This window comes from Corvus cornix, chromosome 4 (assembly GCF_000738735.6).
Source record: "Corvus cornix cornix isolate S_Up_H32 chromosome 4, ASM73873v5, whole genome shotgun sequence".
Classification (NCBI taxonomy): domain Eukaryota; kingdom Metazoa; phylum Chordata; class Aves; order Passeriformes; family Corvidae; genus Corvus; species Corvus cornix.
This window is the reverse complement of record NC_046334.1, coordinates 72,433,176-72,540,290: the sequence shown is the minus strand read 5'-3', so window position 1 is coordinate 72,540,290 and position 107,115 is coordinate 72,433,176. Positions and strand designations below refer to the sequence as shown.

Sequence of the window (107,115 nt, the reverse complement as noted above, 5' to 3'; positions counted from 1 at the left end):
CCGACAGAATGGAGCAGAAGGAAAAACAGTGGAAAAAACCACCTGTATTTGTGTGATGAGGAGGAAATGAAGCTGCTCGTCCAGGGCTGGTTCTGGACTCGCTAAGCCAAGGCAGCAGAGGGGCCTTTGGTCAGGTGCAGTGGAGACCAGGTCCCTCCTGTCACATATCCCTGGGTGACGCCTGTACCCCTGTCCTGCGTGTGTGAGCTGATGGATTCACTCAGCTCTGGATTTACCCAGCCCTGACACATCCCCGGGCACCCTCCCACAGCGCCGGCCGTGACGGACCCCCACGAGAGCAGGGCCCAGGCCCTGGGACCCTCACTGCCGCTGTCACAGCTCCTGGCCTGCACTGTCAGCCCTGGCCTGCCCCTCCCTGCTGCTCTCTGCCCCTCTTCCTGTCAGCACAGCCCAGACAGGTAAATTCACACCCTGCTGGACAATCAGCCTGGACATGGATCAAGTTCATAAATGGGGACAAACCTTCAGCAGGGCCCTTTGGTGCAGGACAAAGGGTGATGGGTTTGTACCAACATGGGGCCAATTTAGATTAGATCGGGGGAAGAAGTTTTTTATGATGAGTGTGGTAAAACACTGGCACATGTTCCCAGAGAGGCTGTGACTGCCCCTGGATCCCTGGCAGTGTCCAAGGGCAGGCTGGGCACTGGGGCTTGGAGCAGCCTGGGATATGGAAAATGGACTGGGTGGCCTTTAAAGGTCCCTTCCAACCCAAATCCTCCTGTGATTCTGTGCTAAGGGCCCTCACATTTTTCTTGTTCCTCATGTGCACCCTGACCATGGGGATAACTGTCTGTCCACGATGGACGTGCGTGTGGCACCAGGAACTCCCCATCTGGACACCGAGGCCCCTCTTGGAGCAGTGTTTGGCACCAGACTGTCCAAGCTGCCTTGGGGACTCTTTTCTCTGGTCCTGCCCCATTCTCTACCAGCCACAGCAGACTCAGGAGGGCTAAAAATGGACCCTCCTTAGAATGATGGGATCAGGGAATGGTTTGGGTTGGAAGGGACCTCAAAGCCACCCAGTGCCACCCCTGCCATGGCAGGGACACCTCCCACTGTCCCAGGCTGCTCCAAACCCCAGTGTCCAGCCTGGCCTTGGACACTGCCAGGGATCCAGGGGCAGCCCCAGCTGCTCTGGGCACCCTGTGCCAGGGCCTCATCTCCCTCTTAGTAACAAATAATCCTGGTAAAGAAAAGCCCTGGGTTGAGGAGAGCCCAGAGGTGAAATCTGCTCCTCCTGAGCCCAGTCCCAGAGCTGTGTCCGTGCTTGGGAACTGAGCAGGGGCCTGAGCTCACCCTGCAGACTCTGAGACCCTCCTGACCCGTCTGGGATCAGCACAGAGCCCTGGGCGGGTCCTGCCTGGCTCAGCCATGGCCCATGGATCAGCCCAGCAGCCTCTGCTCTTTGGGAGGTGGGAGGAGGCAGTAACCTGGCTGGAGAGGGCTCTGTGCCTCCCTGGGACCCCCAGAACATTCCCAGGCACATTTTAATCTCCAAGCACACACAGGGCCCAAACCCTTGGCTCAGACAGGGATCCCACCAGTCCCAGGAGGCTGCTCTGGACCCAAACAGCTGCTTTAGCAAATTTAATGCAAACCCAGTAAAGACAAAATGGTTTCCTGATGACAAAAGCCCAGTGGAGGCGTGGACTGGGGGGGACAACCTCAGCTCTTCTGGACACTGCCAGCCCCATCCACAGAGTCACAGAATCCCCTGAGCTGGGAAGGACCCACAAGGATCGTCCAGTCTAGCTCCTGGCCCTGCACAGACACCCCAACAACCCCCCAGTCCCTGGCTACTCATGACTGTCCCCTGCAAGCCCCTCAGAGTTTGGCAGCAGCAGCCGCGGGGGAGAGGGGCCCGGAAAGAACTCTGAGATGTTTCTGGGGGCAGTAATTTAGTTTGTCTCTGGTAATTAGGCCAGAACAGCTCCTCCTTCAATTACAAACCTCATCTGCTGACAGGAGCTGCACACCTGGTGTCCTGCAGTCTGGAGCCACAGTGTGGCATTTCCACCCGCACTTCTACATTCCCAAACTTCCCACATTTCTTCTTTGGAATGGCCTGGTTTGATTCTCCCTGGATGGGGCTCTGAGAAACCCGGTCCAACAGAAGGTGTCCCTGCCCATGGCAAGGGAATTGAGATGAGCCCTAAGGTGCCTTCCAGCCCAAACCATTCCATGATTCTGTGGTTCTGTGATCTCAGCTGAGCATCTGGATCCCCCCCAGGCGCATCACACGTGCTCCTGGCTCTGCAGGGACCCTGTGCTCGCCGGGGACACCCCTGCCTTCACTCACCTGTGTTCTCCAAACCACAGTGGCCCACAGAAGCAGCTCCTTTCCATCAAGATGCCTCATCCTCATCCTCATCCTCATCCTCACGGAGCCCCAGCTCCAAATGTTGTCCAAAGTCACCCTGATTTCTTCATTTGTTTCCCTGCCAAGGCTCTGAGCCCCAAGGGAAGGCTGGGGAGGGGGAGCTGCCCTGGCTCTGCCGCTGCTGGCGCGGGAATGCTGCGTCCCCGAGCTCACCTTGGACTTCACAGCGCTGGGACTTGAAAGGCGCTCACGTCTTTAGGAATACTCAAGAATTAGGGAGATAAGACATCAGCTTTAGGCAACACTTCAGCGACAGCTCTCAACAGGACCTCAGTGTTTGACATGTGTTGTATAATATCATAAAGGGATTTTTCTCCTTCTCTCCGTCTACAGAGAGGAGTCGATGCAGAGAACTAAAATCCAGCTGTGCTTTATAATTTCACTTTTAATGGGCCCGTTCCTTGTTCCAAGGAGGGAGTGACCAGCCCTAGATGGCAGGGATGGCTGGAGAGAGCAATCCCCTTCTGCAGAAGACAAACACAGAAGAAAGAAAGAAAGAACAGGGCTGGGAGATGATAAATGGTCCAACTTCCCCGGTGCAGGAGCCTCTTCATTAACCGCTCCACTGCTTTTTTTTCCCTTTTTGCTTTGGTTTTTTTCCTTTGGCTCTGTGCACATGTCTGGCTGCCTGCAGCTCCGTGTGCCCAGGATGTGCTGCCTGCCTGAGGCTGGGTGCTCCTGTTCCAGGTGTCCGTCCCCTCATCTCTCCCACCCCAGGATGAAGCATGAAGTGAGAAAAATAAAAGGGAAGAGAAAATTGAAAAAAAAAAAAAGAAAAAGAAAAAGAAAAGGATGAGAAAATAAAAGGAATTGTTCAAAAATAATTCAGGAGCATGCTCAGGCACAGGGTGGGATTGTTGATTGTTGAGGTGTCCTGTGCAGGGCAGGAGTTGGGCTGGATGATCCTGGTGGATCCTTTCCAACACAGGATATTCCATGAGATGGTTTTACAGTTTACATCAGCAATATCACCTTGTCCTGCCCCCCGGGGGACAGAGCCTGCCTGGGCCTGGACACCACAGCAAACTGGACAAACCTGGTGCAGCTCCCAGTTCAGGCTCCAGGGAGCCAAGGAGGAAACTTCTTGTCCCATGGGGGCTTTGCCAAAGTGCCCCAGGAAAGCCCCCAACTGCTGAGGCTCCCTGGGAGCCACTGGGACCCCCCCCTGCCCCCTCCCATCACCTGGCCCTGCTCCCATGTCCCATCCCTTGGAAAACCCTGGAGAGCCCAAGCCTGTCACAAGTCCCTGGTGTGGGCAGGACAGGGCACAGGTGGGACAGGAGGGCTGGAGACTCCATTTGACATCTGAGGGAACCAAGGCATGGAGACAGAGGCAACACCTTGCCCGAGGTCGAGGAGATCTTAACCAGCTTCACCAGGGTGTGGTGGGTGACAGAGCCCCCTGAATGGCCAAGGAGGTGCAGTCACAGAACAACAGAATGGGTTGGGTGCAAGGGACCAGCCCCACCCCTGCCATGGCAGGGACAGCTCCCAGCATCCCAGGGTGCTCCAAGCCCCAGTGTCCAGCCTGGCCTTGGGCACTGCCAGGGATCCAGGGGCAGCCCCAGCTGCTCTGGCAATTCCAGCCCAGCCCCTCCCCACCCTCCCAGCCAGCAATTCCTTCCCAACATCCCAGCCCAAGCTCCCCTTTCCCACTGGGACGCCATTTCCTGCCTCCTGTCCCTCCAGCCCTTGGCCCCAGTCCCTCTGCAGCTCTCCTGGAGCCCCTTTAGGCCCTGCAAGGGGCTCGCAGCTCTCCCTGGCTCCTTCCCTTCTCCAGGGCAACATTCCCAGCTCTCCCAGCCTTTCACATATTCCACTTGATAAAAGGACAGGTCCGCTGGGACAAACGGGAAGCTCAACGAGTCATCAGAAACACTCAGCAGCTTTCACGCCCAGCTGATGATTTTAATGGATTTGTAAATGATGGGGCAGGGGAGAAAGATCCAGGAGAAAAGCTGCACTTGAGGACCCGGTCCCTGGAAATCCCAACAATTCAGAGAGGCTGAGCAGAGGATTCGTGGCCATCTGCTGCCATCTAGTGCCACCTGGACACCCAAACCGCCTCCCTGAGCCATGAACTCGAGCCCTGCCAGTCCCACAGACCGCGGGTCACATCTTACATCTGTGGCTGCCCCAGGAGGGACACACCCACCCGCACAGCCCGGGACCACCCCGGGTTCCGCAAAGCCGGCAGAGACCGTCGGGCCTCACCCCGAATCACCAGGGTCTGTCCCCTGTCCGAGCAGGGATCCATCCAGCCTGGAGCTCAGGGACGGGGAGCTGGGCTGGGCTAAACGGGCCGCTCCCATCCCTGCCGCTCCCGTCCCTGCCGCTCCCATCCCTGCCGCTCCCATCCCTGCCGCTCCCGGCCCTGCCGCTCCCGTCCCTGCTGCTCCTCTGCCCGGGAAAAGGAATGGGAGGGCTCATCCCGCACCCAGAAGGGCCAGTCTGCCCCCAGGACAGCCCTGGGTGTGCAGGGACATCCCGGGAAGGGAGAGGGCCTTGGGAAGGGTGCAGAGATCTCGAGCACTGATGGTGCTGCTGAGCAGAGCCCGGCTCAGCCCCGCTCTGCCGCAGCCCTGAGACACAAATGGGGTTCTGCCAGCTCCTCCCCAGCCTGAGGAGCTCAGCCTGAGCCCCCAGATATGTGACCCGGTCCAGCACTGTGGAGGGGGAACTTCCCAGCCCTCCCTCCACACCAGGAGCCAGTGAAGGGACTGTGAGGCCAGGATGGTGCCACTGATGGGCAAGAGCCCAGGGACACTGCCCCAGCTCAGTGGGATCAGTCAGTCCCTTGTCCCTCAGGGCTTGTGGCCACAGGACTGTCACCCCTCACTGTGTCATTAAGCTGAATGGTCTGATCCTTGAGAGAAGTTTTTTCCAACCACTTCATCACTGCAGGGACTTCTCCAAACCCTCTCCAGCAGTTTAACCCCCTGCCAACCCCTGCACTGGGCAGGAGAAGGGAGGACATCCACAGGGGGCAGGGTTCCCTCTCCAGCAGCTCCATAGGCTCTTCCTCAAGTCTGACCATGTCAGAAGTCCTTGGGAGATCCCTAAAAAAAATGCGGCTTTGGGAATGTTTAGGGATCAGTTCATTCATCCTGTCCTGGAGCTCAGCTTTGGGAATGTTTAGGGATCAGTTCATTCATCCTGTCCTGGAGCTCAGCTTTGGGAATGTTTAGGGATCAGTTCATTCATCCTGTCCTGGAGCTCAGCTTTGGGAATGTTTAGGGATCAGTTCATTCATCGTGTCCTGGAGCTCACCTGAGGATGATCTCAAGAGGTCCCTTCCAACCTCAGTGACACTGGGGTTTTCTGACTTGTTATCAGAGTAAGAGGGGATGCTGGATCCTTGATCCCAGCTGGATATCCACGAACGAAGAAAGATACAGAGGTACCAGGAATCCCAGAATCCCAGAATTGTTTAGCTTGGAAAAGCCCTTCAAGGTAACCGAGTCCAAGCTGTGCCCAATTCCCACCTTGTCACCAGCCCAGAGCTCTGAGTGCTGCCTCCAGGCCTTCCTTGGCCACCTCCAGGGGTGGGGAGTCCAAACCTCCCTGGCCAGCCCCTGCCAAGGCCTGACTGCCCTTTCCATGGAGAAATTCCTGCTGAAGATGTTTCAGGGAAGACCCAGGTGCGAGACCAACAACTTCAAAACAAAGACCGAGTGTAAGGACAGCTTGGGTTAAGGTGGCCTCGCCCACAACCTTCAATCACCTGTTCTGTGACACTGGGGACAGTGGAACACCAGAGCAGCTTCCTGAGGGTTGTTCCTGAACTTCCATCATGGCTAGACACATCCCAAAAGGATTTGTCCCAGGTCAGATGGGATCTATGCCAGTGTAGCTGACAGATCTCACACAGCTGGATCCCAGGTTTAAGAGACCCCTGGGACCTGTTTGCGCTGGTGTGGTCAGAGACCTGGAGATCCCCTAAAGGTTCTAAAGGTTCAGGGGACAGGGAGCAAGAAAAGAGCCAGAGGAGCCAGGGGACTTTACAAAGTCTTTGTTGTCATTTCAGACCCTGATCGAGCCGCAGGTCAAGTCACAGGAAAGTGGCACAAACTGTGCAGGTCAACAGCACCTTGGACGGAGGGTTGGGAAGCCCTTCCAAGAGTCCCTTTGTCAAACCTCACAACAGCCCTGTGAGGTAGGAAACGCCCCCGACACGGGGACTGAGGCACAGAGAAATGCAGCGGCTTGGCCAAGGCCATGGACAAGCCAATGACACGGGCAGGAGTTTTCCTGCTCTTGTGCTTGGCTTGTGGCTCCTTCCCCTTGGACAGCAGAGTGGGAGCAGCTCCCGGAGCCACTGCTGGGCTTGGCCCAGGAGCAGGGAACAGGCAACGTTGTGAGGGCTCCCGAGCCCCTCAAAAGCACCCTGGGAAGCAGCTGCCACCAGCACTTGGGGCATTCAAACATTCCCAGACAGTTTCTCCTTCCAGGTGACCCCAGGATCGTCACCGCTTTTCCTTGTGCAGTCGGACAGGAGGTCAGGAGGAGCCTGAGAACTTGGATCCTTCATGGAAATGTCCCAGCACTGCACAGCCCAGTCCAAACTGGGCACCACGTTTCTGTCATGGCAAACGTCTCCCTGAGACGATGCCCAGCATGGATGGAGCTGCAGTGGCAGTGGCTGGGGGCTCACCAGGCCTGGAGGAGAAGGAGGAGGTAGCTACAAGGACATCACACTGTCACCAGCATCTTCCATCAGTGGGGATGGTCACTTCCCCCGGGTCACCCCTTCCCAGCCCATGTGCAATGTCAAGAGGAACTAAAGCTGGGAGGGAAATTGGCCAGAAAGCAGTGCCAGGAGCTGTGGTGGGATTTTGGTCATGGAAACCCCACCGCAATCACCCCCTGGTTCAGCCATGGTTCCGATGTCCCCTCTGCACCCCCACCACTACAGTTTGTGTGCTGAATACAAATTCTGTCTTACAAAAATAGTCCTCTGGTATGAAAAGGGTTACTAAAACGAGAGGAACAGGAGAGCCCTGTGGCCACAGCAGTGCAAATCAGGAGAGCCAGCTCAGGAAGGGTGGGTCAGGTGTCCTGGGATTGTCACTTCTTTGAGGAGAAGGAGGTGGATTGGACTTTGATGGCTGGGACTGGCCTGGAGCAAGAGGAAAGAGAAAGGAGACAACTGGTTTGAGTGCAGACACCAGACATCCATCAGCTCCACCACCACTGTCCCCAGCTCAGGAATTCCTCATGGATAAGGCCCCCAAGTCTGGCTGTCAGGAGCGGATCCCTTGAGGCTCCACTGCCCCACATCCAGAGGATTCAGCAGTGCAGAAGAGCTGGGAGCAGGAGTGACCTTGTAAAGGACTTGGACTTTATCTCCCAACTCCAAACTGGAAAACCCACATCCTCCATTCCCAGGGACACAGGTGCCCCAGCCCTTGCTGGGTGCCCAGAGGAACCATGTCCTGCTCATCCAGGAGCCCCTGGGAAGGTGGATTGATCCCCAGTCCCCCATTTCCCAGCCCAGTGCTTACCCAGAGGCCACCCCACCACGAGGGTCTCTAAATGTCCTCTACTCACCTTTGAGGTGGCATCGGTCTGCAGGGAGGAAAGATGAGAGAGCATCAGCGTCCATCCCTTCACCCCTTCATCCCCCAGCAGAGCCCCAGCAGCTCCTTCCCAGCTCTGGGCTGGGAGGCCACGGGCACTCCCAAGGGTGGCACCTCCCTTATCCCAGCACCTTTCACCACCCAGCCTTGGCCAGACCTGTGGGGTCCTTCCAGGTGGAGCCATGGCTGCAGCCCTTTGGGATGTCCCACCCATGAGAACCCAGTGCCTCCACCAGCTGGACCCCAGCAGTGGGGGACACCCAGCTCCTCCCCCACTCACTTTAGCGGCCTCGTGGGGTGGCTCGAGCCACTCATCCTCGACACCTTGAAGTTGGTAGGAGGGACCATGACCAGCAGGGTCTGTCCATGTGCAGGAGGCAGCTCCTTGGCCAGGAGGGGACTCCCCGGCAGCGGCCGGCGCGGGGCTTGGTGCTTGGGGACCACCTGGGATCACAAAGGGCACAGGAAGAGACAAAATCCTGAGATGAGCATCCAGGGACCTCCTACAAACCTCCTCCCCCTGCAGAGCTGCTTCAAAGCACAGAACACCCAAAAAACCTTAAAACGTCCTCAGATCTAACGGGCTTCCTTCAATGCTAGAACAGGTTCAGCCCTCAGGGTGCTGTGACAGCTCCTCAACAGAGCCCAGCCCAAACCCAGCCAAAGCCCAGGGCAGCCCCATGAGTCTGGAAGGGGAGCAGAGCCAGGCAGCGACGCTCACCTGCGGGGTCCTCACGGGGCTGCAGGGAAGAGGTTTCTTCGGAGGTGGGAGCTTGGCCTGGGAGACGCCGGCTTTGGCGGGGACCAGGGGTGATTTGCTGACTGGGGGAGGGGGCCTGGCAGGTTTGGGGTCTCTGGGGCGGGGAGGGATGGAATGAGGAGCGGGGCGAAGAGGGTGGACGACGTTGATGGGCTGAGAGCCGGGCTGGGCAGTGCCGGATTTGGGGAGGAACGCGGTCCGTGGGCCGGGCTGCAAGGAGAAAAGCAGAACTGTGGGGAACATCCTTGGGTTCAGTTTTCCTGGGTGCTGAAGAACAGATGTCCCCTTGAGGCCTGGGGAGCTGCAGGAGGAGCACTGGAACCACTTTCTGGGACCACCATCCCACCCAAAAGCTGAGTATGTTCAGTGGTGAACCTGGCAGTGTTGATGGTTGGATTTGATGATCTTAGATAAGGACATTAGAGGGCATTTCCAACCTTCCTGACCCTGTGAGTCTGTGTTTGTTCCTCACTAACCCCATGAGAACACACAGGGATGAGACAGGTGCTGGAGATACAGAGCAGGGTCAGCTCTGTGAATCCACACCAGATTTCCAGCAGATGGGAGACATCACCAGCTCTGCCCTGCTCCCAGACACTGTGGCTGTGCTCAAACAACCTGAATTCTTCCTAAATTCAGCCCTGGTGCTCAAAAAGCACAGGTGAAGTTTAAAAAGTTAAAAATTCACTGATGTGTGGTACAGGACAAGTAAAAGAACTTCTGGAAAATGGGGGAGTAACCAAATGAAGGAATAACCAAACCTGCAGGTGCCAAGAGCAATGACCCGAGAGGGAAGAACAGGAGGACACCATAAATCAAACCACAAAGCCAAAGACCAACTTTGTTTGAATTTTGGGCTCATTAACATCAGAAAATACCCCGCCCCCAAAAAAAAAGGCTGTGATCATCTCTCACTCCCATCAATCCCTTCTCCATATGGGAAATTTCCCAGTGGAGGTTCCTGGTGATCACCAGGGGAGACTGAGCTCCACAGACTCAGTTTTAGGAGGGGTGGGCACACCTGGCCATGGACTCAGTGCAGACACGAGGCAGGACCAGCACAGGCACCAGGGCTTGCCCGGCTCCAGGGCGTGGGTGTGATATCCACAGGCTTCACATCCCGGGAGGGAAAACAAGCCAGCAGCTGAGTTATCGCTGACTTTAGTGAGTTATCACTGAGTCTAGTGAGCTATCACTGAGTCTAGTGAGCTATCACTGACCTTGGTGGGGTGGCTGGAGGCTGAAATGTTCCTCAGGGTGAAAGCAGCTTTGGGATGGGTGCTGCTCAACTTCCGACCGATGGATTTGTTCCTGCTGGGGATGAGGGACACGGCAAAATAAAGCAACAGGTGAGCACCAGCTGCCTCCAAAACGCTGCCCATCAGCTCCTGTCTCAATTAACACCTCACTAACAGCCAGCCCTCACTGCTGGGGAGCAGGGAGGGTCACTCTGTGACGGGCAGTACGGATGGGCAGTCTGTGACGGGCAGTAGGGAGGGTCAGTCTGTGATGGGCATTAGGGAGGGTCACTCTGTGATGGGCAGTAGGGAGGGTCAGTCTGTGATGGGGAGCAGGGAGGGTCACTCTGTGATGGGCAGTAGGGAGGGTCAGTCTGTGATGGGGAGCAGGGAGGGCCACTCTGTGATGGGCAGCAGGGAGGGTCACTCTGTGATGGGCAGCAGGGAGGGTCAGTCTGTGATGGGCAGCAGGGAGGGTCACTCTGTGATGGGCATTAGGGAGGGTCACTCTGTGATGGGCAGTAGGGAGGGTCAGTCTGTGATGGGCATTAGGGAGGGTCACTCTGTCATGGGGAGCAGGGAGGGTCACTCTGTCATGGGCAGTAGGGAGGGTCAGTCTGTGATGGGCAGTAGGGAGGGTCACTCTGTGATGGGCAGTAGGGAGGGTCAGTCTGTCATGGGGAGCAGGGAGGGTCAGTCTGTGATGGGCAGCAGGGAGGGTCACTCTGTGATGGGCAGCAGGGAGGGTCAGTCTGTGATGGGCAGGGAGGGTCACTGTGATGGGCATTAGGGAGGGCAGTCTGTGATGGGCATTAGGGAGGGTCAGTCTGTCATGGGCAGCAGGGAGGGTCACTCTGTCATGGGGAGCAGGGAGGGTCACTCTGTCATGGGCAGCAGGGAGGGTCAGTCTGTGATGGGCAGTAGGGAGGGTCACTCTGTGATGGGCAGTAGGGAGGGTCAGTCTGTCATGGGGAGCAGGGAGGGTCAGTCTGTCATGGGCAGCAGGGAGGGTCAGTCTGTGATGGGCAGCAGGGAGGGTCAGTCTGTGACGGGCAGTAGGGAGGGTCACTGTGATGGGCATTAGGGATGGGCAGTCTGTGATGGGCATTAGGGAGGGTCAGTCTGTCATGGGCAGCAGGGAGGGTCAGTCTGTGACGGGCAGCCTGCAAGGAGTGAGAATTCTCCTTGATACCAGGTCACCTTCACCACCCCCTGGGATTGTCCTATCCAGAGGAGCATTCCCATCCTGGGCTCAGGGAATTGCTGAGAGCCTCAGATTTCCCAGGACAAAGCTGTCCAGACTCCAGACCAGGTCTCCCACCAGGACAGGGTCCGTGCACCACCAGCTCCCCACAGCCCCCCCTGGAACAAGTCCCGGAGTCCCACTGGGTGCTCGGGAGAGAAGAGATTTGGGTGCCCCCCACACCTGCAGGCCTCCTGGCTCCTGTGCCTCATCTCCTTGACCCATCTGTTGAGCAGGGAGTTCTCCCGCCGGTACCAGTAGTAGATGCTCAGCATCAGGGCGGGCAGCAGGAACAGGAAGATGACGACGAGGGCGATCAAGATGGATTCGTGGTCTGGCAGGGGAAGCACAGGCACGAGTGAGGGGCTGGGACAGCCACCAGCCTCTGGCCTCACTCAGTGGCAGCAGTGACCCCATGCACCCATTCCTGGTCACCTGAGCTGGAGACACCCCTGCTGGTCACACCTCCGGGAAGGGAACAGGCCCTCAGTGGCCTCTGATGACAGTGGGTGGCTACCAACCAGCCAGAGCTGGGCACAGAGCGTGGGGCTGCCTGAACAGACCCCACCCAGCCCCTCTGTAAGCACCCAACCCTCCCCTGGCACCACTGGAGGCCAGGAGCACCTCAGGGCACTGGGGCCGAGCTGTGACTCACTGTGGCTCTGCACGGGGCCACTGTCCACGCTGCCACCCAGGCCCGGCTTCTCGCAGTACGGGGGGGCCCAGCCAGGGTCACAGTGACAGTTCTTGTTGCTGTTGCAGACCTGGGGACAGAGGAGAGGGTTGGCCACCACCAGGGGGGTGTGGAAAGGATGGTCTGTGGGGCAGGGATGAGAACAGATGGTGACAGAAGAAGCTTCGCCGCTGACAGTGTTCCCCTTGGACATCACAGAATCATGGAATGGTTTGGGTTGGAAGAGACCTTAAAGCTCATCTCATTTCCACCCCTGCCATGGCAGGGACAGATCCCACTGTCCCAGGCTGCTCCCAGCCCCAGTGTCCAGCCTGGCCTTGGACACTGCCAGGGATCATGGGGCAGCCACAGCTGCTCTGGGCACCCTGTGCCAGGGCCTGCCCACCCTCCCAGCCAGGAATTCCTTCCCAATATCCCATCTACATCTCTTCTTTCAGTTTGAAGCCATTCCCCCTTGTCCTGTCACTATCTGCCCATGTCAAAAGTCACTCTCCCTCTTTTTTACAAGCTCTTTTTAGTGCCAGAAGGTCTCCCCAGAACCTTCTCCTCTCCAGGCTGATCAACTCCAGCTCCGAGAGCCTTAACGATGCTGGGCAGAACAAAAGGGTGAATGTGAGTGTTTTACCTGCCACAAAAGGATGAATGTGAGTGTTTTACCTGCCACAAAAAGGTAAATCAGATGGTTTTGCCTGTCACGAAACGATAAATCAGATGGTTTTACCTGTCACATCCTTTCCATAACCCAGCAGGAATTCCCACAGCCATTTCTGTTGCCTCATCTGACAAAGCCCTGCACTCCTCTGTAACCTTTCTGCTTTGGAGAACAGTGTCTCCTCCCATTCCCTGAACCATTTCCCTGCTTTTCTGCAGTCCCAGTTGTCTTTCCAGCTCTTGTTTTGCTCTCAGGGGGACCAGGCACCTGCTCTGAGCTCCAAACACTCTCCAGCTCAAATCAGACCCTGATCCAAGTTTTGCAGATGGTCCTTACACCACAAACAATCTTCCTCTCACTTGGACACGGGTGAGCAAAGAGCCCAGCTCAGCCCCACCTGGAGCTGACGCATGGGACAGCTCTGAAAGGCAGAAATCCACTGGGTCACAGGGCTCATCCCTGTGGGAGACATTTGGTTTGGCTCAAAAACCTGCACCTCATCCCAGGAATCCTGAGCAGGTCCCGGGCAGCCACTCACCCCGTGGCCGTGGCAGCGGGACACGCACTTCTCCAGCTCAAACAGGGACGCGTTCTGGCACCGGCGGTCCTTGCAACCTGGCAGGGAGACGAGGGGCTGAGGTCAGAGGAGGACCCAGGAGGGGGGCTGCTGGCACTGGTGGGGGTCTCTGAAGGATTTTTCCTTGGAAAATGCAGGGTGGTTAAATTGCATTGTTCCAGTCAATGGATTTCACTCCCATTTGCAGCACAGCCACGAAGCCTCTGCCATTCCCTATCCAGGATGGCTCAGCAGAGCCCAGCCACCACCACTCCCAGCCCTCCACACAGAGCCTTCCACACAACCCACCTGGCAGCTCCTGCAGAAACCATTTCCCATTTGGCCCCAAAACCCAGGCACTGGCCAAAGTAAACAATGCTGGATTTCAGAACCGGCCGTGTTTCCTCATGAAAATGTCACCATTTTGGCCTTCCCAATGAAAATGTCACTGCTAAAATGCCAAACAGGGAAGGCTGTGTCTCCACAGCCAGCTCTCTCTGGAACACATCCCTGCTTCCGTGTCCTCCACCAGCCTCTGCCCTCTCTCAGCTCTGCTGACCCTCTCTAAGGTCCTTGGAGAAGCAGGGGCTGCAGAGGACACCAGTGCCCAGCTAGCACTGGATTTGTCACGTTGATTCCTGACAGAGCTTTCCTGTTTCCTCTGGGAAACAACCTCTCCACAGGAGGAATCCTCCTCCACCAAGTCCTGGGGCAGTTCCCGCTGGGATTGTTTCACTCTGAACTGATTTGGTGAAGAAGCTTAGAGGGCTGAGAGAACAATTTGGTGGCCTAAACGTGAGTGAGTATCTGGTGATGCCTACAAATGCCCCAGGTGAGAAGACTCTGGTGGCCTACAAACATCTGGTGACAGCAGTTGAGGTGTCACTGATGCAATGTCTGCAAGTGTGGAAGGAACCCCATCCCAGGGCCCGGCTCTGACGTGGGAAGAGCCACGTGCACCCTGGAGCTGGGTCAGAGCCCAGAGACGGTGACCTGCAGGAGAGCCCACCCCAGGAAGGGGCACTCACCATCCCATCTCCACATTTGGTGCCCGTCAGGACCAGCCCGGGGTCGGACAGGTCCTCCTGGTCGTCCTTGGCGCTGTAGACGAAGGTGCCCCGGCACTTCACCTCCCGGCCCTTGAACCGGATCGTGGTGTCGATGGACACCGTGTTGGTCCCCTGCGGCTTCTTGGCGGAGCTCTGGCACTGGATCTTCCCACACATGGCATCCCTGGGGGGGCACAGCCGAGGGGAGCTGGGAAGTGGGGGCAGCAGCCCCTCACCCTCCCAGCCCCATCATCCCACTGAATTTATGGCCACGTTAGAGAGGCTCTGGAGGTTAAATCACGGACAGCACAGAGAAAGGGTGGAGGGAACAGCCGGGGAAGCGGGAGGCTCTGACATCCCAAAATAACTGGGGATACTGGAGAGCATGCACTCCCGAATCTCCCTCTGACACTGTGTTTCATTTTCCATCAGGCTGGGCTGGGAGGTGCTCGTGGTGGGACAACAGAATCACAGGGTCGTTTCGGCTGGAAAAGACCTGGAGATCACCAAGTCCAACCTCCCAGCAGCGATGGGGACGGAGCCCAGGAAGGACCTGGTGGCTTCCTCGGGTACCAAACAGGGCTGTCCCAAGGGCTGGTGCCTGGAGGCTGAGACGGGACCCTCCCAGTCCCTTGGCAGGGGTGGCAGGGGCAGCGGGAGGGGGACACGGGGCACCCCCATGGGACCCACCTCTTGTCACACTTGACGTAGCGGCCCTGGCTGTCCTTGCCGCAGTTGCCGTAGGTGTTCCCGGCCATGTTCACGTCCTGGAAACAGGCGTCCGGCGCTGGCCATGCTCCTGCACACAGGGGAAAGGTCCTGGGGACAGCAGGCAGCGGGCAGAAATCCCAAAAGCAGGAGCAGCAGCTGGATGCTCATGGAGAAAACACTGAGGAAAAGTCTCCCAAGAGCTGCTGCTGTGGGTGCCGGGCCAAGGACAGGAGGGATGAAATTCCCTTTTCTCTGGAGTCTCGTGGAGGATTTTGGTCATGGAATGGTTTGGGTTGGAAGGGACCATAAAGATCATCCAGTTCCACCCCCTGCCCTGGGCAGGGATACCTTCCACTGTCCCAGGCTGCTCCCAGCCCCAATGTCCAGGGCTGGACACTGCCAGGGATCCAGGGGCAGCCACAGCTGCTCTGGGCACCCTGTGCCAGGGCTCCTTCATCCACCACCCCCAGCCCCACGGGCAGGGGCCACGGGGACCCTACAGGGACCCAGCAGTGAGACTCCAAAGGGCTCCTGCTCCGGAGGGGTGGGAAGCAGGCAGGGGGCTGGCGGGACTGACCTGGCCCCCAGAGCTGCACGCACTGCTGGTGGTGGGTCATGCACATGCCGTTGTTGCAGTAGGCCTCTCCGTAGGCGCATGAGGAGCCGTCCAGCAGGTACACGTTGGCTGGGCAGTACGGCGAGGCTCCCGTGCAGAATTCCGGGAGGTCGCAGGATCCCGCGGCTTCCCGGCACATCGTCCCTGCTACCTTCAGCTGCAGGGGGAGAGGAGAACACCGGCACTGAGCCAAGGGGATGAGGGGGGATTGATGGTGCACAGCTGGGGGCCATAAACATCTGTAAGGTCCCCTGTGAGCGTGTTGGGGGCTGTCAAGGTATAGGGACACATTCCTCAGCTGGACCCCAGCCACGAAGTTGCCAGTGGGAATTCTCCTGGAGAGGGAAAAGGGCCTGGGGGGACAGAACAAGGGAATGGCTTCCCAGTGCCAGAGGGCAGGGGTGGATGGCATATTGGGAAGGAATTGTTCTCTGTGAGGGTGGGCAGGCCCTGGCACAGGGTGCCCAGAGCAGCTGGGGCTGCCCCTGGATCCCTGGCAGTGTCCAAGGCCAGGCTGGACATTGGGGCTTGGAGCAGCCTGGGACAGTGGGAGGTGTCCCTGCCATGGCAGGGCTGGCACTGGATGGGCTTTGAGGTCCCTTCCCACACAGCCCATCCCATGATTCTCCTGCAGACACAAGGTCACACATTAACCCTCCTCCTCCTCGGGCACAGGGAGTGACCTTATGGACCAGCAGCACTGGAGTCCCAAGGGAATGGTGGGGCCAGGTCTCCACCTCATCCCATGGGCACGGGGAGGGCAGGGCAGGGCGGGGTCTCACCTTGCAGTTGTGGCAGCAGTCGCCGTGGGCACACTGGGCCCCCTCCTTGAGCGTGCAGTTGTGAGCGTTGCAGCAGGGGTTGGTGCATTCCTGCGTGGAGAGAGGACAGCTCCATGGGCAGTGCTTCCATCCCTTCCCCAGCACTGCCCCCAGCCCCTTCTCCACCCATCACAGCATTGCCCTTCTCATCCCGCCAGCAGGGAAACTGAGGCACGGAGGGGATGAGGAAGAACTGGGCACTTAAGGGAAAGGTCAAGGAGAAAGTCAGGACTGGGATAAATGGATTCAGGAAGGTGGGACTGGGAAGAGCCCTTGGGATGGAGTCCCTGTGACTGCAAACCCTTCCCTTGGAAACCCCCTGTGCAGGAGTTCCTCAGCTGAGCTGGGCTGCAGAGCTGTGCAGGAGGGGCCCACCTGCACCCCGACCTTGCAGGAGGGGCCCACCTGCACCCCCACCTCCCAGGGGGGGCTCACTCTGCACCCCCACCTCCGGGGGGGACACCGTACCCCCACCTCCAGGGGGGGCTCACTCCGTACCTCCACCTCCCCACAGTCACAGTCCTCGCCCTCCTCCCGGAAGCCGTTGCCGCATTTCCGTCCCACCACCAGGTCCTTGGTGTCGGGCAGGTTGAAGAGGCACATTCCCCCTCCCTTCTGGAAGTAGCTCTCCAGCTGCCTCTTGCTGCAGGAGCTGAACACGCGAGGGAAGGGGTGGCTGTGTGGGGACAGAGCGGGACAGGTGGGGAGAGGGGGCAGCAGGGCCAGGAGAAGGTGGAAAATCGGTCAGACCTGGGAATTTGGGACGTGGACAAACCGGCACAAACCCTGCCAAGAGCAGATTCCCCATGGCTCAGTGAGCCCAGGAACATCTCCCACCCCAGCTGGCACAGCCAGACCAACAACCAGGGGACACCACTGAACCCAAAATCCTCAGGAATGGGATGGGGGCAGGCAGAGCCCCTGTCCATCGCCCCTGGAACGTCAACCTCCCTGCACGGAACCTCCTGAGCCTGGAACCCCCTGGTGTGAGCCCCACCCTGCAGAGGCTGAGCTCAGCGCTGGTGCAGGTGTCACCTCTGCCCTGGGACACTGCAGCCCCCCCGAGCCCCCACAGGCAGGTGCCCCTCCGTCAGGGACCCTCTGCTCCCCACAGCTTAAACCTCAAGCCTTCCTGTTCTCACTCAACCGGGACAGGAAACACCCACCTGGGCTGCTGAAACACCCCCCGGCTGAGATGGGTGAAATAATTTAAAATTAAAGAAATATGGATAAAAAAAACACCAAAAAGGACCCAGGGAGCTGCAAAAAATAAAATAGTTGGAGCCTACAATATGTGAGGAGCTGAGGAACAGGAGAAGCACTCATTTTCTACAGAAGCTCTGAGCAAGATTCTTCTCTAATTTCACAGTTTGTGGGGTTTTGGTGGTTTAAGAAGAAGGAAGCATTTCCTCCTTCTTAGAAAAGGTTTCATTTCCTCTTAACACTGAAAAATAAGTTTATTTTAATATCAGGACATCTCATTCTCGAGATGATACAGAGGACATTTTATAACAGAGGTTTTGAAGTCTCTTGAGCTGGAGGGAAACCTGTAAGTGCCTGCAGGTCACTGAGGCTGAGCAAGCCAATGTACCCTATATATATTTTTATATACTCATTTAATGTGCAAATAGGGACGGGCTGAACACAGCCAAAAATGTGCTTTTCCCCACCACAATCCGCCCAGGCAGAGGTTAAATCCTGTGGGATCAACACCAGGGTCTGGCAGCCCTGAGAGCCAAGAGGGAACAGCCCGGGAACACCCTGAAACCACAACTGGGGTCCCACTGCTCTTTCCTAATTGGAAGAGCAGGTGGCTTCAAAAAAAGGGAATAAACAGCTGCTCCTCAGCAGTGCAGGGATATCCGGGATGAGTGTATCGTCAGGAGAGGGAAAACCCAACGGGAGAAGGAGTTTGGAAAGGAAACTGGTGCCAACCAGATGGATTATGAAGCCCATCCAGTGCCCCCCCATCCATGGACACCTCCCACCATCCCAGGCTACTCCAAGCCCCAGTGTCCAGCCTGGCCTTGGACACTGCCAGGGATCCAGGGGCAGCTTTGGGCAGCCTGTGCCAGGGCCTCACCACCCTCCCAGCCAGGAATTCCCACTGGGAAGCCATTCCCTGCCTCCTGGCCCTCCAGCCCTTGGCCCCAGTCCCTCTGCAGCTCTCCTGGAGCCCCTTTAGGCCCTGCAAGGGGCTCGCAGCTCTCCCTGGCTCCTTCCCTTCTCCAGGGGAACACTCCCAGCACTCCCAGCCTGATCCAGAGCAGAGGTGACAACATTCCCTACCCACTCCCAGCCCACCCAGCACCCACAGCCTGCTGGGGGCTTTGGGGACACATCCAGGGCGTTGGGAACACATCCCAGGGCCAGCACCACTCACCCCGTGGCTGCTGCCATGACACAGCCGCCCTGCTCCGGGGTGGCCTCCACGCAGCAGCCCTTGGTGTCGTGGACCATCCCGAAGTTGTGGCCGATCTCGTGGGCCATGGTGGCGCGGCTCCGATGGGCTGCTCCGCGTGGTCCTGCACCGCGAGGGGAGGGGTCAGCAACAGCCACGTGAGCAAGGGAGGGGCTAATCCCACAGCCGGGAATGGGGCTGGGCCCACAGAGGGACCACACACCCCGGGATGCAGCTGGATCCCGAGGGGGATGGGGCTGGAGGAAGGTTCATGGCAGCAGTGGGGCTTGGTCGGCTGAAATTGGCTCTGGGGAAGCTCTTTGGCTGGAGCCAACTGCTTAAAACTCAGGGCACATCCCAAAAACCAGAAACCTGGGTGCCCCCACCACCCCACCCAGGGATCACAGGTGACCAGGGCCACCATGGAGGAGGAGAAGTTGTCTGGGCAGGGATCCAGAGAAATCCAGAGAGCACAAGCAGGGCTCAGGCAGGGTCTCCTCATGAGGGACAGCAGCATGGAGTGCTGCACTTCATGGAGTGCACAGGAGATCCCAACGCTGCTGCCAGCTGGGAGCTGGGGCTGGACCTGGGCTGGGAGACCTTGAACAGCCCCGTCTCACTCCCCTTTGTACCTGGCCAACACCTGAGGGGGTCAGGAGCCACCAGCAGCACCCCTCACCCTCAGGCTGCACCCCAGCCCCAGGGGGCTGCTCCTCCAACCCCATGGAGAATTCCCCCAGGCCGGTGGGGACCCCCAGCCCCCCTTACCACGCTGACCCCTCCGGAGTTATCGGTGCTGCACATCCCCTCCAGCGGAGCCATGCCGATGGTGGTGCCCCCGAAGGTCTTCCCTCTGCCCGGGCAGGAGAACAGGCGCAGTTCAGCACCGGGGGGGTTGGAGTGCCCAGCCCCGCTGGGAGCCCCGCCCGGTGTCCCCAGCCCAGGGCTCACGTCAGCAGCTGGGCATTGTCGTGCTTCTTGCGCGCCCTCAGCGACTTCTTCCACTGCAGGAAGGCCCAGAGCGTGGCGTTGGCGTCGCTGCTCACGGTGCACTGGTCCCGCTCCGTCCACACCTCCAGCCCGATCAGGGCCACCTTGATGTTCAGCAGCCTGTAAAACTGCAGCAGGGGACAGGTGGAGGGCGTGGGGATTGGAATTCCCTGGACATCCTCCATCCCTGGTGTGGCGTTGCAGCTGGTGGGTCTCCGTGTTTCCCTCCAGCTGTGTGACTCCAGGATACACCTGTCCCAAACCCACCTGCAAGCACGGGCTCCACAGGCACAGGTGTGGGCACAGGAGCCAGTCAGGGTGGCACGGTGACGTTCAGTGACAACACCTCAGTGTGTCCCTTCTCTGCCAAAGAGGCTGGCACTGTCCCAGGCAGGAGCCAGTGAATGCTTCCCTGCTGAGCTCAGCCCACGGGTGACAGAGCCCTTCCCACCATCACTCAGAGAACTCCTCAATTCCTTGATGGGTGGCCAAGCCCTGGCACAGCCGCCCAACAGAGGGGTGGAGTTCCCAGCCCTGAAGGGATTTAAAGTTGCGTGGATGTGGCACTTGGGGACAGGGTCAGTGGTGGCCTTGGCAGTGCTGGGGAATGGTTGGACTCGAAGGACTTAGAGATCTTTTCCAACATTAACAATTCCGTAACTCTGTGATTCCTTGCCCGGTGACACGGGGACAGTCCCTGAGGGTCACACAAGGGCCTGGCAGGTCCCTCACCTTGTCCACGTAGTTTGCAATCTCCACGATGCGCTGCTTGGTGTGGCCCAGGTTGAGGTTCTGGTTCCTGTACTGGAGAGAGGTGAGGATGGGGAAGGGTCACAGGGAAAATCCGGGATGGAGGCAGAGAGGGACCCTGGTTTTCTGCCCCCCAGCACTCACCAGGGTGTGATCAGCAACGATGAAGAGCTCCATGTACTTCATGGTCCTCCAGGCATCTCTCTTGGCCTGCAGGCAGACACAGGGCTCAGCAAAGAGGGGCAGCCCTCAGCTCTGGGACCCTCCAGACACCACAGAGCTGCTCAGGAGGGACAGCTGAGAGGGGAAACTGAGGCATGAGGTGACAAGGAACATTTGGGTGGCTCCAAATGACCTCACGTCATGTCCCACACTGTAGGACACAGCACCGGACCCAACCCACGCGTCCTCTCTTTGGGGTCTCCTGCCCAAACTCCAGCCAGGCAACCAGACCCTCACCCCACCTGCCTGCACAGCCCCGCCCAGCTGCCGGGAACATGGGAGCTGTCAGCGGTGCCAAGAGCCCCTCATGGCCCTCTGCCTGTCCCCAGACAGATCCCATGAGGATTTACCTGAGTGGATTTACCTGTGAGGATTTACCCAGGTGAATTTACCTGGGTGGATTTACCCATGAGGATTTACCCGTGAGGATTTACCTGGGTGGATTTACCTGTGAGGATTTACCCAGGTGGATTTACCTGGGTGGATTTACCCATGAGGATTTACCCGTGAGGATTTACCCTGAGTGGATTTATCCTGGGTGGATTTACCCAGGTGGATTTATCCATGAGGATTTACCCGTGAGGATTTACCCGTGGGTGCTGCGGTTGGAAGAGCTGGGCGATGCCACCGATGGCGCTCCCGAGGTCATGGCCATGCCCACAGGTGCCCCTGGGCACGGGCAGGTGCTCTGCTCGGTGGATGAGGTGCAGACCTGGCTCAGGGCTCCCCAGGGGTCTCAGGTAGTAGCTGGTGTTGCTGCTGAGCACGATGAGGCCCCTGGAAACAGGAACAGCCTCGATGGCTCCTGTGGTGCTCCCGCTCCGGCTCCCCCAGCCCCTGAGGCCCCACAAGCTCATGGCACGTCAGCCTGGTCCATACCCGAGTGGGAGCAGGGACAAGAGTTGGGGATTTCTGCCCACACAGCCCCAGGGGCAAACAAACCTTCGGCACCAAAACTTCCCCAGGTCAGAGCACAGGAACAAAGCCCAGCCTGGGACACCCCGCTCTGGGTGCAGAGACTTGCCCCCTCCAGGGATACAATTCCTGGGAGTAAGCTCATGCTGCCAGAAATATGGACTCTGCCCCAGCCTGCCCAGTGCTGGGGCTGGGTGAAGGATGGGAGAAGGAAGAAGGATAAGATGGGAGTGATGGGAAAATCAGCCAGGTCAAGCATTTGGAGCGGTGCTTGCAGGAGCATCGGTGCTGCTCCAGGTGGTCCCGAAGGGGATCCCTGCAGGGAGAAGGAGCAGTGGATCCATCCCCCCCTTTGCCAGCTCCACAACCCCCCGACCCGGCATTCCTCCAGTCCTGATTCCCCCATACCCTGCCCCTTCCCCCATACCGTATTCCCGAGCAGGTGCTGAGGACGACCCAGGAGCCGCTGTGGCCGCGGACGTGGCCGTGGTAGTGACAGTGCTCCTGGAGGGAGACAGTGGAGGCCTTCCTTCGAGGGCTGGGGGCAACAATCCCCGTGCGCTGATCCCAGAAAAGCACCCCTTTTCCATTTCCCCCTTTCCATTTCCCCTTTTCCTTTTCCCAGCCAGGCAGGCGCTGTCCCCTGCACCGGGAGCGGGAGGAGCCAGAAGCCGGAGTTCGGCCCGGGACGCAGCCCAGCGCCCGGCGCGGCGCTGGAAAGCTGACAGGAGGCCAGTGGGGGACATCGGGAGGGCCGGGTGCTGCCTGTGTTTGTGTCCCGAGGTGCTGTCCCGGGGCCAAGAGCCGCAGGAGCCGCGTGCTGCCGCATTCCTGCTGCCACGGGCGCCGGGGATGCTGCCAGGGAAACGCTTTGGCTCCGTCCCGAGTGCCAAAACCCCCCGAGACACAGAGGTGAGCGTCCCCGCACCCACCGTGTGGTTCGGGGTCACCGTCACGGGCTGTCCGTCCTCGCTGTAGTGCGTCTCCGTGTAGCCCGGAGCCAACAGCCTGCGGGGGGAGAGCGGGGTGAGCAGCCGGGAGCTGCTCCAGGGCTCCCGGCACTGGGACACACCGAACCTCTGAGCCTGAACCCGGCGGAGCCATCCCCGTGTCCCCCTGAGCTCCCCCGGCACCCGGCTGAGCCATCCCCGTGTCCCCCTGAGCTCCCCCGGCACCCGGTGGAGCCATCCCCGTGTCCCCCCAGCACCCCCAAACCAGCTGAGCCATCCCCGTGTCCCCGTCCTGTCCCCCTTGCAGAGCTCCAGGCCCGAGCTGGCACCGCTGTGACCCTGCACTGGCCAGGTCTGTGTGACCTTGCCCAGATTCCAGGGTGATGGGCATCCCACTGGCAGCCTGCAGCCCCATGGGGATGGCAGGTCTGGATGGGGATGGCAGATCCCAGTGGGGATGGCAGATCCCAGTGGGGATGGCAGGTCTGGATGGGGATGGCAGGTCCAGTGGGGATGGCAGATCCCAGTGGGGATGGCAGGTCTGGATGGGGATGGCAGGTGCCGGTGGGGATGGCAGGTCCCCGTGGAAGGGCAGCACCCTGCAGGGCACTCAGTCATCCCAAGAAGAACAAGGAGGGCCAGGTTTTGCCCTGCTCTCAGTTTAGCTCTCAGTTTTGGGGGTTTGGCCCCGTCCCAAAGGTTTAATTCTGCAGAGGAAGAACATAGAGCAGCAGTACTCCCAGAACAGCCCCCCCCCGCCTCTCGCTTTCTATTTCACAGCAGTTTGGCCCCAGAAATGTCACTGTGGGCACGTCTGTGGCTTCCCAGCCCGCCTGTGAGCGGGTGCCTGGCACCAGCGATTCCAGTCACAGCTCAGACCGGAGAGAGCCTCTCAGTCTGGTTCCTGGCAGGGGACACGTGGGTGGCTGGCAAGGCAAGGGCCTGGCCAGAGTGGGGATACAGGGACAGCGTGGGGACAGGGATGGACAGGTGGGCTGTGGACACAGGAAAGCCAAATCCTCCTGCCATGCCCAGGGAACGGGAGCTGGGGTGGCTGAGCCGGGCACATCCCGGGCTGACCCAGGACTCAGTCCAGGGGGATGTCCCCTCCAGGCAGGGCAGAGGCCCTGGGGAAGGGAGGGCAGGATGAGCCTTCTCCTCCAGCACGGGGGGAGGAAAACACTCCCAGGACACTTCTGGAGAGCGAGCAGATCTCCCAGGGCCAGGAAAAAGAACATTCGAGGTCTAGCCCGGCCTCACTGGCCCATGAGGCCATTGAGGGCTGAGGCAGCAGCTTGGATGTCCCCACACTGTGTCCCCACACTGTCCCTGCAGCCAGTCTTGGGTGCTCTGGGTGCTCAGGTCCCTTTTGTGCCACTGTCCCCTCAGCTCACCCAGAGCTCACCCTCCTGCCCTGCCCTGCCCACCCAGAGCAGGGCCCACCCAGGCACAGAGCCCCCAGGGCTGCTCCTCACGCTCCTGCCCCCCCCCAGCAGGCAAAGGGGCACTGAGCCAGAACGAGGGTCAGGAGAGGACACTCTGACACTTCCAGGCCCAGAGCACCAGCCGGACACAGGGCTGAGCTTTGCTTCTCAGCTTTCTACCCCCACTACCAACCCCCACTGCCCACAGCCCTAAAATGTGCACAGGAACCCCCAGTTCCCCTTCCTGCACACCAGAAGCTCCCCTGCAGTCACTGGGGGCCCTGGGGGACACCGTGGTGGCTGGGTCTGTACCCCAACAGCAGCAGGAAGGGGATTCTGCCAGGCCCAGCCTCCCACAGCTGCTGGTGAGAGGCAGAAGTGGAAGCAGAGCCTCATCCTGCAGGGATCAGCTCTGCCCTGCTCACCACGGGGACACAAACCCACCAAGGGACAGAGAACCGGGGCTGCCCCATCCCTGGCAGTGCCCAAGGCCAGGCTGGATGGGGCTTGGAGCACCCTGGGACAGTGGAAGGTGTCCCTGCCATGGCAGGGGTGGCGCTGGATCTTCAAGGTCCCTTCCAACACAAATCACCCTGGGATTCTGGGATTCTGTGGAAGCCACGAGGTCTCAGGCAGAGGGACAAGGAGGGCAGGGCAGGGCACAAGTGTGGTCCTTGCCCCAGGGCAGGCCAGGCTGGGCGAGTGGCACAGGGGACAGAGGCTGCTGCCACCTGCACCCAAACTGAACCAGAGCCCAGAAAGAGGCGACCAAGGCGGCAAAAGGAGCAGTTCAGCCCAAATGGAGCCACATCGGGCTGTCCCTTCCCCTGCTGGACAGGGTGGCCAGGACACTGCCAGTCCAAGTGGGACCCTGGCAGGGATCCCCAGTGTCCCCTCCCCAGCCCCAGCCCCGACACTCACTGGTTCCTCTCCAGCACCAGCACGAGCTCTTTGCCCTCGGCCGTCACAGCCACCTCAGCCCGGGCAGGTGCCGGCACCTGCAAGGAAAGGAGGGAATGGGGTTAGGAAAGATCCCTGTCCCCAGCACCTTCCCTGCTCCCAGCTCTGGGGGCATCCCAGCCTCTCCTCCCCAGGTCTGCTCCACCTACTGCACCCCTGCCACGAGCCGTGGAAGGTGATTTCCCTGAATTCCCAGCCCAGCAGGGATAATGGAGGATTTACCCTGAGGTTCAGGGATGAGGCAGCAAATCCCAGCTCTGCTAGCAGCTTCCCCAGGGAAAGGCAGCAAGGGACAGCCAGGAGGGACCCGGGATGGGGAGCAGCGCCAGGAGCATCCTGAGCAGGGTCTCTGTGTGCTCCATCCCATGGAGCCTCAGCCCTGGGAGGGTCGGTGCCCATGTGCACCTCTGGGGGGGATGGAAATAACCACCAACCCCCGGGCACCGGATAGGGGCTGCTAAAAATACCCCAAAATACCGGGCAGAGAAAGGAAACAGTGACTCAGCTTCCCCAGGATGCCAGTGGTTTTACTCATTCCCTCTCTTTGGAGGGTGTTAAATGGGAAGCTGACTTTAGATCCACAGCAGCACGGCCCAGCTGCCCGTGACAGGATGGGCTGGAGCCCAAAGTGCTGCCCTTCCCTGTGTCCCCACATCCCGTCCCCAGCGCTGGGGACACTGAAAGCATCGCCCTGCCTGATGTCCATGGCCTGGACTCTCCCTGATGTGTCCCTCGGTCCCTCCCCGTCCATGAAGGACGCAGGGAGCCCAGCAGGCTGCCAGCCCTGGGGATCGCCGCGGGACCCCATCACCTGGCCATGGCCCTGGAGGGACAGGGGACAGGAAGGAGCCGTCCCCGCAAGGGCCCGGCTTTGGCTGCTCTTGGCATCACAGGGCTCTGCAGCTGGAACACGAGGAATGCAGCAGGGAGGGGGCACAGCTGGGTGATTCACACTCGGGATGAAGCAGAGGTTAAATCTGCTTCCCGCTAATTCCCGTGGAGCTGGCTGCGCTGTTGCTGCTTCTGCAACCCAGCCCCCCCAGCCCTGGGTATTGGGGAGACCAGGGGACCCCCGGCCTGGCAGCCTCAGGGGACCCTCACCCTCAGTTAAGGGCAGCTTCACGGGACGAAGCCCTTTGGGGTGTGGAGCAGCTGGACACCAGCGCTGCTGCGGCCGGGCTGTGCGGTTTGTGTTCCCGGGATGGCTGTTCCTGCACCTCCACCCCACAGTGAGCTCCAGTGCCACCCCACAAAGCTGCTCAGACATCATGGGATGGTTGTGGCTCCAAGGAGCCCCCGGGGCTGGGTCCTACGGCCCCAATTCCAGAGGACAGGGAGGTGCCGCTCCCTCCAGCGCGGGATGCGGGGCTGGAGCCGGGATGCGGGGATGGAACCGGGATGCGGGGATGGAGCCGGGATGCGGGGCTGGAGCCGGGATGCGGAGCTGGAGCCCGGGATGTGGGGCTGGAGCCGGGATGCGGGGATGGAACCGGGATGCGGGGATGGAACCGGGATGCGGGGATGGAGCCGGGGCTGGAGCCGGGCTGGCTGAGCCCTCTCCACCTCCCCGCTCCGTCTGCCCAGCTCCAGAAAAGGCGAGCAGACGCAGCGCTCTAAGAACACAGCCCCGGAGCAGAGAGGGGCGAAGCCCCGGCTCCGGCAGCTCCCCGAGTCCCCCGGCTCGGCGCGGCCGCAGCGGGGCCCCGGTGCCCCGGCCCGGCTGGGGGGGCCCTGCGGAGCCGGGAGGAGCCGGGCAGGGGCTCCATCCCCTCCTCCGGCGGCGCTGGGAACGGGCGGTATTTTTGGAACACGATCTTGTACAAACATCGCTCCCTGGCCAAACATGGTCTGTACATTTTTCTTGCCGTTTCCCTCCTTTCCCCCCTCTTGCCCTCCCTTTTTCTCTCCCCGTCTCTGATCTCCCCAACACCCGCTCCCCGCAGCCCTCTCCTCCTCCTCCCCGAGTCCCGGCCGGCTCCTTCCCGGTTTAGAATTCCCCAGCAATTACTCCCTGCCTCGCCTTGAGGGCCGGTGCTGGAAAAATTCTCTTTCCCAGCTGCCGTCTTAAAGGGACACATGCATGTCCAGGGTTATCCCGGCGCTCTCAGCTCCCATCCCATCTCCCGGGCTGCCAAGGGCTGGAAAACAAACGGCTGCCGCTGGGATGTGTGTCCCCTCCCTGTGAGGGGATGTGCCACAAGCTCTCCTCTTCCCCGTGCCTCAGTTTCCCCTGAGAGCTCCTGGAGGGGCAGTGGCAAGAAGGGGATGGATCCTGGTTCCGGCTCGGATGGGCCCAGCTCAGCTCCTGGAGGGACCAGTAGCAGTAAAAGCAGGGAAAGGGGAATTCGAAGAGCACTTGTGCTGGGCAGGACTCTGAGGCCAGGCAAGGTGATGGCATTAATTAAACACTGCTCATTTTGCCTGCATTCATTGAACACTGCTTGTTCTGCCTCGAGCCTGGCAGGGAGCTGGGGCCCCAAGAGCTCCTGCCAAGGTGCCGCACACCAGAAATGAACCGGGATCAGCTTCTTCCTGGACTCCAGCGTCCTCCTGGGTTCAGCGTCTTCCCAGGCTCCAGCATCATCCTGGATTCCAGGACATTCCCACCTCCAGCATCATCCCAAACTCCAATATCATCCCAGGCTTCAGCACCATCCTGGGCTCTACCATTGTCTCAGGCTCCAGCATCATCCCAGACTCCAGCATAATCCTGTGCTCCAGCATCATCCCAAGCTCCAGTATCATCCCAGGGTCCAATATCATCCTGGGCTCCAGCATAATCCCAAAACCCACTGTAATCCCTGAGTTCAATATCGTCCTGCTCCAACATCATCCCAGGCTCCAATATAATCCCATGTTTCAGCATTTTCCCAGGCTCCAGCAACATTCCAAGATCCAGCATCCTCCTGGGCTCCACCATCGCCCCAGGCTCCAGAGTCCTCCTGGGTCCCAGCAATCCTCACAGACTCCGATAAAATCCTGGGCTCCAGCACCTTCCCAGGCTCCGGCACCTTCCCAGGCTCCTGTTGCTCCCTGACCCCCTTTCCCCAGCACCCACAAACAGAATGCCCCAGCACAGCCAGTCCCACAGGGGCTGGGTTGGGAGAGGCTGGAATTGTGGAATTGCAGCTGGGATGACTCTGCCCTGGCCGGGCCCCAGCCTGTGACTGGCCCGGGAGCCCTCCAGGTCCAGCTCAAGTCTGGTTTTATTTTTCACTCCATCCATCAGAAAAACCTCAGCGCTGTTTGCAGAGGGCCAAGGGCGTTGAGCTGCTCTTCCCTGTTTCCCCACAGCTCCCGGCCATGCTCCTCATCCAGGCTCCCTCCATCCCTGCTGGGAAGCTCCCGCTCCAGGAGAGCGGCTCGCCCAGGAGCGGGCTCAGGGAGCACTGAGTTCCTTGGGAAATCACCGGTGAAGCCGAGTCCCAAAGCCCCACTCAGCTCACGGCCTGGCCAACTCTCAGGCAGCTCCCACGAGTTCCTAAGGGAGCTCCCAGAGCCCGGATGTGACGGGGAGGACAGGCATGGAAGTTAGCAGGAGATGCTCCGTGGAGGATTTGGTGATGGCATTTGCAGCTGGAGCAGCTCTGCTGCGCCAGGGCCTCCCCAGGCAGCTGGATCCCGGCAGCACTGAGGCTTTGAGGAACACAGCTCGGGATTGCATCACTTGGCCAAGACCTCATGGACGAGCCTCTCGCGCCGGCTGCTCGCTGGAAAAGCATCCCGGGGAGTCAGGGAAGCAGGGCAGCCCAGGCCCTGGAGGCAGAGGCAGGATTTGGGTTGGTTCAAAACAAGGCTGGCAGGGTTTGCTCAGTCCGGCCACACCTCGCAAAGGGAGAGGGGCTCCCTGCAGGGAGCAGGGCAGGGAGGTGCTTCGGCACCTGCGGCACATCCCGAACCGCGGGCAGCCTGTTCCTGCCCTCCCCTCCCTTCCTGCTCCGGGGCAGGGCCGGGACCTCCCCGCGGTGTGCAGAGATCCCCGGGATCGGGGTGTCCCACCCTGACCCGGCAGCACGGGATGCTCCAGCTCTGCATCCCCGTTCAGCGGGGAGGAGGACGGGAATGGCCACCCCCAGGACAGGAAGCCAGGGGCTGCTCCAGGGACCTCATGGACGAGCCCGAGGTGTGAGGGGAACAGTGGATGGACAGAAGCTCCATCGATGCCAAGGGGTGTCCCTGCACACAGACGGGATGCCAGGGAGACCCACAGGGAAGTTGAGGAGCTCCTGTGCCTGGGACTCCTCAGCCCTCAAGATCCCAGAAAGGTTTGGAATGGAAGGGACCCTCAAGAGCATCTCATTCCACCCCTGCCATGGGCAGGGACAGCTCCCACTGTCCCAGGCTGCTCCCAGCCCCAATGTCCAGCCTGGCCTGGGACCCTCCCAGGGATCCAGGGGCAGCCACAGCTGCTCTGGGCACCCTGTGCCAGGGGCTCCCCACCCTCATGGGGAACAATTCCTTCCCAATCTCCCATCCATCCCTGCCCTCTGGCAGTGGGAAGCCATTGCAGCAAGAAACCACACCTGGAAGAAAACAATTCCAAAGGGAAAGGAAAGGCAGGGAACACCACGGGCTGAGCAGGCTCCCGGGGTGGGGACAGGGCACTCCCGTCCCTCAGGGCTGGATGCCCAGGTCAGAATGCCGGGTGCAACCCCTATTTCCATCTCTGAAGGGCTGGAAAAGCCCCGGGTCAGCTCCGGCAGCCTTTGCTCCACATCCCGGGGCAGGAGGGGCAGGACGTGGGGCAGGAGGAGCAGGACGTGGGGCAGGAGGAGCAGGATGTGGGGCAGGAGGAGCAGGATGTGGGGCAGGATGCCGGGGCAGGGTCCCACCGCAGGCTGTGGTGGCAAGGGAGCTGTTTGCAGTCAGGGTCCCCACGACCTCCTCCCGGCCTCTCCCGAATCACTTCCATGTGTGCCGGGAGCCCGGGGAGCTCAGCCCGAACAATGGGACGGAGGAGGGTGCAGGAAGGCAGGGCCGGCCCACCCAGCGCTGCCAGCCCCCACACGATGGCACCGCAGGGCCACCGCCACCCTCCTCCTGCTGGCCCGGCCTCGCTGCTGGGGGACAAGGAGACACGGGGATGTCCCCAGGGACCATGGGACACCCCCAGCATCCCGCAGCATCCCAGTGCTGCACGAGGAGCAGCCCCAGGGCAGGGGTGGAGGAGCCTGGGGGGTCACCACACTTGAACCCATCATTCCATGGGCTGGAATGTTGTCTCCTGGCAGGGCGGGCTGCTGGCATTCCCACAGACGAGTTTATTTCCAGGATCTTTGCTGGAGGGCAGGAGCAGACAGGGTGGGGGTGGAACGGATTAAATCGATCCATAAATATGAACGCCAGCAGTACCAGGGCAAAAAGGGCCAGTGTGGGGCTCTGTCCCATCCCTTGCCCGGTTGCCCCCATCCTTCCCCCACAAACCTCCCCGCTCCCCGCACCGACCACGCCCCTCTCCCCTCCTTCCCCTGCCCCAGGAACAGGAGGCTCCTTGTTCCAGGCTGGCTGGAGCTGGAGGCAGAGCAGATGCCAGGAAATACGGCGGGACCTGCCCAGCCACCCCAGCCCCGGAGTCCCCCGTGGCTCCCGAAATCCCCCAAAATCCCCCAGCTGCGATTTGCACCCCCAGCACCGTCTGGGGCACCGGGGTGTGGCAGGAGCAGAAATAAACCTCCCCTGCCACGTGTTCCCCATCTCAAGCGGCTTCCAGGTTAAATACAGACGGGTCCGGGGCTGCCCGGCAGGGAGGGGACATTTCTCCAGGCCGACCGCAGCACCCACATGGGCTCTTCCAGCTCCTGCAGGAGCAGCCAGCCCAGATTCCCCTGGAAAAGGCACCGGAGGGGCCAGGGCAGCACAAACCCCTCTCCCAGGCACAGCCGGCCCCGCCTCGGGCATCTCCTGCCTGGAGCGAGGAGGGCTCACCTGGACCATCTCGGGTGAGATGCCACCAGAGTCCCCGCCCAGCAGGGTCTTCTCAGCTCAGCTCAAAGCAGAGCAGCTCCTCAGAACCGCCTACAACCGTGCTGGGAAGGGACTGGATGTGCCCAAAGGAGCCCCCAGCCCCTCCCGGCCAAGGGGCAGCTGCGGCTCTGGCTGAGCCCAGAGCTGGGCAAGGGGCCAAAGCCCGGCCAGGGTGGCCACAGGCACCTCACCCAGGCATGTGAGACAGTGGGGGTGGCAGGGAGGGGGTGACATCTGGGAAGGGATGCCCTCTGCTCCTTGCAGGCCTCTGCCCAAGGCCACTGCTCCCAAATCCAGCAGCGCTTTCCCTTAGCTGGTCCTGCTCTCCTGGCCAAACCAGGAGCTGACAGACCACCTCCAGCTCCTCTCTCCAAGCTCCCCAGCTCCCTTCACTCACCCTGCAGCTCCTGGAAGTCCTGGCCAGCAGTCATTCCTGCCCAGCAGTCATTAACACCGTGTTAATTAACTCACTACTGCATCCTCTGCTTTCCCTGTTCATCACCTGCATACGGTGGCGGATCCTGACCCTCCACACCCTGCTCATGGATCCTGACCCTCCACACCCTGCTCATGGATCCTGAACCTCCACACCCTGCTCATGGATCCTGCAAACTCCATACCCTGCTCATGGATCCTGACCCTCCACACTCTGCTCATGGATCCTGACCCTCCACATGCTCCTCATGGATCCTGCGAACTCCACATCTCGCTCACGGATCCTGTAAGCTCAGCACCGCCATCCTCATCCCACCAGGAAGACCTCCAGGCAGAGGAGGGAGGGAGGGAGGAGGGAGCAGCTCTGCCCTTACCTGTTCCTCCAGGCTGACGGCTCTGCGGACACGGCCCCCCAGGAGCCAGTGTGGGGTCACTCGTTCTCCTTGGGGCGGTGGCCCTGGGGAAGAGAAGACCTGGTGAACAGACCCTGTGAGACCTCGAGAGCTGGAGCTCCTCCACAGCCACACCAGAGGGAACTTGGGAAGGGACAGAGCTGAGGACCAACATCCAGAGCCTCCTCTCAGGTGTTTCTGGGGATGGACACCAGCATGAAGCCAAAGCATCACGCCCTCCCCAGCCCAGTCCCTCATTGCTGGCTCAGCCTTAATCCTGGAAGGCTCCCAGGAGCGTTGCTCCCACCCAGGTCCCAAAACTGTGGCCTAAATCCCCTGGAACCCACCCTGGAGAAGCAGCTGGCACATGAGAGTTGTGGCTGTCCCTGGATCCCTGGCAGTGCCCAAGGCCAGGCTGGACATTGGGGCTCAGAGCAGCCTGGGACAGTGGGAGGTGTCCCTGCCATGGCCGGGGTGGCACTGGGTGGGCTTTGAGCTCCCTGCTAACCCAAACCTCTCCATGACTCTGTGATTCGTGGGACAGGGAGGTGCAGTTCCATCACCCCAAATGCAGCCATGCTCTGCAGCCGGAGCTGGGCTGCAGCAGGAGCAGGAGCAGAGGAGCTGGAAGGGCTGTGGCACGTCAGGGTTTGTCTGAGCCATCCCAGCCCCCCGGGCAGCGCAGCACAAGCCATTCCTTGGCTCAATCCAAGGCAGACAGACTTTCTAAGATTATTTTTTTCCTAAACAATGTGGCTGGGTTTGACTGCAGCACAGGGAGCAGCCACTGATGACTTAAGCCTGGATGACAACAGAACAAAAAATTAAAATCTGAAGTTGCTGCAGACAGGGATTGAGGCTGAACAAAAATGTCAAGGGTTGGGCCACCTCGCCAAGCCAAATGTTGTCAGGGGGAAAGCTTGGATGGAGTTATCTTCCCCAACGAAGTTATTTACTCAGGGAGTGGAATAACAGGGCTCAGGGCTTTATGATTTTATAGGCTTGTTTGGGTTCCTCGTGCTGCGACCCCGGGGCTGGGCTTGAGGGAAGATGAAGTTATTGAAAAGACAAAAGAAGAGAAAAGGTGGAGTTCTGGGCTGGGAATCACTGCTGGAGTTTGATGGGATCAGGTCACCCTGCCTGGCCACCTCTGTCCCCCGGGAGCGCCCGGCGCTATCACCCCGAGGTATTTAATCAGTGCCATTAAATATAGCCCGGAATCAGATTCCAGGAATAACTGCAGATAAGGGGTGGCACCACCCCAGCTTCCTTCTCCTCACCTCCTCCGAAAGCAGCAGCCAGGCCCTCCAAGCCCAGCCACACACCAGCCCCATTTTCCGTGGGGAAACTGAGGCACGGGTTCAGCCTCGCTGGGGGAGCAGCTCCGGTGGGGTTTGGTGCCCTCCCATTACAGAGCACAGGAATAAACCCCACTATTTTTAATTCCCAAAGGGAGGAGGGCAGGGAGCTGCTGCCTGTCCCGGTCCCAGCTCTCTCCCACGCCGGCTGGGGAGAGGATGGGACACGAGGGGCGGCCACTGCTGGGATTGCTGGGCTGGGCTTTGGGCCACGTCCCAAAAATCCCCCAGTTAGGAGATTTAAGTGATGAGATTTAAGTTAAGATACTTCAAATTTCCCACTGCTTTGTCTATAGTTTTTGCTGGGAATCTGAGAGACGGAGCATGAGACGGGGCCTCAATCTTACTCAAATAAACCCAAATGTAGCACAGAAAGGGTTTCCCACACCCCCCTTCCCTTGATTTCCTGGAAAACACTCATCCCCAGCCCTTTTTGGGAATGTTGCGGGGAACAGCGCTGCTTTGGCGTTTGGGATGTTGGCAGCCCGAGTTGTGGGGCTGGGGGGGAAGCCCGAAGGAGCCCTGCAGAGCCCGGAGTCCCGCCGGAGCAGGCAGCTTTCCCTTCTCCTCTCTTTATCCAAACAGAGCTTTGGCTCCCACCGCCCTCCCTGTTCCCCTCCCAGCTGCACAGCTCTCTTGGAGCTGCTGGAAAACTTCTCTCGGCAGCAGCCGAGAACCCGGCAAAGCTCGCAAGCGAAAAAATAATAACAAAAAATGTGTTTTGGGCGGAGGAACATCAGCCCTGACTTCTCGGAGGGGCTGGGGAAGGAAATCGGGATGAGGAAGATGGGACAGGCGGCCGAAGTGAAACTGGCACCCCCCTCTCCTCCTCCGGCTCCCATTTAAAAAGTGACAGGAACCTCTGGAGAAAATCGTGGATTTCCTCACCAACCGAACGAGCCGCGTTTCACGCTCAAACCCGCACGGCAGCACAACCCCGAGCTCCCTCCTTCCCGAGAGCCACGGCCGGGAGCTGGCACGGGATGGGCACGGGATGGGCACGGGATGGGCACGGGATGGGGGCTCTGAGCCGGCCGCGGAGTTCTGGGGGGTGAGAGCCGGCCCCGTCCCTGTGCCGGGGGTGCCCGATCCCACCCCATGCCCTCCCATCCCAACGGGACCCTGCGGAGCCGCAGCGCCGAGCGCGGGGTCTGGGGGCACCGGGGGGAGCGAGCGCTGCCCGGAGCCCCATCCCCAATCCCATCCCCAATCCCATCCCCATCCCCAATCCCATCCCCATCCCATCCCCACCCCCGCGCCCCCAGCCCCCCTTACCTGCCGGCCCCGCCCGGCCCCGCGGGGGGAGCCCCAGCAGGACCCCCAGGAGGGCGAGGCGGAGCCCCCAGCCCTTGGCCGAGCCCCGGCGGGGCCCGGGGGGGCCCGGCCCGGCCATGCCGCCGCTCCCGGGCTGTCACCGCCCCGACTCGGCGCCTCCGGCCCGACCTCCTCCTCTTTATGCCGCCGGGTCCCTCCCCCGCCGCGGAGCCCGAGCGCGGCCGGCCCGGCCGGGGGGCGGCGGGGAGGGGGCGGCTTTGTTCGCCCTTATTTACTGCTGTGTTTCTTGGCCCGGCACGGCCGCTTAATGAGAACCAGACCCGCGGCTCGCCGGCTCCCAGGCTCCCCCCGCCCGCCGCGGCTCCGTCTGTCCGTCCGTCCATCCCTCATCCATCCACCCGTCCGTCCGTCCATCCATCCATCCGTCCATCCATCCATCCCTCATCCATCCATCCATCTGTCCGTCCCTCATCCATCCATCCATCCATCCATCTGTCCATCTGTCCGTCCCTCATCCATCCATCCATCCATCCATCTGTCCATCTGTCCGTCCCTCATCCATCCATCCATCCATCCATCCATCATCCATCCATCATCCATCCATCCATCCATCCATCCATCATCCATCCATCATCCATCCATCCATCCATCCCCACCGCCAGTTCCCTCATCCCTCCTGCCAGAGGAAAGCCGGGGGGTTCCCCACAGGCTGCCTGTACAAGGAGAGGGGGGGGAAAGTGATTAAAGCAATTAAATAACTCTGCGTATCCCAGTGGAGACACCTGTGTGACCCTCAATCCACTCCACAGTTGTTATTATTAATATTAATTACATTGATTATGACATTCATATTTATAATGTTATATATAATATTAATTAATAATATTAATGCAATCAATCACAGAATCCCAGAATGGTTTGGGTTGGAGGGACCTTAAAGCTCAACTCATCCCACCCCATCCATGGGCAGGGACACCTCCCACTATCCCAGGCTGCTCCAAGCCCCAGTGTCCAACCTGGCCTGGGACACTTCCAGGGATGGCTTTCATGGACATCATCAACCCAAACCCATCAGTGCAGGAACAGCGAGTGTGAGATGAGAGAGTGTTCACTCCTCCTGCACACACTCCCAGCCCCTTGGGGTGCTTCCCTGGGGTCACCCAACTCTCCCTCCCACAGTCAGGGCAAGGATTCATCAATAGTTATTAAAATCCCAATAATAGTATCGATTAACAGTAGTAATTAAAGCTTTGTAAATGATTTTATGCTGGAAATGGGGACAGCTTCCAGGCCCCCTACCCAGAGTGCTCTGGGGACCTGTGGCCCGAGGTGACATTCGGGAACAGGAAGGCACAGGGGACTTTTCTGGGGTTTCCCGGCACAAAAGGTGAATTGAAAGAGCGCAGCCGTGGCAGCAGCAGAGTCAGAGCCCTCCTGGCCCCGAACACGTTGGGATCCTGTTACTGGGGTCCTCAGGTGCAGCCCACAGATGCAAACATCTGGATGGAGGTGAAGCCTTCCCCAGCACCTCCAAGCCCCCACCAGCCTCCAGCATCCCCAAGGTGGGCCAGAGGCACTCAGCAGCTCCTCCTGTCACCTCCAGCTCTCCCCAGGCACCTTTAGGAAGCATTTAGGGAGAAATTCTTCCCTGGGAGGGTGGGCAGGCCCTGGCACAGGGTGCCCAGAGCAGCTGTGGCTGCCCCTGGATCCCTGGCAGTGTCCAAGGCCAGGATGGACACTGGGGCTGGGAGCCACTAGGACAGTGGGAAGTGTCCCTGCCCGTGGATGGGGTGGCACTGGATGGGATTCCATGAACTCCTGCCCTTTCTGCGTTACTCTCTCAGCACAGCACAGGTCTCCCTGAAGCTGAAACTCACCCTGCAGGTTCTGCTGTCTCCACGAGAGGACAAATGCTCCAAAACCCAGTTCCTCCAAAGAGGATCCCTGTGGAAGCATGGTGGAAACCCACGGCGGGGTTCAGTGGAGCAGCTGGGAATGAGCAGCCTGGCACACAACCGGGAGAGATTCCAGGGCAGGACGGGCTCGCAGCCATCAGGAAACCATCACGGGCCAGAGGGACAGCAGAGCCTGGCAAGGGCTTTCCGAGGAAGGGCAACCGGGGGCCAGGGCTGGCGTGGAGCGGGAGCCACGGGGAGCCCTGGGCAGGGGACAGGCCTCGGTGTCCCCCCGCAGCCACCACAGAGCGTGGCCTCGCTGTCACTCCATGGAATGGGACATTTCTCCTCATTCCCCCTCTTCCTCAGCCAGGCAGAAGTGCTTCCCACTGGGAACGTGAGCAGGGCTGTGGAACGGGAAGCCCCTGGCCCTGCCCGGGCTGGGAGCAGCAGCTGGAGGCTGTGCAGAGCCTACAAAAGGCCCTTTTGTGGGCAGGAACAGGCGCTGTCCCCTCTCACCCTCCACAGGCTGGCAGCTGAGCCCCAGCCCGGGATTCCAGAGCGAGCCTGGGGCAGCACGTGGGGAGCGGGGCCGGGGATCACTCAGAGCCCTGGAGTCCCAGCCAAGGAGAGGCCCTGGGCGTGTGTTTGCGGGGGGTTCTCACCCCCCAGGCGCTCCCTGTCCCAGGCACACGGGAACAGGAGCACGGGAAGGTGACCCTGGGCAGCCACAGCTTGGGGCTTCATCAGCTCAAACTCCATCACCCTTACCCTGGCACAGGCCCTCCTGCCAAGGACACCACCAGGAGTGACACAAGCACAGAATCCCAGGATCATTGGGGTTGGGAAAGAGCTCCAGGATCATCGAGTCCAAGCTGTGCCCAGTCCCCACCTTGTCCCCAGCCCAGAGCACTGAGTGCCACATCCAGGCCTTCCTTGGCCACCTCCAGGGGCGGAGCTTCCAAACCTCCCTGGGCAGCCCCTGCCAAGGCCTGACCACCCTTTCCATGAGGAAATTTTCCCAATATTCAACTAGGCCCCCCCGGCCCAGCCTGAGGCCGTTCCCTCTCCTCCTGTCCCTGTTCCCTGCCAGCAGAGCCCGACCCCCCCCCGGCTGCCCCCTCCTGTCAGGGACTTGTGCAGAGCCACAAGGTCCCCCCTGAGTCTCCTTTGCTCCAGGCTCAGCCCCTTTCCAGCTCCCTCAGGAATTCTCCAGCCCCTTCCCAGCTCCGTTCCCTTCCCAGACACGTTGCCCTTCTCCAGTCAAACATCTCTGTGCTGCTCATACGAACGTGTGCCCTGACAGACCCAAACGAAGGCTCCTCAGAGCCGATGTCCCATCGCTGCCATCCCAGTGACAGCTCAGCCACAGGAACTCGACTCCTCAGCCGTGTCCTCTCCTCCCCGTCCAGCCCGGTCAGGCCCAGGGCTCTTCCCTGTCCGGAGGAAGGTCAGGGCTGGCTACTCAGCACATGAGTCACGGGGCCCTGGCTGGAGCCAGGAGCCAGCCAGGACAGTTCATGGGACGTTCTGAATCCGTCTCAGGTGGGGGAGCAGCACAGCCTGGGGAGAACAACGTGGAATCTCTTTGGCATCGCCGAGTTGGAAGGAGCTTCTGCTGAAGCAGCAGGGCTCTGCTGAAGCAGCACATGGGTACATGAATAAAATTGGATTGGATTAAAAATCCCCTTTTTCCCTAGGAAGACTCTCACGAGTGTCCTCATCCCCCTGGAATTTGAGCTCCTTCCAGGAGCATCAATCAACATGGCTTCCATTTGTCACGCCGAGGTCGCTCACCCTCCCGCAGGGTCCCATTTGGCCGGGAGAATTCACTTTATCTGCTGATGTAGGGAGAAAAATATTAATAAAAGCTTGACTTTCAAACCTTGCTCGTGTGAAAGAGCTGGGCCTTTCCCATTTCCAGCCGAATTCCTGCCCCAAGCTGAATTCCTGCCCCGGCCCAGCCGAGCGCTGACTTCAGCTGGGCCGAAGTGCAGCCGCCCGGCTCATAAAGGCAGCACAAAGGAAACAATATATTAAAATCTGCTTTACTGGATTAAAGTGGGATCTGCACTAATGAACAGCCAGTCAGGAAGTCATGTCTTCCTCAGGGAATTGTTTCAGGAAAAGTGAATTATGATCCAGGATGCACTCATGGAAAAAATGAGATGGACTTTGGGGAGGTCTGATATAAAATCTATAACTCACCTAATTTTAGGTGCCAGTGCAGGGGTTGGACTGCATGGTCTTTCAGGTCCCCCACAATCCAAGCCATTCTGGAATTCTGGAAGTGGTTTCCTTACCTGCTTTGGCACAGGGCGAATCCTTCACCTCCTTCTCTCCAGAGCCTTCCTGTTGTGCTCTCGATGGCCAAACAAATGGAGCAACAGAAATCCAGGAAGAGTCCCCAGCAGCCACCCACGCTGGACAGGCCACGTCCAGGCAGAGGGACAGAACAGTGAGTGACTAAAGACTGTGGGGATCTCCCTTTTCCAAGGAAGTTGGGCACTTGAGCCGTGTTTTCACATCATCACTGTGATGTGTTTCCATGGAAGTTTTCCCAGATACCGGCAATGAGAACGTGTCCTAGACATCCACCCGAGCCCATCGCCCCTGATGTGAGAGGGGCTCTCCTAGGAAGGACTCCAAAAACACCCAGAGGGCTGCAGTGACAGAGAAGGATCAGGATTGATCCCCTCAGGATGGAAATAACAGCACAAAGAACGAGGGGAAACAGTCGGAAAGGAGGAAACAGAAGGTGCTTCTGAAGGGGGAAAAGCCTCTGATTTTAAAATGAAGCACATTTCAAAAGGTGGATTTTTACACCTCTTTTCCCTTTCCCTGCCTTGTGCATCTCATCCATGAGGTTTCCCAGCCCCAGCCCAGGCTGTGGACACACATCTGTCCTACACAGCAGTCCCTGGGGGGTGATGCTGATCAAAGGACAGTTCTGCATAACTGAAAACACAAATCTGCTCCTACAGCATTCAAAAACCCAGTCCTGCCCTAATTCCACTTTCAGAGCCCTGCAGAATCTCCCCAGAAGTCTCTGTGTACAGCAGATTGAGAGGGGGTGACTCCACTCTGGAATCAGCACAAGACAAGCACAATTTCCTGAGTTTTTGGAAAGCAGCCTGGCGTGCTGGAAGCAGTGACTGCAAATGTCAACAGTCTCCTTCCCAGAATTACAAACACTGGACGCTGCTCTGCATCCACAGGAGCTTCACCCACCTGGGGGCTGGAACGGCCTCAGAATAGGGGGGGCATCACTTCAGGAGCATCCCCCATGGAGAAATCAGGGAAGGATGGATGGGAACAACCTCCCCACCAATTTCAGGGGGAAATTTCATCACCCAAAGGTTTGTCCAGCCCTGGAGTCCCCATCCCTGGAGGGATTTGAAAGCCCTGTGGATGTGGCACTTGGGGACATGGCGCAGGGGTGGCCTTGGCTGTGCTGGGGGAACGTTGGAGTAGATCTCTGAGGGATTTGGAAACAGCAAGGCTCTCAAGCTCCCTTCACTTCTCATCACTGAAAGCTTAAAAGCACAAATAAGCAGCTGAGTGGCCTTGAATGAGCTCCAAGTGAGGCAGGATCTCGTTAGGGCTCCAACACCCCCAGTCCCTTGGCCCAGGGAACAAATCTATCCCTGTGGGTCTCAGGGAATCCATCAGAGCTCAGCCCCAGCAGTTCCAGCACCTTTTGCTTCGGGAACACACAAAGCTCATTTCCAGCCCCAGAACAAAATCCCAAAGGCAAAGCAGCAACTTCCGTCCCAAGTGATCCCCAGGACAAGGCAGTGGAGGGAGCAAATCCCAGCTCAAGGCCAGGCTGGACAGGGCAGGGGGCACTGGATGGGCTCCAAGGTCCCGTCCAACCCAAGCCAGGCTGATTCCGTGATAAACAGGCACAGTTGGATTTTGGGAAGCTGGAAGGTCTGAGGAGATGAGCCACAGCCTGAGCTGATTTATCCCCGCCATGGGATGCTGTAATCTGCACTTCAACTTCCATTTCTGAGACCAGACCAGATCATGGAATCCTGGAACGGTTTGGGAGGGAAGAGACCTTAAATCCCATCCAGTGCCACCCCATCCATGGCAGGGACACCTCCCACTGTCCCAGGCTGCTCCAAGCCCCAGTGTCCAGCCTGGCCTTGGGCACTGCCAGGGATCCAGGGGCAGCCCCAGCTGCTCTGGCAATTCCAGCCCAGCCCCTCCCCACCCTCATGGGGAACAATTCCTTCCCAATCTCCCATCCATCCCTGCCCTCTGGCAGTGAGAAGCCATTCCCTGTGTCCTGTCCCTCCAGCCCCTGTCCCCAATCCCTCTGCAGCTCTCCTGGAGCCCCTTCAGGCCCTGGAGGGTCTCTCCAGAACCTTCCATGTGTGAGTGGTGCCCAGCCCTCCCAGCACTGGGTGCTCCCTCACAGCTGTCCCTGAATCGCTACAAACATCTGAAGCAGAGAAAATAGGAAACCACAGTTCACACCCACTCTGTTTTCCTCAGATGTCTTTTCCTGTTTATCCATCCTATGAACTCCTCAGTGGTGATCAGATGAAACTGAGACTTCAGCCTTTTACAAACCACATCTCTCCACTGCCTCTTTCCAGTGATGCTGGTCCAGGGCACAACCAGGGGCCCTGGCAGGATAGAACCACCTGATAAAGGCGATTCTCCCAGAAAGGCCTAAAACCTCCCCCCATCAGCACAACTGTCTCTGCTCAGCGCCTCCGGCTCCCTGCACAAACAGCTGCAACAGTTACTGCAACACAGGTGTTTTATTGGAGGGTTTCTCAGTACAAACGGTAACAAGTCCATTTTCTACATCGAGACAGGAATTTAAAAAAAAATTTAAATCCTCGTTAAAACCCATTGAAAATAAATATATAAAACTGCTATTCCAGCCAGGGAGTTATAAATACATTAAGAAGCAAGTTTTTCCAGACTCTGTTTCCTCTGGAAGTGCATATCACCACTATAAAAACCCAGTTATTTATTTAAAACCCCGACATTCCCCCCTGATCATTGATTCTTACACAGGGCAGGATTAATTAGTACAAAAGTGACCCAGTAGCACAAACTCAAGCTGCAGAAGCATTTACTGCATCCTCCCACCAGGTCCTGCTCTGGGCTGCAGCACCCCAGCCTGGCTGGAGACCATCCCTTCAGCTCCAGGACACCTTCTTCCCCAGGACACGGTTGGTGATTTTCTGAGAGAAAAGCAAAGGCAGACAGGTGAGGTTTAGTGCTTTGAAAATTAAAAATGCTGAGCCTAAGTTCTCTGAACAGGTTGTTATGGAATCCCAGAACGGTTTGGGTGGGAAGGGACCGTAAAGCCCACCCAGTGCCACCCCTGCCGGGGCAGAGACACCTTCCACAGCCCAGGGTGCTCCAAGCTCTGTCCAGCCTGGCCATCAAGGGGCAATAAAACACCACAAAATGGGAATTTACACCTCATAGGACAGGAGCTGCTCTCTGAGAACACCAGGATATCGCTGTGCTGGCTGCAGGGCAACGGTCGGGAACAGGCCAGATTACCCCTGGAAGTGGCTGAGACTGTTCCCTTCAGCAGGATCCTGCCATCCTCCCCTCCTGAGCACAACCTCTGCGAGCCACGTGCTCCCCAGCCCGGGTGTGCTAGGGGAGGACTCAGGAAAAGCAGCAGAGTTCCAGGGAAGAGCCACAAGGACAGTGGAAGGTACAGAAAGTGCTTTCCACCATAAACAGTGGAATAAATCAGGACAGTGGGAGGGATGAGCCACGGCTGAGCGGGAGCAGGGGGAGTCTGCACAATCCTGAGGCCGAAACACAGGAAAAGTCCTTTGCAAACTCTTCCCGAATGGGCCGAGAAGAATTTTGGTAGATGTTAAAGAACCAAACCAAATCACACCCCACACAGAACACTCAGTCTGTGACCCCCGGCAGGGGCTGGGTCTGGAAGGGCTTTAAGGTCCCCTCCAGGCCAGAGCAGGGAGTGGTTCCAGAACATTCCCCAGAGCTCCCCTCAGCGCAGCTCCCGGCGGTGGAGCCCGCGCTTTCCCTCTGGGGCAGTGACACCTTGTGGTCCCCGCCTGCCTCCGGCTCCGGGCCGTTCCCATCCCACAGAAGAGAAAGGTTCCTCAGCGCTAGGGCTGGGTTCCCTCGCTAAGGGGCAGAGGGAAGCGATCCATTAACTGCTGCTCCCTGTCAGGATCGTCCTCCCAATTTACTGAAATTACAAACTCACTCCACCCAATGGAAGAGCCTCAGTAATGGAACCAGTTTGGATCTGATAAACTCAGAAAATCCACTTCCACCTCCCTGGGGTTGAAAGCGTTCTGATTGCTGCTGCCATCAGATGAGAATCTGTTCCCGCTACAAAGCCTTCAGAATTCCAGGGCGCTCCCATCCCCGGATCTGACGGGGATGATTTTATGCTCTATTTGAAATTAAAAGTACAAAAGAAAAAGGGCTGCTGGGACAGAACATCAGCCCCGACCCACGTGCACCCTGTGATAAAAATAATTTTGCTATCTCAATAAAGAGAAGCATTGAACAATTTCAGAATTAAGAATGTCTGCGCACTCCAGCCATGGGGTCTTTATGGTTCCAGTTCTAGGTGAGCCCATGTGGTCTCCTCCTCAGGATCACCCTCACTCAGTGCCAACAAACCTTATTATTATTCTCTTTTCACCTCAGTGAGCTGCCCCAAACTGTCACATCAACGCCCTGAAACCAGCCCTGAGAGCCCTTCCCCTCCCAGAGTCCTGCAGGGATAGTTGCACTTCGCTTTACAAAAGGGAAGCAACTTTTGTTCATATAGATTCACTAACTGGGGGTCTTATTTTGAGTCAAATAAACTCAGTTTCATCTCATCCCTCAGCCTGGACACTGAGATTGTCCACCCCTGAAGCGCCCAAGGCCAGGCTGGACATTGGGGCTTGAAGCAGCCTGGGACAGTGGGAGGTGTCCCGGCCCTGGCAGGGGTGGGATGGGATCCATTCATTCATTGCTTCCTTTCCCAAATTTTCATCACCCACTGTGAGCCCTCAAGGCCCTGGGGAAGGCTCTGGAGCCCCAGGAGCAGCTGAGGGAGCTGGGAAGGGGCTGGAGAATTCCTGAGGGAGCTGGAAAGGGGCTCAGGCTGGAGCAAAGGAGGCTCAGGGGGGACCTTGTGGCTCTGCACAAGTCCCTGACAGGAGGGGGCAGCCGGGGGGGTCGGGCTCTGCTGGCAGGGAACAGGGACAGGAGGAGAGGGAACGGCCTCAGGCTGGGCCAGGGGAGGCTCAGGGTGGATATTGGGAATATTCCTTCCTGGAAAGGGCTGTCCAGCCTTGGCAGGGGTGGAGTCCCCATCCCTGGAGGGGTTTAAAGCCCTGTGGATGTGGCACTTGGGGACAGGGGGCAGTGGTGGCCCTGGCAGTGCTGGGGATGGTTGGGCTCAGAGGGATTTTCCAACCTCAGCGATTCCGTGGTTCTCTGATTTTAGGGACAGGGCACGTCCCAGGCCCTGCCCTGGGGGTCAGGGACACAGGGGCCGTGCCCAGCCCCACCACTGCCCCACAGAGACCCGACTCTGGCTCCCTTTTCCATGTTTTCCCTGGATAAATGCCAAAGGAGCTGCTCCCTGCTGGGTTCCCTGGGCTCCTGCAGGGACAGCAGCAGAGCAGGAGCAGCTCTGTCCCAGGCCCTGAGTGCTGCCCCACACCAGCCCTGGGACAGATGCTTGGAGCAGCCTGGGGCACAGGGGATCCTTAAATCCATGCTAAGATCCATCCCACACTTCATGGAGCCCTTGGAACAGCTCCTTCCTTCCCCCAAAGCTCTGTCTCATTTTTGGAGTCATTCCACAAAATCTGCAGTTCATTTTTCAGGCACAACGAGCCTCCCTCAGAAACTGGTGCTCTCACCCCATTCCCTGATTTACAGCTCCTCTCGGCAGCTTCTCTGCATCAGCAGGGAAAACTCAAACACTGGGATTGTTTACTGCCATGAATCACCACCTCTCCCCCAATCAAACCCACATTTATGTACAAAAGTTCTGATCCTCTTCCCTTCCAGCTGACTCTGCCACTCCAAGTTGGCGACTGCCAGAACTCATTTATTCCTCAAACTTTACTGTACCAGCAGCTGGAATTCTCAGACCAGGGAAAGAAAAATGTCCTGAAAATACCCTGCACAAGTATAGCAACAAATTCAGTCTCTCCAGTGGTAAATTCCCCAAATCAGAGTAGGAAGATGTTTTGGATAATACATTACAAGTCCTGACTTTCAAAATCCAATTCCTGCTGTTCCCAACAAATAAGCAAGCCTACCACTCCAGCTCTGGAGTACTCCAGGAAAGGAGCTGTAATGCTAAAACTGAAGTGCGAGTTTAAGATCCAGAGGGGAAAAAAAAGACCAGTTTTAATTCCAGTGCCTGTCCATGCCCAGGGATCCTGGTTCACCCCACAGCTCCCAGACAGGGATCCTGGCTGGGCAGTGCCCGTGCTGGGAGGCCCCACCATTGGCTGGGCAAACAGAAACTCCTGAAATCCTCAAAGTTAAATTTCCACCAGGATTGCCAGCTCTTGCCTGGGTAAATTAAGGATGACTCCAGGCTTTGTTAAGTACGGCTGGGAAGCTGGCTGGCAATTCCCTGAGCCAAACCCATCCACAGCCAGGGCACAGGAGAGCAAACCCAGCAGCCTCGAGGACACTTGTCCTTCCTGGAACGTGCTCCATGATCCTCTGTCCCACCCAAGGCCCTGCACGAGCCCCTTCCTGCACCATTTCGCCAGGACCACGCTCCCTGCCTTGTTTCCACAGCCATGGCAGGATTGCAGGTGAGCAAGGGGGAACTCCAAAGCCTGGCTGCCTTGCCCTGATTAGATGGAACACAGCCTGAGCACCCCCTGCAGCCCAGCACCGGGGAATTCCCATCCGGCAAATTCCTTTGTGTCTGTGACTCCCCGAGGGACACAGGTGTCCCAGAGGATGTCCCTGAGGGAGCAGGGGTGTCCCAGAGGATGTCCTTGAGGGAGCAGGGTGTCCCAGAGCAGGCCCCTGAGGGAGCAGGGTGTCCCAGAGGAGGTCCCTGAGGGAGCAGGGTGTCCCAGAGCAGGTGTCCCAGAGGATGTCCTTGAGGGAGCAGGGTGTCCCAGAGCAGGCCCCTGAGGGAGCAGGGTGTCCCAGAGGAGGTCCCTGAGGGAGCAGGGTGTCCCAGAGCAGGTGTCCCAGAGGATGTCCTTGAGGGAGCAGGGTGTCCCAGAGCAGGTCCCTGAGGGAGCAGGGTGTCCCAGAGGAGGTCCCTGAGGGAGCAGGGTGTCCCAGAGCAGGCCCCTGAGGGAGCAGGGTGTCCCAGAGGAGGTCCCTGAGGGAGCAGGGTGTCCCAGAGGAGGTCCCTGAGGAAGCAGAGTGTCCCAGAGCAGGTCCCTGAGGGAGCAGGGTGTCCCAGAGGATGTCCCTGAGGGAGCAGGGGTGTCCCAGAGCAGGTCCCTGAGGGAGCAGGGTGCCCCAGAGGATGTCCCTGAGGGAGCAGAGTGTCCCAGAGCAGGTCCCTGAGGGAGCAGGGTGTCCCAGAGGATGTCCCTGAGGGAGCAGGGGTGTCCCAGAGCAGGTCCCTGAGGGAGCAGAGTGGTCCCAGAGCAGGTCCCTGAGGGAGCAGGGGTGTCCCAGAGGAGGTCCCTGAGGGAGCAGGGTGTCCCAGAGCAGGTCCCTGAGGGAGCAGGGTGTCCCAGAGCAGGTCCCTGAGGGAGCAGGGTGTCCCAGAGCAGGTCCCTGAGGGAGCAGGGTGTCCCAGAGGACAGAGGGCACTCACTGTTTTGTAGAGCTGAGCCCTCAGGCGGTAGGAGCCGTACTCCAGCCTCCTCTGCTCCTCCTCCCGCTTCTTCCTCACCTCGGGGAGCTGCTCGTAGATCCTGAACGGGAGAGAAAAGGCAAGAACTGTGATTTGGAACCGGCTGCTATTAAAAACCACACCCTCTGCTCTATGCCCACATTCCTTAAGGGCTGCTGGCCAAGCACAGCCCTGACAAACGTGTCTGGAGTTTAGTGGTGTCCCACGGGAAAACGCGGGATACACAGCAGGGCTGAGCCCAGGAATTCCCACACCTGGAATGTGGAAGGCTTACACCCTAAGAATACTTTTAAATGCTAGAAATTACTAAAATAGAACACATCAAGGGGTTTATTTTATATATTGTGTATTCCAGTTGGTATTTTGTGGAATCACAGGGAAACCGAGGTTGGCAGACACCTCTGGAGGTCACCAAGCTCCTGCTCAGAGCAGGGTTAACTCCAAGGCTGGATCAGGCTGGTCAGGCCTCATCCCTTTAACTTGTGATTATTTCTAAGGATTCGGGCTCTGCCACCTCTGTGGGGTCCTGGCCCAGCACTTCACATCCCATTCCCAGCAAAATTCAGCTGCCATAAACTCCCATTTTTTTATGCCTTCCCATGCTCTCTGCAGCACAGCTTCTCCAAAGGGTGAATCCACCGTGAGTGTGCTGGGCATTCTAGGGATGAATCACTGGAGTGAAAAATAAGACAAAACCTGTCCTCAAGTGTTTTTTCCAAGGGTAGAAACCTCTGTATTCCCTTGGGGTGATTGTTTCTATAGAATGCTTCTTCCTCTGGGGGAAATGCTGCCTCACTCCTGCCCCAATTACCCACTTTGGTAGTTTGTAAACTTATTTAGATGTTCCAGTGTCCCCCAGCCCCATTCCCTCTCCATCTGGGATCCAGTTTGCTGTGGATGGCTGACACTGCAGCAGAACCCTCAGGCTTAGCTACAGAAATCACTTTTCCAAAATGATTTTGTTTCTTGGGATTTCTAAGTAAGACATTTCTCCCTCTGGTAAGGTACCTGCATTTTTCACTGAAAAAGCTGAATTCTTTGCACACCCAATTCTTTGACTGCAGACAGGATTCAAAGCTCTGCCCTACCCAGGGCACTGATCCACCTGAAATAAAATTCCCTGAGCTTTACCTTTTAGATCTTTGAACCATTTCACTCTTGGGAATTGCTCTTCTTTTTTCTTTCCTCAGGAAACCTGAACGGAAAATTTTGAGATAAGGGGACGATGAACAAGTTTGTTACTGCAACAGTGTGAGTTCTTTGTAAGTTTTACGGAAGTTTTTAAAAAAACTCTTTGTAAGACCTTACAGGCAATAGGGTTAAAAACCGTAATGCCTTAATTAGAAAGAAATAATAAATAAATACACCCTTAAGTATGACGTGGAATTCTTTAAATTGAAGAATTCAAAGCAGACCCCTGAAGTACCTCGGTGGGACACCAGGTGATTTGCACTCCTGCAGTCCTTCCTCTTCCCTGGGGGCTGCAGCAGCTGCTCCTGCTGGGATTGCAGCAGCCCCTGGAGCCTCCTCTCCTCCTGGAGCAGCCGCAGGTGCCGCAGGCGCTGCCCCGAGCGCGAGATGAAATCGGGGCGGTGCAGGGCCAGGGCCTCCTGAGGGGACAGAGAACACACCCTGCCTGGCCTGACTGCGGCTGGCAGCAGCAGGGGAGACCCAGAACACCCGCCACAAACCCCAAAGCATAGAAAACATCCCATCATAACACTGGGTGCAACACAAAACTCCTGCCCTTAACGCTGGGCAGGCGCTCAGAGGCCTGGTTTAACAGCCAGGGGCTGAACTGGCCAGAAAGGAAAAAACCTCGAATAATAATAATAATAAAATAGTAATTAAAGCTCATTTTCATCTCATACTATGTACATCTCAGTATTATTTCTGCACGGAAACAAGTGTGGTGGGACGTTCTGTCAGCTACATTCCCTCTGGTTCCCAAAGCCAAGGGATTTAATCCCTAAAATACCAGCCCAGGTCAAATCCCGGGGCAATACACTGGGGGAGTGCTGTGGGGAAAGCCAGACTGCCACGAGCACTCCATGATTCCCACCCTGTGGAGGTCCTGGCAGTCCCTGGGCGCAGGGTGCCCTCACCTGCAGTGTCAGCTTCCCCAGGGGCTGCCCCAGCCCCTTGGCAGCCCCTGGGTGTGCAGCTGCTGCCTGCCCCACACTCTGCTGCTGCTGCTCCTCCCAGTTCTTCTCCCGCAGAGGCTCCCTCCAAGGCTTGCTGCTGCTGCTCCAGGGCTCAAACCAGGCTGGCCCAGGGCCAGGAATGGCACTGCACTGGTTTTCTTTCCTTGATTCACATTTCAAGTCCTCTGCTGGGACAAGCCATGGAGTCCCTGGTAAAAGAGCACAGAAGAGAAAGAAGATTTGGAGACAGTTCATGGGCCTGTTTGTCCATCCCAATCCATGGTCTTTTATTCCTGGAGGAATCCCAGAGGCTGGGGGGGAACAAAGAGCTGGGAGGGGACACAGCCAGGAGAGCTGATCCCACCTGCCCCAAGGAGTATCCCAGACCACGGAACACCATGGTCAGCAGGGAGAGCTGAGGGAAGAGGAAGGGGAACACTTGGAGTGATGGTGCTTTGACCTCCCAAGTCAGCACCAGGCACAAAGGAGCTTTCCTAGGGATGGGAAAGTGGGCAGGGGCTGAAAGGGCCCCTCCAGGGCCTATGGGCAGTTCCAAGGAGGCTGGAGAGGGCTTTGGGACAAAGGGAATGGTCTGAAGCTGAAGGAGGACAGGTTTACACCGGGTATCAAGAAGGAATTGCTGGCTGGGAGGGTGGTGAGGGCCTGGCACAGGGTGCCCAGAGCAGCTGGGGCTGCCCCTGGATCCCTGGCAGTGCCCAAGGCCAGGCTGGACACTGGGGCTTGGAGCAGCCTGGGACAGTGGGAGGTGTCCCTGCCATGGCAGGGGTGGCACTGGAGGGGCTTTAAGGTCCCTTCCAACCCAACCCTTTCCAGGATTCTCCAAGCAGAGAATGAATTCCTTGCCTTGCTGTGCTTGTGTGGATTTTCCTTTCCCTATTCACCTGTCTGTATCCCAATCCAGGGGTTTCCTCACCTGACCCTTCCCATCCTGTCCCACATCCCTCGGGAAGGGAAGGACCGGTGGGGCTCAGGTGCCAGCTGGGGTTAAACCACAGCAAAGCCCAGCTTTGCACCTAAACCCAACCAGTGGCAACACTGCAGCGACCCCTCACTGCAGAAATTCCAGTGGGAATTCCTGTAGGAAACACCTTGGGCAGGGTCAAGAGAATTCCTTTGCCAAGTGTCCCAAAATCAGCCAGCCTTTATCAAACACCACTTTTGAAAAGCACAGAACTGTTCGTTTTCCAGGTTTCTCCATGGAAAGAACAATTATTTACCAGCAATCACACAGTTTTAAGGAGCCTCTCTGCTGTCCTAAGCCCTGTGGCTCTTTATCCATATTTTGGAAGATCGAATGCTTTCCATCTCCCCAGTGTTTGGTGAGTCCCCAGGAACTCAGTTACTCACAGTTTACACACATGGTGATGCGAATACAGCAGCTGGGGTTCTGAGCAGACACTCTGAATTTTCTATATTAAACCCTTATGAGAGAGAACCATCAATCCCCACAACAACAACAGTGATGAGTAAGGGAAATATTTTTAAACACTTAATTGTGATGTTGTGAAGAGCAGCAGGAATTTAAGAGAGACAAAAAAAAAAGAAATTAAAATGTCAGGAGGCTCCACCAGCAGCCTAAAAATGCAACTCTCAGAGTCGAGTTCTTCCCAGTTTTCACTCAAGTACTCTGGAAAAGTCTTCTGGGAAGCCTCAGGGTGTGAGACATTAAGGACAAGTTGGTGACCAGCACTGAGAGTTTAATAGAACGTTTTGTGTGTCAGAAATGAACATTAAGTGATTCCCATGTTCTCCTTCCTCACCTGTTTACTCCTCCCTAGGGACTGCCGTTCCTGCCTGTCCAGCCACTCCAGGACTGACAGTGCCATCACAACTCAGCACCACAATAATCCCCTGGCAGTGGTTCTGGCTGACATCTCAGTGAATCCCAGCAGGAGTGACTGTGGCAGGACAGGCCCGGCTGTCCCCAGCCCTCCCCACAGCTGCCCGGGTGCTGACCTTGCTGGAAGTGCAGCCTGTTCCTCTTTGTCCTTCTGTCCACGGGGAGCACCACCCGGAGCTGGTGCCAGGCTCCTGCTGCCCCTCCACGGCCACCCTGCCACGGCCCCGGGGGCTCCTGCAGCTGCTGGCTGGACCTGGGAGTGGGGAAGGTCACCCCAACGTCCCGGGTGTTCTTCCTGGTGGCACTGCTCACGATCTCCAGGTCTCCTGGAATGGAAAGGGAGCAGGGACATCTCATCCACGTGTGCCAGGGCAGGGAATGACCCTCATCTCAACTCATTTCAGCCTTCAAAAGTCAAAACCTTTTATATTCCCACATCCCCAAATCAAGGAGAGCTTCCAGTGGCTCGGGACTGTTACTGTGTGATAACCTGAGTGAAATGAGAGTGGTGAAAACCAAACACCCCAAGCAAAATATACATTTACATGGGGGTGGGAATCAAACTGGAACTAACTCTGCCCTACGAAAATCCTTCCCTGCTTCAGTCCACTTGCACACAAGCAGTAATAAATAAATAATTGCTGTATCTGATGAATAAACCAAGGCCGTTACTCAATGTGATGATGGGGAGTTGGCGTGGAAATGAATGCAGTGAAGAAACTGTTAATTACCACCAGAAAAAACCCAACTGCAGAACTGCACCAGGCCAGGAGCAGCTCGGGATTGAAATAGAATTTAACACCCAAAATATTCCCAGGAAGAACACGGAACACTGCAGTTGCCTTCTGAAATAGCATATGCCCACAAAACCCATTCTGGGAGGAACAGATGTCTCAGGAGAAAACAATAGATAAAAAAAGGCAGTTCACCTTTGCTATTGGAATGGATCAGAAGCTGAGGTTAACACATCTACAAGTGACAAAATTGGTTATTAGAGCAGCCCCAAAATGCCAAATAAACAGCTCATGTTCACTGATCACATCATCCTTCTCTGACAGCATCTGAAGTGAATTTGGAGGGTGCTGCCTGTACAGACCCTCAGCAGAAACACCCAGACTCGGGAGAATGGGCTCCAAAGACAGGAGGAAAGGCAGGAGGAATCCAGGAGAGTCTGCAATTCCGGGACCCACCTGCCTGGATCCCTTTGTTCAGCATCCGTGTCCGTCGCTTGTTGCTGAGAGCAGAGCTCGGCCCCCAGGAATTGCTGCTGGCACAGGTGGAATCCGAGGAAAAGGGGATGGTGCTCTACAAAAACAGGCAAGAGAACAGAAATTCCTGAAATTCCAACCAAAATGAGCAAAAACAGGTCTTAAACAGAAAAAAGTCACTGCTTTTGTCTTGTTGCACCTTGGTTCTGTTGTTATTAATGCTGATCCCAGGCTGATCTGTCTCCCTGCCCTCACAAAAACCAGCCCCAGCTCCATCCCTGTGCTCCAGGGCACTTCCAGCAGCCCGGTTTTGTAGGAAAAGCACTTTTTTTCTGTGGGGAAGAGCTTGCTGGGATCAGATTCTGGACAGCACTGGGCATCCTCCAACTCATTTGGGAATGTTGCCCTGGAGAAGGGAAGGAGCCAGGGAGAGCTGCGAGCCCCTTGCAGGGCCTAAAGGGGCTCCAGGAGAGCTGCAGAGGGACTGGGGCCAAGGCCTGGAGGGCCAGGGGCCAGGGAATGGCTTCCCAGTGCCAGAGGGCAGGGGTGGATGCGATACTGGGAAGGAATTGTTCCCTGGGAGGGTGGGGAGGCACAATCCTTTCACCCTGTGATCCTCACCAGAGTCCTCCAGGTGGGAAAAATGAAACCCAATGAATCCATGAAACAGGAGGACACAGAAGGAGCAGGGCTGAGGCACAAGAGGAGCCTCACACCTTCATTTACACCAAGCCAGGTGTGAAAGCTGCAGGGCCGGACACAGCCCAGCTTGGAGATGGAACACTAATTTCAATTAACCAAGCCATTAAACAGCAGAATCCTGTCCCAAGGCTGGGCTCTGTGGAACACAGGGGCTGGGGCTTTATCAGCACCCATGACCCAGCAGCACTCCAGGCTCCCAGCCCAGCAGCCAGGCCCTGACAGCCCCTGCAGCTCCCCTGAGCTCCAGCTCTAATTCTGGAACTGCATCTCCCCCCTGCCCACAGCAATTAGCAACCTCTAGTAAACTAATTGGTGTCCTGTGAGTAACCCCAACACCAGCCACGATGGAAACGCAGAGGCCTCTTCATTCCCTTTTACTGGAGTTCTGTCACCCCTAAGCAGAATTTCAGTTCAATACTGAAAGGAGGCAATTTTGACTCTCACAAAGCTGGTTTTTTTAATTTCCTGTAACTATCCCAGCTCCAGGAGAGGCACTGCACAGATGCAGGGATACGGATTTTCTTTCAGATAATAGAACATGGGAACATTTGAATTGTGAATGTGTGAATTTGAATTACGTGCTCGGCAGAAACGTGTAAAATCAGGGAGAACAACCCCAAAATATTCCCTTCCCATGCACGTGCAGCACCAGCAGCCATTCAGTCCTGAGCAGTGCCAGGAACATTCCTGCTTGGATGAGAACATTCCCTGTTCTCCAACCTTAGCTCTGCACCTGCTGCCAGATGGCAGCTCCGGGAGGGACTGGGAGAGAGCACAAACGGGGAGGGAGAAAAACCTCCTGGGATGGCTCTGGGAGCTATAAATACAAAAAGCTGCAACCAAGTTTCTGGAAGCAGAGCTGACAATGGGCTGTCAGAAACCTGAGCTCCAAAATGCAGCACTCCCAGAAGGACTGGGGCAGGAATCTCTCTGGGAGCTGGGCTCCTGCTCGGAATGAGGATCTGCCTCTGAACCACAGACATTTGCACTAAAAATACAATTAAATCTTGACTTTTTCTCAGCTAAACCGCCCAGAAATGATCAAAACTGGAATTTTAAATGAAATTTGCTATTTTGTCATCTATTTTCTCTCACTCCTTATTTGAGGGGGCTCATGTGTGTCTTCAGATGGATTTTTTAAAAGAATATTTCATCACCAGATAAAAAAGATATGTTTCTAAAGCCATGGGGGTTCAATGAGCCTTTAATGGGTTTATTCCCCTAAGCATTAATTCCATTTGTCATCTCACAGGTGATTTCAACAGGTAAAAAAAACAGATTTGGGTTTAAGGTTCAATAGACCCTGAAAAATTAATCTTGTGGATGGAATGTGGAATAAAATCATCTAAATTCTACAACCATGCCAGAAATGCTGGATCCTAATGCCAGTGTTCTGATCAATAATCCTCATACTGCAAAATTCAGGGCAGTTTTATTTTACCTTTAAATAAATGTTATAAATAAAAATATTAAATATTTTTAAACCATTCTTCACCTTCAAAAAGATCATTTCTCCCCCAGATTTATTTAGTTATTTTCATTATTTCATAATTCACTGGCTTATTTGACACACAGACTTGGAGTTGTTCCTATAAAATAAAATAGCTAATTTCTATTAAACCTGGTAGCACTGATGCCAGTTCCACTTTCTTCTGGAAATACAAAAAAATGAAAGAAAAAGTTCAATATTCCTCACTTGTTCTGTACTTTTCAGCATTCCTGTGTATTACAGACCCCCAAACTCTGCAATTCCTGACTAAAATCACCAAATCCACGCTAAGTCCCTCTTTAAGGACATTTCCATTTCTCCTCCAAAGGGCGAATTCACCTGAAGGAATTATTCCCTCCACTTTCAAGCAGCTGCACTCACCTGCAGAGCTCTCACCTGGAATTCTCAGCTCTTTGAAGAAGCCTGAACTGCTCAACACAGAAACTGAAGACGCTCACAGCCAGCCAGACAAAACAATTCCCCATTTACAAGACAAACAGTAGGAAAATTTCAACAGGAATTGTACTGATCCTTGCCCAGGGATTTTCAGGCACGAATTTGCATCAAATTTACAACCTCATGTTGGGCACTGCCAAAGCCAGAGCCTGCAGGTATCCAGGAACAGCGGGATTTGCTTCCCAAGGGAAACAAAGACAAGGAGCAAAGGGACAGAAAGCACAGCGGGTGTTTTATCCTCTCTGGGTGCTGCCCTGGCTCCTGGAGGGGCAGATGTTGGCTGGGGCTGCTCAGGGGGAAGGCAGAAGCCTCCCCTATAAACATCCCTGGAGGTTTTCAATGATTCCCAGCTCACAGAGCCTGTCCAGCACTGGGGAAGCTCCTGGGGATTATTCAGAGCTGCCCTTTGGGCTCAGCGAGCACTTACCTGGGTCTGCTGCCTCTTCCCGAGCCCCTCAGCAGCGTCCTGGGGACATCCCGCAGCCCCTGCTCCACTGCTCTCATCCTCAGAGCGGCTCTTCTGGTGGCTGATGGCACAGTAGAGCTGGGCCAGCCTCGGGGACAGCCTCAGGGCCAGCTTTGGGGCCAGCCTCGGGGCCAGCCTGAGCCTGTGCTGCCCGAAGGCCCGGAGCAGCCTGGCCGTGTCGATGGTGGACGTGGACATGGAGCTGCTGCCCTCGGGGCTCTCCAGCCCCGCCTGGGTCCCCGTGTCCCAGCCCGAGGTGCTGCAGCTGCTGGGGTCTCCGCTCCGCCTCGTCTCTGAGGAGGTGTCACTGGGAGCTTCCAGGCACTGCTGCTCTTCCAGAATCCTGTTCAGGTGGTGGATCCTCCTCTCCCCTGGCCCCTCCAGGCTGTTTCTGCCGTGGATCTCACGTGGCCGCTCTCCCGCTCGTGCTCCCTTTGGCTCCACGCTGCTCCCAGACCTGGCTTTTCCTGCCAGCCGAGTTTCTGTCTGTTCCCTTCCCTGCACTTTCTCCTCAGGAACCTTCTCCCCAGCTGGTGCCAGTGCCAGGGTGTGCCTGATGGGATTCTGCAGGACCCTGGCCAGCCGATCCAGGCGCTCCACAAGGGACAGCTCGCCGTTATTCCCGAAATCCTGCTGCTGGTGTCTGCTCCGGCGCTCCAAGAACTTCACCCAGAGCTCATCCAAGCTGCCCCTGGAGTGGCTTCTCTGCCGTGGTGCTTTCCCCACGTTCTCCTCGAGGACAGTTGTTTGGGCACGTGGCAAAGGATCACTTCCAGCTGCTTCCTGGTGCAGCTCCATCCCAGCTGCCTCCTTCCCAAGGGATGATGCACTGGCACCCAGATCCTCGTTCCTACTCTCATCGGCCTCTGCAGTGAGAGCAAAGAATTCCCGCTCCCCTCCTCTCCTGAGGGGGACACAGGAACCCCACTGGTGCTGCTGTGCTCTGGCCAGGACAGTCCCCGAGGAGGGGGGAGCGTGACCAGCTCCAGGAGCATCCCTGCAGAAGTCCCTGGAATCCAGGCAGCAGCTGCTGCTCGTGGGCATCGGGCGGGACAGGGAGAGCCGGCTGGATCCGGGCACGGACTGGGAGGGTTTGACAGCCTTGGAACGATCCGTGAGTTCTGCAAGACAAGAAAACACTTGAATGTTTTGTTTCTTAGCTTAAAGTGGAGGATTTTCATCCTAAAACTTCCAAAGCACGCCAAAGGATTCAAAGCAGGGTTGCTGAGCTCATTCCCAAAACGCAGTGAACTTGGAAATGCAGTTTGAGTGTTAAATTAAAGGCATATAAAGTGTGTTTTCTATCATTTGCAACATGGAATCCAAGAGAATATTATATCCAATGAAGCTGGGGAGGAATCCAATTCCACCCCAGGGAATTGCCCTGACCAGCACTGAACTGAGCCTTTATTTAGAGTCATGCCGTGGGTTGGGTGGGAAGGGACCTTAAAGCCCACCCAGTGCCATGGACAGGGACACCTTCCACTGTCCCAGCGTGCTGCAGGGCCTGTCCAACCTGGCCTTGGACACTTTAAAGGCATTTTAAATATAACTTCATATTTAATAATATGAATAGTAACTCCATATTAAAAATTACGACATTTAGAAATGTGCTTTGTCTTGTGCTCTTTGGATAAAGGCCGGGATGATTGGATCTCTTCCCTTCCCAGCACGGGGCTTTGGTGGAACACAGAGATCAGGGATGGTGTAGCCAGGCCCAGCCTCGCTAACTCTGAAAGCGCAGGAATTTTTCTTCCCATACAAGGGCAATGTTTATAAACTTGTGTAAGAGGCTTCCTCCACATCCTCCTGACAAATGAGATCAGGCTTGGGAATGCCAGGCAGAACTTTGCTATTCCTGGCTTTTTAGAAAGTTACCAAGAAATGGAAGGAATGTAAACAGGCAAAAAATAAAAATAAGTTTGTATAGAGAAACTTTTTTTTAAAAAATACATAATTTGCATAATTTTAAGCTCTAGACAAGCTCTGTGGGTAGAGGTAATCTTTTATTAGATCATCTAAAAATACAGTTGAAGAAGTCAGGGAAGATTTAAGACATGCAAGTCTTTCTTCCGAAAGCTTCTTTCAAGTTCCAGCTGCACTAGCTGCCTTCACAAAAGACTCTTTCTCCTTAAGTCCTTTTCTCACCTGGGCCTTTAGACCATCACAGCTATAAAAAAATATTAGGAGATAATTTTATATTAACACCTCTGTTCCCCTCTCTTTTTTATCCAGGTTACTGATGTTGCAGCCTTACATAATCATCGCAATTTTCCTCTGCAAATAAAAACTGTCTTCTGGAAACACCAAAATCTCTCCATTCTGAGAGGAAAAACTTCAAAGAAAAAAAACCCACCTGCAGTGAGAAACGAAAATAACCAGATGCAATCCCTATCAACACATCAGGACAACTTCCTGAGGAACCACCAGCTGCCTTAGGGAGAGATGGCAGCCACGCAGGAATTCTCTGCTCACCATTCCCTGTGTCCAGGAATGAACACCCAGGGAGCTCCTCAGCCACTCCCCATCAGTATTTGTGTTGGACAAACCGGTGTCCACGAGGATGAACCTCAGCTGCTGCCACGAGAGCCAGAGCCAAAGGCAGCAGGGAGCTCAGCCTGATCCCCCTGCGGCACACAAAGCCTGGAGTGGCCACTGCAGGAGCAAATCCCGACCCTCCTCCCTGGGCAGGCTCCGCCAGCCAGGTCAGGCTGAAGGTCAGGGGACACCCTGGGGACAGAGGGCCCTGATGTGACATCACAGGACAGCAGAGTATCCGTGGGCAGGGCCAGCCCCAGCCCAGCTCAGAGAATCCCAGCTGGCTGCAGCCACAGGGAATTCCTGACAATCCCACACGGGCTCCGGCAGCCCTGGAGACACTGGAACACCAGCAGGCACTGATGGCCAAGTATTTCATGGAATCAGGGAATGGCTGGGGTTGGAGGGACCTTAAAGCCCATCCAGCGCCACCCCTGCCATGGGCAGAGACACCTTCCAGTGTCCCAGGGGGCTCCAGGCCCCGTCCAGCCTGCCCTTGGACACTGCCAGGGATGCAGAGTCCACAGCCTCTCAGGGAAACCTGTATTTCATCAGTCAGGGAGAAGCAGAAACGTGAGGAAGAGAAAACAGAGTTAAATTTAGCATTTTCAGGCAGACTGTCAGCGATGTCACAGGAACCATGGATCCTGAAATGTCAATCTTTTGCTCTGATTTCTTTCACATGTACAAAACCACACAAATAATAACAAAATTAAAACCACATTCTAATTACCTGACGAGTATTCCAGTGGCATCCTCTGCTCCTCAGCCCAGGCCAGCTTAGGCCTGGCCCTGTGACTGTGGCTCGCCCCTCTCTGCTGGGCAGCTGCTCTGCCTGGAGGAGGACCATCCCTCAAAGCCAGCACTCGGGCCAGGAGCCCTGGGGGAGGAGCATCCTCTGACCCTGCCCAGAGAGAGCAGGAGGAGTAAATCAGGCAACAGGAGAAGCAGGTACAGAAATGCCACAATGAACCAACAATCCGGAGCCCTGGCAGTGCCCAAGGCCGGGCTGGACATTGGGGCTTGGAGCAGCCTGGGACAGGGGAAGGTGTCCCTGCCATGGCAGGGGTGGAATGAGATGATCTTTAGGGTCCCTTCCTACCCAAACCATTCCATGATTCCATGATCCTATCCCTGTCTCAGTGTTAGAAACCTAAAAAACTCTTCCCACTGATTTCTCATCCCTGCCAATCCCACCTGGCTACATCCCGTGGATTTCCTGCACTCAATTCCCTCAGCTGCTCCTCCTGAGCTGAGCCCTGACTGCAGCAGGGACTGGGAAAAACAAAATGTATTTTTTCATCCTGCTGTACATTTTCCTAGAACCTTGTGCTGCTCCATTTGCATAGTGAATTTTTATATATGGCATCATCATAGCTGCAAAACAACAGATTTGTGTCACATTTGTTTCTCTCATTTTGGAAATGTTTCCCCAGATAAACTTGAAAAAGGTCAAGAGCAGGGACACCTAAACCATGCCCAGCACAATTTGTGGTGCAATGACTGACCTGGGCACTTCTGGCACTGCTGGAGCAGCCTGATCCCTTGGTCTCCCCTGCTGGAATTCAGGAATTGGGCATCTCTGACATGAGTTTTGTCTACAGGTAACTCTGGATGTTAAAAAGCTCTGAGTGAAACCAACCTGCAGATGAAACCTGCAATGCCCAGTGCTATCCTTTACAGGAGAAGTGACAGAGGTCTGAAAGGATCCCAAGGGAGCGGGAATGCCCAGAGGGAAGTGGGGGATGACCAGGCTGTAGAACACCGAGCTTTGCTCCTTCCCACTGCCAGAAGGGAGCAAGAACCCCCCTCCCAGCGCAGAGCTGGAGAGCAGAGCCAGCTCTGAACTGTCCACCTGGGCTCACAGCCACGGATTCCAGAGAAGCCAACCCAGAATATCCAATCCCCCACGGGATGAGGATGTCGTACCTGAGCGAGAGCTGTCTCCGCTGGCCTCTGACTCCCCTGGGGACACGGTGGCTCCTGGCTTCTGATAAGGCACGTAGTACATGCCAGAGCTGCCCGAGGGCTTGTATGGCAGCAGCAAGGGCTGGGCTGGGGGTGGAAGGGAAACATGAGCAGGAGCCAGGCTGGAAACCCCCAGTGCAGCAATGCAGGACCTGGGCACACTGCTCAGGATGTTCCTGCTGCTGAAGCCTGAGAAATCCCATTCTTCAGGAAAATGAATTGCAACTATTATTTCATTAGTTACATTCAATTATTTGAATTTTGTAATCCCCATCCAAAGGCAGAAGGTTACTGTCACTTACCTGGAAAAACAGCTTCACCTATTTAATACCAAAATTGTGATCAGGGTGGCAAACACTGACTGACAGAAACATCTCCTGTACCCACAGAGCTCCCAGCTGATCCCTGTTTCAGGAATCACTTCAAAGGAGCAGCCATGTGTCCCTCAAGTCAATAAAAGCAACAACAGAGCCCCGGCACAAAACACCACTGGGCTGGGAAACCCCTGTGAACATCCACTCCCCTCTGCTGACAGATATCCCAAACCCCGCACAGTTTTCTGTTTGATTCTATTAAAAGCAGCCATGTGCAGATTTCCCTCTGACTTTTTGGTGTTATCTTGACTAGAGAGTAAATCAGTGATCAGATCCAGCTCTCACTGAACTCCAAGTGAAGCAAATTAAATCATCTACATACAAACACCAGAAAATACTCTCCAACCACACTTGGACACAATAAAACCCATTCTAGAGAAACCTGAACTGAGTCCCAACTGCATCCACACAAATCCCTCCCCACCAAGCTGAAAAAAACGAGTTTAAGGGTTGGGGTTTCCCCCCAAATGAGCAACTCTTAAATATCCAAATTATCTCAAGGGTGTTATATCCACAAAAAAGCTGGGTTTGGGTTTTAATACTTGTCAATATCTTGAACTTGTACAGATTCAGGTCCACAGACACACATAAGACAGGAATTTGCTCACCAGGCTGCCTTGGGAAGGGGGGAATCTCCTTGTGGGATGAAGTTGTGACGCTGGGAGGTTCAGGGGCTTTGGGCAGCGACGGCTGCTGGGCAGCATTTCCACCCTCCTGGGGATCAACGCAGACTTCGGCTGAGAAGGTGGTTTTTGTAGGGCTTTCTGTGGTGATCTGAGTGGCAGCATCAGAAGTCCTCCTCCCAGGCTTTGCAGGAAGGGTCGAGCTGGGGATCCCCGTGGCCCCAGGTGCCCCCGAGTCTCCCCGGAGCCAGGCTCTGGCCCTGCCCTGCAGCAGCAGCTCCTGCCTGGAGGAAAACACCCGGCTGGGATCTGCTGAGGCCGCTGGCACAGCTGAGCTGGGATCCTCTGGAACACCCTCAGCAGGTGGGAATTCAGGAACACTTTCCACTGAAGCTTCTGGAGCTGCTTTTAAAGTTACTGCCTGAGCCCTCCCTTGAGGTTTGTCCCACACCTTCATCCCATTTCCAGCATTCCCGGCGCTGTGCAGCTCTGAGTTCCTGACCCTGGAGGAAAGGGTGATGTGGACACAAGACAGGAATTTCCTCACCGGGGATGGGGGAGTCTCAGACGTGGTGGATAAAGCCTCATCTGCAGGTAAAGGCTGAGAAGGACCCATCTGCTCCCTCGCAGCCTCCTTTGGAACGGGACGGGGCTCACCAGGGCTTTTCCTCTCCTCTGCCAACACCTCACCGTGGCCCTTCAGCAAACCCACTTGTGCAGCTGCATCTGAGCCTTCCGAGCTCTCACAGAGCTGGGTGTGGCCAGGTGGGATCTTCTCCTGCTGGGAAGAGCTTGGAGAGTGGGGTTCAATCAATGGATTTATTTCCTGACCGGCTCCTGTGCTATTGAGCCCCCTAGGTCTGGCACTCTGCCTGTCCCCCTCAGTCACCTCTGCAGTCACAAAATCGAGGTGTTTTGCACTCAGGGTCTGTCTTTTCCCAGGATCCTGGGCTGCACAGGCTGTTTCCTGGTGAGCTCTAGCTCTGGCACTGTCAGCAGAGACAGGAGGAAGCTCTGCAGCACCACCAGCCCCGTCACCCCCCATGCTGGCCAGCGTGGGGCTGGGGGGACAGCTCTGGGACCTCTCCCAGGGCTCTGAGCCGCGCCTCTCCTCCCCAGCGCCGGCAGAGAGAGGCCCCACAGGCAGGATCCCCTCCAGCCCATCCCTGGGCAGGCTGGGGCTGCGTGCCAGGGCTCCCAGCGGGGCCGGCGGCCGCCTCGGAGGGCAGAGGGTGAGGGAAGCGCTCGGCTCCTCCCAGCCCTGCCCCAGCCCCGCAGCCGGCAGGGGCAGCTCCCGGTGGGCAGCGGGGGCAGCTGCGGAGCTCCCTGCACCGGGACCCCACTCCAGAGCGGCACGGAGCTCTGCCACGGCACCGGGACGCCCCACGGCCGGGCGCCGGCTGCACACACGCAGCTCAGCACCACACCAGGGCTTCAGCTGCTTGTCCTGCACCTCAGCACCATTCCAGGGCTTCAGCTCCATGTCCTGCAGCTCAGCACCATTCCAGGGCTTCAGCTCCATGTCCTGCACCTCAGCACCACGCCAGGGCTTCAGCTGCTTGTCCTGCACCTCAGCACCACACCAGGGCTTCAGCTGCTTGTCCTGCAGCTCAGCACCACGCCAGGGCTTCAGCTCCATGTCCTGCACCTCAGCACCATTCCAGGGCTTCAGCTCCATGTCCTGCACCTCAGCACCACGCCAGGGCTTCAGCTGCTTGTCCTGCACCTCAGCACCATTCCAGGCCTTCAGCTGCTTGTCCTGCACCTCAGCACCATTCCAGGGCTTCAGCTCCATGTCCTGCAGCTCAGCACCATGCCAGGGCTTCAGCTCCATGTCCTGCAGCTCAGCACCACGCCAGGGCTTCAGCTCCATGTCCTGCACCTCAGCACCACGCCAGGCCTTCAGCTGCTTGTCCTGCACCTCAGCACCATGCCAGGGCTTCAGCTCCATGTCCTGCACCTCAGCACCATGCCAGGGCTTCAGCTCCATGTCCTGCACCTCAGCACCATTCCAGGGCTTCAGCTCCATGTCCTGCACCTCAGCACCACGCCAGGGCTTCAGCTGCTTGTCCTGCACCTCAGCACCATTCCAGGCCTTCAGCTGCTTGTCCTGAAGCTCAGCACCATGCCAGGCCTTCAGCTCCATGTCCTGCAGCTCAGCACCATGCCAGGGCTTCATCTCCATGTCCTGCAGCAGGGAGCAATCCAAGGGATCAGCCCTAGGGAATGGCACTGCTGGTCGGGAGCTGGACTGGAAGAGCTCCTGAGCCCTGGAGAGCTGCCTGTGCCTGTCCCTGGGAAATGTGGGAGCCTGGAAATGCTCCAGGTCCTGTTCCTGCTTCCTCAGATACTCAGAAGCTGCTTCCAAACCACGGAGCCACGGATCCTGAAAAACAGAGCACAGTTCACAGAGGTCACGTGGAGAACTTCCCACCTGGAAGGGAAAATTCCAAGTAAGAAGAGAGCTGTCAATAACCAAGGATTTGTCATCAGGAAGGGAGGGAACTCAGCTGTTACGGAACTAATTAAAATGTATCCTTTTTAAGTGCCAAGGTACCATTCCCAGCAATTTATCCCTGCCAGTGTTGGTCACAACCCACAGGAGGGGCTGCCCTGGAGCACACCAAGAGCAGCACTCACCTGAGCTGGGATTCCCTCACCTGGATCTGTACCGATCAAACAGAGTTATCCCAGAGTTATTCCCATCCCTGCCAGAACTCCCCAACACCCTGCACACCCCTGCCAGGGAGCAGCACCTCTTCCATCACTGCAGCTCTGTCCCACGGGTGAGTTTGGCCTCAGGGGCAGAATCGGGGTTGGGGAACATGGGAAAGGGACAGGACAAAGACACAATTCCATGGGGAGCCAACCCTCCCATGCCCATGTCCCTGTGTGTGGGGTGCAGGCCACCAGCCTCCTGTGGAGGGAACTTCTGAAGCGGCCTCACGTTGCACCATCACGTTCCCAGGACCTTGGGAAAAATATCTCCATGGAAAGGGTTACCAGGCATTGGAACAGGGAAGTGTTGGCGTCACCATCCCTGGAACGGTTCAAATGATGTGTGGAGGTGGCACTTGAGGACACCTTAGTGGTGACCATGGTGGTGCTGCTTGATGGTTGGACTTGATGATCTTGGAGGTCTTTTCCAACCTTAACGATTCCATGATTCCAACCGTCAACATAATTTTATTAATTCAAGTGTAATCAAAAATTCCAGCACTTCCACTGAGGTGCAGAGAGCAAATCCAAGATAAATCTGCTGCTATGGAGATGGGCCAGATAAGCTTCATTAGAGAAAAAAAGACACAAAAATCTAGCTTATATTTATTTTTCCCTACTGGTTGGAACAACTGTGTGTGGAAGCAGCAGAGTGCATTCCATTAATGGAGCACAGCACTGGTTCCTGAGTGATTAAATCCCCATCAGCTACTGGGAATTTGGCAACAAAAAGCAGTGGGAAACATTCTTGGTGTAAACCAAACACATAAACAAGTATTTCACAACAGCTGTTCCAGCCTTTCCCCATCCCAGATGTCATGACGGGAGCAACTACTCCAGCAGGGCCTGCATCATTATCCCACTTTTCTGTTCCTTTATGGATTTTAAGGCAACAAATCAGTTTATTTGGCTTCCTGCATTTCCTACAGCCAAGAGGGACAGCGAGGGCCTGTGGAAGAACACAGGGACAGGGAGCAGAGCTGTGCCAGCGCAGGGATGATCCCAAGACTTCTCCTCCCCACACCACGTGCCAGTTCAACGGCCTGAAGTAATCCAGAGCAACTCCCACCAGCGAGAGCAGGCACAGAAGTTGTGATAAACTCATCTTCCCAAGCCTTTCACATGTTTTATTGTGCTTGTTATGTGTCATCCTTCCAAAAAAGCTCCCTGTGCCATATGATCCACAGGAGCCTGCAGTGCAAATTTAGAGCTACAACTCCCTGAACTTCCTGGAGAAGTGAGAAAGCTCAAGGAGTGGAAAAGTACAGCAGGGAGTGGAGAAAAACACTGCACCAAGGGGGAAGGAACTCACAGGAAAGGGAACAGGGAGCACCTGGCACCCATAAAATACAGGTGGGGGGATCGGGGCCTCAATTTAGGAGGAAAATCCTCGGGTTTAGGATGCTGGAATTGTATTTACCTCCAACAGCAACTCCAAACCTGCCATGGGCTGGGGCAACTTCCACTATCCCAAGCTGCTCCCAGCCCCAGTGTCCAGCCTGGCCTTGGGCACTGCCAGGGATCCAGGGGCAGCCCCAGCTGCTCTGGCAATTCCAGCCCAGCCCCTCCCCACCCTCCCAGCCAGCAATTCCTTCCCAACATCCCAGCCCAAGCTCCCCTTTCCCACTGGGAAGCCATTCCCTGCCTCCTGGCCCTCCAGGCCTTGGCCCCAGTCCCTCTGCAGCTCTCCTGGAGCCCCTCTAGGCCCTGAAGTTCTCCCCAGACCCTTCTCCTCTCTGGGGGAACACCCCCAGCTCTCCCAGCCTGTTCATGTGGAATATTCCCAGGGTTTGAGCCCCTCTTCAGCCGAGCCCTCCAGGCCACGTTTGCAGCCCCTGTCTGTGCCCACCCCAGGCTCCTCCTGGACCCTCTGCTCAGCCAGACCTGGGGAATCCACAGGATTCTTCCCTGCCTGTGACACACAGCTCTCAGAGACCCTCGACTGCCTCAGAAGATGGAAAATCTTTCCAAGTAAAAGATCCCAGAGAACTTCCCCACAGTGTCCTGCTCCCTCCTCTGTCCACAAACTTCACACAGTTCCTGTGGCAAACAGGTGCCACAGTGGCACCTGAATTTCCCGAGCTGTCACCTCTGAAAACGAGAGTCTGAACATTCCCAAAGAACATCCACCCCAAACCTGCCCCACAGGCACTGAGCAAGGATCCTGCTGGATTGAGCGACAGGAACAGTTTGTCCTCCTCAGTCGTAAAAGTTTTGTAGAAGGAAAATGCCTTTTCCTAATCTTTGTTCTGCTCTTTTTAAGTCCATGCCTGGCACTTTGGCTCTAAGACTTCCACACTTGCTGCACACAACAGTTCCCATTACATTTACAGGAGATTATTTTGCCTGGCTGTGGTTTCTTCAGTGCAGTAGTTTTGAGCAATCTCTATTTTTTAGTGACAGTGTTTGGCTTGGAGGGAAAAGTACATTTATCTTAAGTACAATAAAAAAGCCCCAGTCACCTTCACTCTGCAAATTCAAACCATTTTTTATCTCAAATTAAAAACACTGCAGTGCAAAACCATTCTCGAGATCAAAGCACGAGGTGCTGTGGTAGAACTAAAGAGATTTCTTGGGAACTGGGTTTGCAAAATTATGGTGAATTTCTTCTTTCTCTAAATGTGGATAAAACAATCCCCAGCTGACACTGAATCACAGAAAGGTAAAATCCTCAGTTCCACACTGCACAGAGTTCATCTTAGGGACAAAGCTGTGACCAAACAAAATCTAAAAGTTGGGGGGGGGGAAAAGCTTCAAGGCCTCTGCTTTTGCATTTGTGTTTTGGTTCTCTTTTTTAAGAAATCTGAATTTTAAGAAATGTGAATTTCTAAAATACTAGAATATTTATTTTAATATATATATTTTAATATATAAATATTAATATTTATATAATATATTTATATAATAAATATTAATAAAATAGTCACTTTCTTTTCCCCCAGCTGCCCAGAAATTCCACCAGTCCAGGAATACCTGGGAAGTTTGGCCTGGTGGGTTCTGGGAGCTGCTGCGTCTCTTCCCAGCACTGCTGACCCAAAGAAGCCCTAAACACAGAGTACTCCTAAAGCACAGTTTGTCACTCCTGCTAATGCAAGGCTTTTAATTAAAACAAACAAACCAACCCCTGCTGCTCTTCCCGGGAGGCAGGCAGGCTGCAGGAGAAAACAGGAAAAAATCAAGGAAAAAAGATAAAAAGGAAGCTGTTCCTAAAGCTCAGGGCACTCGCCCGACACCAGTCCCTAGAAATCCTGCCATAATCACCCCGGACACCAGAGCAGTGCCGAAAATGGACACTGGCAGAGAAAACAAAGGTAACACACTCCTGCTTACACCAAGCGCAGCCCAGAGAGGGATTTTATACACGAACTCGAAAGATTCCAAAGGAGATGCACAAACCACAGCAATGCCAGGGCAAGTTTTCCCAGGAAATCAGAGCTGCAGGATCCTGAACCTCCTCAGCCCTGCCCCCTGCCCCTGCCCAGCACGGACACCCCCACCGCTCCCACGGACGCTGCCCGAGCTCTTTGTGGGAGCCCCCTGTGAGCAGCGCCCCGACTGCCCCTGGCAGCCTCACCTGCACGGTGATCCTGCCTCCTGCCCCGAGGATATTCCACAGACACTGAACTCCTGCCACAGCAGGAGGAGTTTCCGAGTCACAATCAGCACCTCCACAAATATTTTGTGAAAAGAATTCCTCCAGCCAATCCAGAACCAGGAGCTGTGGGCACTTTCTCACAGCAACACCAATTCTCCCCCCACATCCCTTCCTCTGGGACATCTGCAGCTGAGTGCCACCCCCCACACCCAAACCACCCCAAACTGCCTGGGAAAACCATAAAAAAACCCTAAAACCCCCCAAGAGCAGGTGCAGCAGCATTTCCCCCAACCTGAGTTGGTTTGTACCTTGGCTTGTGCAGCGTTCCTGGTCTTCGGAAGCAGCTCTGCCTTTATTCTCTCAATCTTCTGCTGGGTCTCCTCATCCCAGTCTGGCCCAGACTCCTGGGACTGGCTGGCCAGTTTCAGCTTCACCCAGGCTGCCAAAAACACAAACCAGGAGAGGTTTCCTTTCCCATTTCATGAATGAGAACAGTTTTTAACTTAAAATCAAAGCCATGCACTTCTGGTTACCCCAGCTGAGAGAACAAAGACCAAAAAAGAAACCAAAGAACAAAGACCACACCAAATTCCAGAGCTCCTGGAATGACCAGGAATACGATGTAAAATGGCTCTTTGAATAACTTATTTGGAGAGATGGACCCAAGACCCTTTCCTGGTTCTGTCATCCTTGTAGTCTCAGACACAAGTCAGAGCTCACTCACAAAATTCCTTGCCACATTCCTGATAATACCTGTGTGGACAAAATACTTCCTTGCGCTGATGTCAGGAAAAGGTTTTCAGACTGGAAAAGCTCAATTCCATCCCCATTCTACCACAGCACAGAAGATTACAGTGAAGCATCCCTCATTTAAGCCCTGTCCCATTAAAGCTTCTCATTCTAATACCAAATAATCCCCTCTGAAGCAGGGAGCAGACTCAGCTCTGCCAGCCTCCACATCCCATCCCTTACACCCACCCCTAACCCCAGATGTGCCCTCTGACACGGCGCATGATAAACCCACCTGAGAAGTGTCCTTACCTTGGATCTTCCTCTCCTGCTCCTCTGCACTCCTCAGGATCCGGCTGGCATCAATCCCAGGAGACCCAGCCCTCAGGAGGCTCTGGACTCGGGCAGCCAGGGAATCCCCGCTGCTGCTGCCGCTCCCTGCCTGGATCCTGGCAGCCCCAGCTGCAGGCAGGATGCTCTGGAATGCCCCCATGGCACTGCCCGGCTGCTGGCAGCACGGAGGGTTCCCCAGGAGGCTCCTGACACGGGCACTGAGGGAATCCCCACTGCTGCTGTCGTCGCTCCCTCGCGTCCCTCCTGCCCTTCCAGCCACCCCAGCCAGGGACGAGGAGCTCCGGGAGCCGCCCAGGACAGCAGGGGATGCTGCCCAGGGGCTCCAGGGGAGGGGGACTGCCCAGCTCCGGAGCTGTCCCGGTGCTGAGGTCGCTGCTGGCACTGCTCTGTGCCAGCCCCACACGGGCAGGCTGGTTCCTGTCTGTGGTCACGCTGCTGCACCCTTCGGGCTCCGACCTCCCCGCGGATTTTCCTGTCCTCGGCTCCTGGGCCATTCCCTTCAGCCCTTCACTGCGCTGCAAACCGACACCCAAAGGATTTCCCCATCCCAAACGACAGGGGTCAGAACCCAGAGCATTTATCCCCAGCCCCTCTCCCCGCACACCCCTCGGGGTCGTGGCCTCATCCCACGGCAGTCTTTTCTGCAGCTGAGGGATCCAGTCCTTCCCTAACCCGGAATCTTTGGGATCATCCTCCTTCCTAAGCAGCACTGGGGAAGACTCCCCAGTTTCTCTGCAGGAGGCTGTGGGGGAAGCAGGATGAGCACAGCTGGCAGCGAGCTCCTCTGCCTGCGCCAGCAGCTCATGGAGCTCCCGCAGGGCCCCAGAGCCCATCAGGGAATCCCCTTCCTGCCCCTTGCTGCTCTCACTTCCCATGCTGGGGGTCTGCGACCCTCTGTCTGATTCCATTTTATTCTCGACTCCAGACAAAATTCCAGCAGCCCACTCCTGCAGGCTGCTGTCCAAGCTCCTGGGCCCACGGTCAGCAGGCGGATCCCGAGCACTTGTCCCACCCAGCCGTGGACTCTCCCTGCCCGAGGAGCAGTGGGGCGGGCCCGGCTCTGCTCCAGCAGATCCCGTGGAACGCTCTGCACCCCGGGCTGTGGGACCTGGGGCAGCCACCTCCAGCTGGGGCCCTGACACGCTGCCCTGGCTCACTGGGGCCTCTCCAAAGAGCCCTGGGAAGCTGGGACAGAGCTCCCGGGGTGACAGCGCACCCGAACCAGCCTCGGACTCCACGGGGATGGACACGCTCGGAGTGGAGATGTCGGAGTCAAAGCTCACGTGTGACATCTCAAAGGCTGGCAGCAATTCACCTACAAAGGAACACAACATTCATCAATTTGGAGGCTCCAGAACACAGAGGCATCAGCAAATACTTGTACTAGAGGGCACATAAAGGGAGGGAAGAATTCAAATCCTGGAAAATATTTAGGATGCTGTTCTTAGAATGAGACTTGAACTAAGATCTCCACAAGAACTATCTCCTGAAAGATCTCAAGAGCATTTCAGCTAAACATCAAAGAAAATGCAAAACTTATCAGAGAACTATAGAGAATATTGAGTTGGATGGGATCACCCAGTCCCACCCCTGGCCCTGCCCAGACCCCCCAACAGCCCCACCCTGGGCATCCCTGGCAGCGCTGCCCAAACGCTCCTGGAGCTCTGGCAGCCTCGGGGCTGTGCCCATTCCCTGGGGAGCCTGGGCAGTGCCCAGCACCCTCTGGGGGAAGAACCTTTCCCTGGTAACTGAAGTTCCTTGCTTTTAAACAACTGCTTAGACTGGATTTGAAATAAACGCTCTTGGATAAATGACCCAGTGGTGCTTGGGTGTCCAAATGAACACCTGGTTTACAAAAGTAAAATTCCTCCATGGAAAGGCTGTCCAGGCCTGGCACAGCTGCCCAGGGCATCCCTGGAGGGATTTCAGAGCCCTGTGGATGTGGCACCTGGGGACATGGGGCAGGGGTGGCCCTGGCAGTGCTGGGGATGGTTGGACTGGATGGGCTCAGAGGGCTTTTCCAGCCTCAATGATTCCATGGTTCTACTGAGGACAAATCTTCCCCTGTCCCAAAAGCCAAGTGGTTTAAGTTGCCAGGTCTCCCATAACCCTCAAAGAAGGGAAAAATCATAAAAGAAAACAAGAGAACATTTAACCCCTTCTGGCCAGAGAACCCGGCCAGTGCAGGGGGCTGAGGTCAGAATGGAAAGGGTCACACAGGGACTCGTGAGGAGCCTTCAGACCTGTCCTTCCCACAGGTGCAAATCCCAAACCAGGACACTCTCAGGAAATGACACATTGGAAGGAGTTTTCATGCACATTTTCACATTTTAATGACATGGGGGAAGGCCTTGAAGCCACCCTAACCCTGCCTGAGCACTCAGAAATGACTCAGCCCTGGTAAGGCCACTCTGATTTGGTTGATGATGATGATGGGTGGATGGATTTAGGAGCAGATCTGGTCAGTTATAAAAATACTGACAACTTTTTGTCACACTAAGAAATCCCAGAATGAAAAAGAAACCAAGACTTATTCCTCTCCCAGGAAGAAAAAGTCTGGTCCCATTTCTTCAATCTCAAGATACAAACCACATCCTTCTCAAGGACTCTTGTACACAGAGAAATAAAGGGAATAAAGACACAGTGTCCCTGCACTGCCTGGCAGCTGCCCCACAGTCCTGGATCCCTTGGAGGCAGCTTTTCAGAGCTGTGGATACTTCCCAATGCCAGAATCTATTGGAGATGGGAGAAGCTCAACCCCCACGAACACCCTTGACCCCGCAAGTGGGGAAGGTCAGTGCTCTCCAGGCCTCCCAAACCCCTCCCCATACCCTGTGCCTGTGGAGGGGCCCGGGCCAGCCTGTCCAGGGGATCCTTCAGGGTCCTGAGCTCCACGGGGGAGAACTCCAGCTCCCGGAGGGGCCGCCGGGGCACGAAGGGCGCCAGGATGGTGCCAGGGGACTGCTCGATGCCCAGGTTCCGCAGGTAGACCTGGGAAAACAAGGAACAAACACTCAGAGAATGCCGTGGGTCCTGGGCTGGCAGAGCTCCTTCACCCCAGCACTGGACACTGCAGGAGTGAGAATTCGGATTCTTTAGGGGAGGCTGCTGAACTGCAGCCTCACCTGCTTAAAATTCCATTTCCCAGCTGGGAGGAGAACACAAAGGTTTGGGTTAAACACTTTCTCCCTCCCCAAAAAACTGCTGCACAGAAAACACTGGCAGACTTGGGAATTCAAGCCAGCAGCAGGGAAGCTCCTTGTTTTTTAGGACAAGTTTGTTCAAGCCTTCAAGGCAAATAGTTGGGAGCACTTTTGTCAGAGCTGGTTTACATACAGACATTATTACATGCAGGAAAAAACCAGCCAGAATTTCCCTTGACTTCATCACCTGTAGGGCAAATTAATTTCAACTTGTCCACACTATGTCCTAAACTAGCCAGGAAAATTAAATCAATTACCTCACACATCACAGCCAACTCCATTTCCTGTGGGTTTATTACAAACTTACACATTAACAGCCAGGTAGGTGACCTGATCTCCTTTACCTGCCAGTGACTTACAGGAGCAGAATTCCTCAGAACCAGGCTGGAGAATGTGTAATTATAGCCAGGAACAGAAGTCATCTCTCTGCCTCATGAATTTCATCTAAACACCCTCCCTACAACATTTATATTTGTTTCCCCACGGGTTTGCAAAGACAACAGAGTGGAAAGAGCTTCCAGAGCACATTCCCAAAGACCTGATGATTATGGAGTCATCTTGTGAGAGGAGCAGCCTCTTACTCAGAGCATAATTACATGTTTGTCATTACCATAAATCTGCATCTCATTTGCTCTACCCCCCAACAGCTATTACTGCACTTCACATGGCTGCCCAGCGCTCTCCACTGCCTCCAGCCCCCCAAACAGGGGGAAATCTGGATTAGCCAGGCAGGATGGAAAGCAGGGAAGGGATGAAGAAGCTCTGAAGGTCCTTTATGAGGAACACATCAAGAATTCAGAATTGAGGCCTCAAAATGAGAATTCATAGGGAAAAAAGGAATTTCATTTCCAAGGAGCTGTGTTGGCTTTGCTGCTCCTGCAGAGCTGGGGGGTGGAGCTCAGCTCTCCTCACTCAGCACCTGAGTCTGAACCTCACATCTGGATCATGAGAACCTGATCTTCTGAAAGAGCCACCAGCTCCCATTTCTTGTTCCTTCTGCTCCCCTGACACTCAGCTGTCCCTGGGAAAGACAAGGCACCTTTCCCATATCCAACCCTTTCTTTGGCCAAAGCAAATATTACTACATATTACTAATATTTCCCACCTCTATTGAAGATAAGCTGAACCAGTATCATGGATGAAATTCACTGTAGCACAGCCCTGTGTAAAACCATTTATTTTGGCTGTAATGACTAAAACCTCTCCTAAAAGAGCAGTGGGGAAAAATGGAAAAGTGACAAACAAATGGAAAACTCTGAAAAAAAAGTGTAACTGAAAAAAATAGATAACTCTGGGAAAAGAAATGGTTAACTCTGGGGAAAGAAATGGTTAACTTGGGGAAAGAAATGATAACTATGGGAAAAGAAATGGTTAACTCTGGGGAAAAAAATTGATAACTACGGGAAAAGAAATGGTTAACTCTGGGGAAAAAACCTGATAACTATGGGAAAAGAAATGGATAACTCTGGAACCAGAGTTTAAATTAGAACCAAACTTACTGGGATCCTTTCTTCAATATTAAACTCTTCTTTCTTTGGAGTCTCCAGCACTGCTCCAGCAGGGATGGAAGTGTCCCCTCCTGCACTGGGGCAGGGCCTGGGCACCACCAGGGAGCCCCGAGCAGAGCCCCGAGCAGAGCCCAGGGCCCCCTGAGGCTCCCCAGAACTGACAGGAACATCCAGACTCTCCAGGGAAATGGCTCCAAAGCTGTCCATGAAGTTGTGTCCAGTGGGAATATTTAGGCTGAGGGGTTGATTTTCCTGAGCATCACAATCCTTGTGCTCATCAGCTGGGGAGCTTCCATCCTTTTTAGGGAGCTGAGCAACACTGGACACAAACACAGCTGGGGCTGAGCTTCGCCTTGCGGTGCTTTCCACATCCTCACCACGAGATCCAGGAACAACCTCTGGTGTCGTGCAGCCTCCTGAGGTGCTGTCCAACCCTCCCAAGGCAGGACTCTTCTCTCCTGGAGGCTGCAGGGCCTCTGCAGAGTTTGCTGCTGGGGTAACTCCAGCCCAGGCTCTGCTCCTGCTGCGAACATTCACGGCATTGTCAGACCGGGATCTGCTCAGACGGGGGGCAGGCAGCGGCTCTGTGTGAGGGAAGTGCAAACTTCCCAGAGAACCTGCCTCCCTGCAGGAAGGAGCAGCACAGTCCTGGCGATCTCTAAGACTTTTCTGTACCGATAAAATACTGCTTGGAGCCATGGCAAGTGCACTGGAGGCTTTCCTTCCAGGAGGAAACCCAGCTGGGACACCAGAACTCACGGCGTCAGGAACCTCCTCTGGCTGGCTCATGTTCCAAGCTCCCACCTTCTCCATGAAACTCAGCGATGGGAAGGACTGGATCCTGCCAGGGTGGGGGGATTTCGGCTTCAAGGACTCGAAATGTTCACATGTTTCTTTCGGAGCACTCTGGGGACGATGTTGCTTCCCAAGGGATCCAGGGGTATGGGCAGGGGGCTTCCCTGAAGTTTCTTCATTTGAACACAAAGAAGAGGCCTGAAGGTCCGAAGGGATCACCAGGACTCCACGTCCTTCTGCCTTCCCAGCTTTCTTGAGGAATATCCCCGGAGTGGACTGGAAGTTGGGATGAGGCAGGTGTACGGAGAACGAGCCCTCAGCCCCCAGACTGAAGGAGGGGGAAATCTCCGTGCCTTTGTGGCCGCTCTCGATGGAGAAGTCCGAGCCAGTCAGCTCATCCCTGCCTCCCGCAGGCCCTGCTCCCCCCGGGGACCCCTCGGTGCCCGGAGCTGTGTCCGTGGCCGGCCCCTGTGGCTGCCTGGGTGCCCAGGCCCCGGTGCCTGCCACAGCAGGGACAAGCTCCTCTCGCCCCAGTCTCCCTGACAGCTGCTCCTGCTGATGATCCAGGAGAGCTCCCTGCAGTTCCCCAGGAGCAGCCCTGAGCCTCAAGCCCTCAGAGGCCTCCAGCTCCACTCCGTGCTCCTCCAGCACTCCTCTGCCCGGCTCGGGAGTCGCTGCACAAAGAACGTCTTGAGCACCTGAGTTTTTAGAATGGCCTCTCCTCAAGCCATTGGAGAAATTGTTTGGCAAATCGAGCTCAGGCACCTTCTTTCCTTTTTCCTGCTTCTCCAGGACTCCTGCCTCACTCCCAAGCACTTTTACCTTTTCCTTCCGCATCCCTCCTTCACTCCTCTCTGAGAATTTGGTCAGTGCTGTTGTGTAGGAGGAGTTTCCCGAGGACGAGGATTCCTCCTGCCCTGGGGACTCCTTGTCCTTCTCCGAAAGCTCAGACCCAGCTGCTGGGCCATCACTGCCAGGGGGAGAGAGTCCATCCTTCCCAGCTGTGCTCCAGGGCCGCTCCAGCCCCTTTCCCAGCACCTCCTCTGGAGCGGGGTGTGCTGGATGCCCCCTGCTCCGGGGCACCGCTGCCTCCTGCTCGGTGCCCCTGTCCCCGGCCCCCTCCTCGCTGCCCAGGCGCTCCCCAGACAGGGAGCTCTGGGAAGCAGCTCCGGGATCCGCGGGTCCGACGGGATGGCAGTGCTGGGATGAAGCGCAGAGCTCTCTGGGAGGGGCTGTGTCCCTCACGGATGCGCTTCCATGGACGTGGGAAGGCTCCGAACGCTCCAGGGATGCTCCAGAAACATCCGGGATTCCTCTGGAAGGGGCAAGACAGGTGAATTTCTGATCACATCTTTTGTTTCAACATCTCTGGTTTAAATCAGAGGCAAAAGAACTTCAGGTAACAACTGGGGGTTAGCAACACTCACATAAATGCACATAAATACACAAATACATCCCTTAAAGGGGCAAAACCTGAAGGAATGTAAAGAAATACCAAAAATCTATAAAATAAAGGCTCAAAAATAATATTATAACAATATCAATTTCTTAGTATGGCAATATTTTTCACCCTGCTTAGGGCTGAAATATTTTTTACTGACAGGCTGTTATTAATTAAATAAACAAATAAAATCAGCTGAGCAAAACATGCAGTATGTACTTACACATATCTCAGCTTGCCTGTGGTTTATTAATGCAAATCACCTACTTCAGTTCATTATCTCAGTTATTTTTCAAATAATAAATATATTTATAAATAAATATAAAAAGCAGCCAGGTCTCAGATAAACAACAAATTCCTATAAAGTTCTGATACTCCTACTGGGGATCACTTAATTAATAGTTCCTTTATATTAAACATACCCTCAAACCCTATTAAATATTACTGCATGCAAATGGAGAGCCTTGAAATGAAGGAGACAAAGCCTTTTACTGAAACAGCTCTTTCTTTACGCATTTTAACCCAAATTTGTATTTTAAATCACACATACTGCTCCAGCACACCCAAACCACAACACTGTCCATGGATGTTTCACTCCTGTAAATACAAAACTCTGATTTTTGTCCCCAAAATCTCATTACGTTTATTCCAGAGTCTAAGAAAGCAACGGAGATGTTGAAGAGGGTGGAGTCCCTCATTTTCCCATTTTCCCTGGGTGCCTCAGCATGACAAGCTCAGAAGAGCCTGGTCCTGCTTTTCCCTTGTTCCAACTCTTCTGAAGGCAGAATCCAGAGGTGCCTTCTCTGCACACACCCCAAAACCAGTGTAACCCCCACATTTCTGCGCCCAGAAACTGCCATTATCCAACTATCCAATGCAGATCCCGGCCACTCAGGGAAAGAACCAGCCCCAGGAACCCCAGCCCACCTCAGGGCAATGAAATCCATCTGGGATCCCTGCAGGAACGTCTCGTCCCGGGCTGGGCTCAGCAGCAGGGGCAGGCAGGGGGAGAATCTGCTCTCCTGGACATCTGGGAGAGAGAAAAACACCAGCAGGGCAGTGAGGGCTGGCAGCACAGCCTCACAGCCCCAGAGATCCCAGCTGCAGGGAAGGGGAAGGAGTCCCACCCCCACAGCCCCCGAAGCCTCCTCCCTCCTGGATTAAATTCAGCTTTCTCACCCCATACCAAATCCAGGCCTCCACTCACTCCTGGCACTGCCATCCCCAACTTACCCTAAAATTCCTTCTGTGCCATCCCCATCCTGTTCCACCCCAGGCAGCACCTCCCTCCTTCCTGATTTCCAGGTGGGGTGTCCACAGGGATTTTATCCCATCCCCTTTTGCTTCTTTACAAACCAAGGATCCAATGGTGCCTTCCCCACTCTCTGTTTTCCCATAAATTCTGATTCCAGCAAAGGCTGCCTGACATTTTTTTCTTTATGGATTCAAGATAAAGTAATAATCAAACTTAGCAGACAGCCATGATTACTGCAGCAATACATTTTAGTTTCTATGCTGTATTTCTTTGCTCTTTGGGGTACTTGGGGATTTTTCTCCAGTTCACTGCTTACAAAAACAAATGGAAATGGTTCACAGCACAAGAATAAAAACAACTACAACACACAGGTAATTATCAGGGGAGGGTTAGATATAACTGTATGTTTGGGGATCTTTTCTCTCCTTTTTTAAACTCTAAGGTATCTCAGGAGTGTAAATAACTACACACATGTCTGATGGGTGCAAAGAAACACTCCTAGTATTTCAAGCAAGCTTTTATTTTTAAAGGAAAAGAGCTATTTGTGGCCAAGGGCATGACTTCCTAACCCAGAAATGCTATTTATTTAATCCAGGCTCATTAGATTCCAACCACCTCAGACAAGCCACAGTCTGCACCTCTTAGAGGAGCACAATCACATCACAAAATGATCATTACACACACACAAAAAAAAATCCAGTTTTCATTATATCAGCTCCACCCCGAGGCTTCCCCAGCCCACACTGCATCACCTGACGAGGGGCAGCCAACCACGAGGCAACCTTGCTTATTAATTTTTAATTTAATACTTCCAATTAACATTTTTAATTACTTTAGAACTCTAGGTAGCGAGAGGATAATTACACAGATAGAAATAATTGAATTTGCAATACCAAATATGATTAAAATGCTTTTTTTGAAGTTTAGAGAAAGGAAATGAGATGTAGCTTTAAAAAACAGGTCTAAATAGCTATTCCAGAGGGTTCAATCTGGACTGGAAGGCAGAGCTGGATGACAAAATTAATTCTGACACACGTGGAAGTGTAAAGCAGCAGAGGAGAGAATGGCAGCACCGGCACAGAGGGACAGAGCCAAGGAATTAAGGAGCAAGGTGAGGACAAGTCCCTGATAACACAGCAGCTCCTCAGGGCTCTGTTTCACCAAAGGGCACAACCAAAACTGGGGCTCAGAGCACCCCCTGACGGGAACGATGGCACCGGGGCAGGGACGGGACCGGGGCAAGGATGGGACTGGGGCAGGGACGGGACCGGGGCAATGGTGGGATTGGGGCAAGGATGGGATCGGGGCAGGGATGGGACGGGCAGGGATGGGACCGGGGCAGGGATGGGACCGGGGCAATGGTGGGGTCGGGGCAGGGACGGGATCGGGGCAATGGTGGCGTCGGGGCAATGGTGGGGTCAGGGCAGGGACGGGATCGGGGCAGGGACGGGACCGGGGCAATGGTGGGATTGGGGCAATGGTGGGATTGGGGCAGGGACGGGATCAGGGCAATGGTGGGATCAGGGCAATGGTGGGATCGGGGCAATGGTGGCGTCGGGGCAATGGTGGCGTCGGGGCAATGGTGGCGTCGGGGCAATGGTGGCGTCGGGGCAATGGTGGGACTCAATCACACTCTGAATCCTGATTTAAAGTCAGGAATAGGAGACTGGGCTGATTCCCTGGGATCTGCTTCCCATTTCTCTTAGACACACAGAGAACAGAGAGATTTGTGTTCAGGGCTGGGGCTGACAGAGCCTGGACTTCACATTCCCTGTTCCCAGCCATGAACTGGGAGCTCACAGGATTCCCAAGGCCTTTGCTCCATTCAGTGCACATCTACTCCAAGAGATCTTTTGCTGCTACACTTGGAAATACTGAGCAGATTAATTTGGACACAGAATTGCATTAAGGATGGAAACCCATGTCTTTTAAGAAACATTAAGTAAGTTGGAATCTAAACTCTCTCAGCTCTGTCAGATGGACTTTGTCCCCTCCCAAATCTTGTTTTCTATTTAAAATGGTATTAGTGAACAAATAATACTAATTGCAGTTATCAAATCAGACCTGTCAGCTCCCATCATGGCACACTTCATGCAGCAGAACTGGCACCTTGTTTTTAGTCATGCAAGGGAAGAGGAAAACAAGCTTTTCTGATTTTCAGCTTAACTTCTCCACTTCGAATGAAAATGTATTTTCAAGCTAAATTGAAAATCAGGAGTGATTAAAGAAAAGGTTTTCCCACACAATAAAAACTGGGTGTGCTTTGGAAATGAAGAAACAAAGAGGGCTAAGGAAAGGAGCAGAAAATAATCGGGGAAAAAAAAAAACCTGTCAAAACCAGACATTGCCAACCTTTTGTATACCCAGATTAATAAAGTGAATGTGCATATACAGACACACACACAGCCCACAGATCACAACATTTGGCAATAAATCAGCACTTTGGGGTGCTCAGGGGGATCCTGCTGGCACATGTGGGGCGCTCAGGGGGATCCTGGGAGCACATTTGGGGCGCCCAGGAGGATCCTGCTGGCACATTTGGGGCGCTCAGGAAGGATCCTGCTGGCACATTTGGGGCGCTCAGGAGGATCCAGGGAGCACATTTGGGGTGCTCAGGAGGATCCTGCTGGCACATTTGGGGTGCTCAGGAGGATCCTGCTGGCACATTTGGGGTGCTCAGGGGGATCCAGGCTCGCTGTGCCCAGCCAGAGCCGGGCTGGCAGCAGGTGCCCGGGCTGGGAGCAGCAGTGACGTCAGCCCCGCTCTCCCAGAGCATCTCGTGTCAAAACAGGGATTTTTCCTGCTGTCACTCTGAAGGTCAAAAGCTTCCCCAGTCAGGCTCACCGAACAGGGAAAGCTGGGCCTGTTCCTTTTCTCGCAGCCTCCTGACAAGTCAGAATGCCACAGTCAAGCTGCCATTTGGGGGGATAAAAAAGGAAGGCGAAACAAAAACAAAGCCTTGGCTCTGTCAAGCTGTTCCACAGAGCAGCAGGAGCATCTCGGTACAACTGCCACTGCCACTCCGCCTGGCGCTGAACCCAAGGCACTTTTTGAAGAGGAGAAGGAGAAATAAATGAGTGTTGCAGCCATGGCTTCCTCCCCTGCCTGGGAACTCAGTGCACACACAAAGCTGCAGCCACTGGCACATCTCTGGAGAGCAACAGAGAAAACAGCAGCAGAGGAGAGGGCTCTGCATCTTTTATCACATTAAAGAGCCTTCTGCCTGCTCCTTAATTCCAGCTGCACTGGAAACACAAAGCTGGACAAATATCAAGAAGTTTTTCTTTATTAAACGGTTTCCAGTTCTGCAAATAGCAGTAATGGGGGAAAAGGGCTGTAAAATACATGAATCACAAGAATCCTGCCCAGAGGATGTGGGCAAGGACAAAGCATGGCCAGCCTTCCATGTCCTCCCCCTTTCTGAGATCTGTCCTGACCCTCAATTTCCTACAAAAACGGGGATTTATTCACTATCAACCAACTCCCTGGGGTGCACACACAGCTTTTCATCACCAAGCCACCTGCAGACCCAAATCTGAGACACTCAAGAATGGTTTTCATTTCATGAAGGAGAAAAACTCTTCAAAAACATCTCCCAAGTAGTTCCAAAGGCCCAGCAGTCAGCAATTAACCAGCTGTGAACAAACTCAGCCCTTACCAGCCTGTCTGTGCTGCGACACAGAACAGGAACTCACTCCATGCTCCCCTGTCCTCACCACCTGCCTATGGAAAACAAATCAGTCCAGAGGCTCAACCAGAAGTTCTTTGAACCAGATAATCCAAGTTACCCAAACGCAGCTTAATCTCTGCAGTAAATGTAACAGAGACACCAAGGACAGCTGCAGCCATCGGGGTGAGACCACAGTGGGAGGGACTGAGCCTCGGGCCTCAGAGGGTTTGGGATGAACCAGAATCCACCCAAGATGTTCCTTCTCCTCTCAGAGGCTCCTTCACAAAGGATGGAGCAAAATCATCACAAAAACTGATGAAAATGACCAAGAGCTTTGCATTAAAAAAAAAGAAATCAAATTCATAAAACCCTCAGGAGCTGCTACGAGGCAATTCCCGAGGCAGTTTCAACTCCATGCCCTTAAGGGGTGTTTTAACTTCCAAACAAAACCCCAAAAAGCAGCCTACACACAGGCAAGGTGACACAGGCAATGGCAAATTGCACAGCTGAGCTTGCAGTTAACTGTAAGCACAGAAGGTTTATTTTAAAATATCACAATTGTGTTATTTGCCTCTCAGTAATTTTGTTTGTTTGTGAAGAAACACCACTGGTGTGGTGGCAGCAGCTTTAGAGGCACCTTCGTGCCTCAGTCACGTCCTGGAAAGGTGAGTCACAAATGGAAGGGAACTCTTGGGTTTGCAGAGGGATCAATGCCAAAAGAGCCCCTCTGGGCTGAGGAACAGCATTTCTGTGTTCCCACTGAGCTGGAGCTACCACAGATTTACCAGGATGCTCCGAGTCCACGTGAAAACGAAAGGAGCCAATGGAGCAAAAAGGTGAAATTTTACATCTTGGAATTTCTCAAACCCACCTTTAACTGAGCTGTTGGGATTCGATGTGAAAAGCAGCAACCGAGACAGTGAACCTGGCTGAAGCCAACGTGTTAGAACTGGAAAGTCTCAGTGGCAGCAATATAAACTGCACCCAAACACCAGTGATAGCAAAGGAACAAAAATCATGGAATGGTTTGGTCGGGAGGGATTTCAAAGATATCCCATTCCACCCCCTGCACGGGCAGGGACACCTCCCACTGTCCCAGGCTGCTCCAAGCCCCGTCCAGCCCGGCCTTGGGCACTGCCAGGGGTGGAAGCTGCACTCAGGTTTATTCTTAATTCCACAGGAAAACAAGAGTGAAGTTTCACCTGAGACAAAAGGAACCTGCTGACTGTTAGAGGATCCCCAGAGGGCACACGAACCCTTCACCTCCTCCTGAGGTGGGCTTTGACAACAAAATTACACCAAACACACCTTGCAAACCTCATCTCTCACTAAAGTCAAGTCAGACCCAGGTCAGGGATTGACTGAACACTAAAATGTTAATTGTGCAGCAGCTGGCACGTGGAACATACCCAGCAGTGAGGCAGGGGCTGGAGCTCCAGGAGAAGCTTCTGCTGAGGGCAGCAGCCCTTCCTCCAGCGTGGGGAATTCCGACAGGTCCTGCCTGCCGCAGCTCAGGCCCAGCCTGGTGTCCAAGGCAGCGCTGGAACAGCTGCTCTCTGCTTCTGCTGGGAGCCGGAACCACGGCTCCATCCCCTGAGGGAGGAAAAGCTGCTCCAGCACCATCAAAGCTGCATGAGACTGAAACAATGCAATCATTGACTGTAAATTGTACTTCCTATACAAATACTCAGCTTTGGATGTGAAAGAATCTTTCATTCTGAGAATGAATTTTTTATTCATTAATAAAAGCAGGGAAGTGTCCCAGTGAACTGGGAAAAGGACAGCACTGTCCCTGCCGAAGCTCTTCTGCCTTTGGAGACACTACCAAGGTGTTAAAGCTCCTTCCCACAGCAGAGTTTTGCTGTATGAGCCAGAATCTCTGCACAACCACTTGGAAATCCGATTTTTTTACTCAGCTCAGATCACACCAATCAGCTCAGCCTTTTGACACCTGTGAGCTGAGGGAATTCTCAGAGCAATTCAGTGTTTGGCAGCACATCCAGCAGATCTCCTGCTACTGCATCGAAGTGCAAGGTCGGCATCACACAGACAAAGCACCTCCTGTTAATTGCAGTCACGTAATTACCGCTCCCCCCGAGGCAGACGGGCTCAGTACACACCCTGGCAGCAGCAGGGGTTTCCTGAGGGATGGCTGCTCCCAGGGACACCTCACTGATGGCTGCTCCCAGGGACGCCCCGCTGCTCCCGCACTCCTGGGTTCCACTGCTGCTGCTGCGGCTCAGGGACTCCTCCCTCCAGGCGCGGCACGGGGGAGTGGTGGCAATGGGCTGGAAGAGAGAGATCGTTTGCTGGTTAAAAACACAGGTTATTGCTTTGTATCCCAGTGTGTGTTTATGTGCTCCATGGACAATGAAATAGAGAAAATACTCAGGCCATCCCCAACAGGAAAGGTGGGTGCCAGCCCCACGGACTTGGGCAGGGACTTAAACTCCATTAAAACGTCCCAAACTTTACTAAAAGGGGCAGGTTCCTTTCGCACTTTAGCTCCCTGTGAGCATCATTTTGTGCTCAGCAGCCAATCCCTTCCCAGGGCCAGGAATTTCCCATTCCCAAATCCATGCAAATCACAAAATACCAAAACTCAAAATTCAGCACCTTGATCACGGTCAGCTGCTGGCATTTGTCCTGTCTCATTTATTACCAGTGGTTGCTGGGGTTTCTAACAGTGTTTTTTAAGTTTATTTTTAATGTTTATTTATTATTTCATTAAAACAGGATTTTATCTATATTAATGTTTTAAACTGTATTTTAAAAGGCATCTTATATAAATATCTTCAAGCAAGCCTGGGCTGATTTCTCTATTATAATGTAGCAATATCTGCCATACTCTGAGGCAGGAATGGAAGTGGAATTGGATTCCTGCCTGGAAAAGCAGCTGTAACACTTCCTTCCCCACGAGGTACCAGAGGAAGCTGCTCCTGAGCCCAGTGAAATTTCTCCCCTCTCTCATCCCAGCCCTGAGGACACAGCCACTGGAACAGCTTTCCCCAGACAGAGTCAGCCAGGTTCACACACACGGATCATCTCTGGGAAACTGCACTTCTGGGACACAGAAATGTTGCAGGAATGGAGCTGTCAGCCCAAAAAACCTGGAGACGAGCGCTGGAGAATATCAGGGAGGATGAAGTGAGAAGTGACGTGGGAAAAGAGTCACAGACAGAAAAGGATTTCCCAGAATGAAAGAGAGAAAAGTCCAGAAGACAGAGCTGTTCCAATGGAAATTAAATGTAAAGTTCAGCATTTCAGGTTGTTCTCTTGCAGTGTGAATATTCCCTCCCAGATGAGCTAAACTCTCACCTGGGTTCTGCTCCATCCTTATGCAAAGCTGGAGGGATGTGAATAAAAGCTGAAGACGTTTTAAATTCTGTTACAAAACTGCTCATCCATACTGGAACTTCAGCAAGCTGAGTTCACTCTTGACCACTTCTTAATGCAACTTTTTTTTTTTATGTAACATCTACAAAAATAAACTACAGCCATGACAAATGGATCTCCACTCCAACAACTCCCCCATGCCAGCGTCGGTGTCTAAAGGGGTCAGCTCCTGCACATCATCCCAGGAACCACGTCCACGGTGCCCCCAAACCCCCTCAGTTCCTGTCAGGGACTGGGGACGACAGCTGGAGGCACAGGACACAGGGAATGGCTTCCCACTACCACAGGGCAGGGATGGATGGGAGATTGGGCAGGAATTGTTCCCTGGGAGGGTGGGCAGGCCCTGGCACAGGGTGCCCAGAGCAGCTGGGGCTGCCCCTGGATCCCTGGCAGTGTCCAAGGCCAGGCTGGACACTGGGGCTTGGAGCAGCTGGGACAGCAGGAGCTGTCTCTGCCCATGGCAGGGGTGGGATGGGATGGGATTTAAGGTCCCTTCCACCCAAACCATTCCATAATTCTATGACACCAATATATTCCATAAAATCATCCCTGGAAAAAGCTAAGACTCCTCTGGAGTTTGCTCTTTCAAAATTTCTTTCAAAGAAAGCAAAATTTCAAGTTTTACACAAGTGCATTTATCCAGCCCTGCGCTGATCCCCATGTGATGCTCTGAAGAGGATCAGAAGCCAACCACACTTGAGACACTGAAGTAAGAGAATCGTGGAATCCCTGAGGCTGGAAAAGCCCTCCCAGCCCATGGAGTCCAAGCTGTGCCCGATCCCTGCCCTGTCCCCAGCCCAAAGCACTCACTGCCACCTCCAGGAATCCCTTGGACACCTCCAGGGATGGGGACTCCACCATAACCTTAAGGAAAGACCATTCCTTCCTGCAGTCAAACGCTTCCCACCGAGGCAGGATTCTCCTGCCATTCCTGATCCTGAGCTGTGCTGTCCCACGCCAGAAGCCCAAGCTCCAAGGGGCAGCTCCCGTGGGACAAACCACACAGGAGCAATCCCTCCTTTTCCAGGGCCTGGCAGGGGAGCAGCAATCAGACACGCCGCTGCATTCTTCCAGTTCTAATCCTCACTCCAGAGAGCACCATGAAGGAAATAGCCCAGGGTAAGAAACTGCCCCGTGTTAGCACGGGGTGTGCCAGGGCACAGCACACAGAACGAGGCAGAGGGAAGGATTTAGTAAATGAGTGTAATCATCTCCGAGGGCTCCCATGTCATTTAAATCAAACGAAGAAAATGTAACAACGTTTTCTTCTTGAAATTCAATACATCGGTTTTGCTGCTAAATACATAAAGAGGGGTAAAGACAAAAATAAAGCTGAACAACTACAGCCACCCCCACACCACACAGTGCCATGAATTAAAGAGCTGGAAAAGCAGCTCTGAACTCATGCTGCAGTTCATGGAAAGAAATATGAATGTTACTCAGTTCTGAATTACTTTCAACATCCAGGTTAGCTCTCCTTACGTCATTCTGCCCCACAGACCTCTGAAAGTATCCCACAATAGAACACAGGAGAACAAAGGAAAAACCTAGGGAGACAAGGGAAAGATCTCCCTAGATAACTAATCCCAACTATCTGATCTTCCCAGGACATCAGAAATACCCTGATTTCTCCCAGCACATGGAGTCCAACCACAGCCCAGCACTGCCAGGCCACCACTAAACCACATCCCCGAGGACCACACGCACACGTGTTTTGAACACTTCCATGGATTGTGATTCCACCACTCCCCAGGCAGCCTGTTCCAGTGCCTGACAGCCCTTTCAGGGAAGAAACTTCCCCTAATATCCAACCCAGACCTCCCCTGGCCCAACCTGAGGCTGCTCCCTCTTGTCCCGATGTTTGTTAGCCGGGACACTCTGAAAGGCTCTGGGTTCTGTTTGTGCATTACTTTATGTTCAAACTGAACGTGGGAGTAATTCAAAACTGTCTCAGGTGTCACAAATAAGAGCTAAATGCAGCTTTCCAGCCGGTCCAGGCGCTGTCCCCGGCCCAGGAAGCCTCTGGAAGCAGGGCAGGAGCAGGGAGCGCTGTTCACCATCCCACGGCACGGTGAGAGCCCGGAGCCACCGGGAGCCCGCAGCCGCTGCTCTGGGCAGGGACACGGCCAGACAGGAACCCACCTGGCAAACAGGGCAGGAATGGGCTGCTCTGCCCCTGGGGCTACAGGAATCTCTCTGGCAGACACACGGGATGCAGGCCATGCTGTCTGACACCAAGCTGCTCCTTCACGGAGCAGCTTCCAGCCTGGAATGAACGGCGAGGAAAAGCAAAGCAGCTCTTGTGCAAAAGCCCTTCAGCACTTCACAGTTCCCTTAATGCCAATAAATGTGACTGCAATCCACAACAACCCAACAATTTCATTTATTGTGGCTTTATGATCTTTATCAACCCTGTTACGTGTGCAAAAAATTGTTAATAAAAAACCAAAGTCTCATTTAACTGCAAATAAGGTTCTACATCTTTTTTTTTTTGGCCAGAAGCCCAGTGGCACAAATTGGATAAAAATCATTCAAATTTAAGTCCAGCTACTGAAATGGATAAAAATTCCCACTGTCTGCAACCAGTTCAGCACTAGAAGTTCATCTGTGAACGTGCCAATAAATAATACAGATTTCCAAAAGCGTCACAGAAATGTAACAATGATTTGGTGCTGTCAGGTATGAGAAACACAAATTACTGAAGCTGTACCTCGTTTTTCCAGTCAGGACTAGTGTGCCAGCAGTGCTTTCCAGACCCAAACCATTCCCTCCTGCCACGAAGGCACCACCACCAGCAGATCTGGTAAATTCTGAACTGGATTATTTTGTGTAACAATCTTCGGGCTTCCAAGGTCCACAGGAGGTGAGACCCAGCACAGCAGATGTCAATCATGATTCCTGACACGACAAACTGCCAGGGATGTGCTGCCAGCACTCCAGAAAGGTGAGCCTGGATGTTCACACAACATCCACTGCCCTTGCAGGCACTGCCAGTGCATCACTCGGGATCCCTTAGAAACAGAAGTTACCCCCATCAGGTTCCTGACACCAACGGATTTATGGAGCCGCCAAAACCAAGGGGCAAATTCAGCACTGCTGGTCTGAGACCAAGTCTCCTGTTTTTCCCAGGAAAGCAAAGCTTCCAAGGAGAACAGCACTCCCTGCTCACAGCCCCACCTCAGCTGGGCACTGTAGGGCACTGTGGGCTCTGTCACACAGGGTGGGCTCTGTCACACAGGGTGGGCACGGTCACATCCCTGGCAGGGCACTGTAGGACAGTGTGGGCACTATCACACACTGTGGGCACTGTAGGACAGTGTGGGCACTGTCACCCCCCTCAGTGCCTGAAGCACAGGTTTTATTCAGCTCATCACAAGGTACCTGAGCTTTGCAGGGCCAACCTGTCATTATCTCCAAGGGTTCAGGCTCTGCCCCATGGGTAAGGACCTGGCCCAGCACTTCCCCACCCTCTTCATAAAGGCTGATTTCCTTGGCTCCAGTTGGGATTCCTCCTGCTCTAACACCTCACACTGCAGCCTGACCCATCACTGTGCACCTCCAGGAGCCTTCCTCTGCCTTCTCCAAACCCTGCTCCAGCAGGGAAGCACCACTGCCACCTCCTCACCTTCCTCCTCCTCCTGCCCAGCCCAGACTGACCGCTGCACTCTGTGCCCCAGCCCTCACTGCCTTGGTGCTTCCACCAGGCTCAGGCCACTTTGCTGACCTGTCCCTTGTCCTGGCAGCCCCAAACAGGAGAGAGGATCCAGCTGTGGGCAAGGAGAGAATAATTTCCCTTCAGTGTTGTTTCATTAATGCAGCCTGAAGCAGACAGGGCACTGCCACCTGCCCTGACCTCACTGCCCACCAGGGCCTCGGCTCTTCCCTGCAGGGCCACCAGCCAGAACTGAAGTGCCAGGATTTTATCCCTCAGTGAGAAACCCTCTGTATTTTCCATGGCTAAAGCTCAGGATCCTCTGGGGCCGTTAACCCAGCTGGCCAAGGTCCCAGTGAATGGCAGCCCCCGCCTCAGCCTGGCACTGCCCCAGCTCAGTGTCACCCAAACCCCAGCACGTCCCCTGGGTCACGGTGATGGCACAACGCAGCCCCAGCCCAGGGACTGGCCCCAGAGGAACAGGAGCCTTTTGAGCAGCTGGCCAGGCTGACTGGGCAGTGGCTCTCCAGGCCCTCATTCCTGCCTTTCCTGAAAAAGATCCCAACATTTCTGCAGTTCTCACAAACACCTCTGCCTACCACCACCTTCCAAAGGGGATCGAGGGGCCATCCCAGCACCCCCAGAGCCACCTGTCCAGCCCTCTGGACTCCTGTCTGCCCAGTTCATCCCAGCAGCCCTGAGCCCTCACCACCGCCCCAGGCACCACCTCACCCCCGAACTCTTCTCCAGGCACACAGGGCAGGGAGGAACATTCCACTGCACTGTGGGCTTATCCCATTTCTTTCCAACTGAAGCTGGATTCCTCTTCCTGTTAATTCTGAACTGACTATTTTGGGTTTCATGGAGCAGCTCAGCCAGAAGGGACCTTGAAAGATCATCTGCTCCAACCTCATGTGGGAAAGGGAAAAGCCCAATTCCAAAATAAAAGCACAAGCAGAGTTAACAGTGCTGCAGCCCCCACAGCTGATAACCAAACCCAGGAACTTCCCCCCAAAATCAGCCTTCTCCTGGCTTACTGCCAATAAAATTTAGAGTCACCCAGGGTAGCTTTGCCATCAGATTTTCATTCCTGTGCAAAGCCCCCTTAACTCCCTGCTGCCCAAATCTCACTTCCAATATGAACATTTAACAGCATTTCTGAGTTACTTCATGGAATGAGAAGCTACCACTTCTTTACACTCTCAGCTTTGGACCACTAAAAAGCACTGAGTATCCCCTGATTTTTCATTTATTCTCTTTTTAAATCATACTTGCAAGAGCTGCGCTGTCCTCTGGTTTTTAGGAAAATGCTCATTCTTTTATCTTTTCCACCACTGAAATAAAAGGTACCTCTGTTAGCAGGTACCTTAGTTTGTTATTTGTACTTACCTTTAAAAAAACAAAAAGCAGAACACAGAACTTGAAGGAATGATGGACATTCTGGAACATAACCATCAATCTGCAGCATTTAAGAATGAAAACCAGGAACCTGATCCTCCTAGGTCTTATTTATCATACTCAAGTTTAGCTAAATGTAGAATCAGAAACTTCGTAGGGCAGGGCTTAAATCATCCTCAGCACCAAAAATAAACTGAAGAGGAAATGGACAGAAGTGATAAAGCCAGAAGTGGTATAAACAGTAAGAAGTCTCCTTATGGTGGTTACAGAATTGCCCCCCACTGTTACACTCTGATGGCCATAATACCTGTTAAATGACCACAAACTGGCCCTTGGGCTGGGAAAGCATTCCCAGCCTCTCCTCAGTGAGCAAAACCTTGAGGGAAGTGTTAAATAGAAGTGTTTTTAAGCCAGTTTGAACCTCAGTCCGCTGCAAATCTGTGCTGGCTCCTGTCACAACGTGTGACAGAACACCCCAGAGGCCAGGACAGGTGAGCAGGGCACGGCAGCACAGGCGACTCCTGTTCACTGCTGGGCTGGGCTCCATGCTCTGGATGCGCCTGGGAACCGCCAGCCCCGCCTGCCACAAGTCACCAGCAGAGGCGATTTTCTCCTCGTCAATTGGAATTACAGCTGAAATAATCTCAGAACAGAACAGAAATACACAGCAGAGGTGTGAGAGCAGGAGTCCTGGGGCAGCAGAAGATGCCCCCGGCTGCTCTGCCTGCCCCTGCAGCCCCAGCCCCGGGGGAGCAGCAGCAACGGGCTCAGCTCAGCTCCAGCTGGGATTCCCAGAGCTCAGCTCTGGTTGTCAGAGCAGCACTCACATCCCAGAGCACAACAAACAGAGAAGGAAGCAACGGCCACCAGGAAACAACACTCCACCAGGAAACAACACCCGACACCCAAAAACGACCCAAATAAACTGACCTGTGATGAGCAGAACAAAGGTAACCCAAGGAACAGGAGGGAAATCCACTGCTTTACAACAACACAACTTGCAAATCAAAGTGACTGTGAAACTTGCCTGTAAATCAGCACTCAAAGGAACTTCATTTCTATTTAAATATATATAAGAATAAGCAGCAGTGCAAGATCCAGCCCTGCTCTCCTGTGGCAAGTTACCCTTCCCAAAAACACAGAGGGCAGGTCCTTCTGCAGAAGGGTTCTGGAAACTGCATTAAGACTACCCTGACTGCCCATGTTCATCGAAGTCAGACCTGCCTTTAAGATGTCCTATTTACTCCCATGGCCGCTTCCATCCTTTGTTTCAGGTTTTATTATTTGTCCTGGTGAGACTGAACCTGCACCAGTCTGTCCTTCCTCCCAGGGAATGTTTCTAAAAGTTGATAAGGCATCTACCTCTGTTTTCCATGTGGCTGCTGCACCTCTGAGCTCCTTCCTTGCTCTGGAGCCATCACCACCCTGGGACCTTGGCTGTGAGCACAGGGACACGGTTATCACCATGTGCCAGAACAGTGCAACACCACAGGAAGGATCTCCCCAGCGCTCTCACAAGGTGTCAGCTCAGGAGGACACGGATTCCTGCATGGATCTGATGGGCCACCATTTCCATGGATCTCCTCCCAGTCTCCAGCACAAATATGAGCACAGCCAAGTGCACAGAGCTGTGTACAACCCCTCCATGGAGCCAGTTCAGCCTGGGGAAGAGAAGGCTCCAGGGAGACCTCCAGTACCTCCCAGGACTTAAAGGTGGCTTTTAAGAAAGAAAACCAACTTTTTACACTGGCAGATACTGATAGGACAAGAGGGGACTGCTTTAAATTAAAAGCTGAGAGATTTAGATTAGATATTGGGAATAAATCCTTCCCTGTGAGGTGGGGAGGCCCTGGCACAGGGTGCCCAGAGCAGCTGGGGCTGCCCCTGGACCCCTGGAAGTGTCCAAGGCCAGGCTGAAGAGGGCTTGGAGCAGCCTGGGACAGTGGGAGGTGTCCCTGCCCATGGCAGGGGTAGGACTAAATGATCTTTACAGTCCCTTCCAAGCAAACCATGCTGTGATTCCATGACTTCAGCCTCTCTGTCCCTGACTTCCCTGGAGGGTCAGTGACTCAGCCAGCTGCACTCACCTGTCAGCAGGGCAGAATAAGGCCCGAAGGAAACAGAATAATTTATAATTATTAGATTATAATTACGATAATAACAGAACACACAGCCTTTTCCCAGGAGGGAAGGAGGAATCCAGAGTCACTGCTGCCCTTCTCCCAGGGGAGAGTGCAAGGCACGGGAGGGACCAGGGCGGCCACGGCCCCTGCTGGAGCAGCAGGGGAAGGGGGCTCAGGTCAGCCACGTCCCCCCTTTCCCCGGGGGGGAAGAGTGACCCATTAAAAGCCCCTTCATGGAGCAGGAGGTGACACTGGGCCAGCTGTCCCATTCCCCGGATAAGGAGCAGTGCAGTGCCCCAGCGTGTCACACACACACACACACAGCTGGGATAAGGAGCAGTGCAGTGCCCCAGCGTGTCACACACACACACACGAGCCAGGATAAGGAGCAGTGCAGTGCCCCAGCGTGTCACACACCACACACACACCCGGGATAAGGAGCAGTGCAGTGCCCCAGCGTGTCACAACACACACACACACAGCTGGGATAAAGGGGCCGGAAAGCCAAAGGTGCAGTGCCCAGCGTGTCACACACACAACACACACAGAGCCAGGATAAGGAGCAGTGCAGTGCCCCAGCGTGTCACACACACACACACCACACAGAGCCAGGATAAGGAGCAGTGCAGTGCCCCAGCGTGTCACACACACACACAGAGCCAGGATAAGGAGCAGTGCAGTGCCCCAGCGTGTCACACACACACACACACCCGGAATAAGGAGCAGTGCAGTGCCCCAGCGTGTCACACACACACACACACAGAGCCAGGATAAGGAGCAGTGCTGTGCCCCAGCGTGTCACACACACACACACACAGAGCCAGGATAAGGAGCAGTGCTGTGCCCCAGCATGTCACACACACACACACACACACAGAGCCAGGATAAGGAGCAGTGCTGTGCCCCAGCGTGTCACACACACACACACAGAGCCAGGATAAGGAGCAGTGCTGTGCCCCAGCATGTCACACACACACACACAGAGCCAGGATAAGGAGCAGTGCTGTGCCCCAGCGTGTCACACACACACACACAGAGCCAGGATAAGGAGCAGTGCAGTGCCCCAGCGTGTCACACACACACACACAGAGCCAGGATAAGGAGCAGTGCTGTGCCCCAGCGTGTCACACACACACACACAGAGCCAGGATAAGGAGCAGTGCTGTGCCCCAGCGTGTCACACACACACACACAGAGCCAGGATAAGGAGCAGTGCAGTGCCCCAGCGTGTCACACACACACACACCTCCAGCCTGGCGCGGACACACGCGGATAAGGAGCAATGGAGTGCGCGCACACACACACCCCCACAAACACACGCGCAGGATAAGGAGCAATGGAGTGCCCCAGTCTGGCACACACGCACGCACGCACGCATGCACACACACAGACAGACAGACAGACACACACACACACGCACACAGACAGACAGACACAGACACAGACACAGACACACACACACACACACGCACGCACGCACACACACACAACCGCTGCGAACGGTGAGCGGCTGCTCCCGCCTGCCCGCCACGCCGCCCCCGAGGCCGCCTGCTCGAACCCGTGCTCACCCGAACCCGCTCCTCTGCCTCCTCCTCCTCGCCGGGCTCCACGGCGGCAGAGCGAGGCGGGGAGCCCGTGTCCGAGCCCATGTCCATGCCGGTGCCCGTGCCGCCGTCCCTGTCCCGCTCTCCTCCCGGGGCCGCCCCGTCGCCAGGGTCTCGCGCTCGCCCCGCGCGCGCACGCGCGGGGACCGCCCCCTCCCCGCGCCGTGATTGGTCACTGAGGGGCGGGGGCGGGGCGCGAGCTCCGCCTTCTGCGCGGTGATTGGCGGGTGGGAAGGGGCGGGGCGGGGCTGCGGGAGCGCGCGCGCGCGGGGGTTTTGGCGGGCAGGGGAAATGCCCGGATGGACCCGGGGGCGGGGCCGAGGGGCGGGGCCGAGGGGCGCGGTGGGGGGCACGGGCTGGAGAGACCTCGTAGGGGCCGGACACGGACACGGGCACGGGCACGGGCACGGGCACGGGCACGGGCAGGGGCAGGGGCAGGGGCACGGACACGGACACGGACACGGACACGGACACGGACACCTTCCGCTATCCAGGGTGCTCCAAGCCCCGTCCTGCCTGGCCTTACACAGTGCCAGGGATCCAGGGGCAGCCACAGCTGCTCTGAGAAACCTGTGCCAGGGAAAGGTTTCCCCTTAATATCCGATCTAACAGGATCACAGAATCACAGAATCGCTGAGGTTGGAGAAGCCCTTCCAGACCATCGAGTCCAAGCTGTGCCCAATGCCCCCCTTGTCCCCAGCCCAGAGCACTGAGTGCCACATCCAGGCCTTCCTTGGACACCTCCTGGGATGGCCTCTCTGGGCAGCTCCTTCCAATATCCACTCACCCCTTCTGTGAATAAAACCTTCCTGATGTTTGTCCTCTTGTCCTAACTACTCTCTGGCAATGGGAAGCCATTCCCCCTTGTCCTGTCCCTTGTCCCAAGTCCCTCTCCAGCTCTCCTGGAGCCCCTTGGTGATGGATGGACATTGAAATCCTATATCGGGCATTTTGAGACAGTGCTGGTCTTACCGGGAAATGAGATGGGATTTTCCTACATGGGAATTCCATTCAACTCACTCCCAAGCTCTCCAGCAGGAGTGGAGGTCTCTGGTGGACTGTAAGGAACCATTTTCCCAGTTGGATTGAAAGGACAGACTCAAAGTTTGGGGAGATGCTCCGCAATCTGGGCAGGTAGAGAAGATGAGAGGAACCTCTCCATGGACACCTTTAGATCTGGGTGTCAATCCTGCATCGCTTCCTGATCCCTGCCATCCTCCATGGCTTCCTGAGCCCTGCAATTTTCCATTGCTTCCCAATCCCTGCAATCTTCCATTGCTTCCCCGTCCCTGCCATCCCACATCACTTCCCTTCAGGTGCCACAAGGGCAGGAGGAGCTCTGCTTTCCCCTGGCACAACCACAGCCTGATCCAGTGGGAGATATCCGTGCCTGTGACAAGGGGGTCGGAACTGGATGGTCTTTAAGGTCCCTTCCAACCCAAACCATTCCATGATTCTGTGATTCTGTGATAACGCTCTCCCTGAGGCATTCATACAAGCACCGATTAACATTCCACATTTCAGCTGGTGTCAGCAAGGGCAAAGGAGGAATTCCCCCTTAAAATCAGGATTTTTATTTACTTTCCTGTGGCATTCCATTGCCCTGAAGCCACAGAGCAGGTGGCAGCTGAGGCACAGGTGCAGCTCTGTGCCCTGACACTGCCAGTCCTTCCCGAGGAGCAGGGACAGGAGCCCTGGGGCCATCGGCTCCACGAGCCAGGTTCCGCTGGCACAACCTCAGTTAATCTTTCATAGTTATTGAGCTCCATCTCAGCAGCAATTAAACTTTCCTGGTGTGGTGTTGGCAATGTGTCCAGCTGTCCATATGGATTAGCTCCAGACTGCCCAGCTCTCTGCACACCAGACAATAAATAACTGCACCGATTTTCATCCTCTACGAGTAGGGAAGCTGAAGTAACTGGAAAATAAAGGTGCCTCCATAACATTTCCTGTCTCCTGAGTTATTTATTCTGCTCAGGGCAGTTATCTGCAGTGTATCCAGTGGAACATCTCCCAAAAGGCAGTGTCTGCACTGTCTCTGCAGTGATTTGGATGTTATTTTTCAGCACTAGATAAATGGGAATGCTCAAGTACAGCAAGGCAAACATTCCTTAAAATAATTTAAATGCTGACAAGAAAATGCAGCTTGATATTCAAACCCATCTCCTGTTACAAATCCAATTAAACATGTTTGGCTCAGCCTGTCCTGGCACTTGTTTATCCACATCCCTAAAAATCATCACCTCATAATTTATGAGTGGGGCTAAAGAAAATAACACCCATGGGGGTGCATGGCGGGGGTGACTGGGTGAGGGAGAGGAGAGGCAGCAATGGAAAAGTAAATCCCGCTGGAAGAAGCAGCAGTTCCATGCTTGCTTTCCCTGGAAGTACAAGGAACAGCCTGCTTGATTTCAGTGCCGTTTCCCCTCGTTACAGCGGTGCAAGGGCGAGCAGAACGAGCACGGTTGTAGTGCTGAGAACAGCTCCAAATGTCATCGGGGAGGAACTTGCCAAGTGCTGTTCTCCACTGCAAGTGACTGAAGGGCTCCTCTTGTCACACAAGCCCGAAATTCTGTCATTCCCTTTATTTTTAGCAGAGCAATTCACAGGCAGGGAGGGGAGGAGGAAGGGTTTGCTGAATGTTTATCGCTCACACATCACACAGGAAGCTGTTCACATTCTTTATTAATTGACTAACAATATCCAGAGACTTACTCAGGCTGAGAGGGAATATGCTCAAATCCTCTCCAGTAAAATGTCACCTGAAATGAAAATGGCAGAGGAATTTTTAGAAAGGCCATCGCTGGGGGAGATTCTTGGAGAGAGATGAACCTGCCTTCCCCAAAAACTCTGTCAACCCCAGGTGCTGTTAAAGGTGGAATGTAACATATTAAAATACAGGGATTGATTAATGTGCTAATTGCAGAGGAGAATATAAAATACAATCGTGACTGCAAATACCCTGGGAAAAAGGAATATTTGAACATTAGGTCGTGGCTGGTGCCAATGACTTGTTAATTGCCAAGTTTTCAACGTGAGGATTTCTGTGCTCCAAGGTAGTTGGAAACTCATCATTATTGAGATCTGATCAACAGGATTCCTCAGCTGTTCTGGAAAATAAATCTCAGCTGGTTTAGTGTCTGTCTATTTCAGTGTAAGGTAACCTAAGAACACCTACACCAGACTGAGCTTTTTCTCCCTGGTTTGTGATTGAAAAAATTGATTTGGTTCCATGGGAGAGATCCAGGTAATCTCTACATCCAGTTCCAGTTAAAAAAATGGAGAGGAAGAGGCAAGTGAGTGAAGATGAAGTGTGTCAGAAGGGTGGGCAGCGAGGAGAAAGCAAGTGCTGACACACCAGCAGAGTGATGAGGCAGGTGATTCAATTAGTGAGGGACAGTGGGAGTTCTCAGCTAAAAGAGGAGCTGAAATGTGTATTATTAGTGCCAGCGAAGGAGTTCAGTCTGAGGCTGCAGGACATGAAACCGGGAATTAGGAGAAGGATGATAATAGCGAGGTAGAGCTCCCGAGCAGAGCGCAGGCTCCGAGGAGAATGAAGGGAAGGAAAGCATGAATGGGGAGGATGTGCTCCATGGCGTGCGTGGAGCAGCCGGAGCTGGAACGGTGGGACAGAGGCAGCGCAGGGCACGCCACTGAGCAAAGCTGGGGACGGATTCTTCTCCTGGCTGGCTGCAGCAGCACCAGCAAAGTGCCCTGATTGCTGAAATCCCAGCGGCAAGGCTGGAGGGTTTATTGGCTGATTCTGGCTAAATCAGATTGAAGGATAAACAGAATCTGGGCTTAGCTGTGGTTTCTGATCCGAAAAGTGCAAATCAGGATTAAACCAGGAAAACAGTTTAATGGGATAGAATGATTGGAGGAACTTGGGCTCAGCATCCCCCCACCAAAGCTCAGACTGGGATATTTAAGTGGGGATGGCCGCTGCCTCGCAGTCCATGGCGATGGGTGGTTTGGGGTGGAAAAGACCTTAAAAACTACACAGTGCCACCCTCTGCCATGGGCAGGGACAGCTTCCACTATCCCAGGCTGCTCCAAGCTTCATCCAACCTGGCCTGGGACACTGCCAGAGATCCAGGGCCAGCCACAGCTGATCTGGGCACCCTGTGCCAGTGTCCCTGTGCCGTGGGGAAGAATGACTCAGGAAGGTGCAGTCTCTGAGGGGACACAGCTCCTTCCAGTGAGCCCAGAGGGTGCCCAGGAAAATCAAACACCTGCTTTAGCTACTCTGGTAAGATGCCCAAAATTAGGTTAAATAGACCCAGGTTTTGGGAACTGGAATCTAGGGAAAGCTTGGGATTTCTTCCTGTCAATGGTGCATGAGTTAAAATTTGTTCCATATGCAGTGATGAAACCCCTGCATTGGAAAGGTCTGTACCTGGGGGGGAAACACCCTCAGAGAGGGTACTGGGGATAAACAGGGAGCCTAAGAGAGGGATTGAGAGGACTCGTCCCCAAATGAAGCTTTACTCTGAGGGTCAGCGAGCTCCAGATGCAGTTTGGAGTGTGAAAGTGTCAGCTGGGATGGGAGAAGGAGCTCCAGTGCCTTCCTGGGTAACGCTGAGCCCCGATTTCAGACAAAAGGGGAACATTTGAGTTTCTCCAGTGACCCAGAGTGGGCTGGGAGCTGCTTCAAAACATTCCATGGCCTGACATCCCGAGCGCCAGCGCAGCTCCTGCCGCTGCCACAGGCACAGCTTCGGGACGGGTGTCTTGACTCACATCTTATGCAATCCCTCTCCTCCCCAGGAAGTGAGAAGGAACCGATTAAATCTGCCCACACAGCGTCTCTAATGCCTGAGCTGAAAGTGCTGGGGAATTATGATGGATATATGAAGCCCTTCCCCAGGTTTTCAGGCAAATCAGGGGAAAGTTCCTTCAAAAAATGTACAGCTAATTATGGATTTTCCAGCTGCGATAATGTTTGAAGGTCTAAGTCTTTAATTAAATCAGAGGTTTACGAGTGAACATTTCTGGTAGGAGTCTGTAGGGAGTAGCCTTTGAATTGGTAAATCAACTCCTGAATAAACCACTTGTCAAGCTGAAACGCTGCGTTCCCTGAGTTCTGTGCTAAGTTTAAACAAGAAAATAACTGAATTTCGTGGAGATGAAAAATGGCAGTGCTGGGAACTGGAGATTTTCTCTCACCCTCAGATGCAGAGTAGCTCCTGCAGAACATTTTCTGCTGCTGCTCCAGCAGTGGAACTGTTTGTGCTCCATCACCCATTCAGCCCCTGCTCTCTGTGCTGCCCCACATCCACAGCCCCTGATTCCCTGGGAGGGTGGGCAGGCCCTGGCACAGGGTGCCCAGAGCAGCTGTGGCTGCCCCTGGATCCCTGGCAGTGCCCAAGGCCAGGCTGGACACTGGGGCTGGGAGCAGCCTGGGACAGTGGGAGGTGTCCCTGCCCACGGCAGGCGTGGCACTGGATGGTGTTTGAAGTCCCTTCCCACCCAAGCCATTCCATGACTCTCTAACTGCACTGGTGGATTTTAGGCACTTCAGACCCAGATGTGCCAGGACTGCCCACGCCCTCAGACTGACCCCCCTGATCCAATCTGCAGCAGCATCAGGGCTCTGCGGCGGGGCTTGGGGAAGCCAAGGCATCTGTTTCATATCTGTTTTATCTGTTTAATGCCTGAAACATTGACAAGTGTTAAGTTTCCAATGTCTTCTTCACTTGCAGACCCACAAGGTTGCCCATCACACCAGTGCCCTCGTGGCACTCAGGGGATCAGAACTCCAGACCAGCCTTTGTGCTGTTTTCCCTGAGTTCTGGAGCCACCTGCTCTCTTTCCTCACTGACCATCAGCCCACAGGCCATTTTCCCATGATGGCCACATGACCAGCATTAAGGAATTGGTTCTGTGCTCAGCCATCTCCCCTCGGCCTGGTGCCCTCTCTTTGGTCTCTTCTGCCTTTGACTCCCCTGTCCTTCTGCCAAGTGTCCCAGTCTCAGCCCATCCCTGGAACATCCCTGCCCATCTGTGGCCATGTGCAGAGTACTTGGGCTGGATTGGCAGCATGGCAGGTATGGGAAGCACAGTTCCCTCAGTACAGACTAATCCGAGCCCGGGTGTGTGAGCTCTCTCTGTAATCTCTGGGGGAAAATCAGAGTCTTTTAGGGCATGAGTCAGCTAATCTGTTTTAGTCTCTATTTTGGGAGGAGATGAAGCATGTCCTCAAATTTGCTGTTCTTCTCTGTTGACTTCAAAGGGAACCCAACGTGACTTGCTCAGATGGAGGTGTCTGTGCAATGAAAGTCTATCTTTGGGCCAATGAATCGCAACAATGAAGGGGAAGGGTGACTTCATCCATTATATATTCATTCTTTGGAGGGATGCACTCAGCCTCAAGCTCTGCTACCTGGCTGATGCACTGCTCACTCCTTGAGGGTCCCTTTCCTTGCTCTGCTTCTTTCCAAGGACAGGATCTTGCCTACAACTCCCAAGAATTTATAGACAACGTATGCTGTGACTCTTCCCTACCTCTGTAGCTTCCCGGTCCTCCCGGTGCCTTTCACTCTTCTCCTCCTGATGTAAGAGTTCCTTGATGTTCCACACTCCTGCCTCAAGTACCTCACGCTGTGTCCTTCTCACTCCCTTCCATCCCTTCCCTGCTCTGCCCCCACACCCCATCCATGACTGGGAATTTCTCCCCATAGTCACACCTTAGGTTCTCTCACGGCCAAACCCCTCTGCTCTGACCCCCATCTGACACCTCCATTCCTGCCCCACCCTGCTCTGTCTCCCCCTCCAAGGTCCCTGAACACACTCAACAGTTGCTACCGCAGACTGACGAGTTCAAGGACTTGGCAAATCCAACTGGATCAGATTGCTCAGGACTTTGTCCAGTGAAGTTCTGAATACTTCCAAGGATGACATAGAGAGCCTGTCTAGGATTCTTCCAGTGCCCATCCCTTTCAAGACCTCAGAAATGCTCATTCCAGAGCCCCTCATGAAAGTTAAATGAATAAAATGTAAAAAAGTTAAATCCAGTGGTTCATCCTCACCTTTCCTGACCTGTGAGTCACTTCCAGAAGTTACCCTCACCTTGAAGTCTTGTCCTTCTCTGGAACCTTCCTATTTCTCCCATGGCTCCTTCAGGGCAGACATCTTCAGTGTGGACTTTAGAGGATTTTCTCTCCCCTTCATGAGCTGGAAGAGAACTGGACATGCCCTGGCCATGTGTGCTGGCACCCAGACCCCCCCAGCCCTGGGCTGATCCCAGTGTGGGCAGCAGGAAAGGTGGGAATTCTGTCCCTGGGCCCCTCAGGTGAGAGCCCACCTGCAGAGCTGCCCCAGCCCTGGGGCCAAGAGCAGAAGGACGTGGAGCTGCTGGAGAGAGCCCAGAGGAGGCCCCAGAGCTGCTCCAGGGCTGGAGCCCCTCTGCTCTGGAGGCAGCCTGGGAGAGCTGGGAATGTTCCCCTGGAGAAGGGAAGGAGCCAGGGAGAGCTGCGAGCCCCTTGCAGGGCCTAAAGGGGCTCCAGGAGAGCTGCAGAGGGACTGGGGCCAAGGCCTGGAGGGACAGGAGGCAGGGAATGGCTTCCCAGTGGGAAAGGGGAGCTTGGGCTGGGATGTTGGGAAGGAATTGCTGGCTGGGAGGGTGGCGAGGGGCTGGGCTGGAATTGCCAGAGCAGCTGGGGCTGCCCCTGGATCCCTGGGAATGCCCAAGGCCAGGCTGGACACTGGGGCTTGGATCCACCTGGGACAGTGGGAGGTGTCCCTGCCCATGGCAGGCGGGCTGGAACTCCCTGGGCTTTAGGGTCCCTTCCAGCCCCGCGCCTTCCCCGATCCCCACTCAGCACCAGGACCCCGCTCCGCTCCCTCAGCACCTCCGCTCCTGCAGGAGCTGCCCCGCAGGGCCCGGGCAGCGGAGCTGCCCCCCCTCACTCTGCTCCCCTCACTCTGCTCCCCTCACTCTGCTCCCCTCACTCTGCCTCCCCTCACTCTGCTCCCCTCACTCTGCTCCCCTCACTCTGCCTCCCCTCACTCTGCTCCCCTCACTCTGCCTCCCCTCACTCTGCTCCCCTCACTCTGCCTCCCCTCACTCTGCTCCCCTCACGCTGCTCCCCTCACTCTGCCTCTCCTCACTCTGCCTCCCCTCACGCTGCTCCCCTCACGCTGGCCGACATTGGCTCATTGTTCCCTCCCTGCTCCATCTGTCCGGCCCCATCTGTTCGTGCTGCCGGAGCCTCAGACCTTTGTGAGACACAGCCTGTCCTTTTTATTTCTGGGTCTGAGCAGCGAGAGCTGCAGCGGGGCCTGGCTGGGAGCGGGGCTAACAGGCACTTTAATCAGGGAGTTCAATAAACAAACCGTTATTTTATGTAATTTATATATAAATAAGAGTTCCTTCATTGAACTCGTGCCAATGGGGGCCTGGCCTTTGCCTTGCATGAGAGAGAAGCCTTGACTTTGTACAAGACTTGACCTCCCCAAATCGTCCCCAGGGGTAACGAGTGACTGCCTCAGTTTTAACCATCTGATCATCCTGAAATTACCGAAGTTACAATTATAAACCTCCAAAGTAAGAGTCATAACATGCAACTGGAGCTCATTTCCAGACTTGGCTGAGAAAAGGCTGTAACCAGACTGAGCAATTTTAATTTAGGTAAATTAAGGGTTTAAATTTAGCCTGGTAACTAAAATCCCACAAATCACAAACCATCGTCCCGTGTTAATTGCACAAGCATCCTCTTATTATTTCTTGGTTGCTGACCAGTCAGAATATCCTCAGCCCAGCATTAGTCATGCCCTGGGTGTCTGGGAACTTGGAATACTTGACATTGTGTTTCTTTCTTACTTCGTGGAAAGGTTTTTTATTGCTTTTCTATTGAAGTACAGTACAGGGCTATTTTGGAACAGAAATCTTTAAAATTAACTGAGTTTTTATACTTTGTAAAAATGAGACCTACCTGAGAAACTATTTCAATGCTCATTCAATTTAATACCGAGTACCTGAAGCAGTAAAAGATTTTGCTCTTAATCATATTAATGAACTTGATTATTTTAGGAACCCAGGCTGCCAAGCAGGTTATCTATTTCAGTCTGCAACTGCATCATAAATTAACAGAGCAATTAAAAGGAAACGTGGAGCAAATAACAAATCTGTGAAGGGTTTCACAGGTAGGGTGGTTGGGCAGGGGGGGAATGGTGTGAAAGCAGCAGAGTCCCAGGAATTTGTTTTCGAGTTGTCCCATTTGGTCATTCCCAGTGCAGTCAAGAAGGAAATGGGATTTCCTTGCACAGAAGTTAGGATCATGCCATCTGTAGATGTTTTCTACATTGACTATTTATTTTATTCTCTCTTGAAGGGATAATGACTTTAAGCTGAAAGAGGGAAGATTTAGATGGGATATTGGGAAGAAATTCTTCTTGTGAGGGTGGGGAGGGCCTGGCACAGGGTGCCCAGAGCAGCTGTGGCTGCCCCTGGATCCCTGGCAGTACCCAAGGCCAGGTTGGACACTGGGGCTGGGAGCAGCCTGGGACAGTGGAAGGTGTCCCTGCCATGGCAGGGGTGGTACTGGAGGGGCTCTGAGGTCCCTTCCAACCCAAACCATTCCCTGATTCTGTATTTATAGGACACATATCCCAGAAACATTTCACATTCTGGATACAGATTAACTCCAGAGAAATCCAGTAACAGAAGGCAATATTTATGTCTTGTAGCTGTAAAAGTCCCAGCCAGAAGCAAAGCGCTGAGCACTGACCGAGGGGAGAAGGAGGGGTTTGTTATTCAGAGTTACACACCAAAGACTGGGAAAAGGAGCAGCTCCAGTTTGGGATGGGGATGGTCACCTCTCCGAGGGCTTTGGCTGTTCAAAAGTCCTGGAAAGTTTTGCTTCACCACCAACCTTATGGGAGCAGCTTCCTCTGCAATTCCCACTGTGGGAGCCACTGTGGGAGCCACTGTGAGTTCTTCCTAATTATGGCATCAGGGAATGGCCTGGGTTGGGCGGGACCTTAAGTCCCATCCAGTGGGCATGCCATGGGCAGGAACACCTTCCACTGTCCCTGGCTCCAAGCCCAATGTCCAGCCTGGCCTTGGACACTGCCAGGGATCCAGGGGCAACCCCAGCTGCTCTGGGCACCCTATGCCAGGGCCTGCCCACCCTCCCAGGGAACAATTCCTTCCCAAAATCCCATCCAGCCCTGCCCTCTGGCAGTCCACCCTCACAAATTCCACCCCCAGAGATCCCCTGGGCTTTGCAGGCATCAGGTTCTCCTGGAGGACAGAGCCCATAGCAAGGCCTGGGAGCCTGAGCTGTGCTTTCCCTGCCCTGAAGGCAGCACCCATCAGTGTCCCCCGGGTAACATTTATGTGACAGTGCCATTAACTCCCCAATGTCTCCAGAAGATAAAGGAGAATGTTTTCCACAGCAGGTTTCCTCCTCACATGCCCAGCTCCCCCGTGGAGCTTTGCCTGAGCCCAGAGCCAGCAGGGGTGGGGGCAATGATCTCCAGGCCTCAGCCATCCTTGTTGTAAATCCCTCGTGCCCATTTCATGCCTCAGATGGATCCCAGAGGATTTTCCATCCCGGGCTCTGCGCTGCCTGGGAACAGCTCAGTTACTCACCCGTGCCCTGAGAGCCATCGGTGATAAACGCTCCAAATACCCTGTGCTGGGCTGCCAACCTCGAGCTGAAGGGTGGTAAAAGAAAGATGAGAGGAAAGGAAATGCAAGATGATTGATAAAAATATAATTCCACTGATAATTCCATCTGTCAGACTAATAACTCGCTCGTAATGTTTTTTAAATAATAATAACTTCTGCTTACATAACAGCTCCTATATGTGGCTTTTTAAGTCGTTTGTAAGTATTAATTAAAGCCCAAAACAGCCATGTGAGGCAGATGGGAATTCACATCCAATCTCCCTGTCATCACTCCCGCATTCCACAGGCAGGGAAGTTGGCAGGGCTGGCTCCAGGCTCTGCAGCGCTGCAGGCGAAATTGAGATTGCTGTGAACAGAGCAGTTCCTGTCCCTGGCGTGCAGGGACCCGGGCGTGCAGCAGGGTGGGATGAGCAGCAAGGAGGGTTTGGGACACCTCCTGCCAACACTGCTCCCTGCAGATCTCAGGAGTCAGGTCCAGCAGTCCTGGGGTGAGACCCGGCCGTGCGGAGCCAGGGTACCCTGGGCACAGCTCTGGTCACTGCTGGGATGGTCAGAACTGCCCCCATCCTGCTGCCCCCATCATTATCATCATTATTATTTTTATCTTTGATGCTGTTATTTGGGTCCTGGCCATGGTCCAACAAAGCAAAGCCTCCCCTTGGGCTTCAGGGTACAGAAACACAGTTCAAGTCACTTGGCCCGAGCTGAGGCAGAACGGGCACACAAGGTGACCCATTGTCCTGGCCAGCACATGGCTGTCCCACCTGGATGGCTCCGAGCTGCCAGAGGGGCAGTGGAGCTCAGGCAGTGGAGCTTAGGGAGTATCCACAGCCCTAAACCAGGTGTTTCTCTTTGCTGGGCTCTTTTTTACCCCACCTGAGCAGATCAGGCGTGTGTGGGACACAGACACGGAGCCCGTTTGCATCAGTACAGAACTCCATCCCTGATTTAAAAACAAATCAGAGTTTTAATTACCTTGTGCAGATGCTGCTGGCTGAACCAAATGTCCACAGTGAGTTCTTTCAGGTTTTAAGTTGATTGTTTTAGTTGCAAAGACAAAATGCAACCCTCAGTGCAGCACTGGGAGGGGTCACCCATCCACAGTGGCAGCTCCTGGTTTGCATCCCCCAAAGCCAGGCCCAGATTCCCGGCTTTGTCCATCCCCACCCACTGACCTATTCCAGGCTGAGTCACTTTGGCTGTGCTGCCTCAACCTTTTCATGCTCTCCCCCACTCCCTTCAATACAGAAACCAATCTAAAATGGGGATTGATTTTAAAAGTGCATTTCTTTCACTCTCCTGCCTGTTCCAACTGCCAGGCTGGGACTTGACACAGCCCTTGTCAGAGCTGTCACCAGGAACATGTGATGGGGACTTGTGTCTGGGAGGTCATTCTGAGTGTGGGGGCTCAGAATCAATACCTGAGAGGCGCAAGACATCCATCCTCATCCCCTGGGCTGCCTGAGACACCCATAAGCTCAGCTTCCTTGGAAACCAGGCTTAGGTGACTGCACATCCATCCCTCTGTCTGTTCATACTCCCAATTTTAAAGGAATAAAGTGATAACTGAGAGCCTTGGGCAGCTTCAGCCATGGGGCCATGAAGATGAGGAAGAGTCCCGAGGGGAATATGAGGGATGGCTGAGGGCACTTGGAATGTTCAGCTGGAGCAGAGGAGACTGAGGGCAGAGCTCAGTGGGGCAGCTCCGATCTTTGTGACAGGGACAGCACCCAGGGAAGGGCTGGAGCTGGGTCAGGGCAGGCTCAGTTTGGATATCAGGGAAGGTTCTTCCCCCAGAGGCTGCTGGGCACTGCCCAGGCTCCCCAGGGAGTGGGCACGGCCCCGAGGCTGCCAGAGCTCCAGGAGCGTTTGGGCAGCGCTGCCAGGGATGCCCAGGGTGGGGCTGTTGGGGGGTCTGTGCAGGAACAGGGTTGGACCAGATGATCCCTGTGGGTCCCTTCCAGGGGAGGATTTTCTATGATTTTATAACCCAAATGTTGTGAATGTCCCAAGCATGGAAAGATTTTTGTGGAGTCTCTTAATTAGAGCCCTGGGGGGTATCAGGGGACCCAATTAAGAGCTGCAGCTCTGTAGGACCTCAGACTTCCCTGGTGTCCCTAGCACTGCCCACCTTGTTCACTCGCTCGGCTTCTCTCACTTGGCTCCCACCTGTCCATCCCCACCTGCCTGGGCTGAATTCTCTCCTCTCCCAGACAATTCTTTATGTCAGAAGTTGCCCTCTCCACCTCCATCTCCTTATCAGCCCCTCTTCCACTCCATTGCCCTTTTCCGTGTTCGGTTTCCATTCCCCTGACGTGCCCACGATGTTCCAATCCCGACCTCTGATCTCTGACAGTGACTAACAGGGCCGAGCTGAGTCACTGCTCCTGGCTCAGCATGGATCCACGGATCCCAACACCATGTCACCCCTGGACACAGTTACAGGCAGGAATTGGGTCCCCTCAGGGGGCTTTTCCAGCTGCCACTTTTGGCTACAGGATCGCCCGGAATGTGCATGTGGGCAGTGAACTGTGGTAGCCTGAGTGTTGTGGGGGTGTGGGAGTTTTCGGTAATTCGATCAGCAGGGTTTCTGGGCCTTCCCACCTGTGAAGGGAGATGCCCTTGGCTGAGCTGTTTGGCATCTGCCCTACTCTGATCTTAGAAGCTCCTTTGAAAATCCGTGTGCCACGAATTTGGGATTTTCTACAGCAGAACAAAGCCATGGCCAAGCACAGGTCTGAAGAGCCTGTAATCCCATTGCCTGGGAAGGAGAAGTCCCCTACTTTTTGGGTTCTTTGCCTGCTGAGATGGAGCTGAGCCATAAAGGCCACAACATCCATGGGACTGACCTCGGAGCAGGGCAGTGATCAGGGACGCTGCAGGCAAAGCCTGCAGAGTGCAGACAGGAGGAGTGTGCACTTCGGAGAGTCAGGGAATGGGTTGGGTGGGAAGGACCTCAAAGCCCATCCAGTGCCACCCCTGCCATGGGCAGGGACACCTCCCACTATCCCAGGTGGATCCAAGCCCCAGTGTCCAGCCTGGCCTTGGACATTCCCAGGGATCCAGGGGCAGCCCCAGCTGCTCTGGCAATTCCAGCCCAGCCCCTCCCCACCCTCCCAGCCAGCAATTCCTTCCCAACACCCCAGCCCAAGCTCCCCTTTCCCACTGGGAAGCCATTCCCTGCCTCCTGTCCCTCCAGGCCTTGGCCCCAGTCCCTCTGCAGCTCTCCTGGAGCCCCTTTAGGCCCTGCAAAGCTCCAGTCCTGCCGGTACAGAAAGGAAATGTTTCCAGTGAAGTTGTTTCCTGGATGCAAAGCTGAATTGCTGCACCCAGCACGGGCACTCTGCTGCTGGCTCCTCCTGCTCCAGCTGCTCATTAAGGCATCCTGGCTGTTCCTTTTCCAACATCTCCTTTCAGCTGCTCAGAGCTTTTGCCAAGCTGAAATTGTTTGGACAAGAATTTTCTGGGACAAATGTTCCTCTCTACCTGAGATTTTGTGTGAAGTTTCTGGTGAAACAGTTCTGTGGTTTTCCAGGAATGAGGGGAGGAGAAAATAAACATTGTTTTGCCAGATTAGAAAACGTTTTGGAGTGCTCTAAAATGTGGAGATCCTATCCCAGGAAAATCCTCCTGAACAGCTTTGGAAAATCTGGCTTTTTTTCTTGTTCACCTGGTCCAGTGGAAGGTGTCAGGAAGTGTGGCAGGGGTTGGGATGAGATGGGCTTTAAGGTCCCTTCCAACCGACCCCATCCCATTATTCTCCAATATCGGAAGCGCAATGATTCCATAAGAAGGAAAAGCAAACACAGATGTTTTGGCAAAGAGCACAAAAGGGTTTGAACACCTCTGGGGAGTTAAAGCCCCAGCTTTGCTCTTCCAGGGAAGAGTAATTCAGCACCAGCTAATTCCATGAGTCAGCTCCTCGGTGTCAGGTGGCTCCAGGGGCTGGCTTGGCCCTGTGATTCAGTGGGAATGGGAACGTATTCCCTGTTTTTCATGAACATACCCATGACAAAGGGGAAGTGAAACCTGGCAGTCCTTAACAAACATTCCAGGCTTGGCTCAGGCAAGAGCCTGAAGTTTGCAAAGCAGCACAGCATTTTACAGAACACACAGAGAAACAGCAAACATTATCCCTCACCTCATTCCTGAGTGCAGGGAAGCTGGAGCAGGGAGGGGTTGGAATCACCGAGGAGAAAGTGCCGAATCACCACTTCTGATGTCACACCTTCAAAGCCTTGCACCACAGGAAAGTCACAGCAGTGCCAGTGAAATTTCATCTCCTGGAAAACAGGTGTGTGTCTTCCTTGGAAATCTTCGAGCTTCCAGTGCTTCCTGGCCTTTGCAGCTTTTACTGTCAGTGTTTGAAGTCTAAAAATAGGGGGGGAAGAGAAGAAAATGCTGTGTGGAGGTTAAAATAGAAAATATTTAAATGTTCTGTACAGAACTGGTTGTCTCAGAGCTAAGAGTAAATAGTCGTGAGCATATTCAGACCCTGAGGGCACAGGGATCATGCCTTGGACAAATCAGGAAATGCAGGAAATGGGTATTTCCTGAGAAATCAGCTTTATTTCTTCCATGGAGAAAAGAGGAAAGGAGAATTCCCTCCAGTCACTGAAGAAACAAAGCTGCGCACAGCAGCAGGTGTCTGCGTGTGTGAGACGTCGGAGGCACGGCAGGATTGTCCCAGGGTGGTCAGGGTTGGAGTGGACCTTGAAGATCTTCCAGTTCCATCCAGTTCTGACCAAATCCCCCATCCCCGTTGGGTGGGGGATTTTCACCTGATGGCCCTTTCTAAAACACTTCCCAACATTAATGAATTAAATCTGACAATGTTCCTCTGCCTCAGGGCATCAAAAAACCTTCCTGGGTTTGGCCCATGGCAGCTGTGGCTGTCTCTGGATCCCTGGCAGTGTCCAAGGCCAGACTGGACATTGGGGCTTGGAGCAGCCTGGGACAGTGGGAGGTGTCCCTGCCATGGCAGGGGTGGCACTGGGTGGGATTTAGGGTCCCTTCCCACCAAAACTACTCCCTGATTCTCTCCCAAACCTGTCTCATGGGAGGTGCCTCTGGAGCCTCAGCCAGCAGGGCTGGATAACCCACGGCTCTGGAGCACTCATGGATTCCCTCTCCAGAGGTGACCTGGG

The 107,115-nt window shown here is 55.0% G+C and overlaps 2 protein-coding genes across 2 annotated transcripts; both read right to left on the bottom strand.

Annotated features, from left to right (window-relative positions):
• Positions 1-6,398: 6,398 nt before the first annotated feature.
• ADAM33 (ADAM metallopeptidase domain 33) lies at positions 6,399-34,489 on the bottom strand. Its single transcript, XM_039551286.1, is given in 25 exon segments — positions 6,399-7,520; positions 7,952-7,969; positions 8,261-8,424; positions 8,702-8,950; positions 9,961-10,051; positions 11,405-11,555; positions 11,877-11,985; positions 13,106-13,180; positions 14,149-14,356; positions 14,863-14,971; positions 15,461-15,656; positions 16,282-16,371; positions 16,819-16,996; positions 18,704-18,818; positions 18,821-18,845; positions 19,490-19,574; positions 19,673-19,839; positions 20,444-20,515; positions 20,606-20,671; positions 21,274-21,460; positions 22,026-22,102; positions 22,531-22,606; positions 24,894-24,970; positions 31,706-31,788; positions 34,357-34,489. Coding segments are annotated over 25 exon segments (2,838 nt in total). The 5' UTR covers positions 34,475-34,489; the 3' UTR covers positions 6,399-7,468.
• Positions 34,490-41,007: 6,518 nt separating this feature from the next.
• ALMS1 (ALMS1 centrosome and basal body associated protein) lies at positions 41,008-91,386 on the bottom strand. Its single transcript, XM_039551602.1, has 20 exons — positions 91,300-91,386; positions 81,283-81,450; positions 80,572-80,755; positions 75,165-75,267; positions 72,761-74,111; positions 70,122-70,281; positions 68,057-68,605; positions 67,249-67,599; positions 66,516-66,646; positions 59,880-62,280; positions 58,859-58,984; positions 57,663-57,833; positions 54,353-55,512; positions 51,261-51,375; positions 50,187-50,396; positions 48,171-48,418; positions 47,492-47,675; positions 47,197-47,260; positions 46,027-46,126; positions 41,008-41,458 (listed from the first exon to the last, which is right to left on the bottom strand). Exons 1-20 carry the CDS (start codon positions 91,384-91,386, stop codon positions 41,414-41,416), a joined length of 7,908 nt encoding a protein of 2,635 aa, XP_039407536.1. The 3' UTR covers positions 41,008-41,413.
• Between the last annotated feature and the right edge of the window lie 15,729 nt (positions 91,387-107,115).

Coding starts and splice junctions, on each gene's coding strand:
- ALMS1 (XM_039551602.1), bottom strand. CDS start 91,386: ATGGACATGGGCTCGGACACGGGCTCCCCGCCTCGCTCTGCCGCCGTG. Junction 66,647..67,248: donor GCAGGAGAGGAAGATCCAAG/GTAAGGACACTT, acceptor TGTTTTTGGCAG/CCTGGGTGAAGCTGAAACTG. Junction 51,376..54,352: donor GGAAGAGGCAGCAGACCCAG/GTAAGTGCTCGC, acceptor CTGTTTTTGTAG/AGCACCATCCCCTTTTCCTC.